General features: G+C 41.0%; 6 protein-coding genes, 1 non-coding gene and 1 pseudogene across 19 annotated transcripts; 5 read left to right on the top strand and 3 right to left on the bottom strand.

Annotated features, from left to right (window-relative positions):
* Window positions 1-16,077: 16,077 nt before the first annotated feature.
* Window positions 16,078-22,549, top strand: ufm1 (ubiquitin-fold modifier 1). Its single transcript, XM_028421993.1, has 6 exons — window positions 16,078-16,163; window positions 16,266-16,322; window positions 17,498-17,555; window positions 18,643-18,682; window positions 19,914-19,946; window positions 22,035-22,549. Coding segments are annotated over exons 1-6 (264 nt in total). The 5' UTR covers window positions 16,078-16,161; the 3' UTR covers window positions 22,109-22,549.
* A 10,845-nt stretch (window positions 22,550-33,394) lies between these two features.
* Window positions 33,395-82,244, top strand: LOC114446361 (FRAS1-related extracellular matrix protein 2-like). 2 transcript variants are annotated; one of them, XM_028421927.1, is made up of 24 exons: window positions 33,395-38,369; window positions 40,779-40,868; window positions 52,164-52,310; window positions 60,233-60,463; window positions 64,290-64,415; window positions 65,275-65,526; window positions 70,249-70,398; window positions 70,552-70,761; window positions 71,829-72,026; window positions 72,392-72,556; window positions 72,702-72,884; window positions 73,796-73,926; window positions 74,544-74,702; window positions 75,493-75,796; window positions 76,977-77,108; window positions 77,471-77,802; window positions 80,034-80,226; window positions 80,310-80,435; window positions 80,519-80,646; window positions 80,736-80,870; window positions 80,950-81,076; window positions 81,177-81,364; window positions 81,463-81,609; window positions 81,699-82,244. In XM_028421927.1, exons 1-24 carry the CDS (start codon window positions 33,395-33,397, stop codon window positions 82,242-82,244), a joined length of 9,375 nt encoding a protein of 3,124 aa, XP_028277728.1. The 2 variants fall into 2 exon arrangements, with proteins under 2 accessions (XP_028277728.1, XP_028277729.1); XM_028421928.1 differs by having other exon boundaries at window positions 80,034-80,230; window positions 80,305-80,417.
* Window positions 82,245-85,049: 2,805 nt separating this feature from the next.
* Window positions 85,050-89,662, top strand: trim47 (tripartite motif containing 47). Its single transcript, XM_028421966.1, has 8 exons — window positions 85,050-85,274; window positions 85,620-85,831; window positions 86,431-86,476; window positions 86,570-86,665; window positions 86,773-86,997; window positions 87,111-87,133; window positions 87,240-87,361; window positions 87,776-89,662. The coding sequence occupies exons 1-8, from the start codon at window positions 85,092-85,094 to the stop codon at window positions 88,303-88,305; spliced, it is 1,437 nt and encodes a 478-aa protein (XP_028277767.1). The 5' UTR covers window positions 85,050-85,091; the 3' UTR covers window positions 88,306-89,662.
* Window positions 89,663-92,230: 2,568 nt separating this feature from the next.
* Window positions 92,231-122,855, bottom strand: trim3b (tripartite motif containing 3b). 5 transcript variants are annotated; one of them, XM_028421957.1, is made up of 18 exons: window positions 122,718-122,855; window positions 121,388-121,471; window positions 101,642-101,820; window positions 99,632-99,761; window positions 99,131-99,241; window positions 98,831-98,982; window positions 98,479-98,659; window positions 98,272-98,373; window positions 98,085-98,183; window positions 97,664-97,816; window positions 97,036-97,414; window positions 96,688-96,791; window positions 96,420-96,587; window positions 96,071-96,239; window positions 95,730-95,771; window positions 95,016-95,086; window positions 94,511-94,651; window positions 92,231-94,415 (listed from the first exon to the last, which is right to left on the bottom strand). In XM_028421957.1, the coding sequence occupies exons 3-18, from the start codon at window positions 101,785-101,787 to the stop codon at window positions 94,263-94,265; spliced, it is 2,301 nt and encodes a 766-aa protein (XP_028277758.1). In that variant the 5' UTR covers window positions 101,788-101,820; window positions 121,388-121,471; window positions 122,718-122,855; the 3' UTR covers window positions 92,231-94,262. The 5 variants fall into 5 exon arrangements, with proteins under 5 accessions (XP_028277758.1, XP_028277759.1, XP_028277757.1 ...); XM_028421958.1 differs by lacking the exons at window positions 121,388-121,471; window positions 122,718-122,855 and adding an exon at window positions 119,510-119,663; XM_028421956.1 differs by lacking the exons at window positions 121,388-121,471; window positions 122,718-122,855 and adding an exon at window positions 111,463-111,744.
* Window positions 104,439-109,797, top strand: LOC114446530 (uncharacterized; annotated as a pseudogene).
* On the top strand, window positions 122,187-122,258 carry trnaw-cca (transfer RNA tryptophan (anticodon CCA)). Its single transcript has one exon. It is a non-coding gene; the product is annotated as a tRNA-Trp (tRNA).
* A 1,088-nt stretch (window positions 122,856-123,943) lies between the features above and the next one.
* fhdc3 (FH2 domain containing 3) lies at window positions 123,944-129,430 on the bottom strand. Its single transcript, XM_028422177.1, has 12 exons — window positions 129,392-129,430; window positions 128,159-128,665; window positions 127,838-127,899; window positions 126,728-126,830; window positions 126,525-126,610; window positions 126,345-126,445; window positions 126,190-126,260; window positions 125,979-126,086; window positions 125,803-125,873; window positions 125,553-125,670; window positions 125,299-125,463; window positions 123,944-125,049 (listed from the first exon to the last, which is right to left on the bottom strand). Exons 2-12 carry the CDS (start codon window positions 128,627-128,629, stop codon window positions 124,009-124,011), a joined length of 2,397 nt encoding a protein of 798 aa, XP_028277978.1. The 5' UTR covers window positions 128,630-128,665; window positions 129,392-129,430; the 3' UTR covers window positions 123,944-124,008.
* A 494-nt stretch (window positions 129,431-129,924) lies between these two features.
* Window positions 129,925-141,999, bottom strand: arfip2b (ADP-ribosylation factor interacting protein 2b). Of its 8 annotated transcripts, none has more exons than XM_028421970.1 (10): window positions 141,671-141,997; window positions 139,789-139,893; window positions 138,073-138,129; window positions 136,720-136,828; window positions 134,821-134,907; window positions 134,307-134,422; window positions 133,896-134,117; window positions 133,635-133,792; window positions 132,609-132,783; window positions 129,925-132,523 (listed from the first exon to the last, which is right to left on the bottom strand). In XM_028421970.1, exons 2-10 carry the CDS (start codon window positions 139,885-139,887, stop codon window positions 132,368-132,370), a joined length of 1,179 nt encoding a protein of 392 aa, XP_028277771.1. In that variant the 5' UTR covers window positions 139,888-139,893; window positions 141,671-141,997; the 3' UTR covers window positions 129,925-132,367. The 8 variants fall into 8 exon arrangements, with proteins under 8 accessions (XP_028277771.1, XP_028277773.1, XP_028277772.1 ...); XM_028421972.1 differs by lacking the exon at window positions 134,821-134,907 and adding an exon at window positions 136,347-136,403 and having other exon boundaries at window positions 132,368-132,523; window positions 141,671-141,998; XM_028421971.1 differs by having other exon boundaries at window positions 132,368-132,523; window positions 141,774-141,998.
* Between the last annotated feature and the right edge of the window lie 2,180 nt (window positions 142,000-144,179).

The following is a 144,179-nucleotide window of genomic DNA, read 5'->3' as shown; positions in this document are numbered from 1 at the left end:
AGTTGAAGGATCTCCTGCATGCTTAAATAATGAAGAGTATTTAGCAGGCTGCAATCTGTAGTCTCACCACAAGATGCCACTATATCCCATAAACAGGTCCTTTAATTCTTCATTAAGAACCACATCCATCTGCAAAACTGGATCAAAAGTTGCTATGAGGTGTGATTTCTCAAATTTCGGTTAATCTGTTACAAGAAAATGAAAATAAATGACATCACTTTACATGAAGGTTTACATGCACACAGTCCTCTAGCAAAGTTCAGCTAATGGACCCTGACCTCTCCAGGTCTATCAGATTTATTATTGATTAAGTAAGTTGGCCTTGCGGTCTTCCTGACCTTACTCCTCTTAAACAGCACAAAGTGTAATCATAATACGCAGTCATTAATCCAGACCAAAGTGTCATCCATCAATATGCCTGCATTTAATATGTTCCATGGAGAATCAATACTTTTACCTCGTTCATCTTACAAGACCTCGCACAGACAGACAGCCATTATGGTTGTTTCCTGCAGATTATGATTATTTATTTATTTACTTATTGATTTGATAACACCAAAATAGCCATGTAGGTTTAATTTTGATAAAATTATTAATATCAAAATTATCAGGGCATTGAGAGAATGCTGCCCCTTGTTTCCTGAGTTTACATTGATGCCTCAGATCACTGCACACATCACTACTTCAATCTTGTATTCGTTGTGTTATGAGGCTGTTAGATTTAGCATTTTAAAAATTAGCTTTTATCAAGTTTGCACCTTTAACTTACACTCAACAAAAATATAAACGCAACACTTTTGTTTTTGCTCCCATGTTTCATGAGATGGACTTGAAGATCTAAACTTCATTCCAGATACACAATATTACCATTCCTCTCAAACATTGTTCACAAATCTGTCTAAATGTGTGATAGTGAGCACTTCTGCTTTGCTGAGATAATCCATCCCACCTCACAGGTGTGCCACATCAAGATGCTGATCTGACATCATGATTAGTGCACAGGTGTACCTCAAACTGCCCACAATAAAAGGCCACCCTGAAATGTGCAGTTTTGTCTCACAGCAAAATGCCACAGATGCCACAAGCATTGAGGGAGCGTGCAATTGGCATGCTGACAGCAGGAATGTCAACCAGATCTGTTGCTCGTGCATTGAATGTTCATTTCTCCACCATAAGCCGTCTCCAAAGGCGTTTCAGAGAATATGGCAGTACATCCAACCGGCCTCACAACCGCAGACCACGAGTAACCACACCAGCCCAGGACCTCCACATCCAGCAGGTTCACCTCCGAGATTGTCTGAGACCAGCCACTCAGACAGCTGCTGAAACAATTGGTTTGCATAACCAAACAATTTCTGCACAAACTGTCAGAAACCGTCTCAGGGAAGCTCAACTGCATGCTCGTCGTCCTCATCGGGGTCTTAACCTGACTCCAGATCGTCGCCGTAACAGACTTGAGTGGGCAAATGCTCACATTCGATGGCGTCTAGCACGTTGGAGAGGTGTTCTCTTCACGGATGAATCTCGGTTTACATTGTTCAGGGCAGATGGCAGACAGCGTGTGTGGCGTCGTGTGGGTGAGCGCTTTGCTGATGTCAATGTTGTGGATCGAGTGGCCCATGGTGGTGGTGGGGTCATGGTATGGGCAGGCATCTGTTATGGACGAAGAACACAGGTGCATTTTATTGATGGCATTTTGAATGCACAGAGATACCGTGATGAGATCCTGAGGCCCATTGTTGTGCCATACATCCATGAACATCACCTCATGTTTCAGCAAGATAATGCACGGCCCCATGTTGCAAGGATATGTACACAATTCTTGGAAGCTGAAAATGTCCCAGTTCTTGCATGGCCAGCATACTCACCGGACATGTCACCCATTGAACATGTTTGGGATGTGCTTGACCGGCGTATACGACAGCGTGCACCAGTTCCCACTAATATCCAGCAACTTCGCACAGCCATTGAAGAGGAGTGGACCAACATTCCACAGGCCACAATAGACAATCTGATAAACTCTATGCGAAGAAGATGTGTTGCACTGCATGAGGCAAATGGTGGTCACACCAGATACTGACTGGTTCTGAGTCCCCAGACCGCCAATAAAGCAGAAACAAAATGCACATTTCAGGGTGGCCTTTTATTGTGGGCAGTTTAAGGTACACCTGTGCACTAATCATGATGTCAGATCAGCATCTTGATGTGGCACACCTGTGAGGTGGGATGGATTATCTCAGCAAAGCAGAAGTGCTCACTATCACACATTTAGACAGATTTGTGAACAATGTTTGAGAGGAATGGTAATATTGTGTATCTGGAATGAAGTTTAGATCTTCAAGTCCATCTCATGAAACATGGGAGCAAAAACAAAAGTGTTGCGTTTATATTTTTGTTGAGTGTATTTCTCATTTTTAACTTCTTGTTGCCCTTATTTAGCATGTTTGTCTGACTTACAACAGATGCAAAATATTTTAGTTGTTGCCTGGGCGTAAGGGATGAGGTAGGCTGTAAATGAATTGGCTTTTTTGGGGGATCAATAAAGTTGTCTGAGTATGTGTCTAAAACCAACACCAACTAATTAGAGATTTCTTGTCTGATAAAATAAGATGGTGTTTTAGCTCAATGCGCTTAACATAACTGTGTATAACAGCAGAGATATTGTGCCGTTCTCTAGTGCACTCTTGTTAAGGGGTACACATACAGTATGTGGGAACAAAGTGGTTGTGGAATCAAAGATATGTATATACCTGTGAAGCAGAGGGACTCTTTTTTATTTGAAGTAATGGCCTGTCTTTTCATGTGCCAAAGAGCAGCTGGTGTTTTCAGTAGATGGTTGAACTAGCAAACCTGAGGGAAGGAGGTGAGGCCATAAAACCGCAGCATTTCAGTGTGTGTTCTGGATCTGCTTCTTGATGTAACCCCCTGTGTGTTCTAACGTCATTATAGCATTACAGATGATTGCGTGTAACTTGAGCTCAACCATTTGGAAAACATCCCTGTCTTGGATCTGAAGTATAAAAACCTCCTCAGGAAGTAATGCCTTGAATTAGATTTGCTCTCCATCAGGCCACAGCATCTTGAAACTCAACACCACACCAAGGCCTATTGTTTGGAACAGCATGGAATCAGTGTCACCATTAAATTTTACAACAGACTTCTTGTGTGTCTTTATGTGCTTGTGTGTGTGTGTGTATGAGAGAGTGTGCAATAGTTCTAAGATATCCGTGAAAATATGTCTCCACTTGCACTAATCACATTGTGCCACCATCATTTCTCATCAATAGATTCAGTGCACAAGTCACTCGAAGTTCAGCCTAATCAAAAGATACGTTTTATATTCATAAGGTATGTTTCAGGCCAATTAATACAGTACTCCTCTGAGAACATAAGCAAATCTGACATGCACAATGATGTCAAGTGTCAGGCAGCCACTGGAGTTAATTGGTTTACTCCCTGTAGATGTGAAATTGGACCTTTACTTTCTGTTAAGATACTCCAAGATATGAGTTTAGAGACAAACTTATTGAATAAATGTGTATGAAAAACATGTCTGTCAATAGTGGCTATGCTTATTTGTCCATAACTTTTGAATCTGGCTCCTATCTCTAGCAAAGATTCCCTCAAAATATCATTAATTCATTGAATTGAAAATTAACATTGCAGAAGTAATATATAGCATATATTTCTAAAGTCAGTCAATATTTTACTAGAACTGAGCCACTACATGGCACTGTATTAAAAAAGCTTTCGCTGAAGATGGCATCAGCTGCTACTGTGGCACCACATTGGTAAGGTGACATTTAATAAAGTTGTTGTATTAAATGTCAACTGAGCTCAGACGCTAAAAAGACTGATGATACTTGGAGTTTTATTCGAGGGGGGAATAAAGTTTTGGAAATGCATGATGCTAATAAATATTCAGCCGGTGACATTTCAGAGCTGGTGCCAGGCACTCACAAATCAATCATATTATACGCCTTACTCCAAAACAATATGGCCAAACAAATTACTGCTCGGTCTAAAGGTGAGCTGATGAAGGTGACTCGAAATAGAGAGTTATGCAAACAACATCAGCAGGTGCACCTTTATGGGGAAAGGAACATTAGGCAGAAACCATGGAACATTATTCTGGACAAGCTTCAGCATATGTGCTGATGTGAGACGTATTAATCACATTTAGACTTAGAGGTAAAGAAAGAAACTACAGAGTCAAGAAGTCTGTTCTGTTAATCTACTTCAAGAATTTACTTAAGACGCTTTTTTAAACAATGCACTGCTGGCAGAAATGCCGGGGCTACATTACCATTACAAGTAATGGGCAATATTCAGCAAACTGAATGAGTCTCGCAATATGACCCGATGCACATTCTCTAAATCTCACCTCTCATAGGCCCAATGAGTGTGCTGGGAGATGAAAACGGAATGGAATGACACATTCAGACACACTCATCAAAATGTGAACAATTTTAACCAATGTAAATGTCAGTGGAATCAAACGGCAGTGATTTCAGTTTAGACATTTGGTACCGTTGGCATGTGGACAGATGATGGATGTGGTGATGATGGGCATCACTGCAGTAATCAGAGCATTTTTCCACTTTGATCGGTCAGACCTCCACATGAAACAAGATGAAAAAGTGAGTTTTAGAAATTGTGTGGAGAATGAGGAAGTGAGGAAGGTGCAGTGCATTGGAGCTATACACCAGACTCAAGACCAGTTAATTGGGGGTGACTGGGGTCAAAAGAAATGTCCCATGAAGGAAAAACTGATTTTTTGGGTCAGTGATTCAGGGACGATGAGCTTCCAGGAAATAAATCTAAAGTTTACTGTATGTAAGTTTCTTAAAAGTGACTTAAATGTGTTTGCATTTGTGCTTTTGATTTTTCATTTCTATGCAGTATTTTTAGCTGCAAGATATCTAGCAAAACAGGTGGGAGTGCTTCAATCATGTTTTATGTTTGCACCGTGCCCTACTTATTTTTTATTAGAAGAACAGGAACCTTTATAAGCTGCCTGGTCTATGTATCATTAACACCTTTAGATAGTCCAAAGACATTACTTAATCACCCAATAAAGTCCTGACTCACTGGACACGTAACTAGTCCCAGCAGTGGGGGAGTATATGTGGTCTGATGTGGTTTTATAGCACAGAACCTCTACACTGCCTTCAACCTACACTCTCTCTGTAGAAACATGCTTTTTTCAGTTTTACACAAAATAGTATAGAAGTCACAAGAAATATTGCAAACCCAAGACAACAATTCCTGTCTTATTATTCTGGTATATGTCATTGGATCAGCACCACGTATTGTCTCCAGATTAGTTTATGGTGCATTTCCTCTATCCATTAATGTACCAATTCCACACACAAAAACAACCAGCGTTAGAATCTGCAGCATGTCCATTTCCACCACATGTGCTGCTCGACTCCGTGCACCATTAATTTCACTAAAACAGAGCTGCTGAAGTGTAAATGTTAACCTAGTTCTGCACAGTTTGATTCCCATTCTGCCTGCCTCGCTTATAGGAGAGCATAATGCACAATAAGAGCATCTTATTTTCTTCACAGCGGCGTGCATCGCAATCTCAGACATCTGAGCAACAAAAATAATTTTCTACAACAAACAAAACAAGCAATTTAGTTTCCAAACGGCCTTTTTATGTGCAAGTGCAGCCAAAACTGGGTTTATTTGCTGTTTATTCTCTGAATAATATAATTACTAATTGTCAGCGCTATCCCTGAAAGAAGTCAATCAGTATTAATATCCAAATAATTTTATACTGTCAGAGAGGGACAATGTGAACAGGTAAAAAAGATCCAGACGCAAACCAAATCACTGCGGCATATATTCCATGCCACTTACTAAACAAATGAATCATTTTACACAAAATATAGACATTTTCCATACTTCTTTAGTAAAATCAACATGCTCCTCCCTACAATCAGATGGAACCATGCCCATAACAACTCCCTGTTTTTAGCAATGGTCTGATCTTAAGAAATAAACCACAGAATGTCACAGTCAATCAGAATCCAGTCATTTAATAAACATGCATACTGTGCTTGAATAATACACAATATTCAAGCTACTGACTTCCAATATGACTGATGTTCCCTTTAGTGATATGACAACCAGTAATTTGTTACATGGCATTCATTAACATCTGGGTAATCTTTGATTTCTCCCCTGCCTGCAGAGTGCTCCAGTATTGTACGGTTGTGTTTTGTCCAACAGTGCCTGTTCTGTTTTTTAACATAAGCTTATCCTTCCTGTGGTATTGTCAAGAGTTTTAAAAACTGCTCTTCAGTCTTCTCACTTCTCTTTACTATTGGCCGCTGAATATAAGGAAACATTATCCATCCTCAGACAATGAGCCAAAACTTGTCTCCATGGTTACCAGGTGTGCAACGGATAATGTCAATAGCTGGCTGGTGTCTAATCTCTAAGATGTCTTAATTGAGTGATCCCTCCCTCTCTGGTGGTCTATGTCTTTCTCCCTCCACAGTGCGAGTGCTTTGTGTGTTAAATATTGTTGTATTGATCAGATCTGACTTCTCTGGTTGTATGATGAGTTATTACTTTGAGGAGAGTATATAAAGGGAAGCTGTCCATTAAGCATTAAGGATACTAAATACGCTCTGCAGCTTATCTATACAGCTCCATGCTTCTCTATTAATGCAATACACATTAACCCCTGATCCAACCCTTTGTGCACAGATACACACACAAAAGCACACAACAGCATGTTTTATTCCCTGATCCTTGGGTTATTAGTGTTCCCAGAGAGCACATGACATATAGAGGCACATTATATTAGTCTGCTCATTATGTTTATACCATCAGAGGTTTTTGTGTATTGGGGAAAAAGACAGAACTCAGCCACTGTGACGATGGTTGACAAAAGCAAGGGAGCCTTGGGGCATAGGGAATCTCTTAAGCTGTTGTAAGTTGTTGCAGAAACTGCATTTGGCTCTTCTGAAGCAAAACATATTTGGATAGAAATATGTTTAACAGGCAGTGAGGGGAGTCACTGCACAAACATGCAGAACAGTGGATTAAAATAAGCAGTTAAAAAAACAGACTGGAACAAAGACAAACAGACTAGCTGCCAGATTAAAACAAAGCAAGTGGGTTATAGACGCCACTATGAAAGAAGCTCCCCATCCCACCACGGCGCTGAATAAACACCACTGTGGTGACAAATACATGATCAACAGGCAGATTGCTTGACAGACAAGTACATAAAATTACAGCTACTCAGCCTAACAGTCAGACATTTCTCAATAATGTGACTGAACAGCTGTTTGAGAAGCACACAGGTGGCTCGTTTCTGTCTACAGGTATTGTGTTGTGATGAATTGTTCCAGGCAGTTAAATTTGATTTACCATTGTGAATACATACCTCTAGTCTTTACAGCATGATAAAGTTAATAACCTAATCTAACATTGATTCAACAAGCTTAACACAGTCTGTAATGAAAGAAAGCACAGAAGAATTTGTTATTGTTAAGGCCACACCGTTACAATGATCCACTGCACCTTTCAAGAGGGCTCAGGTTTGAGAAATGCAGTTTTTTTTGTTCAGAAAAATTTAGTTTTCAGCAATAAATCTAGGATTAAGAAGTCTTTTCAGGTTTTATCATAAGCAACAACACAAGGAAGATCCTTTCACAAAAGCTAGCCTCAGGAGCAAACTGATATCCTTGTGCTGGATAAGCAGAAACAAGCTGACATACGGCATCTAAATTAGTTTAGGAGGGAGATAGCCAAACACATTTGTTTACTGAGTTACTCCGCTCCTATGAGAGCCGTTACCCAGAATAAGAAATGGTTCATTTATATCACAGCCAAACGGATGCAGTGGTGGATTGCAGCGACAGCACTGTATACTGGAATAACACCTCTGTTGAAGCCTCCAACAACAACAGGGTGCTGGCACTCTTCAGTTGTCACTTTATACAACATAGTGCATAATGTTTGCTCTGGAGTTCACTCACAGCCACAGCTAATCAGAATAATGTTATTTTTTCTTTCTTTCATGCAGCTATGCTTATGTCTAATTTAAATTGGAAAACAAACCATATCATATCAAAATTCCAAAGCCCTTTACTGCTGTTTGTGAAACAGACCTTGATAAGTAGGCGGATAAGTAGGCGGGTATTATGAGCATAAATCATTGACTGCCGGACTTCCAACACTGCGTGTGCATCCAACCAAAATGCCACTTCTTAGAGCAAAATGCTGCCATGCACCATGTGCTGTGTAAAACTGATGCCTAATCATCTGTTGTAATTGAAACATCCCATTTTCACTGAGGACCAAAACTGACTCACATCTTGCGACATCCATGAGTGCTGTGTGTGTGTGTGGAGAGGCAGACACATCCTGAGTCAGTCCCCCTATCACTTCAGTGCAGCGCCTGCAGTTTCTCAGGTCAGTCATCCATTAAGGCTCTGATTGCTGAAGGAGGCCCAGGGTACATTCTGTGCTGAAACCCTGGTGCCAAAAACAGCCGTCTGATCTCCAACAGGCTTCACTGCTTTGACTGCCATTCATTCTCTCACCAGTTTACCCTCTTATTAATACAGTTAATGTTTAACATAAGCATCTAATCCTTTTTTTTTTCTTCCCCCACATTAGATCATGCCTCAGTATTTACCCACGGGACAAAATACAAGCATGAAAGCAAGAAAACTGATTTATGTAAAAGCTGTTTACTTATCAGGAGCTGCACAGATGAGCTCAACTGTTTAATTAGGAAGGGAGACTGAGGATCACGCTTTGCACAAAGTTAACTTAAACTTGAACTGATTTTAAAAAGTTTGTATATGGTTTGTGTATAAATAAACCAGGCTGTTATTGCACAGTTAACTGTTATGTTGTACTTGACATAAAGTAGAGGCATATTCCCAGTATATCTCATGAAAAACATACATCTCACCCTGTCAAGAATGAATGGATTAATGCTGCTAACAATGTGTTCCAGCTGTTTCCAAGGCTGCTGTTATGTTACCAAGCTACAAACCTTGGGTTTTTCCTGCTTCATACTGCAAGTGCTGTCAGCACAGTGAAGCTGATCTTTGTCTTCTGCTGTGCACAGAAATACTCATCTCTCTGCAGCCTCTACTTTTATACATTTCTAATTTTGTCCATTAAATTGAAATTCACCTACTTCAACTGTCATTCACGATGCAGCACATAACCTGCTGAAAGACAAGGTGTAAAGCTATTAACTACAGCAACCTCACTATCTCTGGCAGCTTCAATTCAAATCTGTAGGTCTGCCAGATGTTCAGCACTGTCAAGTATTACATCTGATGACAGGCTCTGACAAGTCTCTCCCCCTATCTATCAGTTCTATACATGACGTCAAGGATTAGATTAATAAAATATGATAAATATACAGCAAAAAAGTCTGGTAGCACTGGTCCATAAACCTATTAGCAGGCCACATAGTAGGCGGCACATGCTGAACACATATTATATTGAAAAAGAGCAACAGCAAATACAACAATACAAATGTATAATTAGACATTAAACATGGCTGTTTAATAAGGCTGACACAGCCATGAGTAAGATGTGGACTGAAAAGAATGATATCCATGAAATTAATTATGAGCGTGACAGCAGTGTGGAAACAATTCCTCAACCTAATCTGAGGCAGAAAACCATGTGCCTATATGGTTGTGTGTGAGATTAGAAATGTGTGAGACAGACCATTGGCCATCTGCAATGACTGGCTAGTGTTTACATGGCGAGAGATAGAGAGATGTATTAGTGCCAGACAGATTAGAGCTAAACACAGCTACTCAGTCATAAGATGGAGTGAGCGGTCAATATCACCAAACTGGACTGAGACATCTGACATCGAACACACGGCTTTGAGTCAAGAGGGGTATTCTATGATTTTAAGATGCATGTTCAATAATAACTACATTTTTATCATATTTCCTAATGCTCATTTGTGTATGGCCTATGATTAGTTGAGACTAAACTGCTTTAAAAAGGAGCCTTTCTCCTAGCAGAAATTCACCTTTGTCCGTCAAAATGACATACTGTATTTAGAAGATTCTCATGCCTTAAAATACACAGATCTATAATTATGTAAATGAATCCTGATCTCCCACTTGCCTGCAGCAGAAGCATACCTGCTCATTTTCAACCAGGTTCAAACATTGTAAAAGAAATCTTTACTCTAATATGCAATGGAAGTTGTAATGTTTGAGTAATGCAGATTATTCTATTGTTATAGGACTACTTTTTTTTCTTTTACAACACTGACCAAATAAATGAGATTTATTGGACTCAACTGGACTTGGCCTTGTTGAGCACCACCCACACCATCCCCTTCCAGTTTTTATACAAGTCTGTTGTTTATGCATGAAGGTTTTCCTGCAGAAAACCTTTATTATTCCACCACAGAGGCCATTATGTTAATCTAAAATATTCTAGCAGTCCTTAGCCCTTCATTCCTGACTGGGATTGCGAAACAATTTACAGTAAACATACACAGACAAATGCGCCAAAGCAATCTGTTTCCTTGAAGTATGCCGAATCAAATGTGCTCATTACTGAAGAATGAAAAAAATGTTAAATCCTCTTCCATTCTTATCTAAACACAATAATCCACACTGATATTTACTGTGTCATTTCGAAATGATGGTGCATTATAGACTCTTTTTTGTTAGGGTTCAGTAACTTTCTATTCATCAAGCTTCAGTGTGCTCACTGTGTCCAAGTAAGTCTGAAGAGCTGTTAATCTATTTTCACTCTTAAATGCCACTCACAGCTTGCAGAGATTGCCCTTTCTATTACTTCTGAAGTTACTTGTGTGATTAAAAATTATCTGCTGAGGTTTAGCTTTATTGATGAGCACAGCCTGTGAAGCAGGGCTTAGTTTCTCTGATTAGACAGATTTGTCTTAACCACACACACAAAAAAAGTTTTCTGCAGCGTCAGTAACAAATGAAACTAGGTTAGTATTGATTTTACAAATGCTGTCCACTGGCAGATAAAGTCCAGTGAGTCAGGTGGGAATAAAAACATCGATGGAGCAATTCTCATGATTTGTTCTAATATTTAACATAAACGAAGAGACTGAATGGGCCTGCGTAGGCGGCTGAGATCCAAGAGCCAACCCTGGGGCTTTATGGGTGCCATTTAAAATGTGGTGCACAGTACAGAAAGATGTGGGTTTAAAAAAAATCTACAAACCTTGTTTGATATGCCACTTGTGCACATCCCAGATTAATTGTGGTGTTCCGCTTTATGGCAGAAACACTGAATTTTCCTCATCTAAATATAGAGACTGTGGCTGGAAATGAAGGGGACTAAGCTGCAATCATAGACATTCTAATTTGCACTTTATAGGCTGCATCCTTTGCTAAGGCACAAATAGTTGAACTACTCATGCCAACACACACACACACAAATACTATCTATAATTGGTATAAATGGTTTTGGTGACAAAAGTATTCTGGAGGGGTTTAAAAGGTTGGTAATGATAATGATCCATTTGGGAGTTTCCACTGCTGCTCAAAGGAGCTACCTGCCACATATAATGGTCTTATTTGTATTGATTCTGCAAATGTTGGTGCTTTTGGTTGACCTTTGGAGAATATGAGGAGCTGGAAGCCACCACATTCTGCTTAATGCTTTTTTATGCTTTGCGAAGATGAGAGGCTGCTTTAACTGTCAGCGGCACATTCAATTCCCATCTATGAGGAGGGACAAGGGTGACAGAGAGATGGTAAATGACAAATTGGATGCAGAATTGTGGAGACGAACAGAGACAGGGGAGGCGAGTATGAGCTAAATCTGGAAAGCGTGGCAGCACATCAGTAAAGAAATGTGAAAAAAAACACACAAGACTGGGAGAGAAGGAGGAGGGGATCTGAAAAGACAGATGATGAGGGATACAGCAGGTGGACAGAAAGACTAATATTTTGTAGTGATGTTGAAATGAGCCATTTTTTTCCCCAAAGACCTACTTCTAATAACAAAAAAACAAACAACTTAAAGGCTTTTAGGTTGCCTGTCTGACATTTCTCACCAGGATCGCCATTGTAACATAACTTATGTATATTTTCACGACCTAGATGACAGCCGATCTCATCCTTCTGTTCTAACACTTTACTTTATGCTGCATAAGCCTCACGTTTCATCCTCACACATCCTTTCCACACCGGAGCACCTCCCAGTATGATCTGATCCATTCTGAATGAAGCGTGTAATTAAAATGGTAGCTTGTCCGCTCTTGGCTGTTGCCCTTTAATGTGCTTCTATCTTGCCATCAGTTTGACACCTCTTCACTTGCCCGCTACCTGAACAGCAGTCTGTCAACAGAAATGATATGCTGTCGAGTGAAGATTATAAATATGAGCTATTTGTGGGTTCATATCGAGAAATGACAGATATAATTCGCAGAGAGTGACATTTCCAGAGGAAATACAGTACATTTCTAATGTTAAAGGATGTTTGGACAAAATAAATAAACCAATAAAACATGTTTCCAACCAGTTACTTTTCACTTCCTAAACCCAAAGTGTATGCACGTAACTAAATTATTCTGTCATGCATCATTAGATTTAGGTAATTGCATGTGTGTGTGTGTGTGTGAAAGAGAGAGAGGCAGTATGTTTTGATGATACATTTGGCCTCTCACTTGCATCAGTGATTCATTTCGTTTGGTCTCTGTGTTCCTCTAGGATAATGTTGCGTCTCCTGAAGAGCATCTGGGGAATGCATTTACAACAGGAAGGTTAAATAGATCTATCAATAATGTTAATAGCGGTTAGAGACTGTGGCGGAGTCTAGAGTTATTCACTTTGTACAAACAACACATCATTTATTGAACTGTGCTCCCTCAGGAAACGTGCAAGCAAATTTTGGAAAAGCAGCTTTGGCAGCTTTGCTTATCGTGCCCCCTCTGTGTTAACACAATCCAGGCAACTTATTCCCCGGCTCAAATTTAATTACAAATCCGTATGCAGGGGATTATGCAAAAAATAAGTAAACATGAAGGAGTGACACGAAAGGATGTCACCTGAGGTGTTTTTCGCAAAAGTTCTCACACATAATTAAATCTAATTACTTTTTTTTTTAATAAATTTAGGCCAAATCTTACCAAACATGTTAAGTATGAATAATTATTCTTACACATCCATCTGTAAACCAAAAGTCAAAGACTGTAAATAATAAAAAATATTTTCAGAGCATAAATACAGCAAGTACCAAAACAAATTGTTCAGTATTGTCTTTGTTTAGAAAGGGCACAGTGCAACAACAGGTGCATGGTCAGGGGATGACATGATTCCAGTCAAAAAGCTAATATAAACTGCATGTGGATAATGGAAAAAAATGGCATCACGACAACTGTGAGAGGATGATCCTGTTTGGATTTGATTATGTAAGCCTTTCAGAAAAAGTGTGAAAATCTTTCATCAGGCATCTGTGTAAACTGGTTATGTTTCATCACTAAGACAGTGATGGTGATAGAGATTTATGTTGTGAGTTGAGGTCAGCATAAAGACACAGGCAGTAAGCATACATTGACATGAAGCAATATGTTGTGGGTCTGATCAAAACAGTGTTATCTTCTGCAGTGCTACTAACTTTAGGTTATAAAGCACAGAAATAATGAAAAACCATAGATGACCATATTTTGCAGTGAGTTTTCTTTGTGAATAACACTGTTCTCACCCCATACGCGGTTCCTGTGTTACCCTCCACGGCTGAACTGATGACCTGTTTTGCTATTACAGGTACTGTTTGATGAGCTAAGCCCAGGAGAAAATCGAAGAGGCAAATATCTATTAAAAGCCAGAAATACACTTCTTAACAAGCAGATCATCTTCCTGTTTCCTGGCAATATCAGCAGTGAGTGCAGAGAGAGGTCTCACATCAGGTTTGTTTTCTTCGAGTATAAAAGCTCAGATCTGCTACACAGCTTTTTATTGTGCATTATCGAGGTTGGCTGATATGATGTGCTAAGTAGAAATACAACAGTGAGATTTTTTTTTTAAAAATGAAAAATTGACCTTCTTCACAGCAGAAATGGTTACATAAACAAATACTAGAAATTTGCTGAAGGTTTATCTGTTCTCATATGAGCAGCCCTCATTCAGTCAGTGTTTGATTTGACTGAATTAGGAAGTACATTGCTGAAAGCGTCCCCCTTGTCCCTCTTCATGCTGCTTTCTACTGTTCACAAAAATCTGCAATTTGTGACATGGTGCGTGACAAAAACAATCTCATCTACTTTTTTAATTAATTTCTTTTACACACTGTGCAATACTTTGAATTGGACCACCAGGGCGTCTGTGACCTTTCTCTGAGGGTGAGAGTGTGCAGTCAGGTCAATAAGTCTGTTGATTCAATAAAAATTAATCCATAGTCCATCACTGACCTTTAGGATCACGGTATAAACAGCTGTTGCATGCAGCTGTATCATATATGTACTGCACCCCTATATGTGCATGTGTGTGTGCTTGTGTGTATGTGCTCACATGCAGACACTGCAATATTATGCAGTGCATTGGCATTTCTGTTGCTTTTGGTATGTTAATAAGCTCTTTCAACAGAGACTTCACAATGCTCTGAATGCCGTTGCTTTGTTTTGCATTATAAATGCACCGTCAGGTTTCCTCCACAAGGATGATGGAGAGCTGTCATAGTCCGGAGAGATGGATTCAGACAGTAAGATCAGGCAAAAAAATACAATCTGATGACCTTACTTGCAAAACAGAATATGTACAATATAGTTTCTTATTTGCTTATTACCATAAGTGTTGTCTCCTACTGTTCTTTTTACATCATCTGTGTTTTTTTCTCATCACAGAAATCCCAGAGGTGCGCTCCTCAGTGTCTACACTGTAACTCTGAGTCATTATAAGTCTGCTACCATTCTCTTTGACTGTTGTCATTCCACCGCCACACTGCATCACCACTCTTTCTTTCAGCAGAATCTATTAAAGATGCACTTTGACACACTTTTGAATATTTTATCAGCAGCTTGTAGGCTTTCTGTGGTTTTAAGACACAAATGCCATTTATGTGACAAAACAGATTAACCTAAAGAAACAAAGAAACAAAATAACTTACTAGTTTTTTAGGACCGTCTCACAGCCTTCTTCACCAAAGAGGGCACACTTGGTTGTGATCACATGGCCTGTGTTTGGAGCATCAGTCATAATGGCTTCTTTGAGCCCTCTCACTCTGCCCACCAGCCTCCTGTTTCATGACCTTTTCTGTGTTTATCTCTGTAGTATTTTCTCACAGCCCACAGCCACACTAGGAAGTTCCTGTGGGATATTCTGTGCCTATTGTCATCCTGTTAATAAAATACAGACAGCACATGTGCACTTTTAAAATACTCATTAACTTAAATGTCATAGTCACACGCAAGCCAAGCAATTATTTGGATCAGATAAAGCCTGGTTCCTCCCCGTTTTTTAAGTGAAATGAAAAGTTAACATGTGGCTATAATTAACTTTCTTTACACATAGGCCTCCATGCAAAATAATGCTTCTAAAATGCTTTGGCCACAGTAGCATTTTAGCCACCTGTGTCCAAACATTCCATTAACCCTTTTAGATAAGAAATAACCACTAACAAACTGTCAGGTCATTATATTTTCTCTGGAATTAGTATGACAACAAACACACTGACTTTTTTTGTATGAACTAGTGGCGGAATAACACGTTACATGGGATTTCACGCAAGTCACCGTGCGTTGTTGTGCTACCTGCACCAGGGCGGGCTGCGGTACACACATACAATGTGAATAAATAGCAAATTATCTTTTGTTTGTAAAGGGAGGTTTTGAGTTTACCTTGCAATGCAATCCTACTCGACAGATTTAAATGCGCGCCGGAAAAAATCACGCGCCGTATTGTTGTCATTTACGGTAATCGTTAGGTCCTCGCTACGATTGCCTGTCTGTTATTAGCACAAATTGCGCCTTGAAATTTTCTTGTAATGTCGGATTTTTGCTTAAAGTTTTGCAATTACAAAAAATCTTTAAATATCCCAAAAAATGTAACCCTACTCAGATATATGACAAAGTGTTACTAGATAGATGACGTGTATCTACGGGTCCTTCGGACTTCCGGGTGTGTGTAAACAGATTGCAAACGGAGTCGTCTCGCCCCAAAAATGTGAGTTTTTACCTCTTATTTAAATATTTTTCAATGACGATGGTTTGTATCTATCAACAAGAGTCAATGTGCTAATGGCGTCCATTTCTTTCTCTTAAATAGGTCTAAAGTAACGTTTAAAATTACCCTAACGTCGGACCCCCGGCTACCATACAAAGTGTGAGTACCACTGACAGTTCAGCAGTCACTCTAACGCTGCGACATCGGACACATCTGTATTTCCAGCTTCATTCACACATTAATTTTACATTTTAGCTTAAGGCATCCCGGATGCCTTCTGATGTATTTTGACAGGAACAACAAATGAAATGTCGTTAATGAGAGAACATGTGCTGATTTACATGCTGGTACCAAAAACACCAGCTAACCTGTATTGACGGTCTCTGATAACATTGCTTGCATTTGTAAATCCTTTTAAATGATGAATAATCATCAATTTAAATAAATACTTTTGCTAATTTATGTAATATAACCCTCAATATGCTGTTTAGTAAACCCCGGCCGTTTTTATCAAAGTATAACACTAACATCTGGCCAGTGTGCTTTATTTTTTTGTACTTAAGCATGGACTTGTTTTCAGACAGTACCCTGGTAGAAATAATGTTTTGCACAAAAGAGAAAAACCTTTAAATTGTGTCCTTCTTTTTCCTCTGTGTAGGTTTGTGTAGTTTTTCTTTGGATGGATTTAAAAAAAACATCTACATTTATTGCAATACTAATTTATTTGTTAGAAGACATGTCAGAACTTTAACAGAGAAATGGCAAATAAAAAAGTACCCTGGAGCTGTTAATGTAGTATAAATAGAAAGGTTGATAATGATGAACAGTCTGAACCTTAATGCACCCTCAGTCTAGCGTATTGTCAGCAGTCACATTAAGGTGTCATTGCCTGTCTTGATACTGTCACTCTTGCACATAATATCATATGATTTTGCCCTCCAACATTACTTCTTCTTTATTCCCTTACTTGACTATTGCCTTTTGAGCCATTGTTTTCAGAGAATCTCAGAGACATATGTCTGTTGGTGTATGCTTGGTTGTTCTCTTCACTCCCATGAAAATGATACTGGGAGAATAATCCAACTGAATGTGTATAGCTCCTGTATTTATGCCAGAAAAGGTGCTGTAGCCTCCAACAGAAATGACTCCAACAAAAGTAATGTAACACTCAGTTTGTCTTTGTTCTGTTGGAACTGTCAACATCAAAGTGACTCAAACACTGATGCAGACAGTAGAGAGTAAGGTTATTTGGCATAGTGTTGATCATATGGCCTTCCAAATATTAAGCATATAATAGGAAATGTTGTAAATTTGGTTTAATCTTGCGGTTGCAGATTAAGTGTCCCAGAGAGCACACCCTTCACAGCAGTGTTGAAGTTTGCTGCTGAGGAGGTAAGTTTGTTATTGTTCTATTCCATCTATAAGAAAGTTCACTAACTTCCCTAGGTGTCACACTTTCACACATATCTATCTATCTATCTATCTATCTATACTGTGGTTGTAAACAAAGAGGCAGTATGTCCACAGATAGAAGTTGTGTATGTGCCTGATCAAATAGATGGAAGACCAAGGTTGGTCGGTCCTTCTCACTTTTTAAGTCAGTATGACTTGTGTGAGCGAGCATTGTATTTGAAATGTTCAACTAAGAAATCAGACTAAATGGATCGTACCATTAGACAACTGCATTGGATAACAGTGGAAACAGAATCAATGTTGTTTTGTCAAACGCTGTTCTCAGTAATTTTTCTCATGAAAATCAGAAACTTCTTCTCTTAAAGGAAGAACTAAAATGTAAATGATTCACTTTGCTAACCAACCTAAATGTTGGTGGTTCAAACTCAGTGATGTGATGTTTTATCATGCATTTTGTTACCACATTCCACCCAGCTCCTTCATCTCCCACTCATTTCTGATCTCAAACACACTACATGTGTGCTGCTTGTGCTACCTGGCAGTAGTTTGATGAGCAGCCCTTTGGTAACCTTATCTCTCTGGTGACAGACTGCTCCCCCTATCCTTAAACCGCAAATCCCACCAGCCCACATCCACCTCTGTTAAACACTGAAGTAGGCCATGTATTGTGACCATGTTGAGTGATTTTCTTCCAGGAATTTAACCATGCCTGGCTTTTCCTCAGGTTCTCTCCTAAGTGTGTCTGAAAAGCATGGAAGTTGGCAGACAAAAGACTAAAAAGAAAACCACTACAGTATTTTTGCTTTACTCATGTCACCAAGTTTGGGTCTAATGATATTGGACATGGTAACTGCAGCTCTTATTCTGAAGCTTTTGCACAGAAAAGACAGAACACACTGACTCTGTAACTTTAACTTAATGATTTTTTTTACACTGTAACTTTTCAGGCCAAATGATATGCATGCCCCAGCTTATTTAACTTCCTTAAATGTCAAACATTTATTCTGTTGTGAACTTCACTGACAGGGATTTGAGTGGGATAATTTGTGTCTGTTTCCTCTTTCAGTTCAAAGTGCCATCAGCAACTAGTGCGATAATAACAAATGGTGAGTAAAACTTTCAACCACAGTTTTGTTGTCTCTTAAGAAATGTTTTTTCAAGCTTGACAGCGAATAAGGACTATCTTAGTGTTCTTCAGGGTCTCATTCTAGTGTTGTGACAGAGATGCTTGGGAGCTTTCAAAAGCAGAACAACAATCTGGGGGATTTAAGGGAACTGTAACAAAATCAGAGGGGGCTCATTACAGTCTCTGAACTGCATACTGATGCTGATAATAAACCAATACTGTCATGTGGCACAATTATATATTCATCGGTGCAGGCACGCCCACACATTGTCACGTCAGAATATTGTCGTCTTCCTTTTTGTATTACAGAAACTGATTTACATATTTAAAAATGTCAGATTTTTTTTCTCACTTTGAAATATTTTTTGTTCATCACAAAGTCATGTCTTCCCTTCTTGTTACTGACTCAGATGCTCTGTATTTTCTTTTACTATGTCAAAGAAGGATGTAAGCAGCTATCTGTAACATTACATGAGCAGCCTGTGAAAATGAATGTGAATGTATCGGTTTATTGAGGCATGTTGGTGAAGTTTCAGAGGCTTATATTGTTATGTTGTTTACACTTGAAAATACTTAGCGGGGGGACACAGAAAAAAACAAAAAAAAACAAGAAGACCAATAATCTAGTTTGTTTTTATCAGTAGCCCCTGTTTTGGTTCAGCTTGAGTTAATTGTTACCTAAAATGACCTTATCTTCCTATTTGATGTGTTGCTACTAGAATTTCTTTATAATTCAACTGGATTTTGAACATTTGACCTGACTATATGTTGCTGTAAATTGAAATCTTAGGAGTCTGGAAGCTACACAGAACTTTATTGACCGTGTTATTACAGTAATTTCCAGAACAAACAGTGACAGCTGTAGTTTACTGATACTGATACTGATATAGTTAAAGATATAAAAAGATGACATAGCATGGTAGGAATATGTTGCAAGTGTGAGATAAGTCCTGTAATAAAATGGCTAAGATATGACAGCTTTATTTAAATATAAATATAGAATTATCAGAATTAATGACTCATCTTATTATTATGCAGACGGAATTGCCTGCTGCAGAAGCACACTGTCACATTTGTTGCTTATATTCCAGCATTATTATGGATAAACTGTTGATATTGTAAATGAGTTTTCTCATTTCTTTGCTGCTCATTTGCATGACAATTCCATTGGTTTACATTGTCTGTGTGTCTCTTTTTTTCCTGTCCTGCAGATGGAATAGGAATCAACCCTGCCCAGACTGCAGGTGAGCTGTTGTTGTCGCCCATGACTTAGATAATCCGTGAAAAGCTGCACAGACGAAAATATTTTGATTACTTCTTCACTTAAACCCACTCTGGTGGTACAAAATGTTGTTTATTTTTCTTTAATTGTGTTTAAGGGATTGAAAGCCTAATCAACCTTTAAGCTTTCTTTGAAGTTTTTGTCAAAGCATTAATGACCTTAGGCATTAATACAGAAAGTGAACAGAGTATATTTCATAATGCACTTTGCTAATACTGGGGGCATTGGATTAATGGCATAAAAAATGGAACTGATAAAGCCCCTGGAGGCAGTGACTCTGAAGGAGGTTCCACAAAAACGATACAAGAAGCCTGACTCGGGGTAACAGAACTAATTGATCAAGCTGTTCCAGTTAATATAATAATATGATCATATTTCTTTTCTGGTTATTTGAATAAGGTTTAGTTGTTAGTCTTGAATATGAAAAAGAGGTTCATATTAGGATTAAGATACTGTACTGTAAAAATAATACCAGACTTTACAAATCAAAGTTTGGAAAACCTAAAATAAAATGTGTATCATGGATGAAATTGCACATGCAGGAAACCTGATGTATACAACTTGGTGCTCACTGTTGTATAAATCATAATTTACTTCTTCATATTTGGTTGTTTTACAACTAAACAGTAAATGATGTATAGTATGTTACACTTCAATGATTGGAGCTGGAGTGTCCTAAGCACTTTACAGTGCTTCAGCCATCCACACAATCAATCACACATGCCAGTGGTGCAGAGCTGTCATGCAAAGAGGCCGCCCTCTGTGGGTTAAGTGTCTGTCCTAAGGACACATCAGCATGTGGCCAAAAATCAGCATGCAAACCTGAAGATTAGCAGACAGAACCACTTTTCCAACCTGAGTCACAGCTACCGAAGTACTAAAGCTTAAAATCACATCAACCCCTTTAGAATTCTGTCCATAACCTCACAAAGTGTTACAAAATTAGATGTTGAAGAGTATAACAACCAATGCTAAATGCTGAGAAGTGTGTTTTAGAAGGTCAGAGGAGTCGCAGTGCTCCTTCAGGAAGGACATTTTGAAACTCTTGCCTAATGCCTAATTGGTCCCCAAACCACAGATGGTGTAATATAGAACTGTAATGCAAGGCTTCATTGACCATACTCAAGCTGCTTGCCACTTTTTAATTAGTGCTGAGTCTGGTCTCAGTCTAACTGTGACTGATTTTAACTCAGAGTTCACTGCAGCGGTGCTGATCAACTTGGAGGCACTTATTTCTTCCTGAAATTAACTTGACAGAGTTTCAGGTGATTCAAGCTAAATTAAAAAGTGATCTGACCGAAGGTGCAAAAGCAAACGCATCAATCTGTTTGGTCAGAATTCACCTGCCTTCGTGCGCTTGTATTATAGCTGCTATAACACTGTTGAATCACTTTTTCTCTGCGTCAGCCTTCTTGGTGTTTCCCTTAAGTTAATACTTCAGGTCTCTCCTTATGTAAGTCATCTTTGTCATCAAGCCTGGGTTTTCTGAGGAGAGAAGGAGCAGGATACAATAGTACCTGCTTTGACCAAAGGTTGTGTCTTTTTCTGCTAAGAAAGGAAACAGTGGTGGGCATGCGAGTGTGTTTCACTCATGCTGCATGCTGCCAAGAATAGCCTCAGTTCAGACACCTCTGTCAGATTGCCTTTTTTCACCCACTCTGCTTGTTGTTCACAGGCTTGAGAGCACAGTGGAAATTGATCAGATGTAATTTTACAATCTGTCTGTCTTCATTTTGCTTTATGAGGCTAACATTGCACTTTGCACTTTCCTGTGCTCCAGCTGCTTAAGCATAATGAAGGAAGGACATTTCTATCTGTGGTTTCTTAATGCTGGTTATAAATTATTCAATTTAACTAAATAAGATGAATCCTTATGTTTATAGCAAACTTGTGTGCAACTTTGGAACAGATTGCATACGCATGAACACAAAACTTTCTCTCTCAGCTGCTGAGACATGTCAGCTGCAGTTTTACTGACAATAAAACCCCTTATTAAAGTGCACTGATTATAAACTGTGATCTTTATTTGGTGCTCTGTCCTGTGTTGCAGGAAATGTGTTTCTAAAACACGGCTCAGAGCTTCGTCTCATTCCCAGAGACAGAGTGGGAGGACAGGGAGACTGATGCTGCTTTTTCCTCGTTGACGGCATAATGACTCACTCTGCAGAATCATACATAACACTTCAGACTGAGGAAACACCTCAGCAGCGGGTGTCATATTTATTTTTTGGCCCAAAACTGACAGTGACTCACATGAGATATGGTTAAACCTGCTGACGATGTGCACACAGATTTACATGTTCAGAGTGTCTTTGTCAACTTATTCACACAAGTTATTCACACATATACAACAGCTGCATAATGGCAAAATTTTAGCAAAAAACAACAGGAGCTTTTGTATCTTTGTAAATGACAATAAACATTCAGTATGTCTAACAGTGCATGCCTATTTTGCAATGTTTGCTTTTGTTTTTACTTGCATTGTGAATATAGTAACATCATCTCTCTTTTTAAAACATGTTCAAGGACCACTGTTGCTTCATTAAAAGCTTCTGATGCAGATAATTTGTCTGTTCGATTGTCTTGTGGACAGATTTTTTTCTCTAAAACAAGTTAACACAACTTCCTGTCTTGTGTATAGTTTCTTCTTTTACTTAAAGAATTTGTCTTCAAATTATTAAATTGATCTGTGCAAACACATGGCTCTTTGCTGCCCTCTGTTGGATTATGCGTATGCGGTCACCAAAAGGCCTGCAGTGTGCATATTCTCAAAATAAACATAGAAAATCTCTCCTAATATGAATAATTTGTAGGCTGAAATCTAAACAAAATTTGTCTTCTATTTTGTCAGTTTTTAAAATCTCTTTTCATGTTAGGCTTCCCTATTGTTTCCATTCAAGACGAACCAAAAATGCAAATCAGTCTGAAATGTGCTTTATTGTTTTTGTAGCTGATTAATGTGAAGGAGCAGTAGATTCCCTCCTCTGTATTAATCATTATCATCAGAGATGGTCTGAATCATTTGTTTCAGAATTGGTTCTTTTTTCTCCACTTGAGGAAAAACAACACACACACACAAAAATACATACATTGGTAAAGAGAAAAAAATAGGCTGGAGGGAGAATAAAGGAGCGTGCATGCAGTAATACACAAGAGAAACCTCACAGTTGTGCCTCGCCATCCATTAGGATGCAGACTCAGATGGGGGGGAGGAGCAGGAGGGCCATCACAAATGGATTTTCTCATTTATTTTAATCAAAGTCACCGCTGGGCACATTCACCCAAAATTTACTTCCTTAATTGGAAAAGATTGCAGAATCCCTCGAATGCAGCAGATGGTGTTTGTGGCAGACTTACAGTTGTCTAAAAACTGCTTAATTACTGCGGGTATTTGCAAAATAATATTTGTTTGTGTGCCATATGTGTACCTGATTAATGTCAAAATAATGGGAAATCTTCTACTTTGTGATTTTTTTGTGTTTTTGTATTTGACACTTCACATGCTGAGTAAGCAGACGAAGGAACATAGATCTGTTTAAATTAGAAAAGAATTTCGCCCATTTCACATCCTCTGAATATGTGTTCTTTGGAGCATGAAATTAAAATTTCACCCTTAAACAGAATGGATGTAGTTTGATATTTATACAGAACAAAGTTTTAAAAAGGTGCCTTCTGTTGACCTTAATATGCCGCTGCATAGGTATAGATCTGCAGCCCACGGTGTCACCTCAGATACCTCTGAGCGAGACTCATGCGACACCAGGCTTTTACACGTCAAACTGTGGCAAAGTCTTGTCAGACAGCTTTTTTAGTTTAACTATAGTCTGTTGTCTCTGCTGTGAAAAAGATCCTCCTGACAGATGTCACATTAGATGATGGCCTGAGAGTCTCAGCAGATAGAGACAGGAAGAACTGATCTATATAATCTTTGATGCTAAGTGGAGAAAATGAGGGTCCACTTGTTGAAACTTTCTGCAGCTTAATTAAAACTGTGATACACAGTTTTGAGAGTTTGTCACCTAAGTACTTGTAATTTTCCACTGAATTAAAAAAAAAGTTGGAAAACACTGATGAAAGTCATTGTAGGGTTTAAAATTGTAAATGAGGTTTAACAAAGCCCACAGCCTTGTCACAATGATTGATTTCCTGAGTTGAAGAACGGTTTGAGTCTGCGGCTGTGTTTTTAGTCTCTTGGTTTAAAGGTGTTAGATGTGCTGAGAAACAGGGGACAGAAGCTGACATGAGGATGACAGAGGGTTGAGTGATCGCTGTGCATGAAGAGAGAATCACTCCCCATAAAATAGGTTTTCCCATGGACTCCTCCATCCTTACCTCAACAGTCTTTTTGCACCCCTGTTGCTTTATAAATGACATGTTGAGTGTGTACCTTGGCCCCCCCATTAAAGGGCAGCCAATCTAAAATGAGATCTGGTGATCTTTCACAGTCACTCGGCATAGATAAGCCCATCACTGTGACTGCAGGCCAGGCAGCCAGATAAAGAAATAAGGAGGCAGAGAATGGAAGCAGCCGCCCTCTGACAGCCCATCTCCTTCATTCACACCCATCAGGCGCTCAAATGTGTTTTACACTTTGCAGCACCGTGTCTCTCTTTGGGATAGCAATAAAATCCCATTGGATGCTTCAGGTCAAGATTATTTAATTATACTAATGACCTAATTCTGCCCCCTTCTGTCATAAATGCAGTATGGCAGCTGTCAGAACATTTCATGGAGTAGCACATGATGATCGTATGATCGTAGCATGATGTTCACATCATACGCTACCAAATATCAACCAATTAATCCTGATATAGTATAGTATCCTGAAAAAAATAAAGTGCTTTCTTATCTGAGCATCTGATCTTCTTCAGGATAAACATAGACAGATAATTGCTTGTTAAATATTATAACACATAGTCTTCGCTCTTAATCAAATCAACCAAACTATTTAGTAATATTTATAATTGTGTTATGCAGCTTCTCTTTTACCTGACCTCTTTACCAGACTTACTGAAGATGATATGTTTAATCTTGATTTTGCACTAATTTGGTGCAACATAGCTACATTTCAGTCATGTTTGAAAAACATTTTAGTAACAGCAGTTGTGACACTTTTATTGATGTAGGTACAATGCTTCACTGGACGACGCATGCTGAAACATTTTAAGCTACTAAACTCAATAACTTTATTAACAATGTCATTAAATGTTAGTTAAATTTATTCCTTGCACACATCAAGTGTCTGGTGATACTCTGTTATATTTTAGTTCCTATATTGTTTTCCTGAATGTAAAATCTGAAACAGCACCAGTTTTGAAAACATCTGAAAGCTGCCTGAAACTGTTTTTGTCCTTTGAGTTAAGTGGTCTCCTAAATCTGTTGAGGCCATCCTGCAGCTAATCTTTTATAATCCCCTCTTTTTCTGTCTCTGCACCAACTTTCTGCACCACTGTGTATAAAGGGCTTGTGGGAGTATTCCTAAATCGCTTGGAGAGTGTATTTTAAGGACAAAGTGAAAGAGCAAAGTGTACTTTTTCAATAGCAGCTCATTTAGGCTCAGTGACAACATACTGTGAGCAGGTGCAGTCAGAGATACTCTGTAATTTAGAGCTCCACAACAACTTTGGAGTAGATTGGACAGTCGTGGTGTTCACATCATGAATGCTGGTTATCTGCTAACACAACCATTTTAGGTTTTATAGGCCTTTCACAGCGACTGCATAGATGTCATTGAGATTCAACACACCTTTATTTTTCGCTCAGGATGAGTTGTGATTATGTGGTGCTCATAACGCTCAGAATCACTGTGAGGTCAGAATTAGTGATATAATTACTGAAACTATATACTTAGTATTTTTGTTTATGGCTAATTATTAAATACAATTCTGCAATGCTGATCACAAAACAGTGAAACAGGCCTATATGAGTATGCTAAAACATTTTGCTCAAAGTGCTTGTCTGAAACAGCTGCTGTTGACCTTTCCTGTAGGTTATATACTATTTCTGCATAATGCCCTGTGTCTGATTATTGGCTATGAACGAGAAATATGTTGTTTCAAGTAAATATCTGTCACTAACAGTCACCAGCTGCAGCCAGTGATGTAACAAGAGGGTGACTAAGCCTTTTGTCCCTTGGATGAAATTGTAATGACCCTTCATATCAATTTTCTATAAATTACTTCACATATATGAATGGGTCACACGTGTAGTTCAGTTTCATATCAACAGCCTGCTCTGTAAAGACCTCTAAAGCCTGCAGAAAACCATCTGATGGCATTGCTGAGGTTATCTCAGCAGCTGCATTGTAACAGAAACCCTGCATTACACACTGGATGTGTTGAGTCTGATGTGAATAGGTGTCTGGAGGGCAGGCAGATGATACAGAGTACTTTGACTTTTTGCACTGCTAACCTTTCCTTCATCACCCCTGGTAGAGTTAATCCCTTTCCGGCTTAGAGGGAAAGGAAAGGCAGGTAATCTTGTGACTTTTTTTGTGACTGTAGGTATATCTAGATAGCTTGGACAAGCCTGAGTCCCTAACCATGCATTAAAATAATTCCTCTATGCTGAACATCCAATCTCCATACACTCATTTAGATTGTCTGCAAACAGAAATTCTCCTGTTGCTCTCTGGACATCATGCTGGCGAGAGAGCACTGCTTAAAACCATGAATGACCCTTTTAATTGCAGCTGACAGTGAAAAAAACTTTATTGTAATGTTGATCATTTGATTTTATTAGAACATCTCAAACTGTGGGTTGGCATCTCTGGCTCAGATTTAACAGTTTTATTATTATTTATCTGACAGATTTGACATGTGGGATACCTCAGGGGTCTGTTCTGGGACCACTTTTATTATTAAAATACATACAATCTGCATACTGCCCCTCGCTGAGGTTATCCTAAGACCTAATGCTAATTTTCATCTTTATGCTGATGACACGTAGCTGTATCTTTCCTTTCATGTTTACTCTGATCACATAAGAATTTCTTCCAGCCTTGAAGTAATCTTGAAGCCTCAAGTCAGTAGTTTAGGTCTGCTTCTAAGAAATCCACACAGTCTCAAAAATAACTTTTGAGAAAACACCTTGAGACAGCTATCCATGCCTTCAATTATTCCTGTCTGGCACTTCAACTCACTGTACCCATGCTCACTGCTACAGAGTAAATTAGAACAAAGCAGCTAGAGTCTACACAAAAGAAAAGAAAGAGAAAAGAAAGAGCACACCACCTTGATTTTAGTCTCCTTTCACTGGTTGTAGAACTGATTTTATAGTTTTAAAGCACACCGTGTACCTGCTGATCTTCTTTTACTTTATGAGCCTGGTTGCAACCTGAACAGGGGGATCAGACTTTTTCATTTAGGGCCCCAACACTTTGAAACAAGGTTGTTCTTTGCTTATTTTTTTTAGTACATTTCATCCCACTGTAAGACACAGGTGAGCCTCTCTACAGACAGTCAGAGAGTAATCTAATACTGATAAAATAAAAATAATTACTTCCACAGGCTATTCTTGTTGAGCACTGATATTGAATAGCTGTGTGTGTGTGTGTGTGTGTGTGTGTGTGTGTGTGTGTGTGTGTTCTGGAAAATATCTGGAGCAAAAGGGGAAAGGCTGTTAACCTTAAAACCAGCTGTGTTCAGCTGTGTTCAGCTATGACAGCAGCAACTTTGTAATTAGGCACCAGGACTCTCCTGACTCGACAGGCCAAACACAGTGATCAGATAGATGCCTGTGATGCTAAATGTCAGTGCAGGAATTCTCACTGAAGTCTGTGTGTAGCTCATGTAGGATTTGAGAATCCTCTAGCCACTGCACTTTCCTAGTACCCTCCATACAGATAAAGGTGTAGTTAGTCCTATTTTCATTTTTCTGTCAACACTGGATAACCTTTTGGGTCTTGACTGAGGAGTTGATGATATAAATGCTACGCCACTCTTTTCCACCAGAGAGCAGTAGCCTATTAGAAAAATGCCACAATCGCTTTGTCATTTACAGACATAAATGAAACCCAGATGAGTTTGAGGAGGTGGGAGGTGCTCTGCTGAAGGTGTCTATGTAATTTTCCCCACTTCAAGACTAAATCTGTGCAACAAGCTAATAATAAGAAAGATACTCTGATAGTGTTCCCACAGCATCTTAAGTGTAACTAATTGTGTTGTGGGTTGGTTTCTGGTTTTCCACAGGGATTTCTGGAATAAAAGGAGATTAATTTGTTCTACTCTGTGAGACATCAATTCTTATCTTGACTTACACTCCAAAAGATTTCAATGAAAATAGGAGAATATGCAACTTTCTTCTCTTCTCTTCTCTTCTCTTCTCTTCTCTTCTCTTCTCTTCTCTTCTCTTCTCTTCTCTTCTCTTCTCTTCTCTTCTCTTCTCGCAATAACAAGAAATTGCTGCAAAAGTACTGTAACAAATGTACACCTCCATCAAGAGAAGTCGCAAGAGCTGACAACAACCGCAGCAAATTGACACTGCCTGCAGGGCTGAGGGCTGAGTGCTTTTGTCTGATGTGTGATGGAGTGTGGCAGGCTTGTCCCTTATTAGACTCATCACCCCTGTGAAATCACATGAAATAGAGAGAATTCGCTCCGCAGGGTGCATGTCACAAAGTCAACCAGCCGTAAAAAAAATCACACACACCCAAGTCATAAACAAGTCATTAATGCCAAACAGATTAGTATACTGCCTCTTCTGCATTTTTAAGGTTTAAAGATGCACCTGTGAACATCGACCTAGAAAATGTAGACTGTAGTAGTCCTGAAAGAAGTGATTGCCAGAAAACCAGGTTTTTCTCATAGTTGTCAGGGCAATCAAGACAGACACAAACCCACAGTCACAACGGATATTTACCCAATTATCTTCAAACTCATAATAATAACCTTGTTGCTCTAACTGAAAGGCAAAAGTACGCAGAAGCATTGTCATCTGTAATGGAAATGAATGTGTGTGAGATGCAACAAACTGGCAGTTTCACCAGACAGTAAACGTTAACCAGAATGGCAGTTTGTGCAAACTCACACAGTCATTGTGTTGGTGATTACAGAGCAGCGGCACCACTGACATGTCTGTTTGCAGAAAAGAGTTCCCGGCGTGTCCTCTGAATGCCTACATTTTCACGACTGTAATATGGGAACAAAGGCAGACCAGATGTGAATCTGTATGTGTTTCTATGTCTTTGTGTGTGAATGTGTATGTGCAAATTGCAGTGGAGGGGGGTTTCCCATTACACTTTCAGCTGACCCAGACAAGAGGTAATTTCAGGTTGGTTGAGCAGAGAGATATAACCAGTGGTTTTGCATGTCAAGCTATTGCTTTTATGTGTTTGCTTCCTCAAGAAGAAAAAAGGTTGTGGGTGGTTATGAAGACAGTGAGGACACGGCGGAGAGTGACAGGAGGCCTTCTCCTTTCATTGATGTGGAGTGTTGAAAGCACGACGCTAACAGCTGTGTGATGTATGCAAAGCAAGGAAGTGGTCAGGCCCTAAGACAAAGTAAAAATGCTAACAAGTACAGATCTTACATTGTATTTAAGTACCTTAGTTTTAAGTTGTTGGATCCAAGGTATGTAAATTTGCTTTTGACATTGGTAGGGACCTAAGATTCCAACAGAATTTAACCCTTCCTGCACCCAATGAGAATCTGTTTTTTAGGAGGGGATCAGATTATTGGTGGGGACGCGTTCCCTCTGTCCATGCCAAAACTACAACCTTGGTTGGACCACAAAGCCAGGATGGCAACACAAGGAAGGGAGTTGCAACAGCAAAGAAGGGCTGCTGGTTTTACCTCTGACACCTGAGACCTCATGATGGATGAATAGCATGGTTCTTCTGTACAGAGCTGGGTATTCCTCCACCAATTTGTAACCATAGATGAGACTTGGATCCATCACTTCCAACTAAAGAAAGACCAATCCAGAGTCTTCAGCTCCAAAACCAAAACTCTGCAGGCAAAGTGATAGCCTGTGTTTTCTGTGCTTCAGTGGACTGCTGTTATTACTGGCATCCAGTAATCTCTTAAAGAGGCTCAGGGAGAAATCAAAAAGATTCACCATGACACGCTGACCGGAGGAAGGCTCTTCCACAAAGAGGTCCACAAATCCACAGCTGGAATGGATCAAAATTCAACCAACACTCATCCTATTCAGCTATTTTTGGTACCTTCAGAGTACTAACTGAAGAACAAGAAGAGACTGTATGCACCATGACATCTGAATTATGTTGAAAAATTAAAAGTATCTTCTTCTACCTTACGGCACAAACAATCACCCCATGCATTAATATATAAGCAGCATTTTAATGTAGAAACTGGTCTCATTTGGTTTACTTTATACACTGCAAATGTTATGAGTATAAAATATTAATGTAAAAACAGTAAAAAGTAGCAAAAATGACAATACAAGAAACCCAGAAATTGCACTCTTTTTGTTCATGTATTTACTGCATGACTAGATTCACGTGTGCATTATTCATTAGGGTTATTACAGGTCACTTGTTTAATAAATGTGACCAGCAGTTCTTCCTGAAGCAATAAAACCAGTACAGTTTGTGTGTGGACTCAAACCCTGCTGGTCATCTGCAGAAGCAGCAATGGTGAAGTAGGAAACACATCAGAAGCAGAGAAAAAAAACATCCTCCTGTATGCTCGCACTGCCACAGGCTTTGTCACAGCATCACAGATTAAAACTCCTACCTCTTGATTCTGTTGGGACAGAGGTGTGTGGGTGGTGTGTGTGTGCAAACAAACCTAATTTTCTCTGTTCAGTACACTGATTTTAGTCTCAGCTTTGCAGTGTGATTTTTTTTCTTTGTTTGTTTGTTGTTAGTTTGGAAGTTGTTTTGACACTGTTGTTATGGCAACACCTCACAGCAGTTTATATATTATTCAAAGGTCATTTTCTGACCACAAGGATGACACAGATATGTGAAGCCTGATGTAGAGAAAAATTAACTCTGGTCCTCTAAGTAACAACTCGGTGCTCATTTGGCTTCCCATCCTGTGTTAGGGGCCGGCTCATCACAAAGTGTCTGCTCCAAAAATGAGCTTGCACAATAAGTGGGGAGAGAGAGCGTGTTCATCGTCTACTGCACAAATGCCAAAAATTGTATGCAAATGCTGATGGCTAACCTAACCCTCCTACTGTCATTGAATCTTTAACATTTAAGGCTCAAACCACAGGATTTCTATGCATGGCTTTATCACAGCAGAGCAGCTGTTGTGCAGAAGGATCCCCACATACTGTACCATGTGAACATGTCATAAATATGAGCCTGAACTTTTAAAAAGGAGAAAGACTACAGAGATGACTCTACATGCTCTTGATTCATTTTATGTCTTTTATGGGAAACAAAAGCAGCTTAAAGTTCTAAGTAAAAAATGCTGGTTAGTCTTTAAAGATGATGTCTATGCTTCTTCTGTTTCTTATCTCACTGCTTGTCTCTCGTCAGATTGTAGTATTCCATATAATCTGCTCCTCAGATCCCACAATGCAAATCTAAGATGTATGTGCCAGACTGTTTTCTCTCATGAAAAGTCACTAGAAGAATGTTTCTGGGCATATAAAGAGTAAGACAGCTGGAAAAGCTTGGGGTGCCTTGTACTTGGAAATAACAAGGCACTCGAAACCCTCTAATCACCTGGCATTTTAAACGTGGGTGGTGTAAAGCTGAGAACAAAACGTGGTCACAAGCCATACGTCTGTAGGTGCACGGTGGCGCATAAGGATTTTAACGATTGCTCGGCTGTTGAGTTGGTAAGAGTGGAACTTTTTAAATATTAATGTTTGAAACTTGTAACCAGTTTCATAGCAATAAAAAAACTGCTCACACAGGCATTGGAATAAATTCAATCATAGTGCTGATGCTTGGCCCTTCTTTGATGAGCTGATGTAAATTCTCATTAAATGCACAGATTTCTTTCCCCCACAAATGTCTGACTGACTCATATATTATTGATCAGCCATGCTTTTTTTTATTATTTTACCAGGACACTTGCCAGCGAGCCACTACAAACCCACAAATACTAAATATCAATAAAACTGTCTGAGGAATGATCACAAAAAAAGCTGTTTGCAGAACAGGAGGAGAGGGTTTATTCTCTCATGACTAACCTTGAAAAATGTTCCAAGATGCTGTACAATTTTCACCTAGGTCCACCAAGGTCAGATAAAATGGATTTTCTCCAGTCTTAAGCTACTAACCTTCTGGCTGGTGGCTGATGTGTATTTCACATCTCCACACTGCTGCTTATGGTGATATTTTGGATTTTTGTTTTTTATTTACATTATGACTATGCTCTACACCCCCAAGGACAGAGTCACTGGTTCTCCCTCTGCTACTAGGCAAAGGGGGGGCTTTTGTAGTTTCTATTTCTTTCTTTCTTGAGGGAAGGTGAATGCACTTCTGTGGCCTATACTGTGAACTGTTTATCAGCCTCATAATAAACAGCAAAATAAATAAATGGATGAATGAATACATGAATAGGAAATAAGTCAACCTGGAATTTGCATCTATTCACACTTTAGTTTTCTGCAGTGAGGCTGGAGTTACAGTACAGCAACATTACAGAGGAGCATTACAGGAAATTAATAAGCCAGGAAAGGACTGACTAATGAGAGCGTCCCTTTAATAAGGGAACAAAGCCCAAAGCTCACAAGTTATAGCATCAATAAGAAGGGACAGAGGACATGCGGTGATGGTCCATAAGAAGAAGAAAGAAGCAGTTTTCTGAAGATGTAAAAAATGGATCATTATAACTTTGAGATTTCACATACATAATGCAGGCATAGATATTCATTCATTTGGTTTTTAACTGTCAGTTAACTTTATCATGCACATAATGTTATTAAAGGTGAGCTATCACTGTCTTTCTGTCACACCATGAAGAAGCCCTCAGGCTGTGACATTTCAGCAGTTTCATTAATGTGTGTCCACTGGTGACATAATTATGTTGTCTGTGTCAGTGCTTCTGATCAGCACTTCAGTAGGGTTAGGAACAGTTATAACAGGAGAGACTGTCATTGCGCTGTAATGAATCACATTTGTCTAATTCAGCTCATCTTCCTGTCCCCCACCTTTCCTCCCTGTGACTGTCAGCTGTGCTGCCCATTGACGACAAGGCTGATTTTACAAGCCCTTAAAATCCTCCAATGTACGCGCAGATGGGCGGTAGCACTTTACGCAGGCTCTCAAGTGTCTCAAGTTAAAACTCATGCGCGCTATTCTCTCTCAGTATGTCGAGGGTCCAGATGGATAGATGCATGGGAGTCCTCGTGTAGGCATTCCTCTTCCTCCCAGCACTTTGTTTGATTTTGTATATTCTTTCGTGTGAAACAGACATTTTGCAGCAGCACCTTGGCAGATCCGTGTGTGTTTTTCGGATGGTTTGGCTCAGATCGGCTGCGAAGATGCTGTTCCATAGACTTCTCTTGTGTGTTTCAGTAACAGGTATTGTTTCCGCGCAGCCTGACAGCTCTGGATTATTTTACGCGCTGAGGTCAGAACTATCAGAAGATGCTATCTTGGTGGCCAACAACGGAATACGCGTGCCTTTCGGGAGATCGGTCTTCATCGATCCCATCAATGATTTGGTGATTCAGACTCAGCCGGGTGACCGGTGCAGCATCACAGTGCTGGATAATGACCCGCTCTCGCAGAGACCGGGGCATCTCTCTCCTAAAAAGTTTCCATGTGATTTCGGTCCCAGTGATGTGACGTACTTCCACTACGGATCAAGAAGTCCGGCTAAAGACAGAGTGAGGCTGCAGCTCAGGTATGACGCGCAAACCGAAACCGTTATCATCCCGTTCATGATGGAGGTTGAAGTACTTTTTACGCAGCTAGAGTTACTCACCAAAAACATGCCTCTCACTGTTGATAATCTCAAAGGGATCAGTAACCCTATTAATAAGAAGGTTTTAGAGTTTACATATGACAGAGACTCTTATAAATGTGAAGTGACGTCCCTGTCCAGCGGCAGCGCAATGCCCAGATACGGACAACTCATCGACGGTGGCAAACTTTCCAAAATGATGGACTGTGACGAGTTCACACAAGCTGACATCCGCTATGAGCACACATTTGACCTCAAGTCTCCCAACAGGGACTATGTTCCTATGGTAGTGGAGCTGCATGATAAGGAAGGCAATCTAGTGAAGCAGGAATATTTTTATCTTATGATTCGCATCAGGCAGGGAGAAGAAAACACTCCCCCGAAACCCAGCTTTGTGTCCATGATGATGATGGAGGTCAGCCAGTTTGTCATGACTGCCCTCACCCCTGATATGCTGGCTGCTGAGGATGCAGAGTCAGACTCTGATGAGCTTATTTTTAACATTACCTCTCCCCTATCTTATGAGGAGGGTTACATAGTCAGCACTGATGACAGAAACCTCCCCATTACTTCCTTCTACCAGAGGGACCTGCGTGATCTGAAAATAGCTTACAAGCCTCCCTCACTGGACTCTGACACTGAGAGGATTTTCCAGCTTGAATTCGAGGTGGTGGACACAGACGGGGCTGTCTCAGACCCGTTTGCTTTTATGATTGTCGTGAAGCCCATGAACACTCTGGCCCCCGTAGTCACACGCAACACGGGTCAGCTGCTTTATGAGGGACAGTCTCGGCCTCTCTTCAGCGCCCATAACCTGGAGATCAGTGATGAAGACAACCTGGACGTAGTCACGATAACAGTGGTGGATGGGCTGCGCCATGGAGACCTGATGGTGCTGGGATCCCGCAGGAAATTCTTCACACCAGCCGACCTTACCACAGGAGTTGTTGTGTATCAGCATGACGGAAGTGACACATATAGTGATAACATTGTCTTCAAAATGACAGATGGGAAACATGAAGTTGAATTTCTTTTTCCTATCACTATTGTTCCAACTGATGATGAGCCGCCCATTATAAATGCCAACACTGGTCTGGTGCTATTCAAAAATCAAATGATGCCTGTATCTCCCCTCATGCTAAGCGCTGCTGATATTGACTCTGAGGACTCAACTATTAAATTCACCATTGTACCCCCTTTTTCCACAATCGGCACAGTCCTCCTCAGGCAGTCAGATGCTCCGGAGGACCCCTCCTCTTGGAAGTTCAACGCTGAGGATGAAGTGTATGAGAAGGAGGTGACAGAGTGGCTTCAGAAAGATATCACTGATGGGAAGTTATTTTACAAGCACACAGGCCCTCACAACACAGACACAGTCATGGATCAGTTTATATTCACAGTTCAAGATGACAATGACCCACCTAATGTATCAGAAGAGAGCGCATTTATAATTCGCGTTTTACCTATCGATGATGTCCCCCCTGAGCTGTTCCCCGGCACCACCCTGCAGATGAACGTTCAGGAGCATAAGGTCACTCACTTTAGCAAAGAAGTTCTACGCTACACTGATTTAGACTCAGAGGACCGTGATCTCAAATACACAGTCATCCAGCCCCCGACAGATACAGATGAAAATAACCCAGTTGTGTTCGGTTCTTTGGTTCTGACAGACAGCCCCGACACTGAAGTCACAGAGTTCACACAGGCTCAAATTAACCATCATAAAATCTCTTATGGCCCCCCAGACATCGAGCTTGGAATCACAGCTCACGTTGTGCAGTTTCGTTACACTGTTGAAGACACAGCTGGGAACAACGTGGAAGGGGCTTTCACTATCTACCTCCAGCCTGTCAACAACAAACCCCCCCAGATTACAAACACTGGTTTTACTGTGTTAGAGGGCGGCATGCACATCATCACCATCGCTGAGCTAGATGCCACAGACCTCGACACAGAGAACAATCAAATTACGTTTACTCTGATCCAGCTGCCTAAACACGGCCAGATCCAGGCTGCATTCACTGACCTGGAGAAAAAAGGTGTTTTCAGACTTGAGGATATCTCAGAGGGAAAAATATCTTACATTCATGGAGGAGAGGAGACAGTGAGCGATGAATTTCAGCTGGATGTCAGTGATGGGATTCATGTTGTAACCGTGACGGTCAAAGTTAATGTAAAGCCTGTGGATGATGAAACACCAACTGTCAGCCTGCCTGCGGGAACAATCGGCTCTCATATGGATGTGCTGGAAAACGGAGCCACAGAAATCACAACTAATGTGATTCAGGGCCACGATGATGACACAGATGACCTCCAGCTGACCTTTATTGTGGAAGATCCCCCAGTTATGGGAGAAATATTGGTCAAAGGAGTGCCTGCAACTAGGTTTACACAGGCAGAAATAATTAATGGTGTGGTTGTGTATGCACACACCGGTGGTGAGGTAGGTCTCACCTCTCAGCAGGATGGCTTCAATCTGACTCTCACAGACATGTCTGATGATTGGACAGTAGGGGGCAATAAGGTGAATGGAGTCCAGGTCCGAGTCACTATCCTTCCTGTTGACAGCCAGGCCCCTGAGGTCGGAGTTGGAATTCAATTCAGTGTCATTGAAGGAGAAAAATACGCCATTGGCCCTCAGCACTTGGATGCTGATGATAACGACACCCCGACGGATGATATCCTTTGCACCATCATTGTCCAGCCTACTGCTGGCTATGTGGAAAATATATCCCCCGCCCCAGGCTCAGAAAAGTCCAGGTCAGGAACAGCTATCAGTGCTTTTACCATCAGAGACGTCAGGCAAGGAAATATCTACTATGTGCAGAGCATTCACAAGGGAGTGGAACCAGTGGAAGATAGGTTCTTATTCAGGTGTTCTGATGGCATCAATTTCTCAGAGAACCATTTCTTCCCAATTGTAATCATCCCTGCAAATGATGAAAAGCCTGAGATTTACTTGAGGGAGATAGTTGTGATGGAAGGGATGAACATTGTCATCGACACTCCGATTCTGAATGGAGCCGATGCTGATGTTCCACCTGAAGAGCTCCTGTTTATTATTTCCAAACCTCCTAAACACGGTGCCATTTTAAACCAGCTATCCACAGGCTCCGTTTTGGTGACTAATTTCACTTTAGAGCAGATTAGGGAGGCATCAAGTATTATTTATGAGCATGATGACTCAGAGACAACAGAGGACAGCTTTGATGTCATTCTGACGGATGGAAAGTACTCTGTACAAAAAACAGCCATGGTTATGATTATTGCTGTCGATGATGAGACTCCTAGAATGCAAATCAATGATGGTCTGGAGGTGGAAATCGGTGAGACCAAAGAAATCAACAACAAAGTGCTCAAAGCTACAGATTTGGATTCGGAAGACAGCATGCTCACATATATAATCCGGTTCGGGCCTGGTCAGGGTCTCCTACAGAGAAAAACCCTGTCTGGGTCTGTGGAAAACATCACGCTCGGCATGAATTTCACACAGAGGGAAATCGATGCAGGGCTAATCTTTTACACACACAATGGGCAGGAGGGCATTCGTGACTTGGTCAAATTTGATGTCACTGACGGATTGAACCCACTAATTGATCGTTACTTCTACATCACCGTGGGCAGTATTGACATGGTCTTCCCTGATGTGGTCAGTAAAGGCGTGTCCCTGAGGGAAGGTGGCAGAGTGACTTTGACCACAGACCTTCTCAGCACCACTGACCTCAACAGCCCTGATGAAAACCTGGTCTTCACTATCACAAGAGCCCCAGTTAGGGGCCACTTGGAGTGCACAGACACTCCAGGGATGCCCATTGTGTCGTTCACTCAGCTTCAGCTGGCTGGCAGTAAGATTTACTACATCCACACCTCGGATGATGAGCTGAAAATGGACAGCTTTGAGTTTGAAGTCACTGATGGTTACAATCCTATTTTCAGAACATTCAGAATCTCGATTGTGGATGTTGATAACAAGAAACCCGTTGTGACGGTAAACAGCCTTGTTGTCACAGAGGGGCAGCTTAAGCTGATTACACCATTTGAGCTCACTGCTGAAGACCAGGACACGGCTGAGAGGCTGATAAAATTTACCATCACCCAGCTGCCTGTTCATGGGAAACTGCTCTACAACCAGTCTACACCTGTCACCAGCTTCACAAAACAAGACCTCAATGAAAATCTAATCAGCTACAAACACGACGGAACCGAATCCTCAGAGGACTCCTTCTCCTTTACCATTACTGATGGGACACACACCGACTTCTATGTTTTTCCCGATACTGTTTTTGAGACGAGGCGCCCCCAGACAATGAAGATTGCCATTGTGGCAATGGACAATGGCGTCCCCCAGATTTTGGTGAACAAAGGTGCACCCACTTTGAAGATTTTGGCCACAGGCCATCTGGGGTTCCCCATCAGCTCCAAAGTGCTGAGAGCAGAAGACAGAGACAGCAGCCCGGCCTCGCTGGTGTTCCACATCACCACCCAGCCCAAACACGGCTACATCATTAACCTGGGACAAGGAAACAACTCCATTGGCACATTTAGTCAAGGTAAGCGCCAAAGAAAACACCCAGCAGTGTATGAGTGAGAAAAATTACATTATGGACAATCTTAAAATTTTAAAAGACATCTCTGCTGTACTTATGTGTTTGGTTGAAATAGTTTAATCATGATTTTTTTTTGTAATTACAAAATTTCCCTGATGTGTGATGTGATTTTTTTAGAAGCCTAAAGTTAAAGGTTCCTTGCAAACCTGTAAGTTTTGATTAATTTTCACACAGCTTACCACAGATTTTAATTTATGGAGTAATAATTATTCATATGTGTGACAAGATATGCCTTGGGATTTTCAATAGTTAATTTGTGGTCCTGATTTAGATGTGCCTTGCTCATCAAATCATAATTAGCAGACCAAAGTTAGAGGCTGATGTTTTGCGCAAATGTCTTGTAGACAGTTAGAGATAAATAATTCATTCCTGCATCTCCGGGGAAATGTTCACATCTGATGTTCTCGACAGTGGTTTTTGTTAAATGAAGCAGGACAGCAGCAGAGGATTGTGTGAAAAGGTCAAAGCAAAGTGCTATAGTGACAGAGTGCAGCACATTATGACCAGGGCAGGGCAGAGAGAAATTCCTGCAACTTGAACTCTAACGCTCTCAGCAAAATCTGTGAATTTGAACTTATTTTTTCATTTATGTTTATTGATGTTTAGATGGTATCAAGACAACAATGCCGCTGATTGGGCTTTAAAGCCATGCAATCAATGCAGTGTTACATATCACGCTGTGGCAATTAAACCAACAAGTATAAAAAAATCACCTGCTTATGCCAAAGCTTGGCATGAAGCTGAGAGCACAGTGAAAAAGGAGCTTTTCAGTCTGCAGGAGACGGACACTCCTAACAACTACTGTGTGGCTGCCGTCTTTGAAAAAAAAAAGGGCACAGATGAGACAAGAGTGCAGTGGAAAAGCAAAGGGCAGAAGAGGGGGAAGAGAGAGCAAGTAAAGTGGAGGAGAGTGCAAAGGAGGATGGAGAGAAGGAGGTGTAGGTGGCATGATAGAAATAAAGAATGAGGGAAAGGGGGGTGTGAGAGATTGAGCAAGAGAGAGCAAACACGCTCATCAGAAGAATCAGTCAGGTGAAAGAGACAATCCCTCACTCTTTATTTACTCATGCTATTTCCAGGGCACATCCCATGAGGCGTTCTCTTTAAATATTTAATGAAGAGTGAGCCCCTCGTTCACTCCGTATTTGTAAGGTCCTCGGGTTCAAGTCTGAGGCACTGCTAAATCTTCTGCCTGATCACACGGAAAAGATGAACACTTTATTGAAAGTAGCAGCAAAAAATGTATTTTATAATGTCGAAATTTGACCCTGTGTAGATGTTAGAATGGACGATGGAGAGGCAGCAGTGTGAGGGAAGCCACCCTAAAGGGATTAAGATGTGTCTCAGTCAGGAGTCAGTGGTTTATAATTTTATGAACCTCCTTCCGCTGACATCTATTATTGAAGGAGATGGTTTGCAGGGGCCAAGGCCTTTCACAGTCCTGATGATTTTTCTGCACTGTAATAGGTGTTTTTGGAAAATGATGGCGGAAAAAAAAATGCTGTCAGAGCCCTGTAATTCAGAGAAGTTAGGGAAACAGCTGTTGAGGTGTAGGTGCTCACCGCAATCCTGTTTTTAACATTCTTACCTTGTCTGTCATTAAAAGATCCACTGTCACCTGGTTTTTCAGGGCTGTTGACACAGAAAGTCGGCAGGTTGTGGATTTTTTTCTGTTGGTTTAGCTTGAGCTGACTTGGATTTGAGGTTGCGGCCCTTATCGTCCTGGATTACGGATGCATAACTCTCAGAATGTTTTCTCTAGTAGAAAATTGTTCATGCCGAGAGCTGATAAGGAACTGAATCAGTGTGATACTAGAGACCTGCTGTTACTGGAGCTGAAGCGGGACAGCTTCCATCTTTGAACAATTATTTGACAGAGAGAGAGTGTTTGAACAAGCCATAAAGCCATAATACGACTTCAAAGTGTGTTTGAGGCTATTTCTGTAGTCAGCATGAAACATCACATGAAGGTTTTTTTTAATCTTAAAATGCAAATAGTTTCATAAATATTATTTTTTTAAATTCTTGACAAGGACAAATTTCCTTGACGTAGAAGTAATACTTTAGCTTTCACCTTCCTTTAAGTTGGAGGATTGTTAAAATTTCCATCATGCGCCGTTTCACATTGACTTAGTGTGACCCTTTGCTTTAACACTCAGAGGACACTGGCCTTCATTTGCATTCTGTAATTAATTATATCAAAACTTTTTTGTTTGCTTGTCATACTGACTTTGTGTTTGTCCTTTTTTTAGATTTTTAGGTGATAGGATTTTATTATATTTGTGCAACTTTAGTGTGTACTTTTGTGTTCAATGACAGGACGAATAAACTAAAATTGCTTCTCTGTTATAGCCGATATCGATGACCTGAACATCTGCTATGTGCTGAGGAATGAAGAAAATGCTACATCAGACGTCTTCCATTTCTCTGTTGAGGATAACGGTAAGATTTCACTTTTCTTTATGTTTGCGTTTACTCATCTCTCTGGGTCTGTTGTCCTCCTCCTTCTCCTCCTCCTCATTCAGACCTAGGTGCTAATGTTCAGGTTTATTCTGCGTTGTAAATGCCGACATGGACAGCTGTACACACCACAAATACATAATTATTATTACACATAAATAATATTTTCTAGTCTGCACAGCAGATCAGCATCTACAGGAGTATATTCCTTTCATTTGTACGGATGAGAGTAGAGGCTTTCTAGAGGTTTTCTACACACAGCCTGTCTTAGAATTAAACATCTGTTTAGGATTCCTGCCTCGAGCATATACGAACACATACGGGGTGCAGAAAATGTTGCTGTACTCACAACACTTCAACACTTGATTGTGATGGACTTACAAATTAGCTGTCAACCATGATGTTCAGGCTCATAGAGGAATTTATTTTCCATAGCAGTTTTTTAAAAACAGATCAATGAATATATTTTGATTTGATATATGATTGATTCAGATTTGTTGACAAAAATGAGCTGCCATTCAGAGAAGCAGCTCAGAATATCAGTTCTGACAAATCTGCTCAGGCCAGCAGAGGTCTTCTGTCTCTAACAGATGATGTTACGTCGTATTAAACTTACCAGTAGATGGATAAGATGTCCAGGTTTACATCAAAGATGCCCAGATTAATCTGCATAATTTTCACAGTTCAGTGCATGAATGAAACTACCTGTGTAATTTGTAAATGTGTCTGCAGGATGTGTCAGGTTGTATTAGTGTGTGTTTTGCCTTGATGTCTTAGGGCTTATTTGTCAGCGCAAAGAAGAAGATTAACAACACACATTTGTCTATACAAAGTATAGGTCTCATAAGTAAAATAATAATACTTTCATTTTCTGTGTAACATCATCCACAAATTTGCCTTCCTCTCTATTTTTGTTAGGGCCAACTTTACATGCATAATAACTGTCATTTGCGCTCTGAATTATGCACATGAAATTAACACTTACAAATCAGTACATTTTGTTCTATATGTATGCATGAATTTAGCATCTTTTTATGAAGGCAGCAGCTAATTAAGCAATCAGCAGTTTGCAGTTTCTTGTAGGAAATCTGTGTGAGTGAGTAAGAGCATAAGACATAGATGTTTATGAGATCAGCAGAGCCAGGAGAGAAGTCCCAAGTGTTATAATACTGAAGAGACATGTTCATTAAAGAGTCAAGTCTCATACTGAGAAAATCATCTGAGTAGAACAAAACATATAAACAGTTTCAGAAATACATAAACATTAAGGAAAATGTCACACTAAAGAAGAAATGCAGAAATCAAGTATAAAGGTGGACTGCTAACATTCTGTTTGAAGCATTTTCTTATTTCCTAACAATTTATGTCACATAGCAAACAATTTGAACACATTCCTGCATCCTAATCTGTGTTAAGTTCTAAATGTGTGTTCACTGACTCCTGTGTTTGTCTAAATGGCCAGTAAGTGCCACACCACCACACCAAAGTGGTGTTATTTGTATGTAGATTTCTTTGGATCAGACTCCATGTTTAGTGATGACACGTGACCAGACACCCAGTTTTACAGCAGCCCTTGAACACACCATGCATTAGTGGATCCGAAAACTCTGCGCATCGAACATGCTGTTTGTATTGTTGACAATTGCGACCATAATTATGCACAATTCCAGACCTTTAATTTACATTTAGGGACATCATGTGACACACATTTGGACATTTTTTTTTCCCCTTATGCAACCAAAGCTTTCATAAAACCTTGTTTGTTTACTGCAGTTTGACCTCAAAGCCACTGCTCTCAGTTTTGTTCTAAAACAGTCAGATAATGGGTTTATAGGTGTAATTGTTTCTGCTTCACCTTTTAAATTAATTCACTTACCTTTTGTCTTCTATTACTCAGATACAAATACGGGTTAATTAGATTTTCTCACCAAAAGCTGTATGGTTTCATATGTGCACCTTGTTGTGAGAAACGCTGTGTGAAAATGACTTTCACACACTTGTTGAAGCGTATACCGTATGCCCCCATTGTATCAGAGCGTTGTCTTATGCTCACATCATGTTTTTCAAGGTTGTTCTGTATATCACAGGGCAATAGGTCACACTAGGATGTAAGAGTCCTGATCAGATTCTCTCCTGCATTTACATACTGTATTAACCACCAAAGTCCAACAATTAAATGTGCTCTGCAGATTACACAAAAAGCGAACCGTGTAGCGCACTCTTTCTGTCTCAAACAGGAACTAATGTCTTTATGAATTACCTCCAGACTTTTTCATACTGTGGTTCTTATGCACTTAAAAGAAAATGCTAATGCGTGAAAGAATAACAGTTCCTTTATGCACATGAAAGGAGAAACATTGACAAATTGATTGTCCGTGGTCCTGTTAAGTTCTTAGATTTTTTTCCCTTTTCTCTGCTCCTGGCAACATTCTGGATTGACTAAAAAAAGGCCAGAGGCTTTAAAAAGAAACTCTGCTTAAAGTACATGAGTTTATTTTTTCAATCCATAACTTCGGATCCACTTTTACTGGATGTAGAATTTGTAAAGGAAAGACAAAAAATATTTAAGAACATTTCAGACACTCTACCATGTCTGCTGACAAAAAAAAATCCCCCAAATCAGTTTTTCCATGTCTACATGTCTCTATCTAACAGGAAGTCATCATTATGGTCTTGTAATACCTGAATGTACATGTAAGCAGGTATTCTTATATCCAATAAAGACATGTTAAGACACTAATCCACATGTGTGCCGGCACACACTCACGCTGACAAACCCACACATGCATGCAGAGCAGAGAACAGAGGGGTAGCCGCAGGCTAAGGGGCGGTCAGGCCTCCAGCACAAAGACGTGTTTGATATTTAAGAGCTCAGGCAGCATTGTGGGTAATGAGAGCCCTGGGCGTACGAGCCAGGCAGAGCTCTGAGGCAGCCACTGGTAATTATGTGGCCCTATTACAGGCTCATCTACACGGGAAGAGAGGCAAGAGGAACCTTCTGTCACAGGTTAAGATCAGATAGAATCCCAAGAAGTTATTACCTGTAATGGGTTGGAACACAGTTTGTTTCCCAGGCTTCTGTCTTTGGCTGTTGGATGTTCAGGCAGCAGCAGAAAATGACACAAATTACCATAAAGCAAAAATATAAAGGTCACAAAAACATTTACAATACAAGACATTAACACCGGGGTGTCATTATAAGTTTGTTTTCCAAATGTTTTTTTTTAGATGAAGTGATAATAATGATTTGTGAAATGTCAGATGCGAGATGCAGCAGGAAAAACGTAAACACAGGTGCTGAGTGCTTATTTTATTAGATGGTGCATCAGAAAAATGCAATAAGAAAAGAGCATGTTAAAGATCATGGACGCACATCTGTCTCCCACTGAAGACCTTTACAACATACAGGGAACTGTACAGTAAAGGGAACACATTTGATTTCTACCAGCAAAACAAGAACTTTGACACATGCATATGTATAACAGATACGTCTGAAAATGCTGTTGAATTTTTTATTCTCTTCTCACCATAAATTCACCTGCACCGTGTAAATATTTCAGTACAGAAAGAAAGCCATGAATGTGTGTGTAAGGATAAGTGAGAAAAATATGCTCCTGATGCTGTTTTCTTCCCCCACCGCGTGTTTCTTCTCTCACTGCAAATGAGATTGATTGTTACAATAGAAACCTTTCTTCCCCCCCCTCCCCCTTCTACTCACAGGCAGCCCAGACATACCACTGTTTTATCTAAACTTATATTGACGATATATCCACTTAAAATACCTCTCGCTGCTTCTATATCCTCATTTAATCCATATTTCACCACACACAATACACATGCGTTTGCTGCCCTCCACGCATTTGTCTTGATCATAACAAAACACTTTGTGTGCAACTCCTTCCTCTTTCTGGTGTTAGAAGACTAATTATCACTATATATACTGCAAGGGCACCACTTCTTTATCATCAGTTTTGCTTGTTCGTGATTGGATCTGTTGTACCGCTGTGACTCTTTTCTCATCACTTCAAACGGCCGAAATCACCACCAACACTTAAGATGAAATGACCTCCTTGAATTGCCCTCAACGCTGTTAAATGACAAGTGTCACAAATTATTTATGTACATACAGATTTATCTTTTTAATGGATGAAAGAAATTGGGACTGAAAAAGGAATGTGTCCTAATAACCTTTAAAGTCACTAGTGGAATGACTCAGACCGTGCTTGTTTCCCAAAACTTTCATTTAAAGTGGAAGCATTTTTTTGTGGGTGCTTCCTTGACAGTCCTCTTTTCATATATATCTCAGCAGCTTTACAAGTTTAAATGGATGTGAAAGCACCAGAAAAACAAACAATTACAGGTTTAAACTGGCTGTAACCATGGTCACAAATGGACCAGGTTAATCCCCTGACCCCCTTTTTTTGTTGTTAAAGCAATGTGAACTGATCAGGGCAGAATTGCAAGGTAGACATCAGCATGCAGCACACAAATACAAACACACACACATTAGCACGTCCCCCTGGCTTTAGGAGAGGATTCTCTTTATCTGTCTGCATTCAGGAGTTTACTGTCACTCACTTCTCCCAGGGCCCGGCTCTCCTGTCTTTATCCTCTTCATCTCCCCCGTCAGTCTTAGATCTTTCTTCAGTGTGTTTTATTCATTTTCAGTTCTTTAGCCCCACTCAGCATCTGTACTTTAGTGTTATTTCTGCCTGACTCTCTGCCTCTTGGGGTACAGTCTTAATATTTTTGACTTCCTGTCTAATTTCAAAGTACGCTGTGGTTCGTTGTGACTCTTTGTCATCAGGATTCAGTTTTATATGTCACAAAATGTCCCCGTCCGTTCCTGCTGCCTGTCCCCGCCTACTGTATATGTCTGCCGGCGTGCTAATGGGTGTCTCTGTTGCAGGATTACAGCACATGTTGCTCAATATGTAAATATACTCAGAAATACACAGTAAATCTTTACATTTTGCACATAAAGTGGTGACCACATTAAGTTTAGACTATATAAAACACATTAAATATGCTTTTCTTTTTTTACTTTTAGTTATTAGCTGTTTTTACCATCTAATTTTCATCGTCCTTACTCCTTCTTATAGCTTATAACTGTATATAAAAGTGCAGCTCTCTCATAAAATCTCATTCTCTGTTTAACTGCCTCTGCATATATCGCACTTATCATCTCAATTTTTCAGTTTTTTAATGGATCTTTAATTTATATTTAAATCATTTAAGCATTAAAGTGCATTTTTTTTAGCTCACACTGCAGTGTATAAAATTACACAGCGCTTAGGAGCTGTTTTGGGATTTGTATTCTAATAAAAACTATACATCTGAAAGTAAATATCGAGGCAGTGACTGAAGTAAAAATGTTTGAAAATAGTTTTTAAGGAGTGTGAGGAGATGCTGGTGGGAACGGAGAGCATAGGAAAAATGTGGGAAAGAGAAATCTGTAGCTGTAGTTTATCACATGCATGCTCAGGCACAGTTTGCTCTCAGGAGTGTAACTGTCCTGAGATACGTTAAACTCGTCCCTCTGTTAAATATTATATTGGAGGCATGGGGAGACTTGTGCTGTTGTGGCAGGAGCTGTATACGTGCTGGAGTTCTGTCTCTGTGCTGAGCTCTGTTGGGTGCTTCGCCATAGATTGCAGTATACAGTAATACATGGCACGCATCCATTAGATTTAAAGTGAGTAATGTAACACCTTCATTTTTCTTCACATTTTTATTCTCCACAGCATCAGGTTAGAGTGGAAAACTGTGAATATTTATTAATGCCATATAATATATTATCTTCTGTTACTTACACCATCGGTTCAGACACACACACAGAGCTGCAGAACTGCAGACGCATGCAAACACCTCAAGGAAGCTGCCAGATCTTTGTCCCCAAGCCTTCTCCCCTTAAGCTTTGCCCAGGGTCGTATACGGCTGTCTTTGTAGACATCAGTGGAAACCTCACATTTATTAAGTGCATTACGAGAACATCAAAGCAGCAAGGGCTCTAGGTGTCGGTTTCTTGTGGTTTCATGTGCAAGGTCGCTTAAGGTGTTCCTGCAGCACAGCTGTGCCTAATGGCTATTTAATGTAGGGAGGAAACAACACATTATTCCACCACACTGCAACTTTTTTTATCTTGTGTGTGGGTGGATGTGGGGTAATGTACTGTATGTACAACTCACTTCCTTTGTTGCCCATGGGAACATATTGAGTCACACTTTCTGATATAACATCAGACTTCTTTTTGTTTTTTTTTGGTGTGCTGTGCTGGCTTGTTTTGTGAACAATCAATCACACACAGCCATGTTTGTGTGTAATTGTCATATAGTCAAACTGTACTTGGTCCTTATTACACACTGAATTCAGATTGCCTTTAAATCCAGCAGCACTTGTCATTGCCCAGGGCTAGGAATATCTGGTCAGCTTGCTAATAACGTTCACCTCAGGAGATTTCCACTATCATGCTGATTGCCTGGAGCAAAGTGTAAATGCAGTCTGATACATATGTACAGCACAGAAACTGCATTATGGTGATGTTAAAAGACCTGTCAGGATAACTGGCTTTACATCTGCTTATTGCCTGGCCACACACACACACACACACACACATAGCTAGACACAGCTTGGAGAAGACAGAAACAGCTGAGCAAAGAAGAGCCCATCATCGTCTTTATGATCCTCTTTGCCACCAGTTGCATGCTTGCTAAGCCTCTCATTACAGTGACTGCCTCACATCTGTCAGGATAAACCAAAAGATTCTGAACGTCCTGAGGGGGCGGCGGATATTTGTATTTTGTCAACCGTCAAAATTTATGTAGAGTGGCACTCCTGTCAGAAGGATTGTGTGTGGGCTCCTGTACTGTAATGTAACCAGTAGATGATTTCAGCAGAGCTTCATGTGGTTTGTGAAAAGAAGCGTGTTGCCAACTGAATAAATAGTGAGAGAGTGAGAGTCATCATTTTCCTCCTATAGCCCGATGTTTCTCTCCACAGTGAGAGGGAACATTGCATTTGTTGACATATAGGTTTTTCTTTGCCATTTGTACCAGGAGTTGGGGACTTGTATACAAAAGAGTATAGAAAGCAGATAGAGCTGTAGCAGCGAAGGAAAGGCCACACTGCCAGCAGCGGAATAGATGTTCCGCTCAGCAGACAGCACTGTCTCACTTTGAAAAATGTTCTTTGATTAAGACTGTGACATGTTGGATGCAAACACACACACATACACAATGAAACTTAATGACTCCCAGCACAAGTGATTAGTGTCCCATTTATTTTGAATTTTTAAAAATATTTACATGTATTTATTTAAGAGTCTAAATGTCACTTCACGTTCATTGTTGAAGCTGATACTAAAAGCAGTAATAATCTTCCAGCGCGCAGAGACGTGAGCTCACATACACAACCGCACTCGTGTTCACACTTGCCTCACACATCCCCAAAACCTGTGAATGATAAATTCCACAAGGAAATAAAATGCAGCATTCAGCATTAAATAGGTTCTCAAATGCTGTGTAAAATGTCAAGTGTACTCTCCTCTGTTAGTGATACATAAGCCTGCAATAACAGCAGAGCAGCAAATACCAGCAGACTGGTTTAAATCAGGCCTGATGTCCATAAGCAGAATACTGTAGCTGTACACTTGTATTTTTAGTTAAGGCATGTCATGTCCTGCCATCTGGTGGACTTTTAATTCATTCATAAGTTTTAAATGGTTACAGCATCTCTCATCTGTGGCCTGTCTATCTCCCTGTTGATGGTCCATTTGCAAAGTACATGTGGAAGAAAACTCTAGAACCATAGCATGTTTTTATGCATATTTGTTGCACTGCCAGATATTGCAGATTCTTTTCCTTAAACTCTTCAGAAGGCTTGGCAGGCTTGTAGACTCCAATCATAACTTTGCAAAATCCAAAATTACTTGCAACTTCAGTTTGACTTTAACACTAAGATCTCTTGACTTTACACTGCCTCAAGTGTTAGGACTTGAAAAACTCACAGACGCTGCTCTCTACAGCACATTAAAGAACAAAGCAGATACTCGGGCTTATGTAAAGATAGCAGCGCCTGTTTCGATGCACTGTAATGAAGGTTATAGGGATGTATATTTTTCATGGTAGACCAAAGTGTGTCTCTCAAGGCTAATCAAAAAGAATTTAAGGAAGTTTAAGAAGCACTTTAACTTTTATTGAATCTACACTGAAGGCCATTATTTCATTTTAAAATGTAGTTTTCAGGGAACTTATTACAGCTTGCAATGTTGGTATTTCTGTTTTGTTTTTTATTTTGGCTTTGTGTCTCTGATGGCTCTGGGGGCATCGATCTTTGTCTCCTGACTTCTGTTTCTCGTATCCGGGTGGTGTTCACACACTAGCTAGAAACTGGAGAAATAGTAATGGAGTTGTTGAGAAACGGCCACTTAGCAGGGTGAAGTAGAGGGTACACTATGTTAATTGTCTAAAACCTACCACAACAGCTTTGCTTAACATATTTGCTTTGACACGTCTGCTTGCTTCCTGCTTGCCTGCTGACAGAATAACATGGTAATTTACATTTAAGTAATAATAATAATAGAAAAAGTACATTGTACACACAAAAAATATGCTGTGAGTTACAAGGACATCATATTTTACTTAGAAACCAAAGAAGAAACTTTAACACATAATTTCTCAGGATAATTTAATATCATATTATATGAGACAACCTTTAAAATACATATATATATATATATTTTAAAGGTTGTCTCATATAATATGATATTAAATATATATATATATATATATATATATATGTGTGTGTGTGTGTTATGTCTGGTTTTGGTGTCATTATATACAGTAAAATTGTTTTACTGTGTATTAAGGTTACATTCCTGTTGCTGCTAAAGAAGTAATCCCATCTGATGGGACAGTCAAACTCCATCCTTCATCACAAGCCAACATCAGAACTGCAGCATGCAGGCATCAAAAGTTGCTTTTTTCAGATTTCTCACAGTGGCCTGATCCTTGGTTTTTGTTGTCCAGAAACTATGATCCCTAATTGGTTAAAAAAAAGAAGCACTTGTGCTGAATTTTAGTGAAGAAAACCTTTGAAAAGGGGTGCAAAGTGAATTTAACTCTATTGAGGATGATTTCAAAGCTGCTTTTTTGTATGGTCAGCACATGTGAGAGGTCTTTTATCCTTCCAAGAGGCTGGAGAAATGAGACAGTCTGAAGCCCACTGACTCAGATCTCTATTGTCTGTGCACAGCTACTCACCCCCAGTGAGAGGTCGCACAGGACTGATACACACAAACACACACAGACACACACACACACACATATACCCCAACTAAGATTTGAGGCAGCTTATGCTGCATTTACTTTCAGGCAGCTAGGATGAAAGTCAAGGTTGCGGGCTGCAGTTGAAGCTGGAATCACTGAGGTGTGTGCGATTTTATGTTTGCAAGTGAAGCCACATCTTGGCCTACAGGTTTTTATTGGGGATGCTAGAGTTGTCTCCTCACTTCAGCATGTTGCAGCTATGTACACCAACCTGGAAAGCACTGAAGTTTCACCTCTGGTACATTTTAGACACATGTTAGCAAAACCATGCTAAAGCTTAAAGCAATGCAACTGAATTCCTGACGAAAATTGTTCTTGGACTACCCGGTGTTTGGATGTTGTCATTAATACTTGTGGTTGGAGCAGTGTATAAAGTATATTGTTTTTTCACACGCTTGCTTACACGTGTTCATACATGCAATGCAGTGAAAATTCAAAAGTCCAGAGGCTACAGACAGTAATCTGCAGCTGTAGGACATCTTAAAGCATACGACAGAGAGTTTATCACTTACTAATCCAGCATCAACAAGGCTACATTTTCATCAGTGTTTCATCCCTTTTTCCTCTCTGAGCTCCCGCCAATGAGTCTAAGCTGGTCTGATATCCACTCTTGTTCAGGCTTTCTATTCTTTGTTTCCTCAAACTACATCCTCTTTGGTTTCTTTGAAGTCCACTCAGAGAATAACAAGCCTCACTCCTCTATCCTAGAGTTATAGGTGCTGGCTAACTCCAGTTTCAAGCAGCTGTATACCTGAACATGTGGTGTAAAACACACAGTACTGATAGGCACAGTGGCCCTTCTCAGGTGATGGAGGGGAGACCATTCACACTGTTATGAGTGAATTTGCTATTGAAATGATTTTTTAAGCATTATTTCAAGGGAATAAAAATAATATCACCTTAAGACAGAACTGAACCTGAATGTCCACTTACAGGTGTCATTTCCACATGTTGTTGCTGTGCCACCTTTTTCCACTCTGGTGCTGCCCTGCTGCTGTTTTGTCTTATGTAATGACAGAGGTGAAGTGCTATGATTTTCTGTGCTCTCGACAGCCATTCAGCTTCAGCCTTTAAGATGCATAAATGACTTGAAGGAACAAAAAGCTTTGGAATTGTGCTCAATAGAGCTAAATGAGATTTCCTTTCTAACAGCCTACACATAGCATTTCCACAAACAGTCATCCACCTCTGCGCCTTGGTCTGCCAGCGGAACATACACTCAGACATTTATTGTAGCACTTACAGGAGTGCCACACAGAGTTAGGCATTGTTCATTAGTACACAAAAGAAGAAAAAAAAGAAAAGATCCCTCCTCCACTTTTACAATGTTTTCTCTTCTCTTCCATTCATTGTTGCAGAGCTCCGTCCTTTTCACACAAGAGTAGGTGGTCAAAGTAGCCACACAAAGCAGCATCCTTCCTGTCTGCTTGTGCAAGTGGCAGCTATTAGCCCAGCGCTAACACGATCATTTACTCTGCAAACGCTTCCTTAACAACACTGATTGGCTGGTATGCTTCAATTCTCAGGATGATAGAGAAGAAAATAATAAAGCTAAAGTATGGAAAAATGGAATTTAATTATTTAGCACATCAAAAGATTGACCCTTAGACAGGGGGGAGGTATGAGATTATATGGTTTATTTTTATGAATCTGTAAATGTTCTACAGAACATTTTCACTGCACATTGAAAATAATTAAAACACTTCTTCTTCATTACAGTTTTGCAGTAATTGTCCCCTCAGGTCACAGAGTTCGTTTTCGTTTCCTTTGCTGTTCTACAGAACAGCGAACATAGTATTTGGTGCTTAAATCAGAGAAACAAGCGTTTAGCTACATAAATACTCTACTGATGCTAATTGACTTTAAATGAAACATTGCAAACATATTAAGTACACGTGTTTGCTATGAGCAATAACATATTTAATGTTCTTATATATACTTTGGTTTCTAGGTGGGAACAAGCTTAAAGGACAGCAGTTCCGTTTGGACTGGGCCTGGATCTCTCTGGAGAGAGAGTACTACGTGGTGGATGAGGAGGGCAAGTTCCTGGAAGTGGTTCTCACACGGAGAGGGTACCTGGGAGAGACGTCTTTCATCAGTGAGTCTGTTTGTATCTTTCCCTTTCTGGCAGCAATATCACTGCCACATGGATGACAACATATTGTGTAAACAGACATGGCACCTAGATAAAAAATGTCATAAATTCTTTGGGGGAAATCAGTCAGGCTTTTTCTCACAGAATGGCCACCCTTAAATGAAATGTAATAAATCTGGTTGGTCTTTTGATGTTTTCCATCACATAGAATTCAATTTGATCATCAAAAATATTGAGCTGAAAAAACTGAGCTCATGTTATGGCACTTGTAGTGTTGATAAAGGACCAGCATAGGCTTAACCATCAATCTCAGGGCTGCCCAAGTTAATTCTATATAATTCTATATATATATATATATATATATATATATATATATATATATATATATATATATATATAATTATTATGTTTATTTTGTGTTTGGCAAGTTTTACATTTTTTGTGAACATGAGCACTTACTGTAGGTCAAAGCAATGAGCTTCACAGAGATTGTATAACATTTGCCTCCTAGCCTTGATCCTGATCATTCCTCTGTGTAGCATTCTTTTGACTTTGATTACTTTACATTGTTCTTTTAAAATGGCAAGCTTTTCAGAGCACCCAGAAAGCATCACCAAATTCCTATAAAGCCTAGGAAATAACACAACAAGCTTTTTTACTCTCTTACTTGTACATTGATAAACCAAGCAGACGCCAACAGTTGAAGCCAAAAAGCAATTGCTACATTTCCTTTCAACACACACTCTAACCAGATTATCCTGAGGCAAAACAAGTTTGTTTGGCCTTGAGCTAATTTAGAGTTTACAAAAAAGGCATTTCTGTTATGAATGTGGGGACACGCGATGGGCTCGCTTAGGTCAGTGTGATGCAGAGATGTAACTCTTGGTTTGCCAGCATGGGCAGGAATACAAAGTCAGCCGATCTTATGTTGATTTCTCTGTGAGAATTTTTTATTCGTTGATGTTCAAAGTTCAATTGTATTTGTTCGAGATAATCAAAAAGACATGAAATAAACATCAAACCAAATGCAGGTCACAAAGCTGTAAACATACATTGCACTGACCAATGTGACGAAATCTGGAGAGGAAACAGGTGAGGTTGCAGGTGAGGTTACTGATAAAATAACACTGACATCATTAGTGTTGCATTAGCAGGATTGTCACCCTGTTACCTCCATATCTCTAAGTAAAGCTAAACTCTTTGAATGATGTGTTAATGTCCTTTAGACTTGGAGGTTACTAAAGGCTAAGACTCATTAAGCTCCCAGTCAGCTTTAAAAAAACATTAGAGACCCTCTCAAAACATCTGTATGTGACACGATCACACATTTCTGAAGCGTTGTTTTAAGTCCAGGAGGCACCGGCCGTCGCTGTGTTCTCAGCATCACGGCCCAAAACTCAATATAGAAAATACAGACAATGAGGTGGAGCATATGTGCATCTGAGGCAGGTGGCCAATCATAGAAGCAGAACACCGTCTGTCTGTCACTCAAAGTCCTAATATAATTCAAACAAGTGACAACATGTTTTCAAGAAGGGGACTATATGGGGATTAACTCACATTTAGAGGCAGGCTCTAGAAGCAGTGGTGTGAACTCCCATTGTCTTCATTTCTGTGCCCTGGAGGCTACTGCTTGGCTGCACCAAGCTCATTGTTTGTTTTTTACAGATTTGATGAGTGCTCCTAAACATAAATGCAAAAGAAGGAACACAATTTACCTTACGTGACCTAAAGTGCATGTGAAAACCTTCTCTTAGCTTTTGAGGAATATTAATCTGTGCTCATCACAGTAGTTCACGATGACACATTTGTCCCCCTTTTTAGAAGCCCTCTAATACGTGAATCATCGGGAAACTCAAAATAAAGCACCATGCTGCCTGCAACACTCATCTGGATACAGAACAGAGAGTGTTGCAGAGAACAAAGTCCTGTGTGTCGCTCAAATCTCAAACTCCAGCCAGACACACCGATATCAATGCCAGAGTTTTAATAAGCTGTTTGACCAGCAGATGGAGGTGATTTTGGTGCTGGAAAGAATAGCCCAGTGCATTTTTGTGCGCTTGTGTAAGACTGTCAGGATAAAGATGATGTTGTCCCTGTCCCTCTTAGCGCTGACTTTGTCATGCCTCAGCTCCTTTCCCTGCAGGAGACTCAGCAGCTGTAAGCAGCTTTTCCTCTCTCTCACCTCTCATCATCATACTGATCCCTGTTAATCATGGGGTCAGGTGTTAGCATCACAGAGCAGCAGTTTATGTAAGCCCCACCTGGGTGTGTGTTGGTATGTGTGTGTGTGTGTGTATGTTTGATTCCTCTTGGGAAGGTTTTGAGTGTATCTCCTCGGCACACATGAAAGCTTGCGTTCTGACTCTCATCTCTTTGCACAGTTGGTGTGTGAGCACCTGGTTATCTCTGACCACACACTCATAATACGCACTACTTTCAAGCCAGCTCTCTAAAAAGAACATCTAACAAGGTATGCTGACGTGCTGCTAAAATGCACCAGGGTGAAAGTCCTTTCCATGTAACAGCGTGTTTCGCTTAGGCGCTTTATGCATAAGTGAAGGAAGATTAAAGAAAATAAACATTCATTGTAGCCTTAAGAAACAAAGTGCATCTTTTTTTGCACAGCTCCAAATATATGTCACTATGACAACAACTCTAAAAGGTATTCATGCATATGCATGTCTGTATTTATGCCTCTGTATGTCCAGTGTGGGTGAGTTCACCTGCGGAAACAGTCTAATGGAACAAAACCATATTTTTTATCTGAATGGAAATTAACCTCTGTGTGTTGCCGGTTGCTAATATAGCTTGTTTGTTTTCTCTTAATGATTTTTCTCCATTAAGGATAAACTAAAATGGCCTCATTTTTTTTTTCTTGATGTTGTCCCTGATAAATACTTGATGGTGCTCGAGTAACAATGTGACTCCACTGTGCCACTGCCTTTGTACTTTCATTTCACAGTAAACAGACAAAACAAGAGGAACATGTTATGTTCAGTAACGATTTTATTAAGACAAAAGGGCTAACAAACTAAACAGATAAACCCCAGCGTTTTATTAGTATTAATAATAGTGATTTAAAAAACTAGGTTTTCAATTATGCATATAACATATGTGAATGTCCTTGGCAACAAGTGTGTAAAGTCTGCAGCACTTAGACATCCATTTTTATTTCTTGTCTGCCAGCTGGACTGCAGTCAGGTTGGATGACCAGACACTGCTACAGCATAGAAAGTATCCAACTTCCCAAAATGCATAATAACATACCCTTGCTAAAAACAAACTTTGTTAGCTCCTCTGTTGCTCTTCTTGGAGTATGTCAGCCATTAATGCGTTTACTGTTTCATTCATTGCCTACCTGCCTTTGTGACGATGGATTTAGAGACTGTTTAGCTCTCTGGGTGGCCTACTTTTGCTTCTCATGTTTGATTAAGGGCTACATTGACTCACTATCTCATTTTGTAGTAGTAACAGGTTTTACACAATAGCTGCATTATGCAAGTGGGTATAGTTGGTAAGAATCTCTTCAATGGAATGCATCTTTTTTCATCTTTGAATGTTTTCTTTAAATTAACAACTTTACTTTGTTCTACTTGGAAAGAAGTATGAAACTATCTGTTTTTGTGGTGTGCTAATAGAGGGCATCAGAAGCAGTTGAAAACAAAGCCTATGCAGCAGTAGCACAATGTGGTAATATATATAAAGCTACAAACCAGAAATACCTGATTAAAGCAGACAGTGTATATGCACATCAGTGGATTCTGTTAGATTAGGCAGGGTGTGTCAAGAAGAGAAAAAACAGACAGACAGACACCCAGCGTCTTTGCCAGAAGCTTGATGTTACTGTTGCAAAGGTTTGCTGATGAAAGCTGGTGTGGTGCCAGGCAACAGTGAAGGAGAGCTGCTGCACATGGTCCATCACAACAGGGCGTGCAGGTAGAGAGGATCAGTGAAGTAGGAACGCAGCAGAGATAAGATCAAGGTTCAAAGATGCCCCTGTGAAGCAGAGCTCAGGCAGCACCGGGCTGGACAAGAGCGTGCGGATTATAGATTGGATCCTTCTACCTTTCAAGCTGACTTTCTCACCTCTTATAACATTACACAGCTAATATATCAGCTCAGCTTCTTTGTGGGTGCTTGTCTTCTAGCGTATACTTGCTAATTGAGTTTTGTCACTGTTCTCTTTCTCGTGACACCTGTCCTGCTGACTTGTCAGCCCACTTAACTCATCCACCTTCCTTTGCTTTCATCTGCAGTATCCTCACTTCATGTCGCTGCAGAGAGGTCCTTTTGCTGAGTACCTGTTTTTACTCACAAAAGATCATCTCTGTTCTTCCTGCACCCACCATATAGCCTGTGTCTGTCTTATTATCTACCTTATTATCTACCTTCCTTTCCTCGGATTACTTGAATGCTTTGTTCAGTCACTCTTTGCTCCTGCTCTCTTTTTATATCCTGACTTACTGTATGTGTTGTTTACTAACTCTCTGTTTCCTTTCCTTTCCTTTCCTGTCCTTTCCTGTCCTTTCCTTTCCTTTCCTTTCCTTTCCTTTCCTTTCCTTTCCTTTCCTTTCCTTTCCTTTCCTTTCCTTTCCTTGCCTTGCCTTGCCTTGCCTTGCTGTAATAGGAATCCTATGGGACAACATGATGGGACTGAAATCTCATTCTTCTTTTTCCAAAGCTCACTTCTTGACTTATTTCTGCCTCTTCCTTTTTCTTCTGTGTCCTTGCTCTGAGAAATAAAGAGGGAGTATTGTTAACGAGCTGCACTTTTGCCAGGTTAAGGTACATATTATCTCCTGTGGGATGTATTCCAGTCTCATTTTTGGTTGCCAAGAAGAGATAATTGTGTCTCACTAGAAGAGAATAGAAATAGTTTTCTACAGATCCCTACCCCACCTCTGCTGCCTCAAGGTGAAATGAGCTTTACGCTATAATGAATAGCAATCATACATTTTTTGATGAATTGTATATTTTACATTGAGCCAAGTTGGTGCAGTATATTTGGCCCAATAGTGAAAGAGACTTCAAACAGAAGGAAGGAAAGTTTGCAGCTATAAAAAGAATGTGTGTGTGTTTGTGAGCATCTCTTTGTTTCTGTGGGTTTATGTGCGCAGTGGAAACACAAACACAAGGGATCGTAGCTCCGAGGAACAGTGACACAGAGATCAAAAATCCTCGGGAGAGTGTGTACCGTCCTCTGTCTGACCCCAGGAAAGGTGCATGGAGAGGCTCCACCCATCCACAATAAACGCTTCCTCACTCCTGTGTAAAAAGGTTGTGTTGCTTTTGTATGAGTTAATTATGAGGATAATCAGTCTTAATTCTGTGATCATTTTTAAACTCCAGGACCAAACCCAGCATAAATACTTCATTATGACTTCATATTGTAACAGACGCCGTTACTTCTTGTCAGAAGTGTCAATGTTTGTTCTTTGCTGTAAGTAGATTTCTAGCTCAGGGGTTGCACCCTGAACATAACATTTAGATTTATTCAGATAATATTAAAATAATGATGAATCAACTGATTTTATGAGGCGCATCTTGAATTACATTTGCTCTGTAAATACTGTTCCTGTTTGAAGTCAGAATGGATCATTTTTCTGTCTTTTTGTTTCTTGGTTAAATGATGGAACCCCTTTGTTTTGATTTAATTAGTGAATACCATTATCTTCCTTCTGTTATGCAGAGCAGACGGTCACGCTGAGCTTGCCACAGAACAACCAACATTAGCCTTTCTGCTAAGAGTTCTTACAAACATAAACTCACACACATGAGCCTGCTGCTCATGCTCTGCTAACCAGTAGATAGCAAATGAGCTGCTCGGCTACAGAACGTACAGAACATACCTGCAAATGTCTGTCCAGTTGCATGCTGGTCTTCCTCTTTAAAAACTTAAGGCTTCTAAAAACATGCTGGCTGTATAAACTTATTAATGATTCATTTCAGTTGCCTTTAAAGATATTCAATGATTCTATCCAAGCCAAAACTCCAGCACAACCTGTTAAAAAAATAGCTGCATCGGTTCACGGCACAAAACATTTTAGCTGCACAAAACAGGCTGTAAAATTCTGGGATGTCTAAATGTGTGCGATTTTTGTCTTTTGTATTAGCTTGTTTTACCAGCAGCTACTGACAAAGGCTGACAAAAAAAACGTGTCTGGAGGTTTGAAGAAATGCTGGGGGATCTGCTCACATATGACAAAACCTGACTTTAGTTGTCACTCACTGCTTACTTTCTTGCTCTTTTCTGTCAGTTTCTGTCAACAACATGCTTCATGGGATCTTTAATAACATCATAGGTCAGGTTAAAGCACTTAGGTGGAGTCCTGTCCAATAACAGCCACCAGAACATGTAGGCATCTCATGTTTGCTTTGTCTTTGAAATTACTACATCTGTTACTCTGGACCAAGATAACTATTACACATTAAACTGTGAGAGTGGGCTGCATGAGAAGAGACTTGAACTATGATGAAAAGAAAAAAGAAATATAATATTGTAGACCTGCCACCTAGGAGGCAGTCAGACCTTTGTCTTGATATGCCTGACCATTACTATGGGCAATAAAGATTTATATGCTCTAGCAGTATACAAACCTCTCCTTATACTCCCCATGTTGAGGACAAGCTGGACTATGACTACATTTCAACTTGTGCTATTTGTCCTGCTACCAACCAGCTTTCATCAACATACCCTCCAGTAATCCCAAGAAACATGACCTAGGTTAAACTAGGATGTTATCCTGACTGAACATCTATTAGTCATGTCTAAGATTTCCCAGAAAGTCTTTCAACGGCCCTCACACAAGTCGATTTTTTTTATGTAGTATTAGTTCAGCTGCACTGAGCACTAGCAGCATCTTTGGCTTTTGCTGCAGAGGAAAAGGGAGAGTGAAGGGGTTTGGTGTGCCAGGTTGGTTGGCTGACAAAAAAAAAGAAAAGAAAAGCAGGATGTTCATTTTAATGTATTGCTGGACAGGTTTTATTTTCTAAAATGCAACACAGCTGCAAAATAAAACCCAGAAATACAAGGCTTAAAACCAAAATCGTTCCTGACACTCACATGTGTTTGTAAGAAGAATATCACTGCATATATTTGTATTCATGCATGTGTATTTATTTCCAGCTTAATTTTTGTACGTAATATTCACCTGTCAGATCCGACTGTGCGTATGATCCACGGTAATGTATCCAGTCTCGTCTGTGCGTGTTTGTCACCTTCTTTTCTCTCTCTGTTTGTGCAGAGTGTCTGGAAAAGGAAAAACAAATCTGTTTTATGTACAGGCACACACGTCAGCCTGACAAGGCCTGTTCTCATGGGAATCTGTGAATGTAGACAAAGAAACATGAACATTATATTTCCAAATGTAATAAATAATTTTAAGTCTTACGCCACCTAGGCTCCTTCATTTGTGTTTAATGTGAAGCCCGGTGATATTACTTAGCTCTCCATCTTTGAAGAAGGTGTATCGGTGAGCATGAATGTTAGATAGATTACTGTGAAGTGGGTTCATATGAAAGACCTGTTATAAATGAAATAAGAGACATTTGAAAGTAAAAGGATGATGTACACACACACACACACACATACCTAACCCTTGGGAACTATGGTAGCTAATCCATCTCAGTAAAGTAGAATATGCTTATTTAAACGCTTCAGTCACAAATTCATTTCACACATTCCTGAGGCTCTGTTAGTGATCAGTGAAGAAAAATAGACACAACACTCTTTTTCTCACCACTCCCTGAACAACATTAAAGGGTGTGAATATCTAATCTGTTTTTCATCTGTCTCTCTCTCCTGCCTGTCACCCTTTCATGGTCATTTTCTTTGTTTTGTCTCCACTTTTTTCTCTCTGTTTTTTTTTAAACTGACTCTTTTTGTCTCCTTCACTTCTTTTATGTCCGTCTGTATCTCACAGGCATCGGCACCCAGGACGGTACTGCAAAGAAGGATGAGGACTTCAAGGGGAAGTCACAGAGGCAGATCCAGTTCAACCCAGGACAGACTAAAGCTACCTGGCGGGTTCGCATCCTGACCGACGGAAAGTACGAGCAGGCGGAGACCTTCCAGGTTTTGCTGTCAGAACCAGTGATGGCAGTGATGGAGTTTCCCCTCACAGCAACAGTTGAGATCCTGGATCCCAATGACGGTCAGTGCAGCTCATACCTGATTATGTTGTTGTGGTATCATGATCAAATGCAAACACATATACAACACTGATGTTTCCAATGCACACACACATACAAACACACACACAATCCCAACCTTCACTCAAGTATTAAATTGGTACTGAAACACCTTAATGTAAACACAATACATGTACAGTCTGCTCTCTGGCAAGAAGGAGAAAGACTTTGACATGATAGGTGACATGTACCTAAAGACATGGTAATTAGAATACAGCTAGAGTGTTAAAATCAGTAGTTTATTCACTCTGGTGGATAAAACATAAAAATCATTGTCTTCGTTGTAACAAAGATCTCGTTTTCAGTGGATGTCTGACTTTCTCCAGATCACTTGCCTCGTCGTGTGGTTATGTTCATGTGTATGATGGTCAATAGTCATTGGAGTGAGAGCTCTTACCATCCATGCAAAATCTTTGATCAATGCTGAAGGCCATGTCAGCAAACTAGACAGAAAGCTGCATGGCTGTGGGTGACAGAGAGGACAGTGCAGCCGGACTGATAGGGTTCAGAGTCTGACGATGAGGATGAAGAGTGAAGGTGTCATCTTATAATGCTCCTCAATCATGATGCTGGTACACTGTTAGCATCACTCGAATGAGTGAACTAGTTAGCTGCTAGCTTACTCTGTCCAAAACTGAGGCTCATGTAGCTTGCAGTCAGGTAGTTTTATACATGGTAAAATGAAGAGCCTCTGTTTTATGTACACATTCAAACACTGTTTATGTGTGTAACATGACCTTTGGTTGCTTTGTTCTGTCTCTGTAGATATAAATAGAATAACAGTGATGTGAATGCAGTCAGCTGTGACAATCTTGACATTTTATATTGAATGTTTTATAGGGTCCATTGTAGTAAGCAGGGGCTGATTGCTGCATTCAATCACTTAAAATGCACTTCAATGTGTAAGTAATCCAAGTAATATGTTACTCAGATTGAGTAATGTAATGGAAAACATTACAAATTACGTTTTAGGACATGTAATCTCCATTTGGTAACTGAATACATTTTAGAACTATCCTTTCCAACACTGCTCATTGGTCTGTGTTTTTCAACACTCGCCGGAAGCACTGAACACTATGTTTACTTCATAAAACCAGATGATACAAAAAACAGGCACAGACACAAAGACACACTTTCTGCCCTAAATCTTTCATTTTCCCTTCCCTGGTTCCTTCCGTCTTTCCCTGCAAATTGAAATGTTAATGGAATATTGAGTAGTGCAACCAACTGTCTGCTCTGCTCCATCAAGACTAGATTTACTCCTCAGCGGCTTTTACATTCAGTTTTTGTATGCATTACCCCCCTCCCCCACCCCAGTGCAACTTTTAAGTAATTATAGATGTGCAACAAAGATGGAAACACTGAGTCCTCTATTATACTGACGTACAAATGCTCCCATCTCTCTCTCACTCTCTCTTCCAGTATCACTCCTCTTGCCACTTTTTCCCTCCACAATCTATCCTCCCCTGTGGGTTAATTATGGTGCGCGTGTGGAGGGCAGGGGATGGTTTGTTTTCTATCATCTCCAGGGAACGTCTAATGTGACAGAGATGTGCCACTCTGTACTCTAATGGGTCAGTGAAGCTTAAGCTATGCCTGTGGCATTAGCTGTACTCCAGCTTCTTTCTCTAATGATGAAAACTGGCTTTGTCTGGTCTTCTGGTTAGCCGGGAGATCCCCGCCCCCCTAGAGGACATGTCAGCTTGGCTAATATCAGCTTTAAAAGAGGAGAGAGAATTGCTAAGCTTTGACTAAAAGTGTTCCAAACTTAAGGAGAGCATAACAAGTGAGGAATATGTTCTAACGTCACAGACTGCCTCTGTTTGTCTGTACAAATGCCGGCAGCTATTCTCTGCTGTTTTATTCTACTTTTACTTATGTGATGCTCGCTTTCTATCAACCTTCTGTATTAGACTGCTTCTGCTTTGATTAACACCAAGGAGTAGTCTTATCCTGTTGTGCGTTTGCCTGTGGTTTACCCTCCTCCAAAACTTTATGACTTTCTTTCATATATATATAATCCATGCACACAGTGCTGACTAAAGATGAAGGCAGCTGCTTGCTGTTTGACTCTATGCTGCAAGCAGCAGCATCCTGCCACTCCTGGTGATATCTTTCTTGCTCCTGCGGTAAGGGGGCTATACATCATTAAAGCTGATGTATCCCGCCAAGGTCATTTCATTAAATGATAAACACGAGTCCTCTCTCTTATACATTCTTTTAAATCTGGACCCACTTGTAGTGTTAGGTTGCACATTTGCTTTGAACCTTGACTTGACATTTGGCATCTTAAAGTTACATTTTGACACATAAATAGCATCACAAGCTGGTAATAAAGTGTCCAGCTATCACAACACAACAAGACAATAGCTACACAAAAATATATATCCCTGCATCATGGAATATTCATGAAAATATCAATAATAGAGACGTTGTTGTTATAGGCATGGAAGCCTACAGAGTTTTGTTTTTGTTTGTTTTTTTGGTGAGACAACAGCATGATGAGGTGCAAGCATTCGCTACTGTAACGCTCAATGATGGGTGTGTGTGTGTGTTTTTTTTTCATCATTATGAATGTTTTAAAATGACTGTGTGTTTTCCTCCAGCAGGTGAACTTGACCCACTTGGCTAAAAATTTATTTGCTTTGCTAAACCTTAGGTGGATTTAGAGGCTGTGAGGAGGGTGAGGGTGAAATGTGAAAGCACTGTGAGGAGACGAAGTGTATGTGTGGGCAAAGGGAGAGAGAGAAGAAAATTCGGGTGTAGCACTGCCTCTGTGTGTGTGTGTGTGTGTGGAATAGTTAAGCAGTGGACCCCCAGTCTCCTGCTATGAGTCGCTGTACCACCCTCCAGGGAGAGACAGATTGTGGGCAGCAACAGAAAGGAGAAATTCTGGAGAGAAAGGGGAGAAGACGGAGAGAAGAAAGTGATTTAGTGAGAGTTATCGTAAGAGAGTAGAAATGTTTGACCTCCTGCTGTGGGTAAGATTGTCTTATGTTGATGACTTCATCTCAGAGATACAGGTGTTGATCTCTTTTTCTCGAAATGTGTCTCTGCTGATTTTTCACACTCTATCGCTTTACCATTTTAATTGAAGTATTTGTTGCAAAAAGCAATCCACAAGTGTTTTTCAGTTCGTTTGGTCTCTCTCAGAGAGACCCGCAAGTAGATCTGGGATGAGCTGAAACTTAGTCCACTCCGTTTCATAGTATTTTTATTGGTCCCAGTGCGTCTGTGGAAAATAGCTCCAACATTTATTGTTTCTATAATGCCAGTAAGTTCTTTGCTTTGATCGATGGCACTCTCACTGGCTTTAAGTCGCTCTCTCAATCACGAACTGCTGTCAGAGTGCAGTGGAGAGAGAATAAGAGAGATGGCTGACCCCTCTGAGTAAAGAGGAGTCGATGTGTGAAACCGCCAGCTGATTCACTCTGCGGGATGGACTCCGACGCCTGCATGTGTAATTGTGTGCGACACATGGGGGGAGTACGAAAGAGTTCCGGAGGGGGTCTCTTTGAAGCGCACCTCCAGTTGCAATAAACCCCCAAAAAAACTGTGATGGAGGGTTATTTTTGAGTATGAATAAGCACACTGCAAGACCACCACTTCAAATAGATAAAAACAAAAACAAAACAAAAAAAGAAGGCTCACTAATGCAGAGCCACAACAAAAGCCTGTATGAGTGCTTGATGGCCAAATGTGCTGCAGATTTTTTTTCTGCAGATTGTTATGCATAATATTACCCTTTTCTGACTTCCTCTGCTCTGCTTCTCTCTTTCATCCAAACAGAGTCGACTGTATTCTTCCCTGAACAGATCCACTCGGTAGAGGAAGATGTTGGAGAGCTTTTCATCCCTGTGCACCGCAGTGGAGACATCAGTGAGGAGCTCATGGTGGTCTGCTACACACAGCAGGGTATGGACTAGTGTTGTCTTCACCTCATCTAACCTCTTTAACTCTCAGTGTACCCTCAGTGCCTTGCTGACTTATGACTAATATATTATAAATAGCATAATATATTATAAATGTTTAATTAAAAGGGTTTATTTTGCTCTCCATGTTGTTTTACTCTAATGTTGATGTGTGTATGTGTAGGTGTCAGGTTCATCTGTTGTTGCTGCCACTGCTGTTTGACAATCTGGTTAAATCACAGTCACCTCATGGGAAGAGGTGCAGATCACACAACATAAGGATTTTCACATATGGCTCAGCATGTAGCCCACTTATAGAATACGGCCTGCTATTGGTCAAGTGTTTTTTTTTTTTAATTCAAATGTCAATATACTCTGCACAACTGTCTTTACTACTGTGGAGCTGAGTTAAAAGCTGGAAGGGACATCTTAAGACCTTAAAAGAATGTAAAACATTAGTCTGAAGAGCCTTAACGTGCCACTAAATCTCAAATTAAGGGTGGTCTCCTCTTTTTTAAAACAAATTGATATAAGCTTCTATACAAGATCATTTGAGATTTTAGCTTTCATGTCTGCTTAGAGTCTTTCTTCCAAACATACCTGGTGGATAGGCATCCTCAGACACACACAGTCCACACTGACACACACTTCTTTCTGTTCTCAAACTATGGGGAAATCTTCTCTGCATGTAAGGATTTGTTTTAAAGACACACATTTGATATCAATGTAGAGACTCACATGTTCACTCTTATTTTTTTTTTCTTGATTCATCTTAATAATAATATTTTGTGACACCCTTCAGAAAAGCAAATTTTTCTCTTCTCACTCTCACACCTGTCACGGTTCTCTCTTCTCCTCTGTAGGCTCTGCCGTGGGGACGATTCCCACCACCGTCCTGTCTTACTCAGACTACATCTCGCGTCCGGAGGAGCACAGCAGCCTGCTTCGATTCGACAAGGGTGAAAGAGAGAAGCGGTGCCGCGTGGTGATCATTGATGACTCTCTGTACGAGGGAGAAGAGAGCTTCAATGTCACTCTGTCCCTGCCTGTCGGGGGACGTCTGGGAATGCACTACGCCACCACCAAAGTCAACATCTTGGAGGATTCAGATGATGGTAAGGCACACTAATTTATCTGTTTCTCTGCTTTGTTTGTTTCTCTGTTATTTACCACCTCTGTGTTAAACTTCCAGTGACCTTTCAGCAGCTTTATAACGTATACGTTTTTTTTTCTTTCAAATGTGATGAACTGTCATCAACATCACAAAGTTTCCATCTCAGCCTCGGGATTCGGAATTATTTATTTCCTGAATGTTAAAAAATACATGCTAAGAAGCACGCATCCAGAAATATGTGTGGGTGTCACAGTTCACAGTGTTAGACATTTTGATGTGATGAATTGTCTTCAAAGTCGCAATATCACACAACATTTCTCCTAATTAAGTTTGTTTTGAAGCTTACGGGGCGTAGGCAAGCAGGAGAGAGAGAGAGCACAAGAATCACCCTGATACAGATACTCCACCTGCAGCACACACACGTGACCCACGTCTTTCTGTTACTCTGACAGGTTTTAATTACGGTCGCACACAGGAGTCCAGTGGGACTACATAACTGCCTTGTCCCTTGTCTGCTTTTCATCCAGTTACAGCATCATACAGACCAAGTAGATTACATACGCTGAAAGGCAGAGAAATGTTTTAGACGATTTATCAGGGGACTGACAAGCCTGCTGAGAAATACCTATTCCAATCTACAAGCCTTTCCACTGACTCACTGCTCTGCATTGATTTACCTTACAGACTTCACAGAGGCGGATTGATGCGTCTGCCTGATTTTTTTAAATGCCATGTTATAGATTGTTACAGTAAAAGTCATACTTCTTTATCTATGCTATGAAGAGGTGTGATAATGATCTGGGTCAAATAGCAATAATCTAACAAAAGATTTGACTTTACATCTTCAGGGTGATAAAGATAAAGTCTCAAGGGAGTCTTTCTTGTCCTCATGCATCCTGTGGCCTTCATTGTACAAGCCCTCTCATCTAACTATGCAGACTTAAGGCCTCACAGTGACAGTCAATATCTCTGGAAGACATATGGAACATCCCTTAACAATGGATAGATCCCAGGAAACCGCTTTTACAGACATCACACTCTTTTTGCCACCTTTGTATGTTCACAAAGGGCAAAGCTGTTGTTATGACAAGACAGTGTGTGCTTTCAGAGTGCATACACTGCCTGTGTAGTATGACATATCCCACCCTTATACCTCTACCCTTTACATGGCTGCTGCTATGGATCATTGAGCTTTATGCAGAAGGCAGGAAAAAAGGCGCAACCTTGAACACAACTTGAGCAGGTTGTGTGATTTGTATTTCAATATTCTCTTGACTTTTTATATTGTCCTGAGTATTGTTATGTTTATTTGAAGGGCAACAACACACTAGACTGGCACTTAAAAAAAAAAAAAACATGGTCAATTAAATTTGGAACATCCATAATTCCTGGTAGTTCTTTAGCCCAGAGCATGTGTATGAAGTGTATAGCCTGAGGTCTGGCATATTTATGAAATAAAAAACACACTATTTGCACACTTTGTAAGTATGTAAATAGTTTTTTTAACCTAAAATAGAAAACGCTGTGCCAGCTAGAAGATCTAGTTTTCAATACAATTTTACAGACCTGAAAGACTCATTTCATGGATATTTTCCTTTCAAAACACTTTCAGTCTTCGTTTGTAGTGGCTCTGTCATTTTGTTGTGAACTCTATGGCAGAATGAACAGTATCAGGGAGGACTTGTCATAATCTTGCCAAAACTGGAGATTGGGATAAATAAAACAATGACAATTCACAACTGAGGGCTCATTTAGTGAAACAAACAATTGTGCCAAATTGAATATGTGTACGTGTGTGGAAGCATCTGGGGGCTAGTTAACAAGAAACATGACACACAGTCTGATTGTTAGGTAAATTGTCAGAAGACTTCAGTCTTGGTGCTTAGTTCAAAGGAATGGAAATGTGTTTGTGAAAACCCAACTCCAATGAGAGTTGATGTGTCATTTTTAGCCTCCCAGAGGAAAATGCAGCATCTGACAGTGCTCTAATACCTGCACCCAGGCAGTCAGACTGCAGCCTCCTTCTCTTTAGTGCAGCCTCAAATCGTCGGGGAAAATATCGAAACAAGAGCTACCATGCTGTGTTTACTTGTGTGTGTACGTGTGTGTGTGTGTGTGTCTGCATTCCTGTTCATGTGACTGCGTTTGCCCCCATCAAGTGGATGTTAGACCATAAATTCTGCATCAAAGGTAAATGGTGAGAAAAGCACTTGAAAAACTCTCAAGTGTGACTGTGTGCTCTCTCTCTCTCTCTCTCTCTCTCTCTCTCTCTGTGTAGCCCCGCTTTTCTTTCCCCCAGGTCAAAGTCAAGTTCAGGCTGCTGTTCTCTTTCTCAACTGCCACCTCTCTCTCTCTCTCTCTCTCTCTCTCTCTCTCTCTCTCTCACTTTCTCTCTCTTCAGCTGAAAAAAAGGCCCAGGGATGTCTGCTCGATTTAGTACTTTATCAGATTAAACTCTACAGTACCTGTCTCTCTGAGTGTTGCGCTCTGCATGGCTGCACACTTGACTCGAAGTGAGTGTTGTCATCTCCTTGTACCCTGGCTAAGGGAGAGGACACTCAGGCTTTTCGGATGGGTGCATATGGCCGCAGCTGAATTTGTAGAATTGTAGATTAGCTCAGAGTATTTCTTGGAAGCCCAGCTCTTCATTTCAATATTAGGACAGCATCACACCAAGGCTGCAGCATTGCAGGCTGGTTTGTATGGCCGCACTGAGGGGAAAGAATGGGTTATTTCCCACTTCAGGAGAGAGACCATGTGGGTATAGAACGGTACAGCAACATATTCAAATAATTTAAGAGGGCCGTAACAGAGTAAAAAAAGCAGTATTCAGAAATGTTCTGAAATGTGAGCACACCTGCTCAGTATAAAGAAGCAGAGAATAGAATGTGAAGCAAAAATATTTTTTTATATATTTCCCCAAGTACAGATGTGAACATAATCCCCTTAGGCTCTGTAATAGCATTTACTGACAGATTTGTAAGATCTTATTAGCCACCTTCTTTCCAAAAGCAGGAGCCCTCTTCGGAAGACAGCTGAGAATTCTCTGTAAACTGTATTTAACGGTGCAGTGACACACAAATGGCTACAGACACCCCCACATCAGTAATTATCACAATTTGGCTTTACACCTTCCCCAGCCTTCACACACACTTCATAGTGCTAAACCACAGGCATGGCCCGAGGGGGGGGGGGGAGGATGCTGTTCTCATTCATCACTCATCACTCAACTCCCCAACCTGGTGTCAAGTCGGTCACAGTTGAGACATGTGCGTATGCAGACATGTATATTAACAGTCAAGCAGAAGTGTCCTACTGTGAGCCATATTGCTTATGTACACCGTGTAGCTTCACTTACTTGGTTCCACCATCATTCTTCAGGCATGAATATAAACGTTACACACAAAAAACAAGCCCCCACATTGTTTATCAGTGTGTTTGGTCAGATGTTTTTATCCATGTGTTTTTTTCCCCACCTACGCAATCTTTACTCTGCTGTTGTGCAAATAGACACATTTTATTTGCATTACAAACCTGGGCTTCATCTGTTAGGTGAAGCTGAGTGTGTAGGAGGGAAAGGTAAAGTGAGAGACAGATGTGTTGAGCAAACAAGTCTTTGTATGTTTAGAGAGAGAGAGTGTGCATGCTGCTCTTGATGCCTGTTACTCACTGGATATTGTTGCCCTGAGCTGTCACTTAGTCTGTCAAGTTCAGTGTCAAAACATAACTGTAGTCATTTTCTTACATTCTTGGTTACATCCTATGTTATCTGGCCCAGTTAAAGTATATAAATAAAGTATGAAATTCATCAGTAAGGTAAAATTTGGGAAAAAAACTATCTCTGGACTATTGAGCTTTTGATCGTGACATTAAAAAAAACAATAATGTGCATGCTATTTTTGGATTATATGCCAGAGTATAAGAAGTCAACCAAATGAGAGCGAATAGCATCCTAAAAAGGAGATGGAGGAACTTTTATTCTGTCAGGTTTTTTTTTTGACTTGACAGAGGAGGGGGTTGTGGAAGATGAAGCTGTCAAATACACACTGGACTGCCTCCACTTTGCTGCCTCAGGAAACAATGCCAGTTCAAACAAGCCTTTGAGCAGTCTGGGGGGCCTGCTTTTCTCTCTCTCTCTTTCTCTCTGTCTCACCATCTCACTACTCCACATTCAGAGAGAAAAACAAACACAGAGCTAACCCACTTATTTGTTAAAAGTACTTAATTCTTCTGTCACCTGAAACAATGGCAATTAACAATGAGGTCAGATGAGTGGCCAGATGGGGTTCAAAGGTCATGCTTCCCTACAGATTCATTTCAGACTAATGGGCTGTCGCTTTTTGACCTCCATGCCCGACTACAAGCTTTACAAGCGATCCCTACAAGCCCGCGGGTGCCTGCTGACAGACCTGATTTACCACAGGTGCACAGGAAAAAATATAAAAAGAGAAGTTACCAATGTTGCATAATAAAATTCTGCAAGATTATGTCAACTGAGGTGAATTCCAAAAGTGTCAGTCTGCACACTGATATTGAGGTTTTAAAGCGATTTGTATATTTAAAGCAGCAATGCTGAAAATATGTCTCCCCCATCTGGTAGGGAGAAAAATAATCATAGTTAAGACTGTTAATTGATGCAAACATTTATTTTTATATATATCTGCCAGATTAAAGAGTCTTAGAAAATCTTATGTTGTGTTATTGTCTGTTGTTTGTTCTGCAGCTCCAGTCTTTTACTTTGGAGAGGTAGAGTACCATGTGGATGAAAGTGATGGGTATGTGGAGATCAAAGTGTGGAGAACAGGAACGGATCTGTCCAAAACTGGGACTGTCACTGTTCGCTCTCGCAAGACAGAGCCTGTGTCTGCACAAGGTAAGCTTTCACGCTGTCCAGTATTGCCCCTGACCGATGAATGAAGTCTTCACCTATATGTGACTTTGTTTGTTTTTTTCATATCTTACATCTTTCATATATATATATATTTTTTTTTTTCACCCTTTATTACTCTGTGCATCACTTCTCCAGCGGGAATTGACTATGTGGGCATCAGTCACAACCTGGACTTTGCCCCTGGAGTCAGCATGCAGACATTCAGAGTCACCATTCTTGATGACCTGGGGCAGCCAGAGCTGGAAGGGACTGAGAACTTTGAGCTGGTCCTGCGTATGCCAATGAACGGCATCCTGGGAGAACCCGGAAAGGCTACAGTCTTCATAAATGACTCAGTGTCTGACTGTAAGTCATTTTATTTTGCCTTTTTTATTATTATTAACACATGTTGAATTGAAGATTTGATAAAGTTTAAAATTAGAATGCTGTGATTAATGATATCATTGGGAGTTTGAATAAGTAGAATACTGACATTAGCATGTAGCTTCAAGCACCGATGCCTCATTTTATACAGTTGATAATGGTGCATTTTGAAGCCAGTTTCTTGCAGCTTTTAAAGAAATATTTATAATGATACTTTTTGGAATCTCAAATATGAGTGAATATATTTAGGTTCTATTTTTTAAATTTTCTTTTTGCTCCCGAGGGCACAGAGGAGGTGTGATTATGTGCAACAACAAAAAACAAAATAATTTAACAAACCAGAATAAAAAAGACTTTCCAGTTTTTACTGTAAGTGCTAAGATGAGTGTCTTTCAGTCTAATGGAATGGAATTTTACTTTTTGGAAATGTGTGAGTTGAACGTATCACAGCTAAAAGGCTGGTTAACGCCTTGAAGCTCCTCTCATGAATGGATATGTGAATGCTGATGATCCCAGCCTCAGTTGTGTTTCAGGCCGTTGTTGTGTTGAAAGCTATTTTCTGATTGAACTGTTTGCGCTCTGCATTGTCTCACATTGAGACACTTTACGTGAATAAACAAAAAAAATTAGACATGGTCTATTAGTGAAGCAGGGATCTACACATTAATCATAACACCCACACACTGGTAAATTGCATCCAGCTGTTAAAGTACAATATATGCCAGCTTAATTGCATTTACGTCAAATGTGATGTATGAATAAGGTGATTATAAAGTAGCTTCCCTGAGTCTTTAAAACATGTGAAAATCTTGATAATTCATGAAAAACATGTTTTGTTTTTTTAAGCTACTTCTTAACACTTTAATTTAACTTGCTCAACAAACACGACCAACAATTAATTTGTCACTTTTCTTACTGTGTATTTTTTAGCTAAGTTCACTTTGGAACAAGCTTGTTGTGACAGCTGTGTCATTTCAATTGCTTTAGTTCATCCAGTTATTATTCCTGCCATTGTCATAAAGGCATTGAATGACTCTTTTGACTAACAGTGCCAAAGGTCCAGTTCCGTCAGCCGGTGTACACCGGAGAGGAGAGCGACGGTCAAATAACAGCAACGTTGTACCGCAGTGGGGACATCAGACACGAATCCTCCGTCCGCTGCTACAGCCGTCAGGGGTCTGCGCAGGTGGCCTCTGACTTTGATGAGCGACCCAACACAGATGCATCCATCATCACTTTTTTACCAGGTACTACAGTATAATCACACAGGTTCCTCACACGTTTTCTCTGAGATGTTCGAAGCTGTAAATCATGTGATGGGAGTTGACACCTTTTTGATTAAGTAAACAGCTCCTCCAGTAATTTCTTATCACACATTCTTTGCACGCATTACCTGCTGGGTTGTCAAATTCAGTGTTTTTTTTCCTGTAAGATATATGTAGACTGCTTCAAGAAGTTTTAGAAAAGTTGAACAAAAGGGGTAATAGTTGGATGAATAAGATATAATATACTAAAAAAAGAGGAGAGAATAGTTGTAGAACTTATTCTATCCTTTTTTTCCACTTCAATTTTTTTTGACATGTCCTGTCAACCATCTTGCTGTGCACGGCAGGCGAGGCAGAGAAGCCGTGTATTCTGTCACTGGTTGATGACACGCTCTATGAAGAAGGAGAAGAGCTGCGGCTGGTCTTAGGAAGCCCGAAGAGCACCTCACAGTTTGGCGCATCAGTGGGAGCTCTGAATGAGACTCTGGTGAAAATCAAGGACACTGCTGACAGTAAGTGAGAGGGGGTGTGTGGAGGAAAGGCAACAAATAAAGACATACTATGGAGGCTTCATTCAAATCATATCAAATTCTGTGTGTTTTTCTTACTATATATTTCATCATCACAGAGTTTCAAATAATTGTGTTGTTCTCTTAGAACCCATCATCCGATTTTTGGAGAACAAGTTCAGTGTTAGTGAACCGAAGGAAGCTGGCACTGTGACAACTGTGAAGATCCCTGTGGTACGAGTGGGAGACACATCAAAAGTGTCAGTGGTTCGTGTTCACACTAAGGACGGATCAGCTGTCTCAGGAGAAGACTACTACCCTGTGTCTCAAGGTAGACCTTCTCTTTTGTTGGTATATCAGTGGTATTAAAATTAATTCAGGAGTCCACTAATCAGTCTACAGCACCATTAGTGCTCCAAAATGTCCTAAGACACATTACCTCTGCTCAGTCTGGCCCGCAGCCTTCAGATTGATTTCCATTAAGCTTTTACAGCGGCTAATAAAAGAAGTTTTGACATGTGTGAAACCAGGCTCCCTATAGGAACGTGAAAGTAATGAAAGTGGGCACAGGGGTTTATTTGAGTATGGGTCGTTAATTTGTAATTTTATTCCAAAAGGAGAAAGGTAATTTTTGCAAGAGTCCAGTGAAGGGTCATGTGGTTTTTAATAGAATTTCAGCATTCTTCATGCTTTGTCAGCAGGGTGAACTCTTTTGTTCTATCCATTTAGCTTTAAGCGCAGTGAACCTTTCTTGGCTTAATCAAGGACTGAAATATTTATATGAAATACATTCAGCCTATTCAAATCATACCTGACTGCCCACTGTTCAAACATCCCAGCGGTTTGGAATCAGTGCTGGTGAGTTTCTCATTTTGTGTAATATTTTTTCATTGCAGCACATTTCAAATGCAAAGCTCCAGTACTTACCTTGCAAGGAGAATGACCACCTTTGGCACTATGCAAATAGAAACCGGCAATGCTTTTTAGTTAAGTGATATATTCCACTGAACCAATAAAACTAGGACCGGGCTCGTCTGTTAAGCCTTTTAATTTCCTGGGAAATTCAGCAAAACAGAGAGAAACCTACACTTGATGTCACCTATTTTATTTGGCACCAAAAATATCTAACAAATACCGATTTTTGTGTTACACTTACGCTACTAATAATGTGTTTGTGTTATATTTTGTGCTGTATCTAGAGTTAATTAGCTACATTCTGTGTGTTTGTGTGTGTGATCCCAGACATTGAGTTCAAACAGGGAGACAAGCAACACGTTGTCGAAGTGGAGGTGCTGTTTGATGGCGTCAGAGAAATGAGGGAGGCTTTTACCCTCCATCTGAAGCCCGATGAAAACATGGTGGCAGAAACTCAGGTCAGAAACATGTTTATCAACTCAACTCAACAATTATTGTGCAAACGTCACACAAAATTCAAACTGGCAGTCATGATTTTTTTACTTTTTTTTACTTTTTTTCTGATTTGACCCATATTTATCCAGGTCAGTTCCACTGAGATCAGAGGGATCTCGTTTACAAGAATGCCCTGTCACAGACAAGAGCAGCACTTTACTGTAGCTGCAGCCAAAAGAGCGATGAAAACACTTCACAATAAATTATAGATTATCTAAGAAAAACAGAACAGAGAGCAAGAGAGAAAAAAAGACATGCTGGGAATGTACGGACGACCAAAACTAACAGAAATAAAAATGTTTTTTCTTTATCTATTTCTACCTTTTTTATGAATTATCTTATTTTTTTATTAAGTTCTAATTAAACTGTCTTTTGTGGTGAATTTATTAATAGCAGAAAATATAATACCTTTAAAAAAATGAATATAATAATAATGCATTCACTCAAAGTTAAAAGTAGAACAATATAAATATAACAATAAACGAATCATTTATTTATTATTTTACCTGTTTATTTGAGGGAAAAGTCATAAAGTCAACATCTTTGCGTCAGTAGTCAAAGCTGTCTTCTTCTATAACAGGTGACAAAAGTGATCGTTTACATTGAGGAGACCAACAGCATGGCTGACGTCACCTTCCCCTCCCTGCCCCACGTGGTGTCGCTGCTCCATTACGACGATGTGGCCAGGACACCAGACAACCTCCACCCGCCAGCCGGCTACCCTGTCGTCTGCGTCACTGTGAGTCTGAAACATAAATTGCTTTGGAGATTTAAATTAATTTGCTCCGTCTACAAAAACAGGACACTCTAACAACACCTGGGAATCGAACTTAACAGGATACAGTTAAATTGGTGTTTTTTTACCTTTAATGAAGGCAGCTTGACCTAATCAGTGCCCACCTCCTTTGGGGTTGGAGAGCAGATTGTTTTCCCTCAGGGCTCATACTTTTCTTCAGTCAATGTCGAAGTGTCCTCCAGGAGTTTGCTAGCCTGTCCTTAAAAGCCACCATTTAGTAGGCCACAGTCCTCATGCTCTCATACACTGGAGAACTGCTTCCACTCTTGAAAACAGGCTCAGCGAGACACTTAAATGGATTCCTGTGATGTGGTAAGTCATTTGCTCCTCAGGTGATGGCTGGAACTGAGTGCAGGTCTGCTTCTTTTTTTTATTTCACCACATTGTGGTCAGCAGCTATGTAGGAGTTACCCTGGGGAGACAAAATGAAGTAGTCTTGTCAAAACTGAAGTGTTGAGTGCTGCACCAGAAGGCTCAGCATCAACAGGTTTTAAAGGAAACTCCTCAAAGCTCACCTCTCCATCCAGTATCTTTATCTTTCTAATTAGCAAAAAGCCAATTTTAACAAAAAACACTGAAACATCTGGCTTTCATTGGCAACAGCCTTTTGCTTGTTTGTGTTCTCTGCCTCTGTCTCCTTCTATCCTCTGGCATCTGCTGTATCTTTCCAATCTCTCTCTGCTGTCCCAGCCTTACCCACCCACTCCTGCTAAATTCCCTATCCATCCTCCAGGCCTGCAACACGAAATACCCAGACTATGACAAGACGGGCTCTATCTGTGTCAGTGAGCACATCAACAACACCTTGACCCGCTACCGCTGGCTCATCAGTGCCCCAGCTGGCCCCGATGGCGTCACCAGCCCCATGAGGGAGGTGGACTTTGACACGTTCTTTACGTCCTCTAAGATGATCACACTGGACTCAGTCTACTTCCAAGCAGGCTCCAGGGTCCAGTGTGCTGCGAGGGCTGTTAATTCGAACGGGAATGAGGGTTTAGAGCTCAGCAGCCCCATTGTCACTATCAGCCAGGAGGAAGGTGAGGACTGAGCAGTGAATCCGTCTCTGTGTGATATGTTTCCAGTTTTCTAGAAAGGGAATTAAACTGGGATTTGGCTCACTTTGTACTGGGAAAAAAGGTTTTGTTCTCCAAGAATCATAAATGCACAGGAATAGAGCTATAAATGAACAAAAGCTAGTGTTCAGGAGAGCCATAAAAATCAATGATGACTTGTCTTAAGCTTTCAACACCAGTGATTCATTTCTAACTTTAAATAAAAACAACAATGCCAGTATGTAAGTACTCCGTGCCTGTGATAGAAACAATATTTGATTAATACAGGGAAGTATTATTGGCAAAAAGAACTTTTTCTGTGTTTTAGTATTAAATAACATTTTCTGCTCTTTAGCCTTGCAGGAGCTAACTTGTGTGTGGGCACAGTGTCACACTCCTAAATCAGAGACTCTCTTGGGGCAATTTCTTTGCTTGGCAGTAGTATCCACACTGCTAGCTAGCAACATATTACAGTGCCTGTTTCGTTATGGTTGGAAACCGGCATTAAGCTGCTTTACATATCATAATTACATTATAATGAATACTCATTTCTGATTGGTCATTTTATAGTAAACAGTCCCACATAACCCTGTCATAATTCTCTGTAACAACCGGATTGCAGCACATTATCCCTTACTTATGATATGTTCATTTAACACTTAATTCGTATTTCATTTTAAATTATAACCCCATATTGTAAAACACATTACATTTATCATCTCATTTTCATTTTTTAGCAATAGCCCCTTTAAAGTAAAATCCATAAAATCCACTGCTGCTCTAAAGGCCTGTGCAATGAGAAGAGGTCAGAGCTTTTACTCATTTCTAAAATAAGAAAAAAATCCTCTTCTGCTGTTGCTATGCTATCACTTATGCTGCACTCATTCCACCTACACATCCTGAATGGAACAAGTTCAGTCTCGCTCTCTCAGTGTGGTTGCAAGGTATTCTTAGAAAGGTGGAAATCACAACCCTACTCAGTCATAGTTCAGGCAACTCACGAGAACAGGATGTTAATATCGTATGTTAAAATAACTATGAGTGGATTCAGCGCTTAATTACTCAGTTAAAGAGTGCATAATTGTAACCGGTGAAAAGGCCCTGTTTATTTCACATTTTCTCTTTGACCTTGTGTTTAAAATCTCTCATCTTCTGTCATCAAAAGGCATGTGTCAGCCACGGAAGATGGGGACTGTTGGCGCTGAGCCTTTCTCTGCCAAGCTGCGCTACACTGGAGCAGACGACCCGAAACACCCCAACCTCATCAAAGTGACTGTCACCATGCCTCACATAGATGGTAGGTAGGAGCTGGAGGCAGGACTCGCACCACAGATGAAGTGAGGTGTAATGTAGTGTGTGTAATATTCACGTCTGGGGATCCTCAGGAGCGTGACAGCCAGAATATAGATCGTGCCGGGCTGCATCGAACCCTGCTGTAGGAACCCTCCAGCACACCCGCTACTTAACATTCCCTTCTTGATTTTTAATCAGTTTCCTTCTGCTTCGTCTCCTCCAGGTTTCCTTTTCCCCCTATTTTCTCTTGCCCCCCATCGCCTTTTCTTTCCAGCTTTCTCTCTCAACAGTTTTCATCATTTCTCTCAGAGCACGTATCAAATATATATCTGGACACACTTAGAATCTTCCATCTTTACCTTGCAGGTATGCTTCCGGTAATCTCCACTCGCCCTCTTATGAACTTTGAACTGACTCTCAGCCCTGACGGAACCCGGGTCGGAAACCACCGCTGCTCCAACTTGCTTGACTACAATGAGGTCACCACAGGTCACAGCTTCATCACCGCTTCGACGCGTAGCCCAGAGAGCATGGGAGACTCAGCACCATATCAATTCGACGGCTCTATGCGGGGGAACAGCACATTGCGCTTCTACAGGAACCTCAACCTGGAAGCCTGTCTCTGGGAGTTCACCAGCTATTACCACATGTCTGAGCTGCTCACAGACTGCGGAGGAACCATAGGGACTGATGGACAGGTGTGTGTGTGTGTGTATTTGTGTCCCCTTGTCCACAATGTATAAATTCCAATCTAGTCTTTGTGTGTACATCTGTTTGACTGTTAGGCTTTGTGTGTGTGTCCACCTGTGTGTGTGTGTTCCTGTCTGTTTGTTTACAGCCTCCTGCATGAGAAAAACGCTCAGACAGAACGGCACCGTGTCTGTTTGCCCTGCATTTTTATGTCTCATTCACTGAGTGGTTGTGTGTTTGCCATCACCGGCTGCCAGCGTGCGATTGACGGCCTTTAGGGTGAAAGTATTCACTTGCACAAAGAAACACACACACGCTCAAACAAAGTATCTAACCAGGCGCTCATTCAGCTAATGCTCTCCAATGCATTGAAGCTGAGATGTACAAGAAACCTGTGAAAGGTGGATATCTGCACCTCCTTCCTGTCAAGGCTAAGAGCAGATCTGAGTTACTTAACAGTTTGCTCAGTTTTTTATTTTATTTTTTTTTTTTATTTTACTGGCTTGACTCTGGTGTGACTTTTGCCACTTCTCTCCGGAGAAGTCAGACACTGCTGTTAAATTTCAGCATTATGGCCAGCTGTCAATTAGATTCTAACCAGTTTTCAGTTGCTGTTTGCTGCAGTTGCATCATAGCGGCAGATGTTGCAATTGTTGTTGTGTTATACTCTACGGAGCTGCAGCATTCTGCTGCTTCTTGTTGTTATTGTGGATCAGGAGACAGACCCTTGCTCCGTCACTCACGTCCTGCTGGTCTTTTGTCTTCTTCCAGCCTTTGATGTATGAGCTTCTTGTTGCTAATCCGACTGTGTGTGTGTGTGTATGTGAAGGAGATGCAGAAGAAATCACTTGTCCCCAGTCACAGCAAGAACCGCTTGCAGACATTAGTTACTCATGATGCCCATCATCCACTAGACCTCTTCGTTAAGGGAGATCACTGTCACACTGTCCAGCTGCACCAGAAATACTGTAATGATTTCAGTATAGACAAACACTAGGAGTGCACTATTTGGAGTGCACTTTTTATGATGACTTCTTCATAACTTTTAAGTTACTTTCTTTGTCTGGGAAGTGCATTTATTTCTAAAATGTAATGTTTGAATGCACATGAATCTCAGTGAACACGTGGAGGTGGTAAATTTATGGGCTTTTACTCACAGGTAGTTTGTTTCTGAGTTTCTAAAGCATTTCATTTATCTTTTCTATCCTGATTCAGCATTTTTACACCTTACGCTGCTGCTTCACAGGCTCTGTGGGAGACTAGGAGAAATATGACTGCATAAAAATGACTGAAAATATTTATTCTATAGTGATGAGAAATAGTCGATCAGAGCAGGAAGAGGAATAGAAGGATTAGGATTTTTTTTAACGAAAACATCTTCTGCCAAATTGCTTTTCATAGTTTCTCTTGCCAGTTAATCTCCTCTCGGGATTCAGTTTAGTAATTGACTATGCAAATTGGAGTTTTGACAGTTCAAACAAATATAATATAGTGCAGTCTCATCCAGATTCAACGACAAACCGTGGATTTGTCAAACTTGTGTGGGGAAGTTTCAGTCTTGAAAGTCAACAAAACAGTTAAAATAATGTTGGTGAGCAGAGCCACCTAGTGGTCGCTTGTTGGAACCACACCCAAGATTTGATGTTTTAAAAAATAGGTGGGGATGTAGGAGAATAGTTTTTTTTTATCATCAGATTACAAAAGCTGAGAAAATATATAATAATATGAATATATGATAATTAATAACAATAATGTTTTAGAACTTTACATAATCAATACATTATACTTTAGAGATCTCACATGCTTTATTAATGAATTAGGCTTATGTTTTTTTGTAATGCTTTAAAATCTTTTAGAACAAAGTTGAAAATAATAATACAAGCCCACATTACTGCCCACTGTGTACATCGAAGGAGGAATGTTCTTATCTTTGACAACACTGAGTGGGAGTGAAGAGTTCAAACACCTTGTGGAGGAGAACACTGTGTTCATCTGTTACATCTTCTCTGTACTTATTATAGTTTACCGACCTACATTGAACCTTTAATCCAAAAAGATAATGCAGGTTCTGTTATGCATGCTGAAGATTTCTTGCTCAAAGCTTTAAACCTACTATCAAGTAACAAAGCAGCATTGCCTGTCAGTTATGATTTTTACTATTTTATTTAATTACTACACAATTATAAAAGCATAGAAAACACCAGTTCTATACTCATTGTTGTTTGAAACTTCCTTACAGGTTCTGAACCTGGTCCAGTCCTATGTGACCCTGCGTGTGCCTCTTCATGTGTCCTACGTGTTCCACTCCCCTGTGGGCACTGGTGGCTGGCAGCACTTTGACCTGCAGTCTGAACTGCGGCTCACTTTTGTGTACGACACGGCCATTCTCTGGAAGGATGGCATCAGCAGCCCGCTGCAGGCAGAGCTGCAGGGTAAGATCCTAAATCAGATTAGAAAGAGGATTAAAGCAGTTATTGTAGACTATAATGTGCATGTGTATCTTTATTTTTTGCAGGCGCACTGTATCCTACGAGCATGCGCATCAATGACCAGGGTTGTTTGGTGGTAAACTTCCGCACCAAGGCTCACTTCAGGGGTCTGTTTGTGGAGTCTCATTCCACACGCAGAATAAAAACAGCTGGTGAGACTGACAGCCGATGCCTTTTGATTTTCATAAAATGTCACAATTCATTCAATTTTTAACTCCTCCCTCTAATTACCCAGCAACTTCCATGTCATCTATGGTGATGAGTGTGGACCACCCTGGCCTGACCTTTAACCTCACCTTAGTGAGGAGTGAACCAACCTACAACCAACCGGTCCAGCAGTGGACCTTCACCTCTGACTTTGCAGTAAGATTTGTGTTTGTGTCTTGGTGCACAATTTGTAAATCTGTGTGCTGTTTGCAGACATTTGTATCTGCCCCCTCTGCTGCATGTAGGTGAGAGACTACTCTGGGACCTACACAGTGAAGATGATCCCCTGTACTACAGCACAGAATATGGAGTACACCATTCCACCTGTGTGTAGTCCCAGAGAACCGGTCACTTTTGACCTGGACATTAGATTCCAACAAGTAAGGCTGTAGTACATTAGTTTGTTTTCCTGCTTTCTCTGTCCATCTATCACCTGCTAACTGTCTGCATGTTGTTTAGGTGAGTGACCCAGTTGCAGTGGAGTTCAGTCTAAACACTCAGATGTTCTTATTGTCTAAGAAGAGCCTCTGGCTTTCTGATGGATCCATGGGTTTCGGACAAGAAAGTGATGTAGCTTATTCTGAAGGTAAGAGAAGTAAACTATATTATTTTGGGTGCTTGTAAAACCAGGTGTTACTAGAAATGTAAAAAGTAAATCTTGAAGCTATCTTCTTTGTTTATTTAAGGTGATACAATATATGGCCGTGTCATGGTGGACCCTGTGCAGAACCTGGGAGACTCTTTCTTCTGTAGCATTGAGAAGGTGTTCCTCTGCACTGGTGCTGATGGATATGTACCCAAATACAACCCGACCAAGTTTGAATTTGGCTGCCTGGCTGACTCTCCTTCGTTGCTTTATAGATTCAAGATTCTTGTGAGTGTATTCATATTTTTAATTTTGCTGATGATTAGTTTTTAACAGTTTGTTCTTTTAATTACCTTTTCCCCCTCTTCACTTAAACACGTCATCAGGACAAAGCTCAGCCAGAGACTCAAGCACGCATGTTCGGCGATGTCAGTTTTAACGCTCTGCTGGCAGTGGATGATCCATCGGCCATGTCACTCGTCCGACAACCAGGGTCTGATGGCTTTAGACTGGACTCTACAGCCATGTTCCAGGTACTCTTTCCTTTGGACAAGCTACCTTGACCTCCAGTGTATGAAACATTTATAGATTTACTGTGCATGTGTAATGGTTTTCTCCTCAGGTCGCTGCAGGCCGTGAATGGTATATCCACACGATCTACACAGTACGCTCCAAGGAGAATGCCAACAGAGGCATTGGAAAGCGCAGCCTAGAGTACCACTCCCTGGTTTCCACGAGCAATGAGCTTGCCTCATCCCCGTCAAGCAGTAAAGATCATCGCAGGAAGCGGTCAGCTGGTGACGACATCCCAGCAGTTGCTGAAGATATCGGAGCTGACAACAACCGCGGTACCAATATTATGCACATTGCCTTGGACCGACACAAGCACAGGTCAGCCATCTCTAAAGAGGTGTTTGCCGATGGTCTGACACCTAAAGAGCTGAACGCAGAGGAGGAGGAGGGTCTGGTGACCGTAGTGGGGGCAGTGGTGGGAATGCTGCTGACTGTCCTCATTGTTATCATCATTGTACTGGGGCTGAGATCAAGACAGAAGAATGGGAAGGAGGGATGGAGGGAGGGGGTGCAGGAGGTGGTGAAAGGCTCGGTCAGTACAGAGCCCATGTTGGTGGTGAGGATGCAAGACTGCCACAACAGCTCAGAGGTCTGAGCAATGAATGCATGGATGGACAGATGGACAATGGGATGTAGGGAGAATGTGGGGGCTTTTATAATTTTCTTTTTTCTAAACTGGTATTGATTACTTTCATAGCACCAAAAAAATTGAGATTGATCATATGAGTTATTGGGTGTGCCTGTTAATGAGGTAGATTTCTACAGTATTCAATCCATTACCAACAGCAAAACAGTCCAATTTGCTGGTTTTATTTAACATTCCAACTTGTGCTGCTAGTAGCATGGTATTTCCTTCCCCTTTTACTGGTTTTATGGCGTTAAAGTGCCTGAAGCAGCTGCATCCCTTCAGGACAGTCCAGGTCGCCCAAGAATCACACAGGTCAGGTCAAAGGTTTAGTGCTGCAGGTGTACCTCCAGCAAAAAGGGACAGGATAATGTTTACTGAAAGGAATAGTTCACCTCAAAAAGAACACAGATGTTCACTTGCTCTCACGTCTGTCAGAATGTCTTGAGTACTTCTGAGCATCTCCCAAATGTTTTCTAAAGATTAACATAGATTTCTGCAGACTTATGTGCAGCATACACCGTGTTAGAGGTTGTATAAACTTTACACTGGTAAAGTGTAAACCTTACACTTTACACTGGCAGAGGTACTTTAATATCATTCTGGGGTGAACTGTGCCTTTATACGGGGCTATGTCTCAATGGAGTTGCCATAGAGGGAAAGAATTTATATATATATATGTTGTATATATATACTGTACATATGTACATATATATACATATAGGTGATATGTTGCACTAGCTACATGCTTTTGCAATATAGATTATGTGTGTTTCTGCTTCAGGCAAGTAGCACACAGTTTCTTTAATATTGACATTGGAGAAATTAGGTCTCATTGCCGCTGTAGTAAATTAGTTATGAGTTACAGCTTTAACTTTAATCCAAATAAACAACAGGAACAAATAACACTGGTTCCTGCATGCAGCCAGGTGTGATATGTCAAATAATAGTCAACTAACACAGAATAGTTTTGCTGTGAAGTAAATTGACATCACTTCCTCAAGGGTATTTGTCCCAGGAAATCAAAATTTCAACTAAGAAGTCCTCACAAATCATGCAAAAGCTTTTTGTTACCCAAACTAAGGTGATTTTGGTTCTTCTCTCCATGGCCACTCCAGTGCTCTTAAGCCTACAAATTTGTAACACAATATTTACCAGAGGAGTAAATTTGTATTGCACAATGTGTAGTGAAAAGACAACATGGCACCACTTGTTTCTTATGAGATTCCAGGAACCGGATACCACCACTGCTGACAGTATTCATGTTTATGAACCATATGTTATACAGCACATGTATCTTTCACCTTGTCTACTGTGTATGTTTACCATATGATGAGGAATGTTCTCCTAGATGTGTCGGGGATTTCTTTTGCTGCTGGGTTGGGTTGTGTGTAATTTGTTGACTCGGTTATTTTCTTGTTTACAGTCTTAACACTGCTTCTGGTTCCACCATGATGTTCACTGCTTCACCTCACAGTGTTGTTGCTTCACGATGTGTTTCTATGAGCATATTTATTAAACATAGGGCATAATGTTTCATTTTTTTAAAACAACACTCGTTATAATATGTATGTAAAAAGACAGTCATCTCAGGATTTATTTCTTTCACAGACAACCTGTAGTTTTGTAACACGATTTACTACAGTTGACTGTAATCTACAGAAACACTTTCAGCTTCTGTGTTACACTGCTAATAAGTGTGGTGCTGTGCAACATGCAACTCCTGCATCCACATTCAATGATCTGACCTACTGACATATTGTTGTTCTACACTTTCACTAGTGCTGTGTGGGATCAAAATAGCTGCTTACAGCTCAGTATGTCAACGTGAAAAATATCATGTTTGAGATTGAGATTTGAGATTTCATACACGCTCATGATTTTGTTAATTTCACTGGTGAAACTACTTATTTATATGTGTTGTTAAACCTGTTGTCTTACTCTCTTGCTATGGATGTACAACATGCTGACATCAGTGTTCCTAAATATGTGTCTTATTATGGTGTTGTTAGTCATCATTGTATAATTATTTCTGATATTTATCAGGGTATGTTGATAGGATGAGTCAGAAATCAGCTGATGAGTGAATCAGTTGAGGGTCTTTTTTTTCATTAGCCAGCTGAAACTCAGCTGTGATGTTTGTGTGTGTGTGTGTGTGTGTTTGACCCTGATAAATATGGAAATAACACCATATCTGACGACAGATGCACTTTTTGAATCACATCCCTCACACACACCAATACAAGCTATGCAATGTAATGTATAACCCACGGCCATTTATCCCCATGTATATGATGATTTTAGCACAATCAAACTTGATATCCACTTTATGTCTTTTTATGAATGGGTTTTTAATGTATGAATAAATATTGTTTACTGGTGCCTGCTGGTAGGTTGTTGTTGATTCAGTCTGTATTCACACAAAGCTCTTGAAACAAAGACATGAACACTTGACAACACTGCTTTGAGATTAGGAATATTTGACTACTTCAGTCGCTTAAAAAAAACTTGACACTACAAAACAAATCTGAAATTTATCAATCGTAGATACTTGGAGAAGACAAAGACAGTCAGCAATTCTTCCCAGGGCAAAATGTTTTCATTTGTTTTTTATGTTCCCACAAAACATGCTTTGCTATGCTTTTTGATTTTTAATGAGGGAGAAAGAGAGTGGAAGATAGAGAGAGGAGTTCTGTGATTGGTCAGAAGCGGTAATGACGCACCACAAATATGCCCCCTCGCCTCCCTCCCTCTTTCTTCTTCACTTCCTGCAGTGAGACGCAGCGGCGTTGTGCTGCTGCTCTTGGCTTGAAAAATATGGCAACTGCTGGAGCAGCTGGAGATGATCTGAAAAAGGAGCTAACATGTGCGATTTGTTTGGACTTCTTCAAAGACCCTGTTATACTGAAATGCGGGCATAATTTCTGTCGTTTCTGCATCTGTATGCATTGGGATGAAAATGGCGGAGACTACGGATATCAGTGTCCTCAGTGCCGAACGGTAAGTAAATACATCCGTTATTTATTTTTTTTCTTGCGGTGTGGATTTTTTTTCATAATATGTAATATAGTCCAGTTTTGACAGTTTTAATTACTCAAGCGCAATCGACGAATGACTGAATTGAGTATGACAATATTGTTGAGTTACGCAGTGCATTTTTTTCTGCTGTTGCTATGATAGCTGGCTGTAGCTAACTTTAGGTAACGTTAGCTATTGCTAAATTTTCTGCAGGTGTTTTAATCAGAAACAATTAACGTGTTGCTTTAATACTAGGAAGACGCCAAAACACATGCTGTGAAGGACGCATTGTTTGCTCGTTTTCAGCTGCTGTCTTTGTTCTCTCAGGTGTTCAACAAGCGAAGCTTCACTAAAAACTACCTAGTGCAGAATCTAGTGGACAAACTGGAGGATCTGGAGTCTCTCGGGTCTTGTCCCACGCCCACCAAACCTATTAAAGTAGACGGAAAGTGTGAACAACATGGCGAAGAGCTGAAACTGTATTGTCAGACTGACAAGAGGCCTATTTGTGTTGTCTGCAGGGAGTCAAGAGCACACAGGTGGGTTGAGATGCGAGATATGACCAGCACTGGTACATTTAGTGCATTTTTCTCTGTGAAACTAGTACAAATCTAATGATGCGCTGATTAACTCAGAGATCAGAGAGGGTTTGATGTTAATCATTTTCTTAAAGCAGACTGTCTGGAAGCTCATTTGAAACTTTGACTTGTAAATGTTTGCTCCCTCTGGGCTCAAGGTTCCTAGTCGGTGATATGAGGCTGGGTCAGCCTGACTCTTATCAAAGATAACGGTGTCTCCACAGCTTACTAAAATGCAGCTTGGGAAAATTTTTGTCATGCTTTAGAACATTTTTCCTCCCTCGTGCTGTTGAACAACTTTACCCAAGTTCTCTTTTTATTGTGTCTGAGAACACGGACTCACACAGGTACACACATTGATTTTGCATCTTGTTGCTGTATGTGAACACATTGTTTAGTTTTTTCAACAGGTGGTGGCAGTAATACTCCCACCAGATGGAGCAGTATGACAGACGGATAGCAATGTAGTTTATTTTTTTATTTTTTTTATTTTTTAAGTCACAGGGAACCCTGAGCGTTTTGTCATGACATTTCCCTAAATGGGTCTTTTACTCTTTCAGACACCATGAGGTGGCACCAGTGCCAGAAGTCGTAAATGAAATGAAGGTACGATTAAACGCTTAGTGCTGCTCTTCTACTTTGTTAGTAAATTGAGTATCTAGTAGTAAATATGTGCTTTTTCATGTGAATTTTTAACAGATGGAGTTGAAACTCAGGCTAATGGAACTCAATTGGCAGAAATCTCAGTGTGTAAAAGTTATAACATCTGATGAGCGCACCAAAAGTGAAGTGAGGGTATGTCTGATCAGTTTTAATTTACTACCTGAGAAATGTGACATTGAATTTGGTAAATTTGACCAATAATGTATCACATTAGTACTCCAAACCGTTCTGTACCCTAGTTGAAGAAGAAGAGGCTCAAGGAGAAGATTGAAGCAGACGTTGGAGCCATGGTCCAATTCTTGTTAGATGAAAGAGACTCTCTGCTTGAGAGCCTGGATTCTGAGGAGGAAGCCACTATGGCACTCATAGAAGACAACTTGAAGATTGCCGAGGTGGAAGCAGCAGCTGTAGACAAAGCTATAGCAGATATCCATGGCCACATGAGTGGGAAAACAAACTTTGAGGTTAGCTGGATAACAATTTGTCTGTGAATAATAAGGAATGTACTAAAACTACTGCCATATATTAGTGTAGACAATAAAACCTCTGAAGATATATTGTTTGTTTTCCTCCACAGAGCCTTGCTAAGACATTTAATGAGTAAGTGCATATAATCTTATTAAACCATTTAAAATTACTTGTACAAACTGAAGAGACTTCATTTTTTTATATATATGTAATAAAGCAGTGTTAATGTTTCTTCCAGAGTGATCCACTGCAAGCCTTTCACATCTCTCGAGCCGGTAAATTGTCCAACTGAATTTACAGACTTCTCAGGGCCTATCCAACTTATCATGTGGAAGAAGATGATGCACGTGCTGCATACCAGTGAGTTTCCGCACCAAAGTTCACATTCAAATTTTCACTGAAAGTTGCTGAATAGCAGCATAGAAGTGATTCTTTACACTAGTTTAATGAAAGTTCTTGGTTTTATTGTAGGAAGAAAAATGCTATGTGAGAAATGTATATCCTGGATATCTGTGTTGCAAGATTTTTGTGATACTATTTTTAAAATAAAAGTAGAAGCAAACACCACACAGACATCCCTTCAAACATGACTACTTTCACCAACTGGAACAATGATTATACTTGGCTGTACAGCCTGCTTTCAGTGTAGCAATGAATGCCAAAGCAGCTATTTTCTTTGCACATTTGCCAGTGTTCTTTGTCTAAATGTACTGGAGGCTCCAGCTTAATATGCGAGTGAGATGAAGTGATCTTCCCCATCTGTTTTCTGCATAGTGCCACAGAACCTCACCCTAGATCCGGACACTGCTCACCCCAACCTGCTCATCTCAGACTTTGACACAAAAGTGGAGGAGGGTCGTGTTCGTAACCAGGAGCCGGATCTGCCCGCCCGCTTCAACCGCTTCTGTGGTGTCCTTGCCATTGCCCAGTATGCCAGTGGGCAGCACTACTGGGAGGTGGATGTGAGGGACAAAGGTGTGTGGTACCTGGGAGTCACCACCGAGTGCAGCAACAGGAAGGGCTATGTCAGCCTCACTCCGTCTGCAGGATACTGGAGCCTGTGTCTCCAGGATCGGCTGTACGCCAACGGTGAAGACGGGCGCATTCCGGTTGCCGACTACTGGAACTCCCCCCGTGTTGGTGTGTACCTGGATTATGACAATGGCCGTCTTTGTTTCTATGACGCTGTAACGATGAAGAGACTGTTCATGTTTGACACCTGCTTTGAGGAGCCTGTCTACCCTTTCTTCAGCCCTGGGAAGAATGATCCAGGCAGCCGGCTTCAGATATGCCACTATTACTAAAAGAGGTTCTCACTTTGCTTGATCAAGGCTTTATCTCCTTGGCCAGGCTGGAGAGTTGGTGTAATACAAGACCCTAGGAGCCATGTCCTGTATGCATTTAAACTGTTACTTGTTGGTCTCACTGGTGTTAGAAATAAGGTTTATGTTGTCTTGTCAGACTGAAAAGAAACAAATGTTTTTTTCAACGTAGACACACACTGTAGGCTTAAACCTCTGAGTTCTGTGGCTGGAGGTTCAGAGAGGTGCTTTGCTGTTTATATCACTGTGGCTGCTGGGATGCAGATGTCACAGATGCTCTTGTTGATTAGAGCATTTACAGCTTTTATCCTTTTAGCAATTACTATGCCAATAATTCTACATAAACACTTGTTGGTTATACGCTGTTGCCAAGCAAGGTCAGTACAGTTCCCTTGTTGTTTGAAGGATATAATGTAGTTATCACATTGATAGTTGTTGAGAGTTAAGGATCCCTCATTAATTTGGCCGGCATGTACTGGCACTTCACTTCTCAGAAAATGAGTAGACTTCCAAGATTGAATTGTTGGAGGCGCTTTGATCTGTGGACATTAACTTCAACATGGTTTTATTACAAACCTTTTTAAAAATGTTTATCTCTTTGATTTTATAGTTCTGTACATTGGTACTTTTGGACTGTTGCAAGTTCCCCTGTATATTGTCACATTTGGTTATTTTTAAGATCAGTTGACACAAACTTGTGTTGCTTTGCATTGGGGTAAATACTTTACAGAGGCAAAATACTAATATCTGTTTATCTAACGGAACGCTATTTAGCTTGATTGTTAAAATATGTTGCAGCGAAACAGTTGAGCTTGTAGATGTGTTTTACTTTAAGACATTCCATTAGCTGTTATGTCTTCAGCCTGATATTTTTTTTGTTTTTTCCAACATTTTCTCAGTTAAATTCTTTTACCTGCTCTACTTCAGTATTTTATTTGCTCGTCTTGGGATTGAGTATATTTTTATGCCAAATACTTGTATCTCCTCATTTACATATTTCCTTCTTGCATTTATGAATAATTTGTGTTATCTGTGGACTTGGGTTTTTAAAGCTTCTGTAGGTATGGATATACACAAAGCAGAATGTTTGCCATCTTATTGTACATTGACTTTTTTCCTTGTCATGGGAAGCATAGCAGAAAGATGAAGACTACAGCTAACCTGAAAATGTTTTGTCTAAGATGTACCTCATTCAATACATACTTGTTGTTGCTGAATTTCCTTTGTCTTCAGCTTAGCAGTTTTTTAGTTCTTTGTTTTACTGTGGGGTGAAACTTTGTATTTCCTGTTTCAGGCCTTGTCTTCTGCTATTAATGTGCTAAATGTTTCTCAGACTTGCAGTGTGATTAAAAGAGAAAAAAGCATTGTGCTGGTGATCCTTTTTTTAACTTTTACCATAAGGCATACCTACAGGAACATCCCCATTAGCTTGTAGGTTTCTAGCTGTATTGTCAAATCGCTGCCAGATGTTGTACCACAACACTAGAATTTCATTACTTGTCTATAATACTAAATGATCTGGCTCCTCACACAGGCTAGACTGCCGTAGAGAGAGGTTTCAAAGGATGAGTTTGCTTCCTGTTGTCTTCCCACCCTCGTCTTCCTCATTACGCAGGTCCCCCACACTGTAAGCCTGTAAATAGGCAAGCTAGAGAGTTGGTATTTGGAACAATTACAGTGGTAAAATGTGTCTTACAAATGCCACATAGTATTTTCCTATGTTGTGTTTTACATTTTTTACAAAAAAATGTGTTCTTTAAAGTGGTATTTGATGTTGACAGTAATCCAGATCCTTCATATTTGTACCATATGATCTCATATCTCAGCATCCCTACATGCAACACAGGCTATGCAGTAAAAGCTTAAACAGCCAAAAGTAAATTGATCAAAATCTAGGAAAAATAACAGAAATTTCAAATTGCTGTATTTTGCTATAGTTACACTTACAGACCTAAAACTCTGGATTTTATCAGCTGTTGATGAAAATAAAATGCATTTTTGACACTGGTGCATATCTTCTATATCTAGCTATATCTAGCTCTTGTTAAAGACACATTTCAATGATTTATATTACGTTTGGTATAATTTTAAAGGAGACATTTTGAGCTTTCACTCCTTTGTATATGCTTTTGACAAGTTAAACATTTCCATAATGGTCTCAATGAGATGAATACAATAAACATTGAACCGCAACTCTGTGACCTTCCTAACTGTGTAACCCTAACCCTAGTTGTAACAATAACCCTAACGCAAAAGATGATTCAGGTAGAAATGGCAAAAAAATGTGTGTGATTAAACATTTGAAGTGCTCCAGTGTCCTGTGTACTTGTCAAATGTATTCATAAAAGCTTGAATGAAAGCTCAGTGTGTCACCTTTAAATTGATAAGAAACTAATACTATAAATTATTGAAATATGTTCTTAACAATGACCAATTCCAAGGTATGTACCAGTGTAAAAAATGCATTTTTTCATCAGAGGAGGGTAACTTTAACAGCTGATAACACTGATTTAGCTGTGATTCAATTGGGTTATCATACCAAAATGTTGACTACAGACATGTTTTTCAAAAAGTATAAGCAACCTTTGCCACCTCGAGTAACATCTCACCTGGCCCATGGACTATTGACTTGGTGGTGGACATCAGCTGTGGAGTGCGGTCGGACATTCAAAGCAGTCAAAACCAGTCACATTCCCCTCAGCAAATCATCACGCACCACACAACTCAGTGGAGAAAAGAGGCGTGGTCATGACTGTTTTTGATTTAAGTTCATTAAACTACAAATTATCCACACATTCGACTATGTCTACAATTTAGCAGACAATTATTAAGTGATGTAATCAAACTTAAATCATTAAGTGTGCTTAAATGGCGTAATTAGATACAAAATCTAACAGTGCATCTTTTTTAAGGGAGGCAGCCCAGTGTTGCTGAGTCAGTTTTCTTACTGCAAGAACATTTAAGGAGGAGGTGGGAGAGACAACAGCACTCTCACCAATCTTCTTGCTTTGGTAACAGCAGTGCAGAGACATTCTGTCTCATTATGGAGATGTGGGTTTAATAAATGACCAAACAACTGTACTAATCACCATGAACCTTTACAAATGACCACAAGGGAGTTGTTCAACAATCCATTCGGAGTGAGCGGTTCATGTTTCAGCCCCAAATTTGTTACATTAACTTTGTCAGGAAGCAAGCCTTATCGATGTTACATTCTCTCATTAGATTGATTAAAACTATTTTGGTAAGCTGTGCCACTGGCTGCCTGGTGCTGTACGCTGTTGGGGACAACTCGGTATCCATGGTAACACCTGGGATCTTCCTCATTAGAGGACACAAACCAGTGGAGCATTATCAAATCACAAATTGAGATGGCTGCTTATGTGACCTTACACAGCTAGTTTGAGTCAGTCCAGTGTGACTCATTTGGGACGCTAAAGATAGAACTGATTTTGGTTATGTGTGTTTTTTTGTAAAGGAGACAACATGTGACTATTAATGGAAATTATAACATTTCCAATTCATTTATAATTCGGCAACAAACAGCAGCAAAGACATTATGCTTTATAAGAGAAGGTCAAAACACCCTCCACCTTCTGATGAGAGTAATTACACACTGTTGACATGCTGTATTCTATGCTAGTAGGCCACAGAATGTGACTCATTCTGTAGGATAACGGCTAAGCTAACCCAACTTATATTGAAAAAAGCAACCAGGCAACTATTGTTGCTAAACTTTGCATATGCACCAACACACACCCAAGGTTTGCACTTTGCATTAGTGGAATTAAACAAAATGTCTTTTTTTAACACTTATTTGCACAAAGAAAGAAAATTATCCAGAAAATTATCCAAATGCATTATTTTTTTAACTCATGTCATACAAAACAGACAGTGTGCACATCAGTTGATAGTGTCCTTCTTTAATTTACAATCATACCTTTTCCATGATTACATAAATGCAGTGGTTACTTCTTGTACGTCTGGCTTTTTGTAAGTACACACAGTGGTTGATGTAGTGTTCTATTTAGTATATATGTGCTTCAGTTTTGTTTGTTTTGTTGTTGTTTTTTTTCCACACAGATATGCCAGTGGGCATAGAAATACTAATAAACCCATAGTAACACAGTGGGTCCCATTAATGAAAGAACTCAATCAGAGTCTTCCATTACATGAGAAGTGCTGATGGAAACACAGAATGAATTAGAGATCAATTACATGGGGGAACAGACAGTTTTCATAAAACACTGGTAAAAATTAATAAATACTGTGTGTCACTGCGTATTAGCTGGTGTTGTGTTCCTCTAGGAGCCACACAAAAAAAAACCTTTCAAACACTGAACTACTGAGCGAATGAATTCTTGAAAAAACCCATGATAAAGGTGCTACAACAGGATATGATTGTAATATACAGTACACTTTCTGATTAAATGAACTATACATAGAGGCATATATTACTCTTGCAAACTATACAACTCTTATAATATTTGTATTTTGTGCAATGTTCAACAACAACTTACAATTATACGTTTTGGCAGAGGGAAAAGTTTAACTGAATGTGAGTTGGCTGGGGGGGAGAACAGCTGTCAGTGCTACGAGTTTACAATGTACTGTACAACCATGTTTGGCAAAGAGGAGACAGTTCAAATGCACCAATTAGAAAAATAATTTGTAGAACAAACTATGTAGAAAAGAAAATTAAAAATAACTTAAATCATTTGAAAAAAAATTAAGAATACAGCAAATAATGTGTGTACAACTTTGTTCCATCGATATTTCAGTCACTCGGCTGGCTACTACTTGGCATGAATCCGTGTAAGTGCTGGAATAAGTAGGCTATATGTTTATATAACGTGGACACCAAATCCATACATACACCTAAATATGCATATATACAACTATGTTAGGTTGTAGGTATGAAGAGACAAAAGTGCAAGAACTAGTGGGGGTCAGATATAAGAAGTTTGTTTTGGTTATAGACCAGCTAGACTTTATATGGAAGCGGAGCTGGTTCATGTTGGTTTGACTTGTGCTTTTTTTTTTCAAACAAAACAACTTGCATACATTTGTTATGACTGAAAAAGAAAAAAATAATATGCATAAGCAGGGATGTTGGCAGAGGGATCAGGTGCGCAATGAGAATAAGAAAAAACTCCTTTTAAAACACATTCCAGTAATTTGCTGTGTTTACTGATAAAAATAAATTGAAGGAGTGATTGATAACTTATCGGCCTCAGGATAGGAGCTTTACATGCACGCGCAGCTCAACTCAGATCAATATTTTTTTGTAAATTTGTTGTCTTAAATGTTTGACTCCATCTGTCAGGAGCAGCATTGATATGATAGACGACCACACAAAGGCCAGAATCATCAATCACCCCTGATAAGGCAGTGACAATATAAGGTTATTTATTAGGAGCACACTAACATGCGACAGTGTTCATGTTCAAGGTTGGAGAATTGTTATTTCAGTCACAAAGCATAGCACTGCTCTATGTTGCTCTATGTTGCTCTGTTTGCTGGTTACTGGGCATGCTGCCCGCCTGTATTGGTTTTTCACAAACTCAAAAATGGCAGGAGTGAAAAGTTTAATATCCAGTTATTTTTTCCCACTGGGATTTGGTTGCAGCACAAGTTTAATTTTAGTGGAATATCCACCACAGGATAAATTGTTCTTTGATAAAGTGATATATCCCTTTAGGACAGAGAAATGATAAATTATTTTTAAGATATGATCAGATATTTTGGGTTGCCTTTCTTTTTGAATATTTTTCTTAATCTGGATATTGAATCCTCTGAAGTATATAAATTTAAAATAAACAGCAAATGGATTTATGAACATGGATCCTCTGTAAAGTATGGAGGCACGTTGCAGTTCTATGTGTACAAGCAGTGTGTGAGACTTGTTCTAAGCAGGATGTTGTTGGTCTTTATTCAGTCTACTGAAGGTATCTGTAAACTTTGAAGCAGTGATTGCCGGAGTCAGCGACGGCCACGTGTCCGTCTGAGGTGAGGGCTAGTCCCTGTGGGCCGTACAGCGGGTCTGCTGAAGTGTTGATGTAGGATAAGAAGGACCCCGTGCTGTCAAAAACCTGACACACACACACACAAAACAACAACAAAACAATAGCATCAGCATTTAAAAATACCTTTTACATGTGTCTACATCAAGTTGTGCTTCCCTCACCTGTATTCTGCTGTTACCCCAGTCAGCTACGATGATGTTTCCGTTTCCGTCCACTGCCACACCAGTGGGAGCGTTGAACTGCCCATTGCCTTCACCATGGGAGCCAAATTTGAACAGGAACTCTCCATCAGCACTGTACACCTGGGACAAGAAGTCAGTAAGTTTCAGCTACCATTAAAACTGTTTTCCTTTAGAACTCTGAGCATTCTTGAATTTGATATTTCATACAAAATTCAAAATTTAGTAGCATTATTTGGACATAAATTGATACAAAGTGTGCATCTGCCACTAAGATTTTCACTGTAATTCACCATAAAAAACAACTTTCGGTAGAAAATGTAAATATTATAATCATATCATACAAATAAATAAAAAATAAATAAACATATCAAAGGGGACATTTATTAATTAGACACAGTGTAAACAGCCTAGCAGGAATTGTTTTTCACAGTAAGGCCTATAAAATGTAACTATTTGAAACTGAGGGAAACCTAAGGGTCTTTACCTTCACAGAGTGATTGTGAAAATCTGTCACTATAATTTCATTCTTGTTGTTTACTGCAACAAAGTGGGGACCTAAATGAAGATAGAAAGGCAAGTTATTGTGGAATTTTCTGCAGTTTGCATTACATTGTTAGTAGTTTGTTTGAAAGGAAATTTTAACTACCACAATTATGAAAACCTAGTTTAATCACAAAGAGACTTGAGGAGCATTATTATGTATTTTCTTAGGGTTCAAGAATTTTATCACATTCTAAAATTTTAATGCATGCTCTGTCTAATCGTGTTTTGTTTCGAAGCCATGATTGGTTGCATTGATTGTTTAAAGAATTAATTCTGGATGTTATAAAGTTGATTGGCTGTGTCACCCACTATAGGTCTCTGTAGATGTCCACACTGATTAATAGCAAGCAGAGACCATTGTTAGTCTTTGGATACTGGAGTGGGAGGAGTGAAAATCATTCACACTCATCTTTTTATAATCATTTTACACCAACAACACAAAGCACACAACAAAATGTTCATTGTTGCAATTAATATAATGATAAATACAATGTTCTTGTATCTCTGATCATTATTGTTCAGGCACAGCTTGATCCAACAATATGTCAATAGTCTGAGTTCTCAGGAGGTTCAGGCAATGATCAGGGAATTGGGTTAGACAGAGGGCACTGCACTGTGGGATTAAGGTTGCAGCAAGGCCACACTTAGTACTTACTGAAAACTGAGCCAGATTTATTTAAGTTTGGGCCAAGTTTTTCTGAATTGGAGAACAAAAAGGAAGAACAGAAAGAAAGAAATAAAGAAATAGGTCGTCAGAGACAAAGATAAGCAATGAAGAAAATAGAGCGGGCGGGTCAGCACAGGCGCAGATCTTGAGGGGACTTTGAGTCGCTTGTTGTAATGTCTACTAAATATATACAGGTGGTAAACAGACTGCATTATGCAATATAGCGCACTTATCAAAGCAACCATGTCATATTGTGCTTTGCTGCTTTGAGAAAGAAAGCATAATTTTTCTACATTCCATGTTTTTAATGTTTATTGTTCTCCTCTCACCTGCAAACTGTCTGTCAGATGTCCCCCTGCCTCCAAACTTAGTCACAAGCTTCCCATTGGATTGAAAGATGAAGACACAGCAAGCCTTGTTGTCCACAGTGATGATGTGTCCATTCTTGTCCACAGCAACACCCTTGGGACCCATTAATCGGCCTGCGCCGATCTTATTCTGTGACAGAATGAGAAATGAAAAGGTTTTAGCTGGAAGTGCATCAGACAGTTGCATTTAAACACACCTCCAAGAGACGTATGTCCTTCATACATCATATAATGTCTACACCACATAAACTAGGGCCCCAGTCATGTGTGTATCATGGTGTCAGATAAGGTATTCACTCCAAGATCTTACCTTAAACTTTCCGTCAGAAGTGAAGATGCTGACCCATCGATTGTCATAGTCGGCCACCACAATGTCACCATTCATGTCCACGGTGACACCAGTTGGTCTTTGCAACTGCCCCGGAGACCGACCTCTGACTCCAAAGCGCATCTTGAACTGGCCATCATTGGAGAATATCTGTAAGAATCCCATTAAAGGCAATGTTTAAGTATCTTCCCATTCTGCATGAACACAGTGGCACAGATGGGCTGTAGATACATAGAACTGTGTGTCTCACCTGTATGCACTGGTTGTTGCTGTCAGCCACCACCACCCTGCCATTACAAGAGGCAGAGATTCCTTGTAGATTTGTGAACTCCCCTTTCTCTCTGCCTCGGGAACCTTACAGAAAAATAATTACCGGTACACACTCAGTAAATGTGCCACATGACATTAGTCTCGCTGTGCATAATTTGATAGGTGCTGACTATTTTACAAAGCAAACCACAGGTTTATTGGATTGATTCTCTACCTTCAAGGCAAAGTTATGGAGCTGCAAAACCTTGAAAGAATTGCATGAGCTAGGTAATCCATCACTGTGAAAAGACAAATACACATACGGGTCTTTGGAAAGGCTAAGTCTTACCCACTCTGTAGATCAGCTCATCCTCAATGGGGTTCTCCTTTTTCTTGGTGGTGCTGTACATGCTGGAAGGCCGTCGCACAGCCTTTTGCCGTATGTGGCCCCCTGTCCCGCTGGGGGACTTCACCCTCCTCTTCACGTCATCTGGAGACTGCGGAACGTCTGAGGGCTTGATCGCCCGCAGGCGGAAGGGGCTACCGCGTATTGGCTGTCCGTACAGCAGCAGAGCGAATGAGTACTCTCCCTCAGAGCGTATTGTGTATCCCACTTCATACGTCCCGTTCTTGTTGTCCGTTATCTCCGTCTCAGCAGCCCGGTTCCCATCAACAGACGTTATCTCTGCTTTTAAAATTGCATTTCCTGTTCGCACCAGCTCTCCATCCTGCAGAGAGAATTCACTAAATTAGCATCAGAAAAACAATAAAAAGGACAAAATGAACATGGCTGCAAACTCCAAGTCGACCACAAGCTCCAAACAGTTTTGTTTTGATAACAATAATCCCTGTTAATTGCCTTGAAGGCTGGAGCGACCACGATTGAAGTACATTTTCATTTTAATGATAGTTAGTTCACACTACAAGTAAGTCAAATGATATTATAATTGTGACGGTAAATGTCTTAAAGACAGTACTTTGTCCTTTGTTGTCACAGTAATGGTGTGGTGCTGTCCAGTCGCTGCGTGGCGGAGGCCTTCTCCTGTGGCGACGGAGGTGTGAGCCACTGCTGCTGTGGTGATGAGAACACCAAGGTTCTGGATGGAGCGTCGCAAACCCTCAGTCTCCACCTAGAGAGGGCAGAATATGAGATGTAATGTATTTAAAATCTCATAGTAGGTCTCTAAAGTGGCCTGTTTGTGTAAATTGTTACACTTTATTTGTATTTAATATTTGTTTGAGATGAGTGACAACAAGAAAAAGATCAGACAGATTAAAAAACTGCCCCATAAGTATTCAACCTCAGACTAAAGCTGTAGTTTGAAGCACATCATATGAGTCAGACACACATAATGAATACAAGGAGCACAGGAATAGCTGGTAGACAGCAGTCATTACCTGACAGTCCAGGTGTGCATTCTGATGTGGTTTTTCTGGGAAGTCGTGCCTGGCCAGCGCCGTTACCCGCTCACTCATCTGCTTCTGCACCAGCAGCACCTATACTCACAGGAAACATATTTTTATTTAATTACTAAAACAGCCATCTCTGCTGTAATGATGGCAGATTCACATCTTGCCAGCCCACCTCAGTAGCACTCCCATGGCTGAGAGCCTGCTCTGTAAAGCTGCAACTGCTCTGGATATGCTCCCTTCCCTGGAGGAGGGATGAAAGCTGTGTCTGTAGGACCTGTGCTCAGGTAAATGGAAGGAGAACAAGGGGGAAAATGGGACACAAAGTAAGAGTCAACAGGCCAATTCACAAATTCTTCAGACAGTATGAAACACGACCAACCTTCTGTTTAGTACCGCAGATGCTCTCCAGGTCTGTGATGAGGGCCGACTTGCGCTGATGCAGCGCCCGTTCCAGCTCTTCAAACGTACTGGTTATCTCTGCTACTGCCTCATTCTTCCTTTCATTTAGCTGTCGAGAGATCTCACTCACCAGCTCAATGGCTACTGTTAGCTGAGGGAGTCTGCAACACACACACACACAACCAAACATAAATTTTTGACAGCCCCAGTTCTACATACTAGTAGGCACAGTCTATCATAGATCACTGTGATCTGGGCCAAATACTTAAGCTTCCAAACACCTAATGCGACAGAAATCCTCTGCAAGCTTTACTGAGGTATCAGCTCCCCACCTGCTGTGTATGGCATCCAGCTGTGTCTTCAGTGCAGCTTTGTGCTGCTCCAAGACATCCCGCAGGGGAACAGTCACATGCTCTCTGTGCTCGCCCTCTGTGCAATCCAGACACATGGCCGTCTCACAAGACTCACAGTAGAACTCCATCACCTGCAGAGGGAGACAAATTCTCTCTTAGTAATGCATTACTGGTAAAAGGGACATTTCTTATTCAGTTTCTGCCTAATTGTTCAAAACACAATAAAGGGAATCATTTTATAAATGTGATGACTAAGACGAAATGTAGACATCTTCCCACCTTTCCCTCATGGTTCGGGCAGCAGAGGGGTTTCCCCGCAGCTGCAGCACTGACAGACTCCAACACACTGCAGGCCTCCGGCCGCGAGCACTCTGGGTCTCGTTGAAGGACCTAGCCACCAAAACAATGTAAACTTCAGCATTTTTAAAAAGACATATGATCTTCTAAACTGCAGTGTAGCATTGGAGCTTTTTATTAATTCATTAAATATTAATTATTAATTCATTCATTAAATTTAATATTCAATAAATTACTGGACCTGTATACATATTCCAGATAATCTCTTAATGGAAACCTTATCCAAAATCCAAACAACAAAGAAGAGGCCTTCGAGTGTCCAGGATGACCTCACTCTACAAAAACGTCCTTCCCACAAAAACAGCACTCTGCCCCTTGTCTTTAATTACTGTCTGTGGTTTTTGTGCTCTTTACTTTTTGTTCTCTCTAATGAGTGACTAATGCATTTGTATTCCAAGTAAAACAAAAGTGGGAGAGTCAAACCTCCATGAGATTAGTGATGAAGAAGTTGTTCTGTAGAGCACAGACTCCTTTCTCTGGCAAGATGGATGTCTGCCGACACACTGGACACGAGAGCGTCAGGGACTCCGGGGGAATGTAGTTCTGGAGACAACTGAGCAGAGGGAATGAGGAAGGGAGTCAACACATTAAGAATACTCAATTTCCCAATACAGAGGGAAAGGAAGGCAAGAGAGCAAGAGAGAGCTGTCGCCTAACCAAATACTGCTCCTGTCACAACAAATAGAAGAAATGTGTGAAGTAGAGTCAATACACAAAGTCCACAGCCTCAGGAGAAAACATGCATGAGCGAGCAAAAGTCTGGCAAATCAATCTGCCTCTGAGAGACGCTAAGAGGTGAAACACATGATGTGAAGCGTATGTATTTGTGCCTCTGCATGCTTGTGAGGTTGGATTGTAGGCAGGAGTCACATGTCTATCTCACAGGCCCCTTGGGGCTGCTGAGGATGTTGTGCAGGCTTGGTTGTCCTTAGGAGGCAATCAATAACATCAGACACCCTCAAGCCAAAACTAAACCCACTCAGCAGAATTCAGCTGCAATATGCAGATTACACTGCACCCCTGGCCCACAGCCTGGCTGCCATCCAGCAGGTGATGTACGCTTGTTCTTTCTTTGGCTTCTCTGATCTCAGATTTGATGGTTAATACGAATAAACCTCAAGTCAATGTGGAGGATAAGCGTCTGTTTTTGTGCACAAGTATGTCTGGCGGTCACTCTGGCTGCATACTAACACTGTTATAATTAATTTATGACAGCACACACAGGCTTCTATCAGTCCAGGCAGTTTACTTTTGCTTCTGAGAGACTGGACGACAACATAATCTATCTGATGCTCTGTCAAAACCAGGCTGAGGTTAGGCAGCAATATATCAAAAGTAACATCTTAAAATCTTTGTGCATAAAAAGTTACATGATTGTAATAAGATATGGCACCATGAACAATAGTATAACACTGGTGCAAAGCATGTTTTAAACAGCAAAAAGCAGTTTCAGTCTGTATTTAGAGGTGAAACATACACACTCAGCACCACCACACTGAGCATCAAAACTGCTTTTAAGGGTGATGTCCATCTTAACATTAACACAGTCTCTATCCCAGGTTTGTGTGCTTACTGACAAATATCCACAGACAGTTGAAACAGGAAGCAAAATTAACCAAAATACAACCTTCTCCCAAACAGAGCTGTCCCAGCAGGGGTTTAACTCTGCACCCAAAACACCCCAGAAACTATTACATACACTACATAAACCCAGCCCAGCGTTAGAACATCTGTCTGCCAGCATCATGTACAGCTCCAGACAAAAATCTGTTCACCTCAGCAGGACTCCACATCACATGCCATTTAGTTAAACCAGGGATTAAACTTGCCCTCCGGTGGTCAAATGGCCCTCACACTGCATGGAAAAAGGATTTATCTCAAACTGTGTGTGGCTATCTAACCCTGCTCCGTAAATATTTGTTTAATCTATATACCGAACCATAATCCTAGTGTTCTTCCCTACCTTACCAACATGTCCCTTCTTCATTCTCCATCCTCCCACACTGACACATAGCTCCACTGCTCTGTTCAAAAAGGCTGCAGCGATATATCCTGAGGGGGTGTCGTCTTTCCAGAGGAACTGTAGATTGAGACATTGTAATTGTGTCTCCCAACAAAGAGCCTTTTCTCAGACTGCTTTCCATGATGGTCCCTGATGCTGAGGAATGCACTTATCCCAGCGGAGTCAATGAAGAGAAGTGCTCTGAGCTGTTTAATTGTGTTCAGGGATTTGCAAAAGATTTGGTACCTCTATTAGGGTACATGTAAATATGACAAGAATCCTTCAGTAATTGGATGTTAGGAGTGGGGAAACAGCTACAGTATAAATGATGTACCGTCTACTACATGTTTAGTGTGGGCAGAGATCGATTGTGCAGGTAATTAGGACTACTTCCAGTCATCAGAGAAATAGAGAAGACAAATGTTAGTTACCTTTCACAGAAGGTGTGCAGACAAGGCAGAACCTTGGGGATACGGTAGTGATCCAGGCAGATGCTGCAGACCAGAAACTGCTTGTCTATCTGACGCACCACAGGGCTGGTACTCCCAGCCTCACGTTTGGCCATGGCAGAGGACATTTAAAGCCACACTGGACAGTGACAGCAGTCAACCTGAAAAAAGACAAACATAAGGAATACAAAAAATGTGTTATATTAAAAAAACAATCACATCTAGATTCAGATTTTTTTTCTCACTTCCAGGGCAGCTAAAGCTCAGCGAACTCCTCACAGGAGGTACCAGGAACCAAAGTTAACAAAGCTGTTTAATTCCGTGATCAGTACAAAAACGTATCCATTGTTATTTCTAGGTTAATACAAGACAAAGAGAGAGAGAGCGAGAGAGCATGCAGCAGATGTAGACAAACAGGAATGGTGGCCACGTGCCTGACTTTATTAACATCTTATTTAACAAAAAGAAAGAAAAAGAAACAAAAAAGTTTTGTAACCAAACAAAAAAGCTTTAAAAGTATAATAATGCTTAAAAAAGGTAAATAAAATGTGCTAAAAATAGTGTGCACAGGTCCTGACAGCCTGAACATGAACCTTACACACATAACTGGAAGCTGAAGGTGCTGAGTATCAGCTAGGTTTCCTTTTAATCTGAGGGTCACACAAAAGAGTTTCAGTTTTCACTGTAATCTAGCAGATTGTGCTGCCAACAGTATTTGCACATACTGTACCAAAGCAATGGTTTCATATTAGTTTAACATCACGTTTCAAGTTGCCGCAGGTTCATCCACGTGCAGACTTTAAATTAAGTGCTTAAGGGACGTGGTGGCAAGGTGACCATTACAGAGCAACCCTCTGCCCTTACATAATCTCACCCATTATAGAAATACAGCTGCAAGGTATGGGTATTCTGCCTAGCAACACAATCCATTGGCGCCTGCCTCCTCATGGCCCACTTCCATTTTCATCAGCACAAGGCCAACACAATCAAAGTAAAACAATCAAAGTAAAAATGGCACTGAAGCATGTTCTCATCGCGCCTATTGAAACAATTTGTTACCTAAAGAAAAGCAATGCAATACAAGCAGACGCATGCTAAATAATGTGACAACAAGCCATGACAAAGTGTGTTTTGTTAGAACTGTTTCTCTTGTACTGACCAGTGTAAATCGGACCATTGTTAAATCCTGTGCAAGTCATTTTAATCCCAGCGTCACTAACTGACTGCTACACAGCTCAGTTAGACCTTCTCAGTAGGTCAACGCATGTATTATTTAGAATGTGTATCAGACACAGACATGCACTCAGCGTTCATATAATTGCAGCGATGAGCAAGTAGCAGCAGAACATGCTTAAGATGTACAGTAGATAAAACATAACACACACACACACAAACACAACACACACTGACAGTCATCATCCTCCCACCAGACTCCCCTCCTGTTGGCACATCTGTCGCTGCTGGATCTAATACAGCTCTCAATCCCCATCTCTGCATCCTATTGTCAGTCGTTGCCCACTGTGAGCATGCATACACACTAGCACACACACAAAGCCTGCCTGTATCTTTGCAGTCTCTGGTTCAAATGACTTACAATCTCTAGACTGTGAGGGTAAAGGTCACATCTTAAGCTGTTACCCATGAGAACAACATGACTCATTCACACTCTAAATCTAAATATACATTGTTTTGTATAAATCCTGTGCTTTAAACTGGAAATTCAAGAGTATCCAATTGTCTCTGCTGGATTCTAAAGAAAAGAATCTTAAAAAGTGTTTTTGAAAATTAAAGATGGTTCAAATCAAAAGGGGTTTACTAAGGACTTCCATCCTGCTCTTACACGTCTTTGTCACTCTCCTTCTGTAGTGCACACTAACATCCTCCTTGATGATGTCTGAATGTCTAAATTTAGACACATGACAGTGAAACTATATTAAGACCACTGGTTGTAAGACTGCTGGAGAGTGAGGCAGCTGTCCATTCTGTTGATTTTAAGACACATTTTTCTTTGGTGGACCACGGAAAGAGTTTACTGTTTGTCCCCAAAAAGAGAGCTCCCTCAGACATCAGGATATATGACATGAAAAGAGTAGCAAATATACATAAACTGTTCAGTGGTTTCAAAGGTTATAAGCAGCAATATCCAATTTTTTATAATGCTTTAAGGCAATGACATTGAGTTTAATGGGAAAAATTAGCTGTGCAATGCCACTGTTGTAGATACCCTGTTGTGGTATAGGAGCCTTCCCCACGACCAGCCTTATATGTGTATTTATTTATATGCTGATGGAAAAGAAAACGTCCACAGATAATAGCAACAAGGCTGTAATTGTTCTGCCATAACATCCGATACATAGGTTTCATCTTATTGCATGTGTTGTTCCTACCCTACACACAACTTTACAAAGCACCAGTACTATGGAGACTGTAGAGGAGGGGTGTTGGATCAATTGGGTACAATGTGAATAGTATGGAAGGAAAAAATAATTACTATCATGTTATAGTTTTGAACTGGCACTTGGACTTGTGGCATCACAGTTAGCCCACTGCTGAGATTTGCATGAAACAAGAACATGCAAGTCAGTTTTTTTTAGTCCTGTGTTTCATTTGTTGCACGTTATAACAGGTTTCACATCATATGATGGTAAATAGTATATATTTATAATGAGAAAGGTTTATTGTAATAATAAAGTTTATATGTGGTAATAATGTGAAAATTCTGTAGTGTAGCACTTTACATTCACACACGAGAGGCTAGCTCACTCTCAGTGCCCCCATCATGGCAGAGGTGAAGAGGCCCAAGGATGTTTATGGAGGAGGACGTGGTAATCCCAGTCTTTTCAGGTGCTGAGAGGCACTTTTTGCCACTGGACTAGTAGTATGAAGTTCTCTTTCATAGCATTCGTTTCGTGTCTCACTATGGGAGAACGCCCCCTGCGTGATCCCGACAGAAGCTTTAATTACACTACACCAGCCCTTGGGGCTGGTATCAGTGACGTCTATGTCAGGAGGGACCGCCCTCCTCCTATATAATAGGCTGACATAGCTTCAGTCGCCACTCAAACACCTCTTCTCGCTTCTCACAGAAGCCTGATGACAACTGTGTTACTGGGTGCCTAGCTAAACTGCCCACTGATTCGAGTGAAAACTCGGTCACCGGGCGCTTGGTCCCACACGACACGTTGCTTCACAGCTGAAGAATAGTAGAAATACTATTCCACGCTATCGGTGAAAGTAGAAATACTCTTGCCTCAAGTAGCAATACTTGTCACAGCCGAAGTAGCGATACTTCTGCTAACAGCGGGTGCGTTAGCATCGTCTGTAGGTAGCAATACCACTATACAGCTCACGCTAATAATACCCACAGCAGGTAGCGATACCTCATCACAGGCTAGCCAGGAAAATAGCCATATTTCCCTGAACACAACCAGTAGCTGCACAAGCTAACGCTAGCGCCCTTGAACCCTATGCTAGTCATGGCCACGGCTAACAACCCCGCTGAAGTCGGGAAAAGCCCAAAGCTTTGCCCCTGCGGCAATAAAATGTCTAGCTGGGACACTCACCCCGTGTGTGCAGCATGTCTGGGCGTACCTCACGCGCAGGCGGCTGTGTCCTCCACGGACGATTGTATCCACTGCGCTGCTTTCCCACGCAAGTTGCTCCGCCGACGGCTAGCTCGCCAGGCTAGTTTGTCCGGCGGTGACCCACTGCTGTCGGAGACAGCCTCGCCGCAAGGCGGGGTGGATATGTCGGGTGGGGCGGCTGAAGCGCTGCCGCCCGGGCTGAGTTGGGCAGACGCAGTTCCCCAGACTGCAGACTCCTGTTTCCCGTCAGAGGAGGGATGGGAGAGCCTTATCCGTGTCGACCCGAGACGAGACGCTGATGACGAGGAGGGAGAGTCTGCCGACTCCGAGCTCCTGTTATCAGACGGTGACGAAGAAGAAACTAACTTCAGCGTCACCGGCGGGGCTGCAAAGCCGGGCGTCGCGATGGGAGAAATCCCTTCGGCGCTTTCTCCCCTGGATCTCGACATGCAGGACATGTGCAAACGTGCCGCTGTAAGGCTCAACATCCCGTGGCCCACGGTTCAAGCCGAGGAAGTCAGGTCTCGCTTTGATGGCAAGAAGCTGCCCAAAGCAAAGAAGACGGGGAAACAAGTGCTGCCAATTTTCCCAGAGCTGCTTGATGAGATAGCGGCTACGTGGAAAGCTAAACCATACAGCGAGAAACACCCCATCTCGGGGAGCTCCCTGTTGGATTGCGAGGGGATGGAGGCTAACGGCATCCGCCAAATACCTCCCATTGAGCCGCTGGTAGCGACACACCTTCACCCGAAGACGTCCCTGTCCTCCTCGGTTTCATCTTTTCCCTCCAAGACAGACCGCTTTCAGTCCAGCCTCACTGACAAGTGTTATAAGGCGGCGGCTCTGTCGGCCAGAGCTCTCAACGCCTCCTCTATCCTGACGGCCTACCAGGCGGAATTAGAGGAGGACATGACGGCTAAACCAGATAACTCCCTGTGGGAAGAAATCTGCGTCATTACGGACCACGTCCTTCGCCTCCACAAGGTGGCTATCCAAGCCACGGGAAGAGCCATGGGTCTTATGGTCCTGCAAGAGAGAGCGCGCTGGCTGGGGCTCACCAACCTCACGACTAAGGAGAAAGAGGAGCTCCTCGACACTCCGGTCGTCCCTCATGGGCTCTTCGGCTCGGCTGTTGCCTCCATGCAGAAGAGATGTGAGGAGAAAAAGAGAGATGATGAGGCGCTGAAACTTTGCCTGCCGAGGAGGGCTCCACCTGTTACTCCCGGCACTTCGCGTCAGTCATATGCTCAGGCTGTCTCTCACCCGGCTCCTGCTTATCGGATCCCCAAGGTGTCCAAGACGCAGGCAGCCCCTCCAGCCCCTAACAGCGCCGGCAACCCATGGGCTAGGAAGCAGTCTCCCCATGCTCGGCAAGCCGCTCCACCACCTCAACCCGCTACCGCGACGGTGAGGAAGAAGAAGCGGCAGGCCTGACCGCTTCTCCCCAGGTGGAGGGCCGACCCAGGCTGCCCCCCCAACGGGTCGCCCTGCCCTTCTCCAGCTCAGTTCCAGAGCGGGTTCTGCGGGACGTTGCCCGCATAGAGTGCAGCACTTGGGCCGGTGTTCACGTTCGAGTGCCCAACAAACACAGACAGCATTCTCAGTGTTGCACAAGCACTTCTGTCTTGCACTCTGTAATAAAACAGTCCAATGCGCATCCAGGCAGAGAGCCGAGGGCGCTGTTGACTATGACTATGAAAAAAATGCAGAAAAAAAGATGTTAAGACACACAACTATCTTCTCTGCTATAACACAGCCCGCGGGGACCAACATCCCCGCGGCTGTGACGCGGTCCGCCCGGGCACCTCCATGCAGCAGGCAGGAGTCACGGGGCGGATGGGCGTTGGGTGTTACGCACCTCGCCCTCAAGAGGGCGCCAACGTACCACATATGACAGAGTTGCCGGTCAGCCCGCTTTCTCTGCACACAGAGAATTGGGCGGCCTGCACACGGTCAGAATGGGTGTTGAGAACCGTTCAGAAGGGTTACAGACTTCATTCAGAGCCGTTCCACCTCATTTCAAAGGGATGATTTTTTTCTCATGCTCAGGGAGAATCCGCAAACATTCTCCTAGAGGAAATTTCCACTCTGAGGGAGAAAGGAGCAATAAGAGTTGTCCCGCCCGAGGAGGCCCACAGCGGGTTCTACTCGAGGTATTTCCTGGTTCCAAAAAAGGGGGGGCAGGGGATGAGGGCCATCCTGGACCTCAGAGCCCTGAACCACTATTTAAGGAAATACAAATTCGGATGCTGACACACGCCTCTCTGCTGCGTTTCGTGCGGGCAGGCGATTGGTTCACATCTGTCGACCTGAGGGATGCATATTTCCACATTCCAGTGTATCCTCCACACTGGAAGTTTCTCAGGTTTGCCTTCCGAGGGACAGCATACGAGTTCATGGTGCTGCCGTTCGGCCTGTCATTGAGTCCCAGAGTGTTTGTGAAATGCACAGAGGCAGCAGTAGCCCCACTCAGGGAGAGAGGCATCCGCGTGGCCACTTACATAGACGACAGGCTTGTCGCAGCCTCTACACCCCGGGAGGCGGCCCACCATACAGATGTTCGCAGGAAACATCTGGTGAGTTTGGGGTTTCGCCTGAATATGGAAAAGAGCATGTTGACACCCTCTCAGTGCATCACCTTCGTAGGCCTGACTTTGGACTCTCTCCAAGGCAGAGCTTTCCTGTCTCAGGACAGGGTGGTGGCAATGAAAGGAAGTCTTGCACTGTTTCACAGGGGCAACACAGTCACACTGGCCAGGAAGGTGATCTCTACAGATGCCTCTCTCACAGACTGGGGTGCTACACACGAAGGGAAGACAGTGAACGGGAAGTGGGGCCCTCACATGCACTTCACCCACATAAACTGTTTGGAGCTGATCGCTGTTCATTTGGCTCTAAAACATTTCCTCCCCTGGCTGTGGGGACACCATGTCCTAGTGAGGACAGACAACTCCACCGTGGTAGCCTACATCAACAGGCAGGGAGGTTTGAGATCTCTGCGGTTGCATGCGCTGGCACACAGACTGATAGTCTGGAGCAATGTACACTTTCAGTCACTGAGAGCGACTCATGTTCCAGGCATACTGAATTGCGGGGCGGACCTACTCTCCAGGGGGATCCCTCTATATGCAGACTGGAGACTTCACCCAGAAGTGGTGAAGCAGATTTGGCTGCGGTATGGACGGGCGACAGTGGACCTTTACGCGTCAGCGGAGAATGCACAGTGTCCGCTGTTCTTCTCCCGGCACGACGGAGTGGCTCCGCTGGGGATCGATGCACTGGCACACGAGTGGCCACGTGCTCTCCTGTATGCTTTTCCCCCAGTGGCTCTCATTCCTCCAACTCTGGCCAGAGTGAGGGAGAAGAGGCTGGTCGTGATCCTGGTGGCTCCGCACTGGCCAGCGAAACACTGGATGGCGGAGATTTACCAGCTTCTGGTGGGCACGCCATGGCAGCTGCCATTATGCAGGGACCTGCTATCCCAGGCACGAGGGGAAATATTTCACCCTCACCCAGAGAGGCTGGCTCTGTGGGCCTGGCCCGTGAGTGGTTTAACCTGAACTCAACAGGACTCCCAAACAGTGTCATTGAGACTATTCAATGTGCCAGGGCCTCATCAACTAGGACGTTGTATGGGCTTAAGTGGCAAGTGTTTGAGAGCTGGTGCTCGGAGTCCCAGGCCATTCCTTTTCAGTGTTCTGTGGGGGTGATCTTATCCTTTCTGCAGGACCTCATTGAGAAGGGAAAATCTTTCTCAACCATCAAGGTGTACCTGGCGGCAATCTCTGCTTGCCATGTTGGTTTTGATGGTGAATCTGTGGGTCGACACCCTCTGGTGTGTCAGTTCATGAAAGGTGCACGACGTAAATTGCCTGTATCTAGGTCTCTTACGCCGTCATGGGACCTGCCCACGGTGCTGGATGCTCTTTCTGGTCCACCTTTTGAACCACTGGATCAGGTGGACTTGAAGGTGGTATCTCTTAAGACAGCGCTGCTCCTGGCCTTGGCCTCGGCTAAGCGCGTCGGTGAGGTTATGCCCTGTCTGTGCACGAGGCTTGTACCCATTTTTCACCAGGGGGCGAGAGGGTCAGTATGCAGCCTAACCCAGCCTTTATCCCAAAGGTGGTTGGGTCTCTCTCCCCAATAGAGCTGGTTGCTTTTTATCCACCGCCTTACTCCTCTGAGGAGCATCGGCGTCTGCATACGCTGTGTCCTGGTCCGTGCACTAAGGACCTATCTGGACAGGACTCAGGGTGTTAGGCAGAGTGACCAGTTGTTTGTGTCCTGGGCTAAGCCATGTGTGGGCAAGCCAGTCTCAAAACAGCGGCTTTCCCACTGGATGTGGAGGCTATTGCTCTGGCTTACACGACCAAAGGTCTTCCGCCTCCTGCTGGTCTGCGTGCGCACTCCACTAGGGGCCTTGCTGCTTCCTGGGCTCTCTTTAAGGGGGTTTCAGCCCAGGAAATTTGTGCAGCTGCAAGTTGGGCTTCACCCCACACTTTTGCTAGGTTTTACAAGTTGGATGTTACGGTTCCAACCCTGGCACATTCAGTTCTTGGGGTAGGGTTTTCACGGGGTACAACCCACTCTTCGTGAGGCCCCTCTGGGACAGTTGTCATTTTTACAGGCATGTCTGGCAATCCGGGAGTCAGTATTTCTCCCATAGTGAGACACGAAACGAATGCTATGAAAGAGAACTGGAGGTTATGGCTATAACCATGGTTCTCTGATTAGCATGAGTGAGTGTCTCACCAGACCACCCTCCTTGCTATGGAAGCGAGGAAGAGGTGAGCTTGTTTGAATGGCGACTGAAGCTATGTCAGCCTATTATATAGGAGGAGGGCAGTCCCTCCTGACATAGACGTCACTGATACCAGCCCCAAGGGCTGGTGTAGTGTAATTAAAGCTTCTGTCGGGATCACGCAGGGGGCGTTCTCCCATAGTGAGACACTCACTCATGCTAATCAGAGAACCATGGTTATAGCCATAACCTCCAGTTTGTGAGGGGTTGTGTTGTTGTTTGGCATGTTACCAAAGTCAACAATGTTTCAGCCTATTTAAACAGAAGTTCAAAATCTCATGTTAGTCGTATAAAAACAAGCTCCATGATGACGTCTGGTCATGCTGAAAGCTGCAGCTAAGCAAAATAATAAAAATAGTCCCATTCCTATCTTTTGAAAAAAACAATCTCAAATCATCCTCTCTCCCTGCTGACCACAGTTGATATTTTTTTCTAAAATACTTGAATGGGCAGAATGTCACCTCTCTATCTCTGTATGCATAAAAGGGCATCACGAATGGTGTTGACAGAAACATTAACTGAAAAGCACGACACGTGACATGCTAGAGCTCATGTGTTATTGCATAAATTCAGCGGACTGTGTTTTTGACATGTTTTGACGTCTTCATCCACGCCCACTTAGGATCCTATGTAGGCCACGACGCTGAGTTTTTGATGCTCTAAAGTAACCATGACCACTTAACTGACAGGCTTTAAAGTGAGTGAGGGCATGCAGATTTAGAATTTAGGCTCAGCAGGATAAAGCCAAGCCCAGGCAGGACCGTAGGAAGCTTCCAATATGATGCATGAGAGGACATATCTTGCAGAGGGCTGTCAGCTAATGCCATAAAAATGAAACGTGTCATAATTCTCCTGGCCATTATACACAGCAGTAATAGCAGCAGTAATGTTGATGGTGACCTTAGCCTGAGTAATTCCCAAACTCTCAGGATTACTATCGTTGAATGTGTAACTAAATGCTGGTGTGTATGTACGTGTGTGCATGTGTGTGTAAGAGAGAGAGACAACAAGCTAACACCCATGGAGTTAACACACAAAGCTTCTATTCACTGTTGGCTTTGCAGAATACAAAAGTAGCCATTCTCTTTGTCTCATTCAGACCTGAACCCACTGCTGTTACTTGTTACTGTATAACTGGATCCTCACTGTTTACTCTCATAGCATACACATGGAAGTAAAGTGGGAAACCAGAGAGAACAGGAAGTGGAACGGCATCTTCCTAGTTCACTAAGAGGACAGAGGAAGAGAGACATTTCAACTGAGAAGGGAATTACCGTTTGTTTTCTGCCCATTGTGATGCACCTGCACAGCACTGAGACTGTACAAACACACAAACTCACACCATCCTGCTGAGCTGATAATGTAATGTCTCACATGCACACAAGCACATGTATACACATAAACAAACACTAGGCTACCTACTGTCAGCAGAGTTGAGTACGTCAGTGTAGAAGGCTTCATGGCAGCTCTGTGTTAAAACAGTGTAGCACTCAGGGAGCAGCTCACGCCCTGACTCACACAGTCGCCTGCTGACCACTCTTCCTTTTTCCTTTTCCGTCACTAGCTTGCTCTTTTTCCACACAGCACAGACACACACTGTAAAAGGCTGAACAGTGATGACAAAAGAGGGTGGAAAAGTTCCACCCAAAAGTTAAATTGAAAGTCCCTCGTACTGTCACTGCTGTTTACAAGCATGAGCACACTGGATACCCTCCTACTGCCGCACTCTGATTGGCTGGGTAACTTAAACCAGCAAGGACGATCGATTGCATCATAGGCCAACAATCTGAGCTGGCCAGAGGGAGTAAGAGGTGGAGACTAAAACAGACTAAATGTGTCAAGACAGGAATCCTAAATCCAGGAACATATTAAAAAAAAAAACCTTAAAAACAAATTTACCTTTAGTCAGTGAAATACTGTGCACACTTATAATGCTTAAACACAGAGCACAGAGCAATATCTTGGAGGAAGTTTTTCCCTAGTAATGTTGAGAAGCAATCATCTGAAATATTTGGATCCGGTCTCCGGTTACAGTTATGAGGAATTATGTCATTACTTAGCCAGCCAGGCACACACATGCACACTCTAACCCATGCAAGGCGGCCAAACAAAACACTGTTACATAATTCATAATGTCACCTTAAAAAATAGAAATGAGAATGTCAAAGAGCTCCTTATGATTCACACACACACACACACACACACACACAGATCAGGAAACAGAGACCTTTAAATGTGAATATTTTCACATGGACTTTGGAGCATTCATTGATACAGCATAGACATCCATTAACAACCAGCCTGTATGATCATCTGCTGGGTGAGACATGCAGTCCAGCCTGTCTTCTCCTGACTATGGAAAGAGACACTGTAAGCAGTGTGTGAGAAAAGCTGCATGCTAGGTTAGCTCTTCCATTTATTCTGCTTTTCAGTGGTTGCTTATCAAGACCTATATTCATTGCATTTACTGTTAGAGTAACAGTAGACCTGACTGATGGAGGTCACAATAGATACTGAGTCACTGTTCCATCCTGTGGTGGAAGTGGCCTTATATGACGGTACCGTCTAGGTGCAGCTGGTTAGAAGTGAAAAACTGTTTTAACAACAGGAACCCATGAGTGCATTACACCCCAAAAGACAGTTCAAAATCCAGCTGATAAAGAGTTAGGTCCAGGAAGAGAAGACACGGTACATCATATGGAATGAAACACACAGAGAAAAATGTGAGTCAAAAATCAAGACTCAAGTAATTTTGGGGCAGAAATAACCACTCAGGTACTGTGTAGAGGACCTAATCACTTTTTGGCAGGTGGAAAAAAAGCTTTGAGATTTATTGACCCTTTAAAGGTGTTCTAAAAGGTATAAATGGGCTGGTTGGAGGATAATATGTTAAGACAAGAATGAAATCAAGTAGTTGTGAGGCAGGAATAAGCCTCTGGGCTCACTGTGGGGGCTATTATCCCTATTTGGCAGATGAAAAACTCATTTTTTTAGGTTTATTGGCTTTTTAAAGGGGTCTTCATGGGTATAAAGGGGTTGGTTGTATTATAATTTTTTATATGTGATAACCGAGAATGAATTCAAGTCATTTGGATTCAGTGTTAACTCAGGAGCACACATGGGCATTAATCTTTTTGTTTTTTGCTAGGCTAACAATCAACATTTTACAGGGTGTACTGACCCTTTACCTGCATTTCTATTGATAAAATGAAATATTACGGTTATTAAATTACAGCTTGTATTTAAAATGGAGGAAAGTGCGACCAAACCACAATACATTTTCCCTGATGACGTGGTCACAGTATAATCTGGAGCAACAGGGGACCATTCTCTCACAAAACATGAATGTACTGTTAATCTGTGGATTGAGTCCAGCCATTCCTCCTCCTCCTCCTCCTCTCTCTCTCTGTGTCACACACACATACCTTTCCTAAAATCATATCAGCCTAAACTCACAGGCCAGACTGCTGGTGGGTGTAACAGGAAGTAGAGGATAAAAGGATGAAGAGACCACTCAAAAAATGACATATCAGTAGCGTTCTGCAGTGCAGGGAGTTGTATTGGTGAGTCATTACTCTGTTTCATGTTTTTACATAGCCAGGACTTGTTACCATTTATATCTTCAAACTCTTTGAATGCTTGCTCTTAAAAACAGTATGACAAATGTACCAAATCCAGCACTCCTTTTGAAGACTGTTGTCCTCCCTACAGACAGCATTATTGGTATAAGAGTGACACAAAAGTGTTAGAATATACTGAATGGGATGAGGATGAACCACTGCTGATAGTCCTTTTCTATGCCTGTTTTTACAGAGTTGGTCTTCTACATGAAATAAACTGTAAATGGTTTGGGATGGACCTGCTGCAGCTGTTACTCTGTGCCTGTTAACAACTAAACAAAACCCAAACACTGGCTGTGATGATAGTAACAGAAACAGAAATTCCACAACCCCTTCTGGAAGAATATTTCCACAGCTTTCATGTTCTATTGGACTTCCTTTAAGGACCACTGGTGTTACATTTTTTATTTTGTGCCCTGTCAATCTCCCACATGGTGATAACTAATGTGACAATATGGGTTTTGTAGGAATGAGTAACGAGGGCCAAGGGTGCTGCTTGCAGCCAATAACATGCCGACTCTCCGTGCTGCACACCTGACACCTTGTTATTCTCCTCTTCATCATGTTTTCTGTATGTGTACTTCCCTCTCGCCTCCACCCGCTGCACCTCGTGACTGGTATGTGACAAAGACAATTCGGAAATACGCGGAGGAGGAGAACAAGAAGCACAAGATAAGAAAGGAAAAGCCATGATAATATAGGAGGATGTAGAGTCACATGCACGCACACTGAACATGACGAAGGCTCTTGTCTAACAGAGCATGATACTGCAATCTTGGGGGACTACCATGATGGTGTTTGACAGCTCCAGCCCTGACACCTCTCACACACACACAGAGTCAGCTGTTACACTCTGAGTCACAGTAAAGCCCACCCCCCGCTTCCCCTTTAGCTGTTTAAATTACAACAATCAAATACAAAAACATACACTTTACTGTGAGGGTTTAAATGTTAGGATTTGTTCTCATAAAAATATGAATGCATAAATACACATCCACAGCTAAGCAGCCTGCGTAAGTCTCGTTAGTATGCTCAGCAAGCCTCCATTCTCCTGCATGGTCCACTCTTAAGCCTCCACATACATATATTTCTATATATAGAGCTATCAGTTCTCATCCCCTTCATGCCACTGGCAGCCACGTGCTCTGAACGGCACACGCACTGTGAAAAAGCACAGGGATCCTAAGATACCCAGCGAAGAAATGACTGAGAAACACCGAGAAGGATCCACATTCTAAACTTTTACATGAGCCTTTTCTTGTCTGAGATTTGCGCGTGCCGGCTCACACTCATTCATGTAAAGCATTCAAGCTATTCACAAGGTTACTGTGGTTTTTAATGCTTGTCAGCATGTGTGATTAAGTGCAAAGACAAGATAGAGCAGGCAAGCTGGTCCGCATACAGCCGCCATACCTATCAGTAAGTAGCTATAAGAAATGTAGACATATTAAACTACAGTACGTGCATGAAATGGGCATGCTATTGGCAGCTCATAGTAAACAAACCGATCTGCAAATAATGATTGAAGGTTAGAAAAAAAAGATACTGATGCTTCCTTTCAAATGAGGTGACAATTGGCCAGCTGCCTTTACACCACAGCTGGCCTCAGGGAAAGCAGGTGTGTGTGCGTGCATTGTGTTGTGTTGTGTTCCACTTTACAGTATTGTCATTTGCTCAATGCTCAACAAACACAAAAAAGTCACATTGTCAATTTATGTCAATTACGTCATTTATGAGCTTTTTTTTACTTTTTATACAGTCAATATTTGCAATCATACTAATATGGGCTTTTTCCTGCATTTTTTTCCTCACACACAGTTCCAGTGTGTCATATAGCCCACTCTCCCTTCACAAGCCAATAGCATTAGGCGACAATGTGGGTGAGTGACCTTGTTCCCACAGCAATCTATGATTATGTAGCCTATCAAGTCGTCATGGAGGGTGGTTGTTGGATGATTTTTATTATGTGGCAGTGTCTTTTTTTTTTTGCATGAATAACATTAAGGCCGACACTTTAACTCCACTGAGCCTTGAGAAACAGATACATGAGCAGCACTGATAGGGAGATACAACCTCCTTCCTATTTCTGAGAGCACAGTGTGTGAACACTCAAAGTTTAAGAAAAGGCACCCTCCTTCTTTCCTGCTTTCATTTGATGTAGAATGAATGTGTGCACATTTTGAATAGCTGATTAGAAGCCTGTAAAACATCAATGTACCCACTGTTGTAATCAACATTTTAAGCTGTAGTCATTTTAAAGGTGGATACATTCAGGGACACACAGATTATTCCTGCTCCCTCTTTACTCTCTCCGAGCCTTCCCTAGCTGAGAGAATTATTTCAGTGAAAGAGGAGCATGTGCCACAGGGTAGAGGAACTGATCCTGAAATAATTTGTTTCTTTAAATAACTGAGGGAATAGATGCCCTGAGCTAAACATATATTAACATAAATAGCAAGTTCGGTCATAATATAATCAGACCACAGTGAGGTTTCAGGTAGGTTCAAAGTCTGCATTGGCCCTCTTGCATCATAATGTGTTATGTTGTGTCTGTGATTAGATGTTTGTCATCACCTGGGCACTTTGAGGTTAAAAAAATATAGTTTATGTAAGAGCCAAACATTCAGAAAGCAAGAAATAGCAGCACATGAGAGGAACAAAGACAGTTGTTCACGTGTCCTTCACATCAGCACGATACACAGCAACAGCTACTACAATGATGGATGAATTCTTTTTTTAATGTAAAGGGTTTGTTGTGCTGTTGCCTATGCTGCTCATGCAGCCACTGAATCACAAATGTGCATTACAGTTCCCTAACCTGGGAATATTAATTTACTTAAGGGGATTAGAAATTCAATCATTTGCTCGTCATGCTGTCGGGTCAATGGATTTATGATCAAACCACGAACCAGGAGAACCAGAATGTGGGCCAAAAATACAATAAGAGTGTGGAGTCCAGTCTGACAGGGCTAACAAGTTACCAAGTGACCATGGCATATCTGAGGCCTGCCTTTTGGCGAACACGTTACAGCACACTTGTGTCATGTGTGTTCCTCTTGCTATGATGATGTAGTGGATGACAAATGTTGAGTGCGTTCTCTACTCTGTCCACACTCAGTGACTGACATAAGCGCAGCTAAAATTATCAGCTGGTATGATCTGAGCCAAGCAGTGTGTCACAGGAACCGCCTGTATCAACATCATTAACACGCAGCTCACAGTCCCACATGCAGCCTGCACATCACTATAAACAAATCTCTTTTCGTGTTTTTCAGCTGTACTTACAACATGATGACATGTTATAAAAGCTGATTAAAAGTGGTTTTGATCCCAGACTGACCTTCGGACACTAAGTGCTCCAACAACATCATTAATCCACAGTGAAGTAAGTTAACACATTTTCTGTTCATAGCCTTATATGCCCTGCTAAAGACGCTGCATTTATGTTGTGCTGCTGCATTAAACATCAAGCCTGCAGAGACAACGCTTACTGTAAGAGGAGCCACTGCAAGAACTAAGCCAAGTCTCCATAACTGTTATTCCTTTCATTTCAAGCCTTGATAAACTGTGACTATGGGTTCCAACAGCATAGAAGGAATTGGATTTTCCCTAATGAACCAACATAATTAAAGTATTTTTTAACTGTATATTATTATACAAAACTCTCTGGTAGCCTGGATGTTAAAACAATAAATGTATAAATGTGTCCTTCACATCAGTGTACTGAGATTTAAAGATTTAAAGGATTTTCAATATTGAAATTATGAGCTACACCTGACTAGGTTTTCAATTTTAATAGCCAGTTAGATTTACTGTTGTTACACATGAAATCTCACAATATGGTCAGTGCTAACAGTAACCCCCCCCCCCCCCCCCCCCCCCCCGCAGGGCCTGCCTAAATATATCCAACATGACATGAGTGCATCTCTCACTATGCTTTCACGACTCGGCTCTCCGTCGACAACATAAAATAAATATAATTAAAACACCTGAATGCCCACGATCAGAGTATAAACATGTACACACGTCTCCTCAGGTAACATACAGTGCTTATACTGCCACGTATAAGGGGATAAACAGCAAAAGTAGTTATAGCTTGGAAAGTTTAAAAAAAAAGTTAATTTTTTTTATATCAAAGCTGCTGTACATCATAAAGCAATGCTTTTATTAACTGGTGATAACAAGCTGACCTCACTCTCACAGAAGCTCCCAGCTGAGGCTGATACATCTCCCACAGAAGCCCGTCTCACACTTTGTCTTTTTCTTCAGACCTCACAAAGTTAAAACTTATAATTAGTTTGGGCTGGACTTGTTTAATTGTGCACCGAGGTTTGTCACAGACATCTTTCGCCCACGCTTACAGGCTGATATCAGAGAGCCATAAAACATTTACACAAACTTTGCCTGAGACACAAACATTTGGTTTGACAGTGCTGAGTGGAGGAGAAATACTGATGCTGGTACCCATGGCAACACACTCACCTTAGAGCTGAACATGTCTGCAAGAAAAGCACATACACACACACTTAGGACACTAACTGTCACAATTAGTGGGCCTATTCTGGCTTGTGCTTTGGTGTTTGTGAACTTAGCCAATGTGAGGTGAAGGATCAAGTACAGATCAGTTATTTGATGTTCAGTAAGTGTATCACAAGAAAAAGAGAAATTAAAAGAACATTTATCTCATATTATCATTATACTTCTGGACTAGAGTGGGCACATACACTGTTTTCTAGCAGATACCTGATTTAGCATGCAAACCGCATCCTGGCCTCAACAAGAACAAGGTAGGGAGAGGTGTATATAAAAGCTCCGGCACAAATGGAGCAGAAAATCCTGTGGTTACAGTACAGTCTGACCATTCATTGTGCTTTCATGGTTAAGTTTACATCCCTCCTCGCCTGATTTTCACCCCCCCTCCCATGCAGCTCCGGTGACATTCCTCCCATGCCAGCTGGACATTCCAGTCTCCGCTTCCCCCACAGCGACCAGAGGTTCCCCTGGATCACTATTTCAACCTTGATGAAAATGTCTTTGTTTAACATCCCCGTGTTTCTGCACACGCATGGTCAAAGGGGCATACCTCAGTTGTAGTCATCACTGTCTATTCATAGCATCTGACTGGGGACAAAGTGAAATCAACTCGCATCAGCATCAACTATACCTCATGCTTAGTGGAGGGAAACTTTTGAGAAACAAACAAAAAATAAATCTGCTGTAAGCCTAATAATCTATAAGAGTTTTCAATTAGATACAGCTTGATCTGTGTTAAAGCCAGCAGACTGAAACTGCACAAATCAGCAAAAAAGGACACCTGACTCTGACGGTGAGGAGGATCACCATTTGCTATAGGCTCACATTGACTCTACTGGCACAAGCTGACTGAAAATACACTGCGTGCTTCTACCCTTGATGCAAACCATTTTTTAAAGAAGTATGCAACATCAAGCTAAAAATTGTCTGAGTGTTGCAGAGTCTGCAGTCACATCAGAGTACCACCACCTATCCAGCACCTCAACCGTGATCTCAAAGGGCATCTTACATACACAGTCAGGAAATGTATTCAGGTTATAGTAAATGGTACAAACACCATTAGAGGCCAGCAAATGGCCTGCAGCACTATTTTGCATACAAGCAACATAGGGTGTGTGCACCCACCACTGGGAGGTAGCAGAAAAAGGAGAGAGTGATGGAGTGGAGTGAGAGAGAGAGAGAGAGGGGGAGAGATATGAAAGGAGGAAAGGCTTGCACCTTCTACCAAGGGGAAGGAGGAGATAGGTTGAACGAATGAGCACTGGCACACAGTGGGGATGGCATGAAAGAGCGAAGGGAAAGATTTACTTACAGCAGGTTCCTGACAGATGAAAGAGAGGTGGAAGGAAGTTTCAGTGTGCTCTCCTCCAGAGGGAGCGATATCCGTCCACAAAGCCTGACATTGCCAAAGCAAAAAAAGCACCTCACACAGAGAAGTCTAGAGAGACAGACAGGAACAGGGTGTGTGTGTGTGTGTGTTTGTTTGTGCGTGTGGGATCTGGATTTAATGCATGTATGTGTGTGCTAGCAGGAGGGAAAGCGACTGAGAGAGAAAGAGGGAGAGAGAGGCAAGAGATACAGAGAGTTTGTACAAGCTGACTGGCTGGAGTGAAAATGGGAGGGGGCTAGATTGTCCAATAGAGGCATAGATGATCAGAGTGAAGGAAAGATGGCAACAAAGAGAGAGAGTTTTTCATTCCCTGCCCTCACTCTCTCTTACCTCTACTATCTCTCTTTTTGATTGCATGTGTAAGGAGAATGAGAAATACCCAAACTGCCAAACAGAAAATTGGTGATGCTTCTTATGAGACAATCACTCAGTGTCATAAACGGATACCCTCCATTTTTTTTCTTCACACACAGCACAGGTGCAGGAAGGATGATAGGAGATATAAATGACCATTTCCTGCTGGGAGCTGAAATAAGTGATGGCCCAAAGGAGACTCAAACATAGAGCCCATTTTAAATGAGAAAGACAGACAATGTAAGTGGGAGACTGAGAGAAAATAGAGAATATAAATCACACTTCAGGCTCATCCCAAGGTTATAATATGACATTTTTGAGTTGGCATCCATTACTTTAATGAAAATATTCACTAATATTCGAATTGTGGTGGCTTGTATGATCTCTGTGTGTATGCACAACAGAGGCATGAGGACCATTCCTCTCATAAGTGTGCATGGATGGCCTGTGCGTGCATGCGCATGGGGGTGGGGACCATACCGTCTTCCCATGATTTTGCTGCGGGAGCACCATGTTGCCATGGAGACTGCATCCAGTGCAGCAGAACACGCAGATGGTTGTTGCTGCTGCTGCTGCTCTCTCTCTCTCTCTCTCTCTCTCTCTCTGTTTCTCTCTGAAACAGTCTGTTAGCTTCTCATCCCTGACCTGCAATTCACAAAAGCTGCACTTTGTGGAGGTTTAAAAAACCCTCCAGGTATCAACAAGGTTTCTAACTCAGAGAGGCAAACTATTCTAGAGAGAAAATACCAGGCCACAGAAAGAGGCCTGGTATTTTCTCTCTAAAATTCTGTGGAATTACTGCACAAAAGCAACAAAGCATATACCATAAAACCTTTACTTTTAGTTTAGTCATGCATATGATTACTGGCTAACAGCCCTGTAAAATCATTGGAACAGTAAATGTGATGTGAATAACATGTAAAAATACTGCGGTTAAATCAATATCTTATCATATTATAAAGAATAAAGTTGTCTAGCATCTGCATACAGCAGAAATGTGATGACTACATGTCCCTGTGAGTGTGCAGAAACCTCAATTACTTTCCAAATATTTATTCTTTGGTGTAATAAATAAATACAAAAAGAGACATGGACTCACTGCTGTTATACATGCACCTTCCTAATGACACTGACATTTAGGGAAGCTCATCAATGTGCTTTGCTCTGCTCCAGCTCCCTGATGTTTAAGCCCACCTCATCAGTGTGACAGGGAACAGCAGGCATTCCAACCTGAGTGGCTACAGGTGCAGCAATAAGGATGCTAACATTAGCACTGAGCAACCTTACTTTAAGGTAACTGAAGAATAGGGGGGATATTTTATGTTATGATATGAACACTACGACAGTCATGGAAGGCTGTCAGATTCAGGTTAGTGATACAGTGTTTTTGCATCTACGGTCAAAGAAAGTGCAAAATGTTTTTTTACATCTTTTGTGTGCACTTACCGGTCCATTTTGCTGTGAGCGGGCTGGAACTGATGAAGGTCAGGAGGGAAAATGTCCTAGATTCTTTCAATGTTCCTCTTCTTTCTGAACAGAAAAATGGGATTAAAGACATGAATACCTGAAACAATCGGATTATAAACACGGTTGGGGCACAACAACTGTGCCATGACCAAAAATTGATTTAGTTCCTGCTGGAACACAAACCAAATTCATTCTTTCATAGAATTAGAATTAGAACAAAAAACAATAGGTTAAAAACTAATTGCCATCTTTAAAAAACAAAAATAGCTGTTAGATGGAGGGCCTTCACGGCTCTGCACCAAAAGCACGACGTAAAAATGAAATGACCCACATTGTAGACTAACCAAGGTAATTGCGCCATCTAGTGACCGGCTGCAGACAAAAGCACCTGCAAGCGCCTTCGTATAATGGATTTACATGCATACGTTGCATGATACGTTGGCAAAGCGCTATGTTCTCACCCTTTCAAAAATGTGGAGACGCGTACCATCAACAGGCCGTGCGTAAAAGCAAATTTGAACAATGGTCATGTCAAAACACCTTAGCGTCAAACAAAAACAAGAAAGGGAAAAACGTTAGGATTAATCACCTATAATGGCCTACTTAAGGGAAGCTCTTCGTGTGCTTTAAAATATGGGTTGGAAAAGGAAGGTTTGTGTGCGTAAAACACAAAAAAATACACTTTTGGCACCAACATCCAAAACGACGCATCAGCGAGGACAAAAATAGCCATCACCACTCAGCCACATGACCCGACGTTGCTGCAGGAGGGGCAGGTGACCTCGTGGCGCAACGGTAGCGCGTCTGACTCCAGATCAGAAGGTTGCGTGTTCAAATCACGTCGGGGTCATTCTTTCTACTTAACCCCCACGGAGTGGAAACTTTTCAGCAAGCACGATACGAAATTTGAGAAAGCATCAGTTTGTCAGTACTTTAAAGTACCTCAAAGGTTCAACATTCCTGTTTCTCTCTACAGAGGAGTTTTGGCAAAAAGTACAAGCGTGATTTAAAATGTAGTTTTGGAAAACATCCGTCCATTACAACTTCAAATCTAATTACAACACTTGTAAACAGTCTAATTCTCATAGCTGCCATGCTGGATTACAGTACAACCAAAAGCCAGAATTGCTGCACAGTGGGAGGATTTGAGATAGTACTAAAGAGCAGTGAGCTGAATATCAGCAGGGTATTTTAAAAGCAAGATATGCTTACAGGACAGAATATTCCAATTACAGCAACGTATTACTTCAAAATATGCCTCTGGTATGGTGTGATGCATTTTGAAACACCTTTCTGTGTTGCTGCCTACCTTTAAAAGACTATCCAGGACAGTCACGTTACAGGCTTTCCTTTTGTTTTAAAGTCCTGCTCTCCTTATCCTCTGTTCTCCTGTACATGCCCAGTTAATGTTTCCCCTGTGTCAGTAAGACAATGGCTTCCTCTCTCCTCTCTGCTTAAATGCTTTCGTACAATACTAACTTGCAAGTCTCCTCCCTCTCTCACTTTGTCCAGTTTCCCCCTCTCCCCACCTCCTTTCTCTCCTCATTTCATGGCCGTTTCTCATCTTTCAGTGGGGCACGCTGAACTCTGAGTGCACACTTGATTAGTATACAGTGCAGCTTTGGACAATTCCAGTCTTAAGGAGCTGCCTCACATGAGATGGTCATCATTTACACTCAGAATTCTATCACAAAGGCCCGATTGTACTCTGGAACTCTTATCTTACATTAACCAGAGCAGTCACTGATGACCGAGCTTCTGTTATTTGTTTTTTATAACCATGACAGAAAAACTTTCAGACTTGAGGCAATACTTTTTTTTCATTTGTACCATGTAGTCCCCAAATTTCTCCCAAAACTCCCTCTATTCAATTTTGGCCCTTCATTTGAAATGCCAGGCAACAGCAAATGTCCCTATTGAGCACTTGCCAGTGGGAGGGATGGCTGTGGGAGGACAACAGAACAGACAGAAAGGAGCTTGTATTAAGCAGTTTGCTCAAGAGAGCATTATTACACTGTGAGAGCTGAAATGAAATGGCTGTAAACAAGTCCGGTTTCCCAGGTAGCACAGCTTTCTTCTCTTTTTACCTCAAGATCTCTGAGCAGAGACTCAAAGGCGCCACATGTTCAACACCAACAGTATGTCCTTATCCTTGTCACTTAGGACACAGCATAAGTCATCTGCTGCCTGTACAACGCTATAGCCATGCTGACAGCCAGAAGAAATAATAGATGAAGTGAAAGGCAAGTACTGAAAACTGAGCAGGCGTCACCTGGGGAGACTACCCAGTCAGACTACCAAGGAATTAATGACAAGGGAGGAAATAATTTAAAAGCAGTGAATATCACAGAAGCATGAAGTTTACAAATACAAACTTAAGAAAGGTATATCACCCTTTATTTCATACAAAAAAAGACTAAAAAGAAGAAAAGCTGAACGCCTCTGACCCAAATCAAAACCTCCACAGCTCAAAGCAAGTCCACATTTGCCTTGTTTCCATGGAAGGTCAAAAGGTCACAGTGAAAAAAGACACGACAACTTTTATTAAAAACACAATCAAACAACAAAACTCAGTCTCTAAAACTTAATTAGGCATTAGATCATTTGAGGTTCTGCTCCTCCACATCACCAGGTTTACTTCTGCCTCCAATGCGTCTGAAGAAGGATATAAACCCAGAGGAGTTCACCTGCTCTTCTGCACAAGCCCCTGTATTACTGTCAGGCACTGAACAGACTCCACGTCCTTCATCTCTCATATTGTCTGTCCTTGAGCCAGAAGAGAATGATCTCTGAGATATGCCTTTCTGAAACAAGCCTCCCAGTCTGAAGCCAGTTGCAAGAGATCGTCCGGTTTCATCCACAGAAACAGACCTGAGGACTGGACCGTGCAACAAAGCTCTCTGTCTGAGGCTCTTGGGGAGAGACGAGGAACCCCCAGATGGAGATGTTACACTGTCCTGATTAGAGCACTCGGCCTCATCGTTCTCCCAGACTTCCTCGTCAACGTCATCTTCGCAGGATGTTGATGACAGTCTGCGTTGACAGGTTTTGCGTTGCTGAGGTTCGTTGTTCCGGGAGCACGTAAAAGGGCTCAGGATAGTCCAAGGAGAGCCCACATCCCCGTTGTTGGCAAAGAAGAAGTCTCTGGTTCGAGGCCGAGGAGTACATGGGGTAGCAGGATTTTCTTGTTGACTCTCCAAACGACGAGGAGTGCCACAATCATGGCTGCTTTTGCTCCTTTGGTAGCAAAGAACCCTCCGTGTCATCTCATGCGTCTTCTCAGCTTCCTCCTTATTTTCCAGTTTTTCTGCTTGCTGGTCTTCTCTTTGGAGTTTGGGTTGTTTCTTCTCAGGACTCTCTTGACTTGTACGGGGCACTGTCTTTGTTTTTCCTACCAGAGGCACAGTTTGAGAAGCCTGCTCAGAGGGGGACCCTTCAACTGTGGGAAGTATGTTTCTCCTGCATCTAGCTAGACCCTCTGGGACTGTGGAGAGAAAGTTATGCAAGGCAGACTCCAAACACGAAGAGTCGTTGTTGGGCTCTGGTCCCTGGCCAGCCACTGTGGAGCGGCGTTTGGCGGCCATACGCATGCTCTCCCTGCGCATGCGCCTCTGCTCTGCCGCCTCTCGCTCTCTGTTCTCCTACAGTCATGTAAAGAGAGGATACTGTCAATACTGGAGAGATTGCTACTGCAGTTAGCATGCTAACCAGCCAGGTTTGGACTATTACTTCATGTAATATTACTTTATACCACAAGATGGGATAGTGAGTCATCTACTCTACTCTTACTCCATCAGGAGATGAAGTAAAAAATGTTAACTTGTCATATCATCACATTGGATTTTTACCCAGTTTTGTCCATTACTGTAAACACTATACTATATTCGTACCTGTACAGCTGTGTCAAACCTCCTGCAGAATGAGTAGAAGATGGAGCAGCACTCCTCCAATTTGAAGGTCGCTGGGTCTTCACAGAAGTACTCAGCAACAGCATTACTCAGAGCTTTCAGCTCCTGGAGAGAGGACTCCATGTCTGCAAGCTTGGCCTCAGCCCTCTGATGAAAGGCAATTTAAAATGTATATAATACAAGAATGAATTCAAAGTCTTTGTGTTCTTGCAAAGTTATTGTTTGAATTACTTTACCATGAAAAACGTCTCCATTTGTTGTAAGATCCCGTGCTGTCTGCTGCTGTACAATTTCACTTCCTTGACCTTCTTGACTTCCCTCTCATAGTCGGTAATAACCTCCTCTTTACAAATTCTGTGTAAAACAAGACAGACTAACTTGTAACTGCCAAAACATGTATTTATAATATCATCCGGCTACGCTCTGTGAACGAAACATGTTTAATTAAATTACCAAAGAGACTGTCAGTGTACTAATGATAGCCACCTTGATGCCATCCCGATGTGACCAAGCTGGTTTGGAAAAGTCAGCAACTCAGCGTCGATGTCCTCTGCTTGCTGTGGGAGGAAGATGAAGAAAGGTAAGGTGCAGGTTTCTTTTTTATGATTTCACCAATACTGTCCTCAGTGAGCATCTGTTCCCATCTCAGGGCTTTTCCTCACCTTGGCAACATAGTGCATGAGGTTCATGCCAGGCTTGTTGGCCTTAGTGTCTGCCAGCTTAAGCAGAGATGTCATCCTGAAGCCAATGGCATTGGCACTGTAACCACCCTGAAGGACAAATCGTTTAAAATGGGTCGTAAATGCTGAGGAAAAGACTTAAATTTAAAAGCACGAGTAATAAACAACTTTACTGTGAGAGAAAAATACCAACAGCGTTCATGTAATTCCCAGCTTTTAATACCAGCCGAATGACTGAATGCAGGTCATCACAGTCCAACAGCTCTAAAAGAAGGAAAACAGACAAGAGAACCTTAGTGGTGACAAGGTGGTGCAAAACTGATAGGAGCTAGGGGTGTTTACAGTTACCATTAGCTGCTTTGGTCATGATGGCAACAGAGTTCTTCACCTCCTCCATGAGAGGAAAGAACTCCTCCCTCAGGGCCATTGTTTTCAGGAGCTCCTCGTAGCTGAAGGTAAAACACATCAACAAAAGGCTGCACGTGTGTTCCAGGATTTCAGGATTCTTATCTGAAACTCCAGACTCACCCTGGCACTTTCACCAGCTGTACCATGAACTGGTCAGCCTCAGGTAACACAGAGAGGTTCCCACTGAATGACTGCAGCTGCTTCACCTGTGCATTGAGTATGATAAAACATAAGATATTGTCATGTGATCTGTGAAGACTTTATGTTGTCATCATCTTTTCATTTTCAGTCAAAGTGAAACAAAAGACTGGAGCTGCAATTACCTCACTCTCCTCTGGCAGCAGTTTACACAGCTCTCTTAGTTTGCCTGTTCCAAATCTGAGCCAGTTCCCTTGACGGATGTCCTGTACCATTTCAGTCACCGGCCTGCAGAGGGAGACAAAACCATATATGTATTTGTGCTGCCTTTAATGTGGCAGCACCTGAAGGCAAACATGGATGTCACTAAAACTGAATTTAATCACATTTTTGACATTCTTTTTGCTTTAGACTTTCACCTTGGTTTCTAAAGACAAATGTAAATGTGAAATATGAACATCTATGCATCAAAGTGATCTCTGGGGGAACTGGAGAAGTGCTACATAAATATTAAACTGTAAGCTTTTAGTAGAATACGTTAGTTTGCCTTAAAGATTAAGAAACCTTTATTAGTCCCACAATGGTGAAATTGGCTGTCGCATTATTCAACAACACAGGTACTAGAGCTATAAATGACAAGCAAATATCACTATCAAGCCAACGCTACACAGAAACTGACATCACCGCAGTACTTAGCTGTTGGCATTTGGTATTCAAAGTGAGAGCTGAGTGACCCTTAGACTGAAAGGGAAATTGTCTTGATTAGATGAAGCCACATAACTAGCTCTAAAGCCAAGAAGGTCATTTAAAGAAGAAATATGAACTGAAATGAAAAAAGATTTCACTTGCTTGTGTCCGCCATGTTTCTGAACTAAAACCAAAACCTTCCGACATGGGAGTTATACGACAACAAGTTTCTGTATTTTCTACCTTCAAAGTATGTAACAATTAGTATTATGATTCAATAACTGGATACCTCATCCACTGCTGGCTTTGTCCTCAATTATAAGCCAGCAGTATGTTTTCCAATCATTTAAATGTGTTAAACTTAGTGTTGCGACTAAACACTCTCCTGTGATGTTTAAAAAGTAATTTCCATTAATTTGCATGAGGTCGGCTGAGATAAAAACGTTGGTCAGGTAATGATTAGCACAGTGGAGGTGACTCAGTTTTTTTTTTTGTCCAACCTGCTCTGACTACAGCTCGGTGTATATAATCCACCTCACTCGTCTCCTCTTGCATGTCCTTTTCTTTTTTATTCTCGCTTTTTTTACATTCTTCTTGTCTGATTTTACCTCTTAAAATGTCTCAGGAAGATCCCAATATTCATGCTTCGTTTGGAGTCAAGAATTGTAACCTTAAGACAAACAGAGCAGAGCAGAGACACGTACAACCTTCAGATGACATGTTCACTCATCATTAAGACTGACAATATTTTTGAGGAAGCTAAAACCAGTTTTACTTTAGCAGTTCCACATAAATTATGTCATCTGTGAAGAAGTTTTAAAAGTTACTTCCCATCTGTGCTCTTGTTACTTCCCTCACTGTGTTTACATGCCCATAAAAAAAGTCCTCAGTTACTGGAAGTTTGTTGCACAAATTTAGACCAATTCTACCTGAGGCTCCTGTGGAAACAGGTCCATGCCATCACACTTCTTCAGACCCATGACCCGTGAACTGGGCTGTGGGGCCTGTTTGTCTACATGACTGAACAACTCCTCCATGCTCCGAATATCCAGCACTAGGTCCCTCTGAGGCCGCTTGGAGGTCCACACATTCAGTTTGCCCAGGACACGCTGACTAGGGAGGGTGTCCCAGTTTAGCTTTTTCATGGAGCGCCTCTGGACACTTCGAGAACCAAAAGAAGGAGGAAGTAGTAGAGGAGGAGGAGGAGGTGGAGGTGGAGGTGGAGGAGGAGGTGGTGGTGGTGGTGGTGGTGGAGCTACAGCCATAACATTCATGGCAGGAGTCTCAGAAGATGCTTGGACATCTTCATCGATCTGAGCGTCAAGAGGCAAAGGAGCAGAAGCGTCGTCAGATGAACCGTAGGGAGGAGAAGCCGATTTAAAAATCAGCACTCCCTCCATGTGTGTCTCCAAACCAAAGACAGTGGGCGGAAGTATCTGAAGAGACAAAACATGAAAGTTAGGGTAAATGTAGATAAAAGCATAGAAATCATTCAACTGATGAAGCTCAACCTTGATATACTAATACTAAAGATGGAAAATACTCAAATGATTACAGTTCAGCAAAAGATGCTCATCCTTGATATTATGACATTAAACTGTATGTGTGTGACCTATGAAAAAACATACCCACAACACTGACAGACTCCTCTCCGTTCACTTCCATCACACAGAACTTCATTACAAAAATCTTACTTTTTAAAGATTAGTGCTTCAGAGCAAAGGTAAATGTGAACAAATCGCTTTGATTACACCTTATACTTATTATTAGAGCACGGTGGTGAATTCGGCAGAGATTCCATCCACCAAACAATATTCTTTCAGGGCTTTTTTTTCTATTTTTCACATTTGTTTCTTGCCGACTTTTAGTGCGATAACCCACTGTTTTCAAACGAGAAGACTGTACCCTCTTAATAAATATAAACAAAAAAGTTTGATGGTATATTTGTGAGACGAATCTAAACCTCACCACAATAAACTCCAGAAACTTACTCTTGTTGTTAAAATATATCTGTGCGATTTCCGATAAACACGGCATCATTCATTTTTTTTTTTCATTTCACGTATTTTTGACCAGAATATTCGCTGCAGCTTCTTTCCAGCAGCGTACACCTGCACAGATGAAGTTACTAAATTCACAAAGAAAATCACATTTTTACTCACCGTGCTTTTCTGAAGAGAAGCTGTCAAACAGTGTGTCCTCACTCAGGTCTGGCCTCGTGTTCCTGCAGTCCACTGCAGGCAGGTCTGTGTCAGCAGCAGCCACAGGTGCAGGACGCGCCTCCGCCAATCAGATGCGAGCCAGCTTCCAGGTAACGCCCCTTTAGGGGAGACGCGGATGAAAGCTTGATCAAGACCTAAAGCTTATTTAACACTGACAAAAAACCAACACACATAAAATAATACTTTAAAAAAGTGTTAATATGACCATGTGATCAAAGACAAAAAAAAAGAAAATACAGCCAGAGCATTTGAAAATGTGCACTTTTAATTTCGTTCCCGTGGGATAGGGGTGGGACTTTTTCAGGTCTGAGTGAGGAATGAAGGCAGAGTATCACATCAATCCATAACATCATCATAAATACCTTATGTGCAATCATTCATACAGTACAGTACACCTGCTCAGCCTAGAAAACATTGATTGTACACAAATAAAGTATCTCATTTTTATAAATCTTGGTTCTCTCTTGGCAGCATTTTTTTAACTTGCAGAAGGTTTCACAACCATGGAATAACAACAATAACAACAACAACAACCACAACAAAAATCCTATTGCCATTCATTTTGGTGTTGGGGTTAGGAAGTTTTAGGTTTTGAAAACAGGAGTCACATTTTAATAATATTGCTTTGTAGTTGTCAAACAGAGCAGGAGCTGGCCGGTGAAACTGCAAATTTAATTTCACAAGTGAGGCTTATTGTGTGACTAAACACGCACAGACATAAAACTAAATAAAATAAAAATAACTCGCGGAGAACAATCCACACCAGTTTTAAAATGATTTTCAATCAATTTCTTCTCACACTTGTCCTTTATAGTGCAGCATTACAGTACATGTTCAACTCAACTTTTGGATTCTACTTCAGCTAGATTTAAACTTCAACTCAACAGATGAGAGCATGGCAGTATGCCAGTCCATGCAAGTCGGCAAGCAGAAGGCCAAGAGCAGAGCATCGGTGCAAGCACGCGTATCTGCACCTGTACTTTGGATCGTTGTCTGCCATGCAAATGCAGAAGAGAAGCTGGAGGACTGACTCATTAGCTGACGGAGATGTCCCCATGTACTATCCTGCCAATGCTCCCTGGTAATAGTCTTTTAATTGTCAACAACTGATGATTGTTTACAACTAAAACAATGTTTCTGTTAAATGTTATTAACCGTTAGTGTTATCATACCCCCAAACTAGTAAATGACACAATTTTATATCATAAATATTAAAGTGATTAATATTAGATGCCAACAGTAATGAAGAAAGGTAACCATAGACAAACATATTCTGCTTTAGGAGAACTGCAAGATATGATGGTAGATGTCAATGGTATGCCCTTACTAACATTAAAAAAAATACATAAAAGTAAAGACAAACATATTTCAATGCATCAAGTAAATAATATTGATTCCTTTTCATTAACAATTACATGATGAAGTAATATCTGACTGAAATGCTCATACATTCTTAAATAACTCATGTAAACACAGCAAGGGTCATTGTCCACATTTGTATTTGTTTGATGAAAAAAACTAACCAAATCAAAACTCACAGCGAATAAGTTAATATGCCCATTAATGCAAAAAAGTACAAATCAATAAAATAAAAAAAATCATTTTATGCATTTTTTAATTTCTGCATTCTCCTTTCAAATAAAGACTTCAGTAAAGAAAACTGAAAATTAAACAATGTAAATAGACAAATAAAATTTGCATCACATTATTAAAGTGATACGAACGACTATAATTTTTGTACATTTAAGGGCAAATTGACTTATTTCTTGAGTCATTTCTTCATCTTTTGATTTGGATATTTTCTCCTTACGGTAGATTTCTTTGGATATGTAAAACACAATTAGTTAATACCCAGGCCAGCATTACTTTGGGAAACTGTGGCAGTGTTCTATAAAAGATTGTTGCATAATTGAAGAGTTACAAGTCAAAAACTGAATTTTCAGGTTACAATTGAAATTAGTGGCATTTCTGAGGATTACAAATAAAGCAGAGTAGCTTGCAGTCCTACACACCAGCACATACTGCCCGAACAGTAAACTCTCCTTCATTCTGAAACACAGGATTTATCTGACTAGAAAATAAACAAGATGCCAAAAATCAAAAACTAAAACACAGCATTGTGTTTTTATAATCTACAAACAATCATGTATAATAACATTTATTCCAAAGATGAAACAGTACTGAATTTGAAATGTACATCGATTTCAAATGTCTACACATTCTGTTCCAGTGTACCACACAAACCCACCTCATATGTGGATCAGTCTCTGAACTCATCTTTCCTGCTGCAGGCCACATGTTTAATCATACATTGGCTCATACTGTATATAAGGAGGCACACTAGGAGAGTGATAAGTTTTGGAAATAGTGTTTAGATATGATTGAGTCATGTTTTAATGGTTTTACCATTGTTTTTCTTTTTTTCCATCAGTCTCTGTTACGAAGACAGTGAGGGATGGGTTTCAACTCAGAGCACTGGGAGCACTTGAGGAGTACAGTAATTGCCATAGCCATGACTAAGACAAACGTACACAGTAAAATAGTGTTGAGACAGGAAGGAGGTGAGGGAGTTACATCAAGTAGAAGACATGGAAAGGAGACGTGAACCGTTCCTCTGGGAACAAAGCACGAAGAAACTGAAAATAAAAAGAAAAAAAAAGAAAAAACAAGTTGGGTAAAGAGGCACTAAAAGCCCCCTGTCTGTTCATGAAATTGGCCACGTTGTTTCTTGCTGCATTCATCAACAAAACCCTGCAAATCATCAATTCAGCCATCTCATCTGTCCAAACAGACATCCATATCTTCATCCATACAATTATCTCTGTGCGTTTCCCTCTGCAGTGGTCCTTCTGTAAGTTGGGGGTTTCAACTGGTAACAGGTGTAGGTGGCTGAGAAGGAGGCCCCAGCACGGCCTCTCATTGCTCTTCTAACCAGGAGGGCTTGTCGGCCCCTGGGGGCTTCAACTTTATGTTGAACTGCTTCAGTGTTTGCTCCAGCTGCTGCTGGTTGCCAGCAAAGTATGCAGAGATGGCATTATGGAAGAGGAGGAGCTGCTTGTGCATCACCTTCACCTAAGAGACAGACACAGGAGGAGTTTGGTTTGCACACATGAAAGAGCACGCAACAAGGAAATAACATTTATTCAAACAAACTGACCTTATTCTCCTCCAGAAACTTGAGTTTAATGGTAACGTCTGAGCGGAGACGTTCATATTTTTCCTTGTGGACTTGATACTGTTGTTGAGCAGCATCTATACGGGCCATGGTTACAGCGTCCCTTGGACCCATACTCAGTTCCTCGAGGTCTGCCCGGTAAGCATCAAACTCCAATCTAAACACACAAAATGAGGAAGATAAATCAAAGATTCAGACAGGTTTATTTTTCTTATGTCATAATAAAACATCAGAATAGAAGCATTCAATAATTTGGCATGTTTCTGGGGATGGAAGCAAAGGCAGTGTGTGTGTGGACTGAACCAGCCTGGAAGGAACACAGCACACCAACACTGCCTAAGGGTCTGGCTGGTTATGGTCACTTCACACTAATTCTGTGCTGTCTAACCATGAGAGTGCTGAACCGTTGTAGCTGTGGTCTCAGAATACCACAAGAAACTGCTGAAACACTCACACTTTCCATCCAACACCTGAAAGGTGATTGTAGGATGAGGTTTTACACATTATACTACTGCCGCACATGCAGCTCAGCCTAAACCCCAACTGCCTCTTCCTTGCATTAATAAATATAATTCTTAGTGTATCCATTCGAGAGGATTAATGATTATGTAAGATGAATTTTTAAACCTGCTGCACTTCCATCTTTTTGGCCACTTGGTGGCAACGGAAGCAATGTGGAGAAATCACACATCTTTCATTGCAGTAATATACTTCATTTAGTTTAGTGCTGGAATAATGTTTCCAATTCTGTCACCTAATGTCAGACCTAGAAGGGAATATCTGGCTTTTCAGCTGTTAAATGCACCTCTATATATTCACCAGCACTGAAAACAGCTGTCTGTTGCAGCTAAAGCAACACTGTGTCAGCAGTAAGAGTTAACAAGAACAATAAAGTGGTGACCTTAGGTAATAATTCTAATATTAATAATTAATATAGATTTTTTTCACATTTACATTTCATATATTTCCACTCTTTCATATGAGAAAAGAAATTATGCATATGCTCACCTTGCATTTTCATACATCTTGATGGTCATCAGGGTGTCTTCCATGGTCTTGTTGACTAATGTGTTGATGCTGGACACAAAGAAGTTAATGGCACCAAGTAAAGTCTCTCCGTTCTTGCACAGCAACTTCTGAGTCTCTGCATTGTAGCCAAACTCATCCTGTAAAAAAAACAGCTTTTAACTCACACATACAAATCTTTGCAGTAATGTTTGTTTCTATCAGGCAGCAGTCACATGGCTTGAATTCATTCTGAGGATTTACCCGTAGCTCTGGCGATTTCTGACTGAGGTCTGCGAATGTGTCCCCCAGGGCGTGCTGTGTTTGCACCATATTGTAGAAATGGTTGGTCAGTGCTCGGGCCAATCGCAGCACATTCTGATATTTCCTTTTTGTGTCTCTCAGCACTTCAATTTGAGCCTCAAGCTCCAGGTCCACAGTCCGTGAACCCCGTCCGAAACGCTCTGAGATCATTTGCTTTGTGCACTGAAAGAATAAAAGCAGCATGCAGGGACATCATTAAAATGCATCTGTATCATACTTCATGATGATAAGAGTATGGCTAGGAACAGCAAAAACTGGACTGTACACACACCATAATAGTCGCTCTGTATCATAAGGCCTTTATCTATTCACAGCTTTCCTCATCTGTCAACATTACAAAACCTTTGGTACCTTGTAAGTGTTCATTCCCCATTTTTTCACACTTTCAATTTTTTCCACAGCCACACCACGCGTCGCATCATCTGCAGACATTGAAGAGCTGCTGCTGCTGTGGTGCATGTTGGAACCTGAAATATGTAAGAAGAACATAAGCAAATAACAAACATGACTAACAGTTTCAACCAGAACATGATTAACCCCAACTAAGACTAGACCAAACAGGGATCCTACTAAAAATGTTTTACACTTCATGAGATAAAGCTGATGATTTCTGTTATCCTCTAAGCCAAGGACCAAGCTTTAAACCACTCTGCAACATGCATAGGAGACAAAGTTAAAGAATAAAGAGGGAAATGCACAGAATTAAACTGTGAGAAAGAAAGAGAAAGAACATCTTTATTGTTGTGGCCACCAAATTCTTTCACAAAGCTGGAACCCAATGAAAATAGTGGCTTATTTTCAGCAGTAAAATGTGAAATAATCAGTGTAGGGTCCATCCATTTCACCTTTTTCCCCTCCCCTGTACCTTGGTGTTCATGTGATTGGCTTGTTATGTGGCAGATGGCAGAACTGCTTGTGGGAACACTACTTCGTCTGGCCTTCATACGCAGGTCTGTGACAGTGAATGGGTGTACAGGGGGGGGTGTGGATGAAGGAATGGTTTTGGATGAACATGAATTTTGGAAGGTTAAAAGACAGGGATGTAATATGTAATTTATTAATTTTAATGGGAATTTTCAGGATTTGGATTTAAAGTGATAGTTGGTAACAGTGGATTATTAAATGCCAAAAAATGGAATGGTAGGAGGGAGACACAGGGAAAGACAGAAAAATAAGATGACAAGAGGAAAAAGGAACATAAGGGGGCAGACGTGGGAGGGGGGGTATTGTGAAAAGATGGTGGAGGATAAGGACAAGCGAGATGAAAAGACAACATTTAGTGCATGACAATCAGTGAACAATGCAGACAAATGAGCGAACATGATGATGAGGTCAGTCTGAACTGCAGCACTACTAAATAGTGAGGCAAAATAAAATGGAAAGGCTATTATTAAATTCAATTTTCTATAATGAGAGAAATTTTAAAAAATAAAATAATACAAATTTATGACAATCTTATTTTGCCATCACTTTTTTGAGAAACATGAAGAAAGTTTCCATTTGGCATCAGATTTTGCTTCAATCTGCTATTCTGTGAAAAAAGAAACATGGACCCAAGGATTAGCTTGCAGGAGAACCCCACCATAAAGGCAAAAAATAAATGTCGTGATAGAAAATAGCCACAATATGTACTAGAAAAAAAGAGCAGCAGGGAGCTGTCTCCACTGAAAGAGAAAATGTGATGAAAAGAGACAGAAGGCGGCTCCCAGCCAACCAAAAAAAAAAGACTGTATAGAGAGCATATTTTCAAAATGAGATGTCCATCATGCGAGTTATCAAAAGCAGGATAAAATCTAGATCAGATTATGTTTCTTGTAGTCCCCAGAGTTCTTTTTTTGCTGAGCATTATCTATGTGCAGACAATGTGCAGATATTCTAGGCTTTGTCCAAACCTGTATAAAACACATTTTTCCTGTGGGTTTTGGAATGTCATTCAGACATAAAGGCCGTTTTAGTTCACTAACAAAAACAAATTTTGCAGAATATTTCCACTTCCACTATGCTGAGGAACTGAGACTCAAGAATGCACTTCACTGTATAACCACCCACATAACCCACCAAGGCTGTGTGTAGCTCAGTTTGTAGAGCAGGATATAATTCACAAGGCTGGAAGTTGGACTGATTTGCTGACTGACTTCCACATTAACATATGTGAATGGCAAGAAGTTGTAAGGAACTTTGTAGAAATGGTAACATTAAAAGAGATACTTAAATGTTGAACATTAACCATCTGTCCTAAAACACCTTTCTTCTAACTGGCCAACATGTCTTTGGGGTTTGGTTTACAGAACACCTAGGTTTGGCTCAAATCATCCCCCATCCCACAAAAATATTTGTATCACATTTTGGAAACAGGCTCTCTATTATTAATAGCAATTAGGTCTAAGCCACCTAATCCTGTAACTGGGATCCTTTTGTTAAACTCAGGATTGTATCGCACTGCAGGGCCTAAGAGAGTGTGGGACAAAGATGCAGGTACATTAGCGTCAAATAAGAGTTTGAAAAGGAACACTGTAATATAATATGTTTTATTATAAAACAGCAAAATATTAAATTCTACTGTACAGGCCTGCATTTCGTTTTGTGATTACATATGGTTTTTAAGTAGGTTATGGTTGTTTTTAAGGGATTTTCAGAGTCCTGCAAGAATGATATCACAAGTAGGCTGACAGGAGGCCTTGCGTCAAAAACATAATAGACAATCAACTAAAGATTTAAAGAAACTAGAAATAAGTGAGAAGGGTAACGAGAGTTTGGACTCTACCTTTGATTGAACTGGTAGGGATAATGCCCTCTGCTGTACCTCCATAGCCCCCAGATACAATGCTAGTCTCATTGAGATTGGGACCCGACACCATCACCTGCTGTAGGTCCTGCAAAGTTGGGTAAAGGAGAAACACAAAATATAATAGCAAAGGAGAGGGGGTTTGTGGGGTTTTCAGTGGGTTGGGGTAGGGATGTAAAGATTAAGAAACCTTTATTAGTCCCACAATGGGGAAATTGTGAATTGTGGGGAATAAAGACAGAAGATTATGATTTGAGTGTTAAATCCAGTCACTATACAGTGTAGGTTTAAAGTGAATTCAGCTATTCTCCAGCCATGATGCAGTTGAGTAAACAGGAGGACATCTATACACAGTTGTGATAGATTATAAACTGTGTAGATTCTATGCAGCAGGAAATGCTCAAGTAAAGATTTGTCCATGTGTTTTCTTTACACAAATATTTGTCCATCATCCTAGTAAAGGAAAATATGAAAGACTAAAATAAAAGCAAATCAAGACATGGGATTTCTCAGCAAAAATACCCTATTAACTATGGGTCAAGACTGCAACGATGCTTCAAATTGACTGATTAATTTAGTAGTGATTTATAGCCACTAACTAAAACATGTGATTGTCACGCCACAGTTGGGATACAGTGGTTACCTCAAAGGGAGCACTACCGTTTACTCAGTAAAGAGTGTTTGTCTGGCAGTCATGTTTACATGAGGGCCACAGTGAGATGCCATGGATCAAAGTGTGCCACTTCATGTCTAACACAAACCTTGAATCTGTGATAAGGAAACTACAGAAGCATGTTCTGGAAGGGGAAGTAGCCATTTCCTGTTTATGTTTCACAAACAGAAACATATGTTTGTATTGCATGTAGGGTCATAGTAAAGATTGTGTTGTACAAACATACCTACATTTCAATAACATCAAAAAACAAAGCAATTCACTTTAACAAGACAGCAATAGTATGACATGATTATTAGTATGACACCATGTGATCTAGTTTGCCAACCAACACCCACTAACAGATTAAGGGATCACACAGCACCAAAGTGCACACACACTAGATGACTTGTAATGTTGTTAGCTGTTATCTATTTGTTAAGACATAATGAGGGATATTCTTTAAATCATGTCACGTTCAACAGAGTTTCTAGCTACAGTTAGTGGGATTAAGGTTAATGCAAGCTGCACAGTGGTTTGCCCATAAAAATAAAATATGACGTGTAGTGAATCAAATCAACACAGAGATGCGTGGCAATTTAATGCCCTTGAAAGTCAAACCACTGAGCAGTACTATAACACTAACAACAAACAAGCAAATGCACAAATGGCCTGCTCACCCTGGTGCCTCTGGTGCTCCCTACCTTCTCATCTAAACTCCACTGCAGCTTTGCAGCCTGCACAAAGATGGAGGAGGAGGGAAGGACAAACACAACAACAACAACAACATAAAAGGATAAAACAAAAAAGGGAAAGGAGACAAATAGAAAAATCCATGACTCAAATCATGAAACAAGAAAGAACGGTTTAAACGAAATCCCAGACAAATCATTGTGAATGCACACAGACAGCAGTGATGAAGGATGGTGAGCAGTGATGACTGATATCACAGCAGGTTGGGTTTGTCATTCAGCTTGTTTATTTCAAAATTTCAAGCACATGATTGGGTTCACTTGGAGAATCTAATCACCAAAGCTTTGCCATAATATTATTCCATCACTGTCTGAAAATAATGATTATAATACACATAACACTGCAAAAATTAATATGTTTTTCATAAGACAGACGTTAAACTGACATGAATAATAAAAGACAAAAACAACAAGGAACAGTGTACACATATATCCATATTGGAGTGCCCAACTATGTACCACAATGTGACTGACTGAACAGAATTATCTCTATAGGCAATTGATTAGAGTTCAGGTCAGAAATAACTATTTCTGTATTCTCTGTTATCATTTTTGACATTTAACATTTTACAAAGATCAATACTTTACCTGCACACATGCTAGTGTAACAGAAAGCATGAAGAAAATGATAGCAAGTCATAGTATAGCTTGAGATTTATAGGACTGACTACTGATAAAAATTTGTATTTTAAAATATATTTCTTTACAAATTAAATTATCTCAGTAAATCAGCATCTTTAAAAGGCTGTTGTCTAGACACCAGTGAGCCTCTGTGATCTGATTATTTTGCTAGAAACCTCCTGGCAGTCAATCCCCTCTCTGTCAAGCTGCCAGTCACCAGTCCCTGCTCTGCTACGAGGAGGCAGACTTCTGCTCTTTCTTAACCTGCCAATCTTCATCTCTAAGTGCATGAGCAATGCAGGCTGTCACAGCTTTAAACCAAGTGCAGCACAGCAGATACCAATCTGATTTCAGAGGGCTTTCACCCAAGGACAAAGCACCGCCAGTTTCAGATTAATTGCAGAGTTGCTATGACAACTGGTTAATATCCAGAACTAAACAGTGCCGCGGAACACTTCTGATAAATACACACATTAGACAGAGATAGTCACACCAAATGGTTGAATACTCTCCTCACCATAGCAAGCTTTCTGAGCGCAAAGGGTATTCCTTAACTACTTAAGCAAAGCATACACACTTTGGTGAGCAAATAACACAAGTAACTGCCTGTGCTCCCTCCAGGATCTTCACTCTGTTTGTCCAACAAGGTGTGCCTTGAAGTGCAGGAATAAAGAATAGCCTGTTTAACTTACTCCAATGTCATCTTACACTAACTAAATCTAGGACAATGACACAGTCGAAATGTTCAACCCATGCACTCGAGTCCAAATGAAGCTGAGGAAAGCAAGATCTATTATTGATGTTAATCTAATACATCAGAGATGTGCCTGCAACCTTGTACATAGGTCCACAGGAGGTGTTACCAGGAACAACTGGTTCCCAAGGAGACTTCTACACTTGATTTCCCAGTGGGAAAGCTTTCCATAGTGAAGCTTGGGATTGCCAACAGGTTGCACATTTGTCTCCTTGAGTAACAGTTATACAAGGTGGTCTGAAAAATCTAACACAGTGACTGTGACCCACCTGTTCAAGGCTGTCATCTTCTGGTAGTGTCCCAGTGTCACCATTACTGTTGATCGGAATCTCCATCGTGGCAGCTTTACTCATAATGCTGTCCGTCATATTGCACTGCGTCCAAGAAAGGAAAAAAAATAGAGAGACAGGGGTAAAGTGGAGGAACTGCGGGAAAAAAAACAGAGATGGAAAAACATTGAGGCCTAAATGCTGCTTTGAAGGGGACAGAAGAATAGGCTTAGTCCAAACACCCAAATCATTAAGCAGATGGGAATATAATTACCACAAACAAGTGCGGAGGTGGTTTTCAAAGAGCAAGGCTACCTATCTACTGAGCCGCTCAGGATAACAACAACAACACATCTATGAAAGCCCCCTTATACACACACACACGCACAGTTGCCACCACTCCATTGAGCCGTCTCGCTTAAATGTCCACTCCAGTCTAAAGCTCAAATACACAACTGTTTATTAACAGCGTCCGCTTCCTTAGAAACACAGGAGGAGACATCAACATTATGTATGTATGGCTAATTAATTTAGCCTGCCACACACTGCATATTCAAGTACAACCACATAGCCACAATTAGATTTGTAAAAAGATGCTTGACAAGCAGTAACATTGCAACTATTTTTGGTTTGCATAAAACTAATGAATTCACTCCTACAGACACTAATGAGGAGTGTGCTGTGTGTGTGTGTGCACACAAATGGCAAAGCTTTAGATGATGGTGCAAAAGTAAGGCTTCAAAAAGTCGTACATGCCTAGATTAGAATAGTCAGGGTGTCAGACAGATTAACAACAACTAACCTACAGCCAGTGCAGCATCTCTGTGAAAAAAGGTGATTGATTATGTGTGTGTGGCTTTTTATTCTTCAAGCCAAGCCTCGTATGCTGAAATGCCGCGTTTGGTAGTTTAGTTACTTCTAGTGTGAAATCAGGTTTCGCAGGTTCACTTGCTGGCACCAACATTATGTTATTTGAAGCCAGGTAGGAGTCCTGCGCATTTATATTTGCTCTGACCTCACCTAAGTAGGCCCCCTCTTTATAGATGTATCTTTAGTCATGCTCAGTGCATTTCCTCCTGAGCCAAGACTTGTCTTTGTTGACTCTCTCATTGCACGTCTCCTGGCCAATAGGACTCAACACAAATGTAACTGTTTTTTTATATATATATATATATATATATATATATATATATATATATATATATATATATATATATAGTTTTAATCTAATCAGTAGCTTTATATAGAATACTCTGAACATTCAGAGAATACTCTGAATACTGCAGCTGAACTGCAAAACATTCAATGAAAGTATGGCCTGTTTTACATAAGTTGAAGTAGCCATTTGCATTAAATTCTAAAGGCCTTGTATTTAAATTCCCTATCTGCCAGTGGGCCCATATAATGTGTTAAGAAACTCTCTCTGATTTTGCACCATGCTCAATTAGGTGGGGCAGGTAATCTGTCACAAATATAAAGTAAACAGTGTGGACTAGGTTATTGGGTTATCACATCTCTGATACCATGGCTGGCACGACTGGGAGTCTGAACAGGTGCACCACCACAGGTGTAGCCTCCGGTCCTCTCACGCTAAACGCAGGTCTCCGTCCGACTAAACGGGACTTTGTTCGGATCGTTAAAATAACAACTAACAAGCGCTATAAAATGACAATATGCAATATGTGCCGTCTGTAATTCAGGCTGCAAATGAGTTTGCGTTCTCACGGAGGCCTGCCTCCACTTCACACATGCAGCTGTTACAGAGAAGCTACTTAAAACGTTACACAAAATCCTGAGTTTAACGTGCAAAGCTGACTGGTTAGTAACTGTTATCACAAACAGAGACAATACCTTGTCGTCTTTTTCAAACGCTATGACTTACGGTGTGCTCGGTCCCGTCGTGAAAAAACAGAGCTGTTCGGGATGCTAACGCACAAGCTAATAACAGGCTAACGACAGAGCATCCCAGTTCATGCGCGGCTTACGGGAGACTGCTGAGCCTTTTGCCAGTTCAGGAGGAAACTGCCTGTAGTAGGAAACAACACCGTGCTCTTGTTCAGAGATATTTCAGTGGCATCGCTGGCTGAAGTCTTCTTCAGAGTGCGGCACCGCTCTTCGTAAATAATCCTGTATGTTCTGTTTAATGAAGTCAGGAGGAGGAACGCTTTACGGAACTGACGACATGGTGGAATGCATTTTGCAGACGCGCTCGCTCCGGTACAAAGAACGTCTATTTACGCGAAGAGGATCAACTCGTTACACCTGACGCGATTCAGCAATGACGCTAAACTCCTTCACTAACCTGCTTTTTTTAAAAATATATTTTTATATTTATAGATCTATAATGCTGCAATACGTATCGCGTTTGAGATAACTCACACAACAGGAGTTTTTGAGCATATTTGCTTTTCACACTCAGAATTTCCTAGAATTATCAAACAGTGTGAGACTTCTTCATGTTTCCCCTCCTTGGCTACAACCTATCTTTAAGAACATCCTGCAGGTGGTGTGTGTGTGGATTTCTGCAATCGTTGAACATTAACTGAGATAAGTGCGTTCCTTTAATTGGGCCCCAGGAAATGTGAGGATTTTGAGAATGGACTGAGAATACAAAGGTCACCAGCAAATTCCTTAAATCTAGGATATCATGGCCCCCTATTACTGAAACAGTAAATCCAGTCAGATCATATGACCTGTAGCCTGCATGGACATTTTCAGACCCACACACTGATCAGCAAGTATTATCTCTGGTGGAGTAATAGACCACATCATTCTGCATCGTATTAGTAATATAGATCTGCAACACTAGAAAGGATACTCAGGAGAGCTATAAAAAACAGAATGCCTGTGTACGGAAACAAAGATGCTTAATTCCACCCTAAACCCCCAGCCTATCATTAACATACAGTGATACAGTAAAAAACAAGGAGACAGCCAGTATTGTGGGTGTAAACAAATAAAATACCTCGCCCTCACTGCCTAACATACAGTATGAGTTTCACATTACACTGTTGTTTACACTGTGGTTCCCTTTCATGTTGTTACTTGTAACTTCCAAACCGCAGACGATTTTACAAGAATACAGCACAGCTACAACACTGCCCTCTGTGGGTATGTTTTAATATGTGGTTTCCAAAGGAAGGAAAACTCTGCTGGGCCAACCCTGGTTTGTGTTTTTCTATTCAGGATACTCACTTCCATGATGATTGCTTTATTTTATTTTATTTTATTTTATTTTAGATGAAAAAATAATAATTATTATGTAGTATTTTTCATTATTTCCACCAGGGGGCGTGTTTCCTCAAACAATTTCAGCAAATTTTTTTTGTATGAAAGACGACCAGCCCAAAAAATGGAAATGCTTCACAATATAATAATAGTTCTTCAGTGTATTATTCAGCTTCTCTGTGTTATTACACTTATATTTATACAGCCAGAAATGTATATAGGGTTTATATAGTTTACTCAAGACCTCACTGTGTACCATATAGAGAAGCTCAACAGACTCCCCAAACAGAGTAGAGAGAAAAACGATGAGCATACAGTCAACTGTAAAGACAGGTTTTCCACTAAATGCAGATCAGAAACATGATGCTCAGCTGCAGAAACAAAAACAAGACAGAGAGAGAACAACACAAACTAAAGGAGCAGAATCTATACATCTGTAGGGAGAGTGAAGGAGAGATGTGCTCATTGCATCATGGGAAATCCCCCACTACAGCCAGCACATACAGCAATAAGGGTTCACCCTGTCAGTATAAGCTTCTTCAAACATTGCAATATTATAGTGTTAAGATAACACTCTCTAATCTAGACTGGGAGCTTTTTCCAAAGCTAAAGGCTTAGCAAGAAACAAATGTAAAGCAGCACAATGAGAGTGTGATACTATGTGGCTCTCTCAGAGCCTCATGTTTAAGGAGAATATTGTAAAAGTCTGGTTAATAGAGAAGCCAATGTGGCAGAAATATGTCATGTCAGTACTTTCACAGTACTTTTTTTTTAGTTTGAAGAACTGCAGGCTTTTTAAATACATGCTGATGAAAGTTATTACCCTACATGAGACATGCAAAGACCAGGTTTTATATATATATATATATATATATGCATGTAGGCAATGAATGGATGAGCTATTACAGTGAGGAGCTCCTGCAGTCATTCAGAGTCTGAGGGAGGAGCTGGGAAATAACAGCGAGGGAAAGACTGAGCATTTTTATTAATGAATAGATGGGGAGTTGAAACAAGAATGGAGCCAAAAGAAACTCCTGTGGGTTTTTTTCTGGAAGGGGGTGTGAAATGTCATATGGGAACATTTTACTAATGTAAGTGTGCCTTAGTCCAGTATGAGTTTTCCAGCTGTCTGTGTTTTTATATTATTTTTGTAGTGCCAGTCT

The sequence above is a fragment of the Parambassis ranga genome, chromosome 14, assembly GCF_900634625.1.
Source record: "Parambassis ranga chromosome 14, fParRan2.1, whole genome shotgun sequence".
NCBI classification, from domain to species: domain Eukaryota; kingdom Metazoa; phylum Chordata; class Actinopteri; family Ambassidae; genus Parambassis; species Parambassis ranga.
Note: the sequence above shows the minus strand (reverse complement) of the source record. Positions and strands in the feature narration are given on the sequence as shown.

Excerpts from the sequence above, each read along its gene's own strand:
- trim47 (XM_028421966.1), top strand. The coding sequence starts at position 85,092 with ATGGCAACTGCTGGAGCAGCTGGAGATGATCTGAAAAAGGAGCTAACA. Across the intron at positions 86,666-86,772 it reads GCACCAAAAGTGAAGTGAGG|TTGAAGAAGAAGAGGCTCAA; the intron begins GTATGTCTGATC and ends TCTGTACCCTAG. Across the intron at positions 86,998-87,110 it reads GTGGGAAAACAAACTTTGAG|AGCCTTGCTAAGACATTTAA; the intron begins GTTAGCTGGATA and ends TTTCCTCCACAG.
- ufm1 (XM_028421993.1), top strand. Across the intron at positions 16,323-17,497 it reads CCCCGGCTACCATACAAAGT|ATTAAGTGTCCCAGAGAGCA; the intron begins GTGAGTACCACT and ends TTGCGGTTGCAG. Across the intron at positions 19,947-22,034 it reads CAACCCTGCCCAGACTGCAG|GAAATGTGTTTCTAAAACAC; the intron begins GTGAGCTGTTGT and ends CCTGTGTTGCAG.
- arfip2b (XM_028421971.1), bottom strand. The coding sequence starts at position 139,887 with ATGACGGACAGCATTATGAGTAAAGCTGCCACGATGGAGATTCCGATC. Across the intron at positions 136,829-138,072 it reads GGAGCACCAGAGGCACCAGG|GACCTACAGCAGGTGATGGT; the intron begins GTGAGCAGGCCA and ends CCAACTTTGCAG. Across the intron at positions 133,793-133,895 it reads AGAAATCGCCAGAGCTACGG|GATGAGTTTGGCTACAATGC; the intron begins GTAAATCCTCAG and ends TTTTTTTTACAG.
- fhdc3 (XM_028422177.1), bottom strand. The coding sequence starts at position 128,629 with ATGGAGGGAGTGCTGATTTTTAAATCGGCTTCTCCTCCCTACGGTTCA. Across the intron at positions 125,464-125,552 it reads AAATGGAGACGTTTTTCATG|AGGGCTGAGGCCAAGCTTGC; the intron begins GTAAAGTAATTC and ends GCCTTTCATCAG. Across the intron at positions 125,050-125,298 it reads GGTTTGACACAGCTGTACAG|GAGAACAGAGAGCGAGAGGC; the intron begins GTACGAATATAG and ends ACATGACTGTAG.
- LOC114446361 (XM_028421927.1), top strand. The coding sequence starts at position 33,395 with ATGCTGTTCCATAGACTTCTCTTGTGTGTTTCAGTAACAGGTATTGTT. Across the intron at positions 64,416-65,274 it reads GGTCTGCTACACACAGCAGG|GCTCTGCCGTGGGGACGATT; the intron begins GTATGGACTAGT and ends TCTCCTCTGTAG. Across the intron at positions 72,885-73,795 it reads CTACTACCCTGTGTCTCAAG|ACATTGAGTTCAAACAGGGA; the intron begins GTAGACCTTCTC and ends GTGTGATCCCAG.
- trim3b (XM_028421957.1), bottom strand. The coding sequence starts at position 101,787 with ATGTCCTCTGCCATGGCCAAACGTGAGGCTGGGAGTACCAGCCCTGTG. Across the intron at positions 95,772-96,070 it reads ATCTGACAGACAGTTTGCAG|AAAAACTTGGCCCAAACTTA; the intron begins GTGAGAGGAGAA and ends TCTCCAATTCAG. Across the intron at positions 94,652-95,015 it reads TTCACAATCACTCTGTGAAG|GTGTACAGTGCTGATGGAGA; the intron begins GTAAAGACCCTT and ends TTCTTGTCCCAG.